General features: G+C 39.3%; 1 protein-coding gene across 1 annotated transcript; it reads left to right on the top strand.

Moving 5' to 3' along the window:
• Window positions 1-23,189: 23,189 nt before the first annotated feature.
• On the top strand, window positions 23,190-138,890 carry FREM2 (FRAS1 related extracellular matrix 2; the record flags this gene model as incomplete). The annotated part of the gene is made up of 24 exons (XM_084201299.1): window positions 23,190-28,335; window positions 31,871-31,960; window positions 84,520-84,666; window positions 86,854-87,084; window positions 89,180-89,305; window positions 90,174-90,425; window positions 103,300-103,449; window positions 105,791-106,000; window positions 106,183-106,380; window positions 108,349-108,513; window positions 108,596-108,778; window positions 112,192-112,322; window positions 113,240-113,398; window positions 114,297-114,600; window positions 116,490-116,621; window positions 117,222-117,553; window positions 126,856-127,048; window positions 129,277-129,381; window positions 130,509-130,636; window positions 130,722-130,856; window positions 135,161-135,287; window positions 135,486-135,673; window positions 136,557-136,703; window positions 138,378-138,890. 24 exons carry the CDS (start codon window positions 23,190-23,192, stop codon window positions 138,888-138,890), a joined length of 9,492 nt encoding a protein of 3,163 aa, XP_084057425.1.
• Window positions 138,891-144,179: the final 5,289 nt, after the last annotated feature.

Genomic DNA, 144,179 nt, shown 5'->3' with positions numbered 1-144,179 from the left:
GACAATGTTTCACGGTCTTTAAAAATGTTCCATTTTCTTTGTGTGATTCAGGTGTGAAATGTGGTAAGAGAGCTTATTTTCCAGTCTATTTATTGCTGATTTTTATTTACTTGTAGACAGCTGATCTGGAAGACATGCTGAAAGGAGCTACAGTCCCAGCCCCAAGGAACATGCCTATGTCAATTTGGCATTTATTTATCTACAGTACTTTTTAAACCATGATAGGAACTCCTTTCTCCTTTAGTAATCTATTTTTGTGCTTCTTCTCTATGCTAGCAATTAGATTTTTTCCCCCTTTATAGCTGTTTCTCCACAGCTGCAATATAGGTCCATTAGCTGTTCTATTCCCATTGGATAGGGAAAATTATTTACTCCTTTATATTTTTGTGATATCCTGTTATATATTTGAAAATGGTTCCTGTATTCTTCTCTCCCCAGAATAAAGAAACTTCTCTAAGTCATCTTTGTTTCTATTTATCCTGGCAGTGTTTAGGACAAATTTGTAGGATCTTAGTGTAGCAGAGCATGGGTTAGACCTTAATTTAATGTAAAGGGCCCATCATCTGTGGGAAAGCATGCCCCTCTTCCTAAGTGCTGACTGTCTTAACAGAATGGCTGGACAGATAATTAGTTCTTGGAGGAGCCATGTGTCTTTCTTATCCTCACTTTCATTAGGGCCCTGGGCATCCTGAGGGGTGTGGGAATGCAGAATCCCTTGTAGGAACTATGTAAGTTTGCACAATCTATGACAAGATGCATTAATGGGGAAAAACCATACAGAAAGTGGACATTTTAATACTAACCCATGCTGATGGGCCAGACAGAGATAGAATCAGGATCTTCCTTCCATGAGGGGTCAACCCACACAGCTGGGTTCAGGAATTGGAACAGGAATTGAACAGGAGTTGGATGGATTGTGTCATGTTTTGAGATAGACCATGAGAAATTCTTCTCAATTTACATTCTGGAAACAAAGATATGAGATAGAACTGGTTTGGCCAAATCTAAATTTTACAGGCAGAGAGAAGGGAAGCAGAAGAAAATGGAAAAGGAGGGTAGAAATACAAGAAGCCTTCTTAGAAAGTTTTATTTACTGTGTGGTTGCATGCTGGATATGTTTAAATAAGTTTGAAAATTTTCCTTTGAGAATGAGGCACAGATTACATATCATAGAACATGTGGTCTTCTTTTCACTAAAGAAGGGTGTTTTTTTTCATTATCAGGCTTTTGGTGCCTGCAAAATTAGGTGTGAACATTCAGTTCATCTATAGTTTTGTGTGTAAATTTATGCCTGAGAAAAGATTTTCTCAAAACTTAGCATATATCAAAGGCATTGCTTGAGATAGCCGCATTGATGAAGGTTAAAAATGAAGTGTTTTAATGGCTTCAAAGTACTCCACTGGTTAATTCTGCCTCAGCAATATCTCAAACAGGAAGAACAGAAAGTTAATAGTTGGTCTCAGTCAGGATTTGGGGTTTTTTCTTTGACTGCAGTGCACAAATTATTTCAAATGTGTTATTCAATTTGTTTCTATTTTAGGGAATCCACGTGGTTTCTCATATCATGTGTAGCTATTTCTTTAGAAAACTGCATCTCCTTTTGTAAGCTTTCCAAAATGTAAAGAATTCCTGGAAAACAAAAAGCATGTGTATGATTTCTTGGTGTGAAAATCAAATGCCCCAAAAGTCTTGCTAAGATGTGGAATTCAGAGGTTACACATTTCTAAAAGCAATTCCTAGATACACATCTCATTCCACCCCTAGATCCCAGTGCTTATAAATACAAGATATTTCTTATAGTTCTTCCTTTTAATGCTTTTCTTAATTCCCATTTCAGAAATGGGGTTGTGTCATCATCCATGTGTTACCAACAGAAAGCCAAATACTAGGAAAATTCCAAAGCCACACAGTGCAAGTGTAGGTATGATCTCTATGTTCTCCTGTCTGCAGAAATATTCTGGTTCTAGGGAATTTTGACTCTCAGACACTGACAAGCTTCAGAAGATTTCAGACAGTGTAGCTTATTCTTATCATCAATCTCCTAATTAATGTGTGCTATGGCTCATGGAACAGCTACAGACATCCTCACTGAGCCACAGGCACTCCATGAAAACACTGAGCCAGATAACATTTTCCTCTGCTTCTCATGAGTTGGTGAAAGCCTTTATTTACTTATTTTTATTTGGGGTTTTGTTTTGTGGTTGTTGCTGTTGTTGGGTTTTTTTATTTTGTTTTTCTTCCTAAAAAAAAAAAAAGCTATTTTGCACTTTCAAAGCACAGTTCAATTGAGTGTGTCATTAATGCTACTGCCAGCTTGGGGAAGTGTGGGGAGATGGAATGTAGGAAAATAGTGCAGCAGATAATCTCACAGCTGAGGAGTTGCTACAGAACCAACTAATTACTAAAGATTAGAAACAGACCCAGCTCTTAACAAGCCATACCTGTATCCAATAAGGGCAAGTGCTACAAAAGAGCAGGTTGGCTAGTTGTGGAGAGAGCTGCAGTTTGCTAGCTAGCTGTGAGGAGAGATGGTGTTTGTTGGCTGTGAGGAAGAGGAGTCAGATGACTGCTGCAAGGACCAGGGACAGGCAGTGCATAGAGGAGCTGTGTTGCAAAGAAACTTCAAGGAGGTATGAGGCCCTGGAGATATAAAATCCCTTGTGCTATAATGACCCTAGAAGTTGTGCTAAGACGACAGGGAAGAGTGAATTTCTTATATTTTCATGGTTAAGGAAACCCATATGGAGAATTGAAAGGGATGATAATTGGATTGTTACCTGTTATTGTGCACAATCTATATATAAGACTTTCTTCAATTAAATTCTGCTCCTGTAGGAGCATTATGAAGGTATTAAAGCACACCAAACTCTGAACTGTGCTTTGAAAGAGCAACAGTTTCCAGTGAAAGAGAGACATTTTTTGACTGTGAAATTTATTTTGCTGGTCTTCTCTCCAGCACACTTGTTTAAATGATGTCAAAATGTTTAAATATTTACCTGCTGAGCCTTTCTTTGGCAGAGCACTGGTACAGTTTGCACATTAAGTGTTCACACTCTCTACAACAGAATGGCAGGAGGAACATGCAGCATTCCCTTTTTTTCCCCCCTCCCCTTTTTTTCCCCCCTCCCCTTTTTTTCCCCCCTCCCCTTTTTTTTTCCCTCTTTGCAGATAGCCATACAGTTCCTAATGAGGGAAAATCAAAAAATTTCAACTAACCATTCTTGAAGAGTTCATCCTCACAGATTAAGCTTTTCATAAGTTTTGGCTGACGGATCTTAAAAGCTCTATCACTAAAATAAAAATAACATTAGCAACTGGGAAACATCTGAATGGGTTTTTCCCCAGTTGATAGAAATTTCTTTTGAAAGTGGTAAATTACAGTTTTACTGCTCCTGAGCTTCACGGAGATTGATAACAATACTGCCAGACCTTAGGGACACATCTCCTCAGGACTGGCATTCCTGGCAGCACTGTCACACCCCTTGTATTTATCTTTTCTTCTAAATTGTAATTCTCAAAATAGCATATGGCAAAAAACATTCATCAGCTTCTCTATTTAGCTGAGACCATTTGGGCAGCTGGCTCACTATTCCTTTCCCCAACAGCATCTTCACTCTTCTGCAGAGTTCAATGGGGGTGTAACATGAAAACATATCCATGGTAAGAGTTGGCATTCAGAGGGAGAATTTAAATTTAGGCCTAGCTATTCTTGCCTCAAGCAAGCAAATGCCTAGAAACTAGCTATATTCAGATGCTAAAATGTGCTGTACTTGCACAGAAAATCCCATTGGTTCCCTAAAGGTCTACAAGCAAAAAGGTGGTTAAGTGAGCTGACAGGTCTCCCTAGCGAAGGGATGACACAGGCAGATGTCACTGTGCTGTTGTGACAACAGAGACTACAGAACCATGCCAAGATTCAGAAGGCAACCTTTTTTTTTCCCTCAGAAGATATAATGATCGTTTCTACTACTGTAAGAATTATTAACATAAAACAAAACCAAATAAAAATAGTAATAATACTAAAAAACAAAAGGATTCCTTTTTCCTGCTTGCTGGGTAATATTGGCGATGAAAAAGAAGGGCTGAAGCAGCCAAGTTTTGAAAAAAATTAATCTTATGAGTAATACTAGAATATGTTGAGGATTTCTGCTTACTAGAAGCTTACATTCAGTGTCCAAATCTGTTTAGGAAAAGATCCAGTGAGTAAAATGTGGGAACAGAGGTAGCCCATTGTGAAAAAAGTAGAATCATCTTACCTGAGGCAAAGATAATGGGGAGCAAAGATAGACCACATCTTTACAGAGCACAGTTCTAACAAATGTGCAAGTGTCTGTAGTCCCCTCGTGTCCATGCAAGTCAGACAGAACAATCCAACCAAATTTTTTGTGGTTTTTTTCCTTGTGTTTTGGGTTTTTTGTTTGCTTATTTTGTTGGGAGTTTTTAGCATCTATTTATCATGGCGTTGTGAAGGACTTCAAACAGAAAGGAAATGTTTGAAGGTCCTTATGCTGCTAATACTAAATCAGCCTTGGAATTTCCTAACTGTAGAGACTACAGTCTCCTAATTCCCAAGTCCTATACCTGAGAAGGGCAGACACTGAATGAAAGCTCTTCACAAATGATAAGAGGGCACTGAGTGAACAGTCAGACAGTGAGAGTGAGCATTGCTGGGTTATTTTCAGCTCTGAAAATAAGTCACAATGATTAATATTACTCACAAAGCTAGGAATGACTGTGAAGTGAATGAATGAGGGGTGCAGGCATGGGGGAAAATACTACTTGGAAAAAAAAGCTTACTTTTTACTATTTATTTGATATTCTTAAAATAAGATCTGGTGAAATGAGAAGAAACAGAATCCTAGTCTTAAAAATGAAATTAAAAAGCCCTCACACAACAAAACTGCCATCCAAAGGGGGAAAATGGGAGACAGTTAAGAAAACAAACTGTAATTATAAAATGAGGCATGAACAGGCATGAACATAAATTAGAATCTAGTCATTGTGGGGCTGTACCAATAGAAGATAAACTGGTGAGTATAGAGAGTTAGTCAGTGTACTCATGAACAACAAGAAGGCTTTAAATAATTTCTAATTTTTTTCTCAAATAAAAGGAACCCCTGTAGTAGGGAGGGAGGTTTCTGCATTGAAAAGGGTGAATTTTTCAGTAAGAGTGAAACAGCAGTTGTTCTCAGAATGCACATGTTTATGTCATCTAAATAGATGCATTCCTGGACAGGATTTCATAAAGCTTTCCTTGGCCTTGAGAAGAAAGAGTATTAACACTGATAGACTGTAATTCACCTAGCTAGTATGAATTCCCTTACTCTATGAATTTTTTAATCTGAAAAGTGGTGTTTTGGACAGATAAACTATTCTACAAGATAAACCAGCTAATCTACATTTTCACTTCAAACTATTCAAGGATGTTAACATTATTCCCAAATAAACTGGAGGTCTACACTTAACACAAAAAATAATTTAAACAAAACAAAGATTCCAAATGAGCTAACGTTTCTTTTATTTCTTTACCAAAATTAAAATTTTCCATTTCATTCTAAGACTTGCATAAAGCAGTGTAATTTTTCTTGATTTGTGCAGTATATTGAAAAGATTTTTCTAGCTTCAAAGACGAATAACTGAGCATTTAAGAGGAAATGAAAGCAGTAATGTAATGCTACAAGTCCACATCACAAAAATAGAAGGGAAAATTTTTGTTCTCCACATTTTTTCTGCAGGACTACTTTTTTAATTCTATTATGCAAATAAGAAGAGAAAGCCCTGGGATTCCACTGCTTTTGCAGGGGAATTATTTAAAGGCAGCATGAATGGGACTCATTTAACTGATTATTAGTATCTGTATCTGATAAGTTCCTAACACAATCAGTGAAGGTCTAACCATTGAAATGAGGTTCTTTCACCAAATGAAGGCTTCTGCTTTAACATGAGATGAATCTCATGCTCAGCTTCACAAACTGGCTTAATGTCTGGCCATGGAGGGAATTTGCCTAACAGGCTTGGATGTGGCTCTTTGAGTTGCAGAAATTCACATTTGAACAGGACAAATCACACCCTTAATGTGTTAATATTAACACATTAATCTCTTTTGCTACTTATAAGAATGCCCACAACCAAGAGCAACAATTTGCTACGTCATAAAAACACTTCATTCTTAAGTATTGATTACCTTTTTTCAGATTTCCAGGTATTTTAATAGTTTGTTGATGAGAACAGGGAAAAAAATGAGTAGATGGTTTCATTTTGGGATTAAAGTAAGGAAATCCACAAAAGTAGTCAGTAAAAGTGATTTACAGCTTTATTGAGTAAAGCTGTATTCTCTTCCCACTCTTGTCAGTGAGGATTGCTTATGCTGAAACTTTCTCAGAAGACATTTAACTTAAATACTTGTAGTCTAGATTAAAAGCATCAAACTGCTCACAGAGCAGTTATACCAAACTGCTAAAACAAATTTGGTCCAATGATTTGGAAACTTTAGATAGGAGCAGTTCTTCTGCCCAGGAAATAGGGCCCCACAAATTATGTCTTTGTTAAATATTTAGTCATGAATTAACAACATGTAGTGCCACACTGAAACATTCCATTTGAGATCAGAGAGCAGAAAGTTTATTTGAGCCTGCAGTCCTGCTTGACAAGATTTGTAGCATGCACTTATCAAGCAGGTTGGTATATTCACAAAGGTACAAAAAGGTTCCCCCTCACACATAGCTATGGATGCCATCCATCTTATGATGCATTTTAACCCTGCTCTTTCCAGAAATACATAACCTGATGCCCAAACATGCTTAACATAATCAGGAATCAGACATGAAGAAATTAAAAGAGATGGGGTTTTGTTTGCCATCACTTTCAGAAAGGGACTTGGGAGAGTTTGACCAGTATATTTTAAATATTGAAACACACCTATCAAGGAGCATAGCAGTAGCCTTTGGAGTTACTGGATTCATTCCAGGATAATTCTGAGGTGAATGGAAGAAAAGAAGGAAAAGAACTGAATCCGAGAGATCACTTGAGCTGTAAATATTTTATTTATTTGCCCTTGTTTTCTTGAATGAATTCATGATTGACCTGTACACAAAGACGTCCTCTGGAGTCCGGGCATCTGTTCCATAAGGATCACACAGGGCTGGCCACAACTCTTCTGAAGTGATTAAGAGAAAATATAAACTAACTGCCTTTGAGTACATGGGCAGGTGGCAACACAGCAGAGGTTTCTTCTCCTGCTAAAGTAACATTAATCTTGGCATTTACATATTTGTGAATGTTTGACTTTGCAGATTTATTCATCTATTAATCTAGTGGGAGGAGTAAAGGGAGGAGAGAGGGAATGTTAATGGAAATTTTTTTTTTAAGTTTTTTAAAGAAGAAGAAACTGACCTCCTCAGAAAATCCATTATGCAGCATTACAGTGACCCACAAGGTTCATCATCAGAATTTTGCTCTTTGGATCCTTTTTAGTTAATAGGGGCACATTTGTCAACTTTGCATAAATCAAGGAGAAGAGACACATTTTGCCAGCAGGCTTTAAAGCTGACAGTAGAGGAGGCTCAGGAATCCTGAATCACTTCCAGGCTCCATTTGCTAGAGACCCTTCTGACCACATCCAAATTATGCTCCATTTCTTCCCTTGCTCAAACTGGAGGAAATCTCTGCTCTTTCCACATTGCTGTTTTATTTTATCACCTTCAGGCAATACTCGTTCATCACTCAGTCCCTGCTGCTTTCTGCTTTAATCACTTTAATGCCTCTTTCTCAGCTAAGAGCAAAACAGAAACAATCCCTTCATGTGCCTGGTGCCACAGGGGCCATTGGCAGCCAGAGGATGATTTTCAGAGCAAGCCTGGCTCAGCTGATGGCCTCCAGACAGATCCCTCCACCTCTTGCCATCATGACTCATACTCCCCCATGTGGGACCTGCATCCCTGAACCTCCTGCCCCACAGCAGCATTGTTCCATGCCTTCTCTCATGGCTGAACCTTGTGCCTGGCTGCTGAACGGGCCCATCATAAGTGTGTCTCATGTTAAATGAGAAATGCGTGTCAATCACATTGCTCCAGGGTCAATACTTCTGAGTCTATAATATAACTAAAATGCAAAGAAGTCACAAACAAGTTACCAACAAGTTACAAAAGATGAATATATTCATCTAAAACAAGCTTCTCAAGCACTGAGCTATATTTCCTGAGATTACTAACAGAAGTATTTTAGAGTTTATATTTTTATAAACTTGCAATGTCTATCAGGATCACAATTAGATGGCTTCCTGAAGGTCATCCCCTCTCCAAATGGAAAAACTCTGAAAGTCTATCTTGGTTCACTGCTGTTACTGTCACTGGATACTTATGTACATGCATGTGAAAACATCAATATATTTAGGGCTGGCTGCTGGGCGTGTGCATATGAGAAAGAGCAGAGCTCCACTCTACTGTAAAGGCACTGCTAAGGTTATCAGGCCTTCCACTTGTTCTTGTACCTATAAATAGACCATAAATTTTAGTTACTGTACATTCCTGACAATTTAAGAATTTCTGAGAAGAAAAGTCAGGAATAGCTGTGGGCAGGAACAGCCAAACCCTTTTGCTGAATTGGTATAAAGCACTAAAGCATGCTACTAATGCTCACTCTGCCAAATTACCTGTCAGAGTTAAGCTCTGTTATCTTTGCTTGGCCTGCACATAATAAAAGCAAGCACAAGCTTCCAGCTTAATGACAAACTATAATAGCTGCAGTCATCCTTGCATTTAAAAACACAAACAAAAAATCCCACATAAAACAGGCACAGTGTACTTTTTCATTGCAACTGCTACTTTTGAGAGCTCTGCTAGCAAAAATAGACATTTTTAACTTAGCACAAGAAAGCATGGCAGAAACTAGGAGAGTTTGCAAACAGTCACTAATGATTCAAATTGTTATCTCATACTGCCTAATCTTCCCTAAGTTTCCTTGTCCATTCTTAGCCACTTCTGGGGTTTTTGCCCCACCTCTCTCTTCTTTCCTGCCCAAATTAGAGAACTTTGAATATTTCACAAACAAGAATCAGAGTACTATGAGATGTTAACATCTGTGGTGCCCAACCCTGACTTTCCTTCATCCTGTCCTGTTAATTCCTCCCCCCTCCTTCCTCCCATCATTTCTGCTCATGCAGACCTGAGGCCCTTCTTCCTTGACAGCAGCAGCAAGAGGAAGGACATGCTCATCTCTACCGTGTGGCCTCTCCTCAATGTACACTTGCTGCAGCTCTGAAGGGATTACTTTGTTCAGGCAATGCTCAGATCTCTTTTGCAGTTCTTGTTTGGCAGCCTACATAAACCCCATACACCCCCACTGATCATGCAACTGTGTGATTTATCAAGAGATCACAATCCAGTCAAATCTGAATAATTTCAACACTCTCCAGCTGTTTCTTACAAAGTTTCAGACATATTTAGTCATTCCTGGTATTACCAAATTACCTACAGTAGTTCTCTACTGTTTCTCTGATTTTCATCGGGCCCAGCAGTCTTGCCCTGGAAATGCAGAAGGAGCTCCACGTGATATCATTAGGACTGCTTTCCATGTGAGAAGGTCTCCTTTGTGTCCTGCCATGAGCTCCTCTGCCCGATCTCAAGGAACATGCTTGAGCTGGACCAAGGATGGGAATGCCTGTGCTGCTCCCTCCTCTGCTTCTCTCAGCTGGGAAGGTCTGCAGCTCTTATTTCGCTGTGCTAGAGACACAGCAGAGGAGCTGCAGCCCTTCATGGTGCTAAGAGTGAAGGACAGACAGAAGGCCAAGACTGTGAGAGCAGAAAGTACTTCATGGGAGTCAGACACTGGGGAAAAGAGAAGGAGCTGCAGGGTGAGGTGGCAACTGAGCCGACTTTTGCTTTAACAGTGAAGAGGGGAGTCCCTAGAGTGTTTCTTGGGTGTTTTTTAACAAGTTGAGGCAGGAGGGATCAGGTCAGCAGGTGATGTCATTGCCTCCTGAATGGGAAAGTAGTGAAGAAGTGGAGTCGATTCCCTGGCCCCAGCTTTGCTAATGACTGTTCACCACCTGAGAATGAAGAATTATGGCCTGTGTGTCTTTAGGAGGAAGCTGCTAATAAGTAATTTATACTGGATACAGGAAATGAGGATCTGAGACATAAGAAGGATGTTGTTAAGCATGCCCAATAGTACTGTTTTAGATGCCTTTGTGGTCTTTTTCTTGCCTCTGTGCTTCACAAGACTGTAGATGCTATTCCATAGGTCCTGTAACATATTAACTGCCCAGTTTGATGAGTTTGTGTGGCACCTGAGAGCACTAGACATCTATGCTTAGGCATTTGAATACCTCTCAAGGTATCAAAAAATCTGGGAGAGAAAGGATATGGAGTGAAGACATGAACACCTAACTACCTGTTTCCCTGCATTATTACTTTATTATTACTTTATTTTTTTTAAAGCAAACTAGAATTTATATCAACATATACTGAGAGTTCATATACTACCAGCATGACATATTACATATGTGCTATAAATATCTAACAGATAGATCACTCCTTGAGAGATTTCTGAGGGTGATCTGATCAGCCCGGGGTGTCACCAATTCTCTCTGTCTGACTGCTTGTTAGGGCAGAATTAATTTCCTTAAATAAAAATAGGTCAAATTGGTGGAGTGTGTGCTTTTGGGTGGAACGGAGGGAATTTAATCAGTTCTCTCCTGAGCCCTTAGCCTACTGATCATGCTAGCTCTGGTTTGTGAGAATCTTCAAGGAATATCTATGGCCTTTTGGACATATATTGGGCACATTTCAAATGCTTTAAAGGAATTCAGGCAGTGCAGCCCTGGAAGCACTACAGGACAAGCCTATGACCCCTCGAGCCAGAAAACAGGATGTCACTGTTTAGGTGGCCTGTAATGCAAGAGTTTGGCAGGAGTGCTAAGATGTACATCTAGGATCCTTAGCACTTCTGGAATACAGCTTGAACCTCATACTTGCACTGAATCTTAGCAAGATTAGGAAACCTTTGTTTACTCTTCTGTCTCTAGGATTGTGTTTTCCGTGGGAGACACTAATGCCGATAAATGTATTTAGAATTTGAAGGAAAAAATAAGAAAATTCTGCTTGCCAATGATTATCCATGCGTGTAGTGGGTCCTGTATCTCTACTGCATATAAAAGTTGTTTCATATAAAACAGGCTTCATTTCTTGTGTGTTCTATTGCATTTTCGTTTTAGATCCTGTATATTAGCACTTTTTGGGTTTTTTTCCTGGGCAAAAGTCCTTTTTTAATACAGGAGACCTGTCTAGAACCACCCAAAGAGTACACTTCTGAACAGAAACACAGATCCCTGTTAGTCCTCTTTGGAAAGCAATGGAAGGAGGTATGAAAAGTAGGAACTGGAAAAATGTAACAATAACTAGAAACAGCAATTAAATAAAGACAGCCAAAGCTCAGCTACTGGTAACACAGAGGTATTCTCCTTATTCCATTCAGACCCTCTTGAGCCTCTGATGCCAAAACATTTAAAACTAAGACACCTTCTAGCAGAGCGCTGTCATTTCTGAAAAATACAACAATAAAATTGCATTCTCTATAAACAAATCATAACAGAGCTACTTACACCAAGGGTTAGAGGGCAACACTGATCCTTCATGGACACATACAAAGCCAGAACATTACAGAAGAAGCCACTCCCAAAGAAGCACATGTTCACTAACACCCTTATTTTCAGATGGATTGACTATTTTAAAAGGGAGTGATGGAAAAGAACATTATTTTTGTCTTGGTTTTGTTTCTTTTATGTCAATAAATGTTCTTTAAGACTGTATGGTAGAAATACATGTTTTGGCACAGGCAACCTTCTGCATTGCTGCAGTCTCTCCTGTGCTATGTCAGGTGGATCTGTTCCCATCCAAGAGTTTAACTGACATCTCAGCCTTTAGACTGTATCATTAAAGATCTCCTGGGATTTAGCTTGTCCTTCCTTGAGTGCACCATGTGTGCATGCTTGCTCCAAGGCAGAGTGAGAGGTTTTGATCTGCACTGTCTCTATTTATGATTGACTAGCAGAGATTGCATGGCCTCCCCAGGCAATCTGCTTTGTTGGATTAGACAAATAGGTATTTGGTCTAGGTTGAGTTAATCTCACCCTAAGGCAGGAAGGTGGACTACTTGACCACCTGACATCCTTTTTAGTCCTATTTTTTCCTACAGTTTTCTGATTCTTTCCTGATAAGTAGGCTGCTGGGCTCCTCACAAGGTTAGGCACTGGAAAAATATAAGGATGGAAGGCTGAATCCATAAATGTATACACAATCTTAAACTTCATTTATTTCTGTGGAAACTGAGATCCTAAAAACTGGTCTAGATCAGAGACTAAGCCTAAAATTATCACGGCATCCTGATTAAAAAAAATAATAATATAAATAAAAGAGATGTCCTAACTTGCAAATGGATGCAGAAAACTCAGTTATCTTAGATAAGGCTGGAGCACAACATTTCCTGAACAGCCCTTGCAGCCTTTGACCTCTGAATATTCCAGCTTCATTTTCAGGAGTACATGATAATCTACCCAGCTGAGTTATGTCTGGCAGTAAGCTACCCATATGATGATATTTCTACAGAATATATCAAAGGAATGACAACGGACTGACTTTCCTTAGCTGTTGTTTTAGAAATAGGGAAAATTTCCTGATGGATTGATGTCAGATTGAGCTCCATGTTGACAATGAATTTAACCATACTTTGGACTGCTGACGGACCTTGCAAGGTCAGCTCACACCCACAGTCACCTGGCATGGGAAGAGATCTACATCATGGGTTCTAAGCTTCAATGCTCTGTGAATAAGATCCTTACCAAAGAAGATATAACATCAAAAAAAAAAAAAAAAAAAGGGATTTTTTTTTTTACTACAAAGATCTAATCTTTTAGAGCAATTTATGTAAACATTCTATATAATATTTAAACTATTGAAGTTCTCTAAGTCAGAAATGGTATTTCAAGTGTTCAGAAAAGGTACAGTGCCATTTTACTGGATATTTACAAAAAAAAAAGAAAAACTTTAAGTGCCCATGGCTGTCTACCTTTGAGCATTTTATCTTGTGAACTATTCCTGCAAAATATAAGAATTTATAAAATATAACTTAATTCAAAGTATATATACTTATAATATTCATATGCATACATGTCTTGGAAAAGTATTTATTACGAGATCTGTGTTGGTACAGTAGACTATCCCATTCCATATCCAATACAGTTTATAGGAGATTGGGCTGTTGTGCTGAATAATGAGCAAAATTTCATATATGGTGCAGCACCTAATCATGAGTGCTGCAAAAAAAAAAAAAACCAAATTAGGAAAAAAACCATGAAATGCACTGTCTTTCAATGTGTTTCATCAGTTACTGTCAAAAAATTTTTGCTTCTCTTCAGAAATACAGTAGCACTTCGACTACTGTAGTTTCAGGGCATTTCAGAACTCCTAACATACTGTCTTCTTCAAAGATTAGAGCTATTATAGCTACTTTGTAGCATATAGGAGAAAATATTAATAACCACAGACATGTAAACATTAGGCCTCAGATATAAGCGATGATTTCAGGTTCCCTGTTGTAAATTGCTCAGCACTGATAAAGGGCAATTCAGTCTCATGTCTCCAGTGTTCCCATTTTCAGGATAGAAAGGATGCTCTTTTAGAAGCATCTGTCTATTTTCATCCCTGTACTGCACCTGACCTACTCACCCAGGCTTTTCTTGCAGTAAATGGAGACAGAGATGCTTTCAGAGCTTTATTCATCTTATTCTAAAGTAGATACCCAAGGTAGGTCAGATGAATTGCAAATTAAAGCAGCTTTTCTTTCCACTGATAACAAAAGGAGCCTGGAGTGATGAGCACAGAAGAACCTTCACTGTAGGCATCTGAAGTCAGGTATAATGAGACATTTCCCTTCAGCCAAATTCCCAGCTACCCTGGGGAGTGCCCTCACTTGAAAGGGATTGATGGTTTTTGTGAAGTATACCGCAAGAAAAGCTCCAAAGAATATTTCTTCTTTCTTTCCTGGGTCTTGGCTAATTTTCAGGGCTGAGGTAAAGGAGTGGAGTCATTAGATGGGAGTGTAAGCAGCCCTTCCTTTCTTTTCCCTGCTAGTCTATCTTCACTGGGAAGGACAGATCTCAAAACTGTTCCGTAGCTGGGAGTTCAGGTAATTGAGAGGAACATTTTAAGTCCTCTTTGATAGTCAAAAAGTCTAAGATCAATCTCCAGTATTTCTGGAGAAAGTGCTCTAATCACTAGTTTATTTGTACATACCAACTGATTTACCTCTTCCCTAAAACAAACAGACCATAAAGACTCAAAATCTTCACGGCAAGAAGATGTCACTGTCTTATTCAGACATTTTACATAAACCCAGTAATAACAATAAAACCACAGTGGATGGTCTATGATCACTGATACTTTATTTTGGAAAGAGATCTGCAGGGATTCAGTTGTTTGTGTATATATTTTGGGATTTTTTTCAGCAGATATCATACTCATCCTTTATTTTCTTTCAGACTGTTTGTTTTGGTTATTGCTTCTGCTGCTTTACAATATTCTGGACTGCCTGGTTTAAGATCTGAGAAAGAAACATTTGCTTCTCAGCTGAAAACTTCATCACTGAGAAGTCCTGGGTAGTTATGGAAAAACAGATCTATAAGAAAATCTCTGTTACAGACTTGAGAAGTTTAAGTGAAAGTGACAGAAGAAATTTAACTTCCACAAATCCAAAATATTTTATTAGACAAAACAGTGTAAACTTTCTGGGGCATTTAGATGGGTTCTGAACTAGGAATAACTGCTCAGGGCAACACTGTGTTGTATTCACTACTGACCTTTAACCAGTCTACAGTAAGAGGCAGAAAAGCAAATCTAACCTAGACATATTATGAAAGGTATAACATTACAGTGATTAAGTTTTTTACATAAATGAATGGCCTGGAATACTGCACAGAGAAATGGCAACTTGCTTTGTGAGAATTTCAGTTAATTCAAATGCTTTCATAGATGAGAAACCCTGGGAAGAGAGAATTCTCCTATGGATATATATTATGTATTTAATGCTGATTGGGACCTTTAGTGTGGTATTTAATCCATAATGGGCACAGAACAGATAGGGAAAAAAAAAAAAAGAAGTAGTTTCTTAAAGCCTAAGTGCACAATACTCAATACTAAAGACCAAGGGCTTAAAAAGTAATGGGGAAAACTGCCATGTCTGGCAATGATGCAAAGATACAAAGGTGCTTGTTTGGGTACAGGGCAATCACAAGGCTGTAGGTCAAGCACACATCTCCCATAAAGTCCCAACACCATTTATAGAGATTCAGTGAGCATATAAGGCCTGATGGTGATGCAGTTAAAAAATATTCTGTGAACGGTGGATCTAGCATGTGTACCAACCACATACATACACCTCACCTTCCGGCTGAGAGTTTTTCAAATAAAGCTCCCAATTTGACTTCCCTGAATATGGTTGGAAATAGCCTAAACACTGCAAATACTAAGGTTATCTGACTGCAAATACTTATTTAGCCATCGAGGGCAATTGGCAGTGCTGTTGCGTAGCTCCTGCTGGAGTCCTTGGTTTAGCTGTTTAGCTGCAGGTTTACATGTTGCAGCAAGGGTAAAGTTTATGGTGGGTCAGATACTGGTGGCCTCTGACCCTCATTATTTGGTGAGTGTATATTTGCAAATTGGCCTTTTCTTTTAAAGAAAATAACTTTTATAGCTAACTGCTTTTAAAACTGGCAAAGGGAGCTGTTGTGTGTTCAGCCATTAAGCATGTCCAGAAGCTCTTACTGCAAAATCCTACTTGCTCTCTCTATTTTGTGCCATTTGGCTAAATATGTTCCCATTGCACTTGTCAGAGATTAAACTTGGTAAGCTTGGTTTACCAAGTTGTGTTATACAAGTGCATCCAGAAAAAAAAAATTTAATAATTTAAAAATAGGAGTCCTGGAGGCAACAGGCTTAGAGCTTCTGAATCTCTCATAATGTGGAGTGGCCTTTTTCACATTTAATTTCCCAAATTTAGGATTTAAGCACCTAGTCTAAGCCAGGAACATAAACTTTCAATAGAAGGATGGAAAGAAATGAGCACTTTTTAAGCACCTTTCACAGGATGAGATACCTCTAACCCCCACCTCACTTCACTTATTATAGGAGCAGTGGTGTCTGACAGCTGTCAAAATTTCTTAATTTCTAATATAAAAGCAGCAGTAAGTGATTCAAATCGCTTCCTATCAGGAGGCTGATAGACCCTGGTTCAAAGTGATATCAATAGAGGAAGTGAGGAGCAAGGTCTAAGTCAGACATCCAAAATGGCCTGAATGCAGTCTTTCTATGTCCACAGGGGTGAGGAATGACACATCTCATATACGCTTATTCAAGGTACATTTGCAAGACTGTCTCTTCACTAAAATGCTATAAACTCACTTTACGACAAAATTCCAGTTTTAAAAGGGGCATGTACCAAAGGATCGTTCAGCTTAGGAAGCCACATTCTGCCTCTCACACTCAACACATACATAATTGAGATGGGAAATCTGAAACTGCTGTGCCCAAGTTTTTGGGTTGTTAGGGCTCTGGTTAAGGGCAGCCAGTTGCACGTTCCCATCTCTGTGGTGAGCACTTTCTCTGAGAGACCCATACCTCGGTGGTGCTGCAAATATCCTTCTCCAAACACAAATCCCAGCTGCTCTTTGGCTTCCAGTTAATGTCTATGTTGCTCGAAGTTAGGCGCTAAGTACTTATCCATGCCTTCAAAAATCTTCCCTCTAAAATGCAGTGTAACCTGCAATTGGGATTCTTAGTGGCTAGCCACTATTTTTTCTGTGATGAACACCTGCAATCATAGCAAGGCAAAATCCATTTAATCTACTGGTTCAATGGCTGTTGCTCCAAAATAGCTCCTATTTCATAGTAAATGTTAACACAAATAGATGGTACATTTGAAAGTCCTGGAGAACTGGTTTGAAACCCTTCTGCAGAAAAGCCTGAAATGAGCCTGCAACATCACAAAATGCCAATTTTTAATAGGTATCCAGGTGAACAGACACCTACATCTATATGACTTGTATATTAATAAAATCCTCATCTATCATATTTGAAACTGAGTGAGATTCTTAGCTAGGCAAAACTCACTGAAGACAACACGAGGCTTATTTGAATAGAAGCCACAGTATCAGACCCAAAAGTTTAAGATGTATTTATTCCAGTTGTGTGTAAAATGGGAGTAAAGTTAACATTGGCTAACTTAGGGAAATCTCTATGGAGAAAGGAAACACAGTAAGTGGTTGATATCACTACCTGGATATGAAGAGGGAGGGGGGATGCTGGTTCTTGTCCTCTTCAAAATCTTAAGGCTTAGTTCTCATTTACTTTCCAGCCTGTGGCTGTCTAGCATAAAGAGCGGTAGTTTATAGTCACAGGAAAATGTATATATGGCAGTGATACTGTTTGAATTATAATACAGTGAAACTGCCTGTGTGGGGTGGTTTTGTTATGACAACCAAAGCTACAAAGATTAGGTAAAATTTATTTTATAAAGCCGGACAGAAAAAATTACAGTGAAGGGAATCTTAAGTGATTAAACTGCAATTTCTTCAGCCTTTGATATGCAATTTTAATAGTTATCCAAGGTCAACTCAGAGATGGCAGGATCATTCTTCAAAAGAGTTTAGTTACATTTTATAACAAATAACACAGCATCCTGAATTATTAAAAGCACTGAATTTGGGGATACCTGACAGCTTGTTTGACTGAAGTTCGGGACCTAGTTTAACAGTCTTAGTCATGGAACATGACTGCATACTATATAAAATGTGCAGCATGTCATGTTTACAGTATAGGTGTGTATAAAAAATATTTAGTTGATAGAAAAGAGTTCTATTAATAGGCAAAAATCAACATCTTGGCTCAGATAAATTAAAATAATTCTAAATATTTTTACTAAATACAATCCTCTGTCAGCTGCAGAATCACTGCACTACTTTCATTAACTCACCCACAGACAAATACACCTCCTTCCATAAAAACAGCAGACATCCAAAATATATGTGAAAGATAGTAATATTCATCTAGGTACTGCTCCAATTGTTTTGATAGCATATCATGCTTATGTTCTAAAAGCCTCACAACCACTGAGACCACTACTCTAAAGAAAACCTTAACATGATGTGAGCACTCGGTACAATACAGTCTCCCCCACCACTGATCTTTCAGCTAAACGTGAAACATACAGAAAATTATTAACCATAGGAATCCGTGATGGAGGAAGATTCTTTTCTGAACTAACTTTCAGCATGTACAGCTTCATTGTACAGGAACTGCTGGATTTCTCTCTCAAACTACTGCACAAATTTACCATAAAAAATTAATTTGGGGCAAATATTCCTAATGCTCTGCTTCTAGGGCAGGCCAGGAGAAAAGACAGGCTAATGTGGTCAAAGGCTTTTCTATTTTTTGCATAGCAACCTCTGTTAAACATATTAAAGAGTATTACTTCAACGCACAAATCTTCCCTTGCTTATAGTAAGGGGGTAAACCTAAAATCATAAACTTAACACTGAACTGAATATTGCCATTAGCAAAGGTATTAAACTGCAGTCAGTTTGTGCTCTAAAAAGTTTCACCTCAACTTCATTTAACATCTGTGCTAGAATGAAATGTTTTGCCAATAACTCCTTGTTGATAACAATTATAACAATTTCAGTTATAATTATAATTTATAAAATATAACTAACACTATACATAACCATTAAAAAAGTGCCTATTCTGGATTGTACATTGAGATTAAATAGTAATTGTCATTGGTGACAGTACTTGGTCACTTCCTGTCAACATTTCCAACCCCTCACCAATTTTATCCAAAAGCAACCTGAGAGAGACTCTAGGTCTTAAGGTCTTTAAATATTTTTTGGAAACACTATGTTGCTTATAGTGTCTTTGTACCTGCCTTCATTACACATCAAAGAACATGCATGTGTGTGTCAGTGTACATTTAAGAATAAAGTTATACATTCCATAATCACAGTAAAAAAACTTCAGAGTCCAAACAGAAGACATAAACTATAGGTAATGGAACAACTTATTTAGTCTAGTAAACTACTGTCTTTCCCCTTTGTTCATAGATCAAGAAGTTGTATTTTGGCTTTGAAACAAAGAGTAATAGTGATCAACAGGCATAGGAAAAAAACATAAAGGAAAATACATTGTTTCTGATGAGATCTAAAGTGGGAAGGAGCTTGAAGAAGGCTGACTTGAAAAGTAGGTTTTCAAAGAGCCAAGGCTCAAGTAAAAAGAGAAACATGGAGGGTGCCCAGGACAGGTGGGCAGAGCACCAGCGCCAGACAGGTGAAAACAATTACTGGGACAGGAGCAGAAGAAATATCATGAGCTAATACGACAAAAATCTAAGAACTTTAGAAAGCTGGAGGGTGATTTTGGAAAAGCTGGATTGGGTTTTGGAGTCAGTGTTGGTTAGGCCATGTGGTCACATTTACTGTAAGTACATGAAATGTACAAACCAGCACAATACTCAACCCAGCATCAAACCAAAACAATTTTGAGAACAGCCTGTGTAAGTTTCACTAGTCAAGGAACACAACCTTATTCTGACAGGAGCCAGTTACATTTCTTCATAGCACAAGGCAATGGAAAATTAACAGTGGATGCCACATTAAGTGGTGCTGGACTTGGCACAAACATCTCTGCCTGCATGGCAACAGATATTTGGACTGAAACATAAGTCATGAAAGTAATGGAGAACAGGTTCAAGATGATGCCTCATTTATAGAATGTGAAGGTAAAGAAGACATTTTGGAGCTGTCTGCCTCTAAAGATACCTGGCAGGAGAAGGATGACTGAAAGTTACAGCTTAGCAACACTCTTCAATAAACCCAGGAAAAAACCCATGCATGAAAATTCATAAATAGCCCCTTGTGCAATAATTCATTAATGAAATAAGAGAACAAAAAGAGCATGGAAGCAACAGAGAGGCTGTTGGTTAAATACACCAACACACAGGAAACTGAAACACTCTCTCAACTGGCTGTTTCAAAATTTTCAAATTCTTACTATGTTTCAGCAGACTGTTTTGATCTTTGGTCTTTGAACACCAAATCACTTGACATACTGGAAATGATGGACATTTGCTCTAAGGCACAGTAGATACTGCACACCTTGCTTCTACAGGGCCTTCAGAGTTGAATTGCAAAGCAATTGAAAGCAAAATTACTTACACAACCAATTAAGTATCCAAATACTCCCATGAATCCCACTTGCTGTTTCCATTCTCTTCCCTATCTCTCCTAATTTCCTTAGCAAGACAGAAAATACACTTTGACAAGAGATGGCAAATCTTTTTGCACTTGAAAGTTACAAAATACTCACATTGCTGGAAAATATTAAAAAATGCTGACATTTGTATGTCATGTTTTGCCTCCTTTACCAGTATTTAAGAACCATAATTAATTCACTTTTACTAACTTATTTAAAGAGCTTGTCTGGAATTGTTTATATTGTTTAGTACAAAACAGCTACAAAAAGCAATATAGTAACAAAAAATAGGCATCGCTACTGTTTAGAAATTAAGATTATGCCTTATCAACAGAGGGCAGTCTTTGATAACTATACATTTGAATGAAGACTCGGAGAGCAGTAAACTTCTGTTTGTTTTACACAGGCTTGTGAGTTGTGTAGGTTTCAAGTAAGTAATATACATCCGTGATTCATCATCAAAAGCAGAAGCCAGATGCCCCCAGGAACGGTCACATTTAAAATAAGAATATATTAGCACTCTTTTTTAAATAAACAATTGTCTTAAAATAATGATTTATTAATACTGTGTTACATGAGGTCTTCTGTGCCCTAAATCTTTGTTTCTGTTTAGACTTGGAAATAAAGTTTAGTAATATAGCAAAACTGCAAGCTTTCATGCAAAGATATGTATATTTTTTTCCCCATGTCAAATATCACTTCCTTTATTCACTAAAAATTTATTTTAAAAGATCAATGGACTTGTTATTGAGCCCAATTCTGATTTGCCATGCTAACTTCAGGGACAATTGGTACGAAAACAGTTTGGATTTACATCTGTGTTATTAGATCAAAATTTAACCAACATTTTCTTCAGGTACAATCTGAACACAAGTTTTGGCACAATCCAAGGAAAATACTTTCAAAATTCTCATCAATTCTATAATTTGGAATTTTTGTTTATGTTGTCCTGTGAAAAGAAGAAAAAATAAAGCAAGTCTTGCACTTTGTACTTGGACTGTGGCACAAGAGCTCAGTGGCTTGTTTGACAAGACAGCAACTCTTAAAAATAAAGAGGACTTCTGCTGTTTGTACATGGAGATTTACTACTTGGTGATGGAGATAACAGAGGTCAAAGAACCAGAGCCTATATCTATGGAAAATAAGAGATTTCTGTGTAAGACATGGGGCAACTCCATCCCTTCACTATTTTTTAATTTCTTTTACTTTCAGAAACAGCAAAATACCTCAAAAAAAAAAAAACACCTTAATATTTAGAATGTCTTGGTCATTGATGCCTGGGACTCAATATCTTCCTTTGAATCTTACAAATAAGATATTTATTGCTGAAACCCAGGGTCAATGTGTCATAAGGATAAACAAACAGGGTTGCTTAACTTAGAGGATATCTAAAGACAAGAGCTACTACCCCCTGCAGCAGCATCCAAGTCCGTCCTATTGCATAGGTTTATTTAATAAAATAGCTTTCAGCAGTATTCCACAGGTATGTCAGTAATAGAATGTAAAAATATATCACAAATTCCAATAATCCAGTGCTGTAGAACTGAATGTGGATGTCTACTGATGTCCCCCCCACCCCAAACCAAGCAGAATTATTTATTAGAAAGAATACTTAAACGTGAATGTAACTGTGCCCACACTGCAAAATTCAAATTCCAAACTAGAGTTTTGCCATACAGAAAGCAAGATCACGTGCCATAATGTTGCTCCACCACTGTAGGAAATCATTTAAAAGAAGGAATAAAAAAATTACACAAATGTCGAAACAGCCTTGTGCTGTCTTTCAATCTGTCTCTTCAGTGGTGTCTTTCGCTTTGTTAGAAACCTTTCCTAAACCAGCGTGCGGATCACATTTCACAAACAATAAAGAATGTTAGCAACCGAGACACGCTGAATCGAAACTCAGAGCCTCGGGCATTTTAAAAGGCAAGGAACTCCAAGTTCGGGCTCTCATTAATGTGCTTTTAACTGCAGGCACAAGGTGGCAGAGGTGAGGCTCTCATTCCCGCGCTGCTGTGACCCGCCGCCCCCGAGGAGTGACACTGGGCACTAACTGGTGCCAGCTGATGCACTGGGCGCCCGAGACATTTATCCAGCATCCTTTGTGCCGCACAGAACCGCGGTGCCGGCAGGCAGCTCCGCCGCAGCCCTGGGCCGCTTGCCCTCGTGTGACCCGTCCCGTTCTCCTTCGGGCACTTTTGTCGCCCCCCCGTTCCCCGTCACCCGCACCCGGCTCTCGGGCAGCCCCGCTCCCGCCGCCGCTGCAAGCCGGGCGGCACCGCCGCCACCCCGCGCTCGCGCCGCACCTCCCGGGAAGGGAAACCCCGAGCACTGCCCGGCGGCGAGCCGGGAACAGCCCGGCTTTAGTTCTGCCCCCGGGGGCCAGGCGGGAGCGGGGAAGCTCAGCGCAGGAGGCGGCGGTGCGCTCCCGCCGCTCCCGGGGCTGGCAGAGGTGCACTCCCACCGCTCCGAGAAAGCCGCGCCGCCCTCCCCGCGACTGGAGGGCTCCCTTCCCGCGGCGGCTGACGCCAGCAAAGCAATCCAGGCCACCACCTCCCCGCTCCCGCCGCTCTCCCGACTCCTTCTCCTCCGCAACCTGCTGGGCGGCCGCGGGAAGTTGGGAGGGGGAGCCCCGACCCTCTCGTAACTTACATGATTGGCACGCAGCTCTGCCCAATCGCGCATAGCGGCTTCTCCCCCCGCGGGTGCCCATTGGCTGCTCAGAGGCGTGGGGCGGGGCTTGCCGGGCCGCGGGGCTCCCCTCCGGAGCGAAGCGCGGCGCGCTCAGAGCGCAGCGTGTGCGCGGAGTGAGCGGCGCCGCGCCGGCGGCAGAACCGGGGCCGTGATTTGGCCGCTGTCGCAGGTTCCCGACGCTTCTCTCCGCCGGCAAGGACGATGCAGCCTCTCCCCGCCGGGCCGCGGCGGCTGCTGGCCGGCTTGCTGCTGCTGGCCGGCTGCGCCTGGGCTGGGGCGGCGGAGCCGCCGCCAGGCAGCAGCGCCGCGGTCTCCTCGCCGTGGTCGCCGGAGGCGGACCCCGTGGTGGTGGCCAACCGCGGGCTGCGGGTGCCCCTGGGCCGCTCCGCCTGGCTGGACCCCACGCGGGACCTGGTGCTGCAGGTGCAGCCGGGGGACCGCTGCTACCTCACCGTGCTGGACGAGGACCCGCTGTGGCAGCGCCCGGGCCGCCTGAGCCCCCGGCGCTTCCCCTGCGACTTCGGAGCCCGCGAGGTGCAGTACTCGCACCTGGGCGGCCGCAGCCCCGCCCGGGACCGCGTCCGCCTGCAGCTGCGCTACGACTCGCCGAGCCGCGCCCTGGTGCTGCCCCTGGTGCTGGAGGTGGAGGTGCTCTTCACCCAGCTGGAGATCGTCACCCGCAACCTGCCCCTCACCGTGGAGCGCCTGCGGGGCACCAGCAACCCGCTGGACGGCCGCAGCCTGGAGTTCGCCTTCGAGCCGGGCCGGCAGCGCTGCCGGGTGGGGCTGCTGCCGCTGCTGGCCGGGCTGCCCCGCTACGGAGAGATCCTCAACTACCCGCCGGCGGCGGGGGGCGGGGGCGGGGAGGCGGCGGAGGGCGGCCCGGTGCCCTCCTTGATGTGGGACTGCGAGGAGTTCCTGCGCCTGGGGCTGCGCTACCGGCACACGGCCGCCGGCGGCTCCCCGAACCGCGACCTGGTGCCGCTGGTGGCCGAGCTGCGGGAGGCGGCGGGCGGCGGGGCGCTGCTGAAGCGGGAGTACTTCCAGGTGCTGGTGCGGATCCGCGCCGGGAGTGAGAACGTGGCCCCCAAACCCAGCTTCTTGGCCATGCTAATGATGGAGGTGGACCAGTTCGTGCTCACCGCCCTCACGCCTGACATGCTGTCAGCTGAGGATGCAGAGTCGCCGCCCGATCTACTGCTCTTCAACATCACCTCTCCCTTTGGTCCTGGCCAAGGCCACATGGTCAGCACGGACGACCGGAGCTTGCCTGTCACCTCTTTCAGCCAGCGGGATGTGCGGGAGCTGCGCATTGCCTATCAGCCACCCTTGGAGGACTCCGATCGGGAGAGGCTCTTTGAGCTTGAACTGGAAGTGTTGGACCCAGAGGGTGCTGCCTCAGAGCCCTTTGCCTTCGTGATTGTGGTGAAGCCCATGAACACCCTGGCACCTGTAGTGACCCGCAACACTGGTCTCGTGCTCTATGAGGGGCAGTCAAGGCCTCTCTCGGGCCCAGGTCCCAGCCCCAACCTGGTGGTCAGTGATGAGGATGACCTTGAGCAGGTGCGGGTGAGTGTGGTGGCAGGGCTGAGGCATGGCCACCTCACTCTGCTGGAGGACACCCCAGGACCTGCTACCCCTCGTAAACACTTTACTGTGGCTGAGCTGGCAGCAGGTCGAGTCATTTACCAGCACGACGGTAGCGAGTCCCCGCTCAGTGACAACCTTGTGCTGCGTCTGGAAGATGGTGGCTCTCGCCACCGCGTTGAGTTCCTTTTCCCCATTACCCTGGTGCCCACTGATGACCAGCCACCCCTGCTTAATGCTAACACAGGGCTTGCCATGGCTGAGGGTGAAACAGTGCCCATCACCACCCGTGCTCTTAGTGCCACTGACATTGACTCGCAGGATGCCATCCTGCTCTTCACAGTGGAGTCTGGCCCCACGGCTGGGCAGCTCCTGCTCCGTCAGGCGCAGCCACCTCCTGGCTGGGAAGAGGAGGAAGAAGAGGAGGGCTTTTCTTGGAGGAAGGTGCCAGGTGTAGCAGGGAGTTCCCTCATCTATGAAAAGCCAGTGAGAGAGTGGCTGCAACAGGACATTGTGGAAGGGCGTCTCTTTTACCACCACTTTGGGGCTCACAGCCCTGGCCCTGGGGTTGTATTGGACCAGTTCATCTTTAGAGTCCAGGATGACAATGACCCACCCAACCGCTCTGGACCACAGACTTTTGTGATCAGGGTACATCCTGTAGACCGATTAGCCCCAGAGCTCCATAGTAGCAGCAGCCTGCATTTAATCGTTGCAGAGCAGCAGGTGACCCCCCTGCGCAGGAAGCACTTGTGTTACACAGACCAGGACTCGGGGGACCGTGAGCTTCACTACACAGTAATCCAGCCCCCCACGGACACCGACTCCAACCACCCTCCTGAGGCTTATGGAGCACGCCTTGGATCCCTCGTGCTGACTGAGGATCACTCTGTGGAAGTTACGCATTTCACCCAAGCCCAGATCAACCATCACAAGATCTCCTACCGTCCCCCACAGGAGGAGCTGGGGGTGGCTCCTCATTTGATTCAGTTTCAGTATCAAGTGCAAGATGCGGCTGGGAATGCAGCCAAAGGGACTTTCACCATCTACCTGCAGCCTGTGGATAACCAACCTCCCGAAATCACTAATACTGGCTTCACTTTGCCTGAGGGAGGCAGCCATGTCCTTAGTCCAAGTGAGCTGGATGCCAGTGACACGGACACTGAACTTGCCCGTCTCAGATTTATCCTGACCCAGGCTCCTCGGTATGGCCAGTTGCAGCTCTCTGGGTACAGTCTGGTTCCAGGAGGCATCTTTGGCCTGGAGGATATCAGACAAGGGAGGGTGGTGTATGTGCACAGTGGAGCTGAGACCAACAGTGATACCTGCAGGCTTGATGTGAGTGATGGGGTTCATTTTGTGCCCATCACACTGAAAATGAGCGTGCACCCAGTTGACGATGAGGTTCCTACGCTACGATTTCCCCCAGGCACTCTTGGTTCCTACCTCGATGTGCTGGAGAATGGTGCTGCTGAAATCACTGCTAATGTCATCCAGGGCACAGATGAGGATACAGATGATTTTATGTTGACCTTCATTGTAGAGGATCCTCCTCAGCATGGGAGCATCCTGGTTCAAGGGGTGCCTGCAGAGAGATTTTCCCAGAGAGATCTGCTGGATGGTGCTGTGGTATATGCTCACACTGGTGGCGAAATAGGCCTTCTGCCCAAAGAGGATGCTTTCAATCTTACCTTGTCTGACCTCTCTGAGAAGTGGCGTGTCAGGGGCAGTGTTGTTCAAGGAGTTTCAGTCTTGGTGACCATTCTTCCTGTTGACAGTCAAGCTCCAGAAATTTTTGTGGGGGAGCAATTCATGGTGACGGAAGGTGACAAACGGGTCATTACTCTTGCTCACCTCAGGGCTGAAGATGTGGATACTCCTAGCGATGATATACTATGCACAATTGTTGCTCAGCCCTCATCTGGGTATGTAGAGAACATCTCTCCTGCCCCTGGATCTGAAAAATCCAGGGCAGGTGTAGCTATAAGTGCTTTTACCTTGAAGGACCTCCGTCAAGGGCACATTTTTTATGTCCAGAGTATACATAGGGGTGTAGAGCCTGTTGAAGACAGATTTGCTTTGCGCTGTTCTGATGGCATTAACTTTTCCCAGAGGCATTTCTTCCCCATTTTTGTTGCGCCGATCAATGACGAAGAGCCTGAAATCTTCCTGCGAGAGTTCGTTGTGATGGAAGGCATGAGCCTGGTGATCGATACCCCCATCCTCAATGCGGTTGATGCGGATGTCCCTGCTGATGAGTTAACGTTCACAATCACCCGGCTTCCCAGGCACGGCCACATCGTGAACCAGCTGGTCAATGGAACTGTCCTAGTGGAGAGCTTCACCTTGGATCAGATAACAGAGAGCTCCAGCATTCTCTATGAACATGATGACTCTGAGACCAGGGCGGACAGTTTTGAGGTGCAACTCTCAGATGGTAAACACGCCGTTAGGAAAATGGTACCCATCATGGTTATTCCTGTAGATGATGAGACGCCCAGAATGGCCATCAATGATGGTTTGGAGATTGAAATAGGGGAAACTAGAACTATTAATAACAGAATATTGAAGGCTACTGATCTTGATTCTGAAGACAAAACCTTGACATACGTTATAACTTACGGGCCAGGACAAGGCCTCTTACAGAGAACAAAGCCTTCAGGTGGAATTGAAAATATCACCCGGGGAATGAACTTCACCCAAGATGAAGTGGATCGAAATTTGATTCGATATGTGCATTTTGGCCAACAAGGAGTTCGTGATCTTATCAAGTTTGATGTGACAGATGGGATAAATCCTCTCATTGACCGCTACTTTTATGTGACAATAGGCAGCATTGATATTGTCTTCCCAGATGTCATCAGCAAAGGAGTTTCTCTGAAGGAAGGAGGGAAGGTGACTCTTACTACTGATTTGCTTAGTACCAGTGACCTGAATAGTCCAGATGAGAACTTAGTTTTCACCATTACTAGACCACCTGTTCGTGGTCATCTTGAATGCACAGATCAGCCCGGGGTACCCATCTCCACTTTCACTCAACTCCTGTTAGCAGGCAATAAAATCTATTACATTCATACTTCAGAAGATGAGGTGAAAATGGACAGCTTTGAGTTTGAGGTGACTGATGGCTATAACCCTGTGTTTCGTACTTTCAGAATTTCTATCAGTGATGTGGACAATAAGAAACCCGTTGTCACAATCCATAACCTGGTGGTGAGTGAAAATGAACACAAACTGATAACCCCATTTGAACTGACTGCAGAAGACAGAGATACACCTGATGCACTGCTAAAATTTATCATCACTCAAATACCAGTTCATGGCCAGATCATGTTCAATAACTCTAAACCAGTCAGCACCTTCACTAAACAAGATCTGAATGAAAATCTAATCAGCTACAAACATGACGGCTCGGAATCAGTTGAGGACAGTTTCTCTTTCACTGTTACAGATGGCACTCATAGTGATTTCTATGTTTTCCCCAACACTGTGTTTGAAACAAGGAAACCTCAGACAATGAAGATTCGAATACTGGCTGTGGACAACAGTGTACCTCAAGTTGTAATAAATAAGGGTGCTCAGACTCTCCGTGTTCTGGCCACAGGTCACATCGGGTTTCTGATCACCAACAAAGTGCTCAGAGTTGAAGACAGGGACAGTTCACATGTTACTCTTAAGATCAGAATCACGGAGGGTCCACGCCATGGCTTCCTGATTCACCTGGGGAAAGGCAACCATAGCATCAGCCAGTTCACCCAAGGTACTACAATACTTCATGTGCTTTCTTTTGATCACTGAAAACATTATTTTTCATGCTAAACTCTATAGTAATTGATGGAAGGAACATTCCAACAAACAGCTTATTTAAAATGGCTTCATAAGTTTTTACTGTTTATTTTTTATTACATCCGTGACAGCTTTAAACAGGAAATGTGGTCTGCTGGGTAAACACTGATTAAAGGAGCTTCATTTCTTTGGAGAGCTTAGTCCGAATAACTGGGATTTGCACTTTCTGTCAGTCAGTGATAAAAGTTTGGGTAACAGAATTGGGCTGTACATCTTGAGACAATACTTTTTTTAACCAGTTTTATTTAGAAAATGCTGTGGGAATGGCCAAGCTATTATTAACTAATGGCTAGGGTATTGGTTGCTGTACAGTCTGAGCACACCTAACTGTAAAAGCAAAATCCTTTCCCCACCAGTGGGAAATAATATATTATGAGTGCATTTGTTGCCTTAATTACACAAATCTTTACCACAAGGTGTTTGTGGTAAATTAAAAGGTAATGTAAACATTTAAAAATTATGTTAGTGGTACTTACTTTTTACATGGAACTAAAACATCCGGTGATATAAATAGGGCAAAAACCACATGTGTCATATATTCTGAAATAAAGCCTCAACCCAAGGCTGGGAAGTAACTTTAATTGAAGTGGGAACATTAGCTATTCTCTGGAGAATTTTCCATGTTACTTTACAATGACTTAATTGCTAGTTAACTAACAATGAAATTAGGGTTTTTTGCAGCTTTCTGCAGCTGTGGAATGAGCAAACAGCACCAACAGCATGGACACTCAGAGTTAAATGGGCCCAGCCAGGCTGGGCTGTGTAGGTGGAAAGGCTTGAGGTGAACACCTGCAGTTGGCTGAGTGTCATTTCACAGAACCCGTACTGGTACATATCCATGTTACAGTCTTGGCTGTAGCAATGTTCTTGTCAGATATACCAAATCTTTCAAATAGGCCTGATGAACTTTGCAATGGCTGAAGTATCTTAAGTTTTGCAGTGCTAGTGCAAAAAAGAGGATGAGAAGAGACCAAACTGTCCAGGCTTTGGGGACCACCACAGTTCCTTAAATATAAGGCTTCAGCAGTGAACTGTGAGTAATATTGAGAGTGTTGTCAGAATAAGTGAGAAACAAGAGAGAAAGGGACTGAGCAAATAAACAGATTATCACTTATTTGGTGGGTTTTATCTTGCATTGAAGAATGTGTAATTATTGGGAGAAGTACATATTCCATTTCCTCCTATGCCATGTGGCCAGGCATACATTTGTCTGATGACCAAAATGAATTTGCTACTTTGCTTTGAATTGGCTGTCCAACCATATGGCCTGAAGGCTGTCTTAATATCCTGGGGCTGCCCAAGCTGAGTAAGAAGCATGCAGCCTTTAGGAAAGGTTGGTTTAAAAGATAGTGAGGATCCCCAGAAAGTGGTGTAACTTCAGAGTTTCACACGCAGCACAAGCACTCTTATTTTGTGTTGGATTGAAGAGTATTTTTAAGAAATTCACATTTCTTCAATAATATTGGCCTTTGAGACGGTCATGCTTATGCTACACTGAGACAAATAATTGTCTAATGTTCAGGGCAGAAATAAACAAGACCCTCTTTTGTAATATTCATTATGATCCCAGTGTAAGCACAGATTTTGCAAAGGACTTTGGGAAACCTCTGCCTTGATTATTGGACCTGTTGTTATATGCTTTCTTTTTATGTTTTGATCTTCCCCTCTCTTTAGGCCTCTTATCCTGTCATGTGCCACCTCTTTCAAAATGCTGAGTAGTTCCAGTTTTATCAACACATGTGGGTTCTTATGGGGCTTGTAAAACCTTATTAGAGTCTTACAGTTTGTGTTGGAGGGGACTTCTCAAGGTCATTTGATTCTATCTCTGCTCAAAACTGGGACAACTTTGAAGTCAAATGAAGCTCTTGAGGACATCATGCAAAAAATTTTTGAAGGCTGCTTGCTAGTTTGTGAAGTCCATACTCAAACTCCCATTTCTTGGATTTATTCCTGTGGCTGTATGAACAGGCAGCCTGACCTCTTCAAGTAGTGTAACGAGATTCATTGTGTGCAAGCAGCGGGAGCAGTCTGGTTTTGCAGATTCCTGTAACTGAAAGAGAGGACAGAGCAATTGTTTAGAACACAGCTTTCTGATAGTGGGGATAATTATATTTTTTGAAATAAAAAATTATGCTTGATTCATTTCAAAATTATGTTGGAGAATTACAGAATAAAATTAGCTTTTCAGGCACTGTGGTTACACGATTATGAATAGTGCTTATAACTAGGCAAGTTTTGATATAGTTAGCATAACCTAATCAGCTGTGGAAGGAAAGCATAGACTTGCTCAAGTGACTCCAAACATGTGGAACAGAAAACAGGTCATTCTTTGCAATTATTTTGACAAAATTAAGATCTTTGGATGGCAGGTGGCCTTTTTTTCTTATGAGGTGGTCCTGGTCCTGCAAGCACCAGTTCAAATTCTTATCTTTATGTGTGCTGGAACCATGGATTTTGATAAGGCTACCCACATGAGCAGAGCTGAGTACTTGTGTGTTTGCCGGATGAAAGATTTATGTGCTCCACTGGCATGAAGAAGTATTTGTTTGCATCCTCTTTACAGCCCTATGAATTTTTGATCTTTAACTTTCAAACATTTATGGAAGAGATTCTTCAGTTATGTATATTTGCTGATAATGCTCTTAGCTTGTTTGCACTCACAGATGTCTGGTTACTTTTGGAACTGAAGATTTTGTGAAGCTCTAAAAAAAATACTTTTGTTTTTTTTTTTACTCATGCATCCACCCTAACATCAGAGGAGAACTTGGGTGGTACTTGAGCTCCACTTAAATGCGATGAATTTCTAACACTTTTTCTTGAAAAAAGTATCAGACTTGAGTTTTTATCGACAGCAGTCCTTCAAAGAAAGTGAAAAAAATTAGTTTTTATGTATATACATGTTTCTCATCACTGCTCAAGGAAACCAGAAAAAAACAATATTAACAAATATTTGTTTATCTTTCACATACTTTATGGTAACTGCTGGTTCAAAATTCTACAACAGGTTTTTTTTCTTACTGAAGGAATTTTGTTTACTTTAATTGCATCTATTTGGGTTCTTAAAACAGTCAATCACTGTAACTGTCCTCTACAGTTGAAGAATGACAGAATCAATATCCTTGTGGAGATACACCTCTGTTTAAGAAAGGAACCACTAAAAATATGAAGTAGTTCTGACTGTCAAGCCTATGTTTTTAAATTTCATTTCAGTTATTTTTGTAAATACAGCTTAAAAGAAAGAGAGCCCTGGGGAGGAGGAAGTAAAGGGAGAGAGAATGAATGATATCTGTAAAACTTCAACATGTTAATACTGAAATTCCTCAGTTCTGCTGTGGGACCTTGACTTCCCTCTTATTGAATTAAAACTATTTAATGCATGCCAAAATTTTTCTAAAAAAAATTTTCCTATCTTCATAATTTAAAATAAATTCTATTTTTCCTCTTTGCAGCTGATATTGATGATATGAAGATATGCTATGTTTTACGGGGGAGTGACAATGCCACCAATGACATTTTTCATTTTTTGGTTGAAGACAGTGGTGAGTACTCCTAAAATCTCAGTTTTTCTTGTTATTTAAAGACAAAGAATTCAAGTATGCTTTGGGAGTTAAAGAACATCAAATTTAATTGAGGGAAGTCTGTGTTATCTCCTGGAATGTGATTGATTTTATGGCTTTCCTATATTTTGAACTATTTTCTGATGATTACGAAGAGAGGTGTCGATAAAATGGTCATTGCACCTAATGAAAAAACCTCAAAACTACTCAAGCAAGAAAGTGAAATTCTGTAAGTCTACTCAGATACCTTCTATACTCAGACACTACTTTGTGTAGTTTTACCTTTGTATTCCCTCTCCAGGCTCTTCACACATAAATTCTCCGAAGTCTTTATCTTGAGAAAATTTTCATTTGCGGTTATTGTTGTCTATCTTTTTAAAGGTTCCAGTTCTAAGACTATTCATATCAAAACATGTACCTGTTGTGTAGAGTTCAAGTTTTTATTCTATTACTTAACAGAATCCTCAATGGCTTGTCAAAGGTCTTTGTCAGGCGACTGGTGTGAATTCTCCTGGCTAATACTATTTTTTGGGATTGTGGGGTATGCAAAAGGAAATTATTTGAAAAAAATTGAGAGTACTGGCATGTACTCATTTGAGGGAGAACTATGTTAGGGTTTTTTGTTTGTTTTAAAAGCACAAAGAAAGAACAGGTTAAAGGGTAAGCAAAATACATCAACAGGCTTTTTTTTTCCCCCTTCAAAGTCTGACTTATTTTGGGTATTCCTAAATGTACATATTCCTCTCTGTGGTAACAGGTGGCTAGATTATGTTACTTTAATGCCTTTTTAAATATGTGATACATAGCTCTATGAGTAATTGGCAATGAATTTTATTAGTTGATTTAATAATATACTTCTTAGAAAGAATGCTTCAAGTTGGCTGATTGTCAACTCATGTACACAGCTTGTGTTTCTGCTTCACAAGAAGCATAGCCAATTAAGGGTATTAAGATCAGTGAACAGGGATTTGTCCTGTCTGTCACAGACTGGACAGTTTTGTCACCATCTACCATTGCTGGAGTGGGATAGTAAAACATGTTTTACTGTTTATTGTGCTGGACAATGACAGCACAGAGGGAACACCACCTTTTGAGACTTTTGGAAATGTCTTTGCAAATCTTTGTGACATTAGAGACGAGGTAGTGACATAAGAGTTTGCAACACTCGACTTATTTTCCATAAATGTTTTTGTTTCACTGAGATATAGGTTAGAGAAGCTTAAAGGTATGTAAAATGGAATGTGACATGATGTCTTTTAATAGTAATACTTCTTTATAACAGGTGTCACCTGAAGGTGACATTGTTCATGATTTTTGAGTTATTCTTTTAGTAGGTGAACAAATATTCAGTCTTGAGCTTGTTTTAAGGTTTTGTGGGATGGGAGTAATTAAAGCTGATGAAAGTTGGCTCTCAGTGAGCTGTTTAATGTCAGTTCTTAAAACTGACTTGCCCCTCAAGAGACCAGCATTTGTGGGACTTGTCTCTGTGCTATTTAACGCTTCATAGTGGCAAATCCGTAGTCAAAGTAAATTGCACCTAATATGTGATTTTTTTTCCATTGGAAATCTTACCTGTCACATCTGCTTCTATTTGGCAGAGTTGTAACAGCATGCTATTTTTCAGAATACAAAGAACCATGATAAGATGGTACTTGCTGATTTTTTAGAGCCTTTGGAAGTTGTGGCATTACTGTCATAGACACTACTTAGCTAGATGGCAAAATGGTTTTTGCTATCCTGAGGCTATTTGTTGACAGAAAAATGAGCTGTGTTGCATTTCAGAATATTTCTGATTTTCAAGATGGTAAAGACACATTTAAAGTTGAGGAAGTTGTGATCAAAACATTAGTAGTTTTCTGTCTGAAATATCTGAAATGTATTAGCAATGTCTTTAGAATCTGTAACAGATGAAAAATCCAGCAATTTAATCTAGTTCTATTTCCACCCTCCTCAGAAAGACTTCAAAGCCAGTGTTTTTCAACTCAGATGTATTTTGGCAGACTTTCAGTTGTACCAAGGCTATTGTTTAGGATTTTTTTGGTTTTAAGCCAGATCATATTAAGAGACTCCACTCAAGAGCTGAGTGAAAGATGGAGCACAGGTGATCAACATCCATTGTAGAAAGCCACACTTCAGACTTCCATCTCCGGTATCAAGATTTTTGCAGTAGTTTGTGCTACCCTGCAGTGCCTGGTGCTATAAGTCAAATAAGTGGGACTTCACTTAAACTGAATTGTGTGATAGTACCTGAGTGATCTGGTTCAAATCAAGAAGCGTTTCAAAACGTGATTCAATGAATGAATATGCATTTGTATAATTCAGCTAATGTAATTTCAAATAATTTAAAAACCCTAAAATAAGTCACATATTGCAACCCAAGTAATTTGTATCTTGTAGGCTTTCATGCCTCAGCAAGGAGAACATACAATAGCACTTCCTGTTCTTTTCATGTGATTAGAAAGTTATTTTTGCCCCAGACCTGTTGTGTTGCCTGTAAAATACTTTTCTACATGTCCTGTGATATTTGTTCATAGTCTCAGAACTGCAAATAGGACAAGAGCATGACTTCCTCTAGGTCTGTCTTTTGGTGGCTGATCTGCCATGCTCTTTATACCATGACTTATGAAAACAAATGCAGAAGCTCTTTGTCAGCCTCTTAAATGATGAAATATCTGGAGCCTGAGGCTGTTTTTCATGCAATTGCCTGGAGACCAAGTACAAGGAGTCATCAAACTGCTCTGGTGCGAGCTTTGTTGTGGATTTGGAATTTTGTTTATCTTCTCACATGCAGCAGTATTTATGGTAAGCAAGTTAGGGCAACAGCAGACTGGGTGGGTAGGTGAGGGGGAAAGGGCCAAGTGAGCCCTCTGCCAGCTCTTGGCCCCTTGCCTGCTCCCCTTCTCACAGTGGAAGTGAGATGAGTGCCATGCTGCATACCAAAGCATGACCTGGGACCTGGAAGCGTGAAATATGGCACTGGAACAAGGTTGTTTGCTTAGTGGACAGCAGAGGAAACTGAAGTGCAGGCAAATGAAGAGTAGCTTGGGGATTATGGCTAGCTCATAATAAACTTTGGGATGCTAACTGAAGAGAACAGACATGGGCTCAATATGAAGAGAAAGGAAATCCATTTAAAAGGAAAGTAAGTCCTTAGGACTGTAATTAACAAGCAAGAGCATAGGCCTGCTGTATTCAAACCAAAATTAGAGGTTTCACCAGGAAGAACTGGTTCAGGTTTAAAGCTCTGAAGGAGTCTTATTGTCAGCATCAATTACCTACAAATGTATGGCTGTAGAGATTTTCTGGCTTTAAATGGAATTTTTAATAAGCGTAATTAAAAAGTAAAATAAACTGAACACAATTCCCCTATTTATCAACACTAATGTTTTTTAAAGGTAGAAAGCTTATGCTTCCCATGTAGGGATTTAGCCTCAAGATGATCTGCTATAAAGTGGGTGAGCCCATGCTGTTGTACTTAGAATAAGACTCTGTAGTGTATCAGATGCTGCTGAGTTAGCTGTGTGACATTTTGAAAGAAACTACTGTGGTTCGTATTAAGAATTTACTTTCCATTTCTTTTGAATTCTAATCTTAAAATAATCATGTGGAGATCTTTTGATGCTGAAAAAGCGTTATGAGTTCATTTCTGTGAAACTTTGAAAGAAGTGTGGAATTTTCTTTTTCACAAAGGTTGCAAAATAGTCTCAGTTGAATCACATTCCTCAAGAGTGGCCTCTACATTCCATTAAGAAGGTGGAGAAAAAACCCTTCTTAGCAAGTGCAAGCATGTGACAGTGGTGAATCCTGATGTTTACATTATAAAAATACTTAATTCAATGATTAATAAAGGAATGAATGCTATCGGAACGCAGGGAAAGCAGGATTTTTGTTTCTCGTGGGGAGGTAAAATGCAAATCTAGACTGATAGCTGAACTCCTGCATGTATTTCTGGTATGTGAGTTTCAACACTATTGAGAGACTCACTAGACTGAAAAAAAAAAATCTAGTTAAAAATGCTTCAGTATTTTAATAAATGAAAAACACACTCATAGACTAATTTATATCTGATAATTTTAAGGAGAAGCTGCAGTTTCTACAGCAAGTTCATATTACTGGAAGCTTGGGAAAATTATGTGTGTAGGGCACTGCATAAAGTTAGTGCTTCAGCTGTGCAAAATGGCATTAATCTGTATGGAATGAAAGTTGACACAGAAATTAGCTCCAGTTGAGCTAATGTTGAGCTCTGATGCCTGTTTCAGAAAACGGCACACTACAATTTTATGCTACATCCCTTATGAGTTGTCTGAGGCATTTTTACTCCTTATGTGAACTGGGCATGGAAAATGCAGTTAAAACTGAAGTCTGTTGTTTACCTTCTCTTTATTCTTGCTCATCTGAGATTCATTATTGTCACTGCAGTAAGTCGTAATAATTGACTAAGAATATGGGTTTAATACCCAGCTGTCCCTTCTGTAGAAGTTACTTTCTCATGAAAGGTGCTGTTTCAAATAATCTGAAACTGGTTGAACTGGTTTAAGGCAGTTTTTTTCACCAATTCTGCTGATTGTGTCATGTAAAACAAACATACCCCAAAGCTGGCTGTAAACTCAAACCCCAGCAGAACCTCCATGCCTCCAGAGGCAGTATCAAGATGAAGTACATTCCCCTGCCCAGCAGTGGGTGTCCAGGGTAGCAGCATGTGGACTCCCTGTTAGAGAGCAGCTATTGCATTCTTCTTTTGATTCCCATAAGAAAATTTCTGTATTCTATTCTACATGACCTGATCTTGAACATCTGAAATGTTCAAGATGAGGTCATGTAAAGTCAGTGAAGGAATGTTCATCTCTTTTAAATACTGGTCTGATCCCAGATATTTTTATAAGAAGACCTTGTTCTTGGCCTGCTTGTTGCTTGACTAGTGCTCTCATCACAGTAGCTTGTTGTGTTTGTTCTCCCTCCTCCCCGTCTGTCTTCTGAAGCTTGGGAAACTGTCAACCAGGATTGCATTAGCCATTAAAGAAATTTCTATGTTCAGCCTGAGTATTTTTTTGTTGCAAGAGGCCAGTGCCACACTAGTGATAATGCAAAATATTACTAGTGTGGCATTAGTCAGTTCCGTTACATTTTCCTGTTTTGAGTAAAAAAATGAGATAACCCTGATGTGGGCTTTTTGGTCTGGAGCATTCTAGAAAAACCCTCTGATTGTGTGAGGGGAAAACCCATTTCCTATTCAGCTTTAATTTGAACCATAATCTGCCTGTCCCTTACCTAACTTCATTCTCTGCTCAGTGCTTGAGTCCTCCAAACTGCTTCTTTAGGACTGCTATGATACCTTGCAACACCTTGCCTCAAGGGAAGAATGGTTTCAAAGGAGAAGTAATGACAGATTCTCATGGCTGGTTTAGGAATGTCAGGATCACTAGGGAAACAAGAATTGTTTCATTTCAGGCTCTTTGGGCAGCTTTTCTGATTTAAAGCCAAGGCATCGCAAAGCCGTGGTTCACTAAAACTGGTGATTTACATCATTAGCTAAATCTTACTTAAACTTTTTGTTACAGATCCCTAAATGCCTTAACACAGCACTGCATTTTGCTATACTAACATTTGGCTAAATCCCCACTGAAGCAAGAATCTTTCAAAAAGAATTCCCTGAAATTAGCCTTTAAGCCAAATTTATGGGAAAATTTAATAAACTTTTTCCAAATGTGTTTATGCAAGACTTAAAGAATCACATTCCACTGCCTAGAGAAAACTCTCCATTAAGTTAGTGAAATACAGTTATTGCATCTGTCAGTCTTTGTTTTGCTAAACAAATAATATTTTTTTTAGGAACTTCACCATTCAGGTATGCTTTATTATTTTATGAGGGAATAATATTTCACCCTTGACTTTAATTACTAAACTTTAGCAGTTGTCAGTGCTATTTTTCAAAGCCAAATGCCAATGTTTTTTCCTGGGTGAGCTATAATAATAATAATAGTGTCATATCAGACCTTTTGGACTGAATATCTGACAGTTCCCAAAGTAGCAAATTGGTAAAATACGATTGGGAATTATTTGCAGCATCCCTGCTTGACCTCACGTATGGCATTTGGGCATACCAGTTTTGGCAGGACACATCAACTACATTTATCTTTGGCTTAAAAATGAGGACATCACATGTTTGTGGTTTGCTTGCCATCATTTGCCAAGTACTGTATTGGATTCTGGTCCATTGCCAGGCTTGTTGCTGCTGTTTTAATATACTCTAGGATGGTGCCCAAGCAATTTTCCACATGTCACACTTGTTACTGTAAGTATTATCAGGGGATTTAAATAGTTAGTTTGACACTGCAGTTTATATATTTTAAAAAAATCAAAATAAACTTTACTGTAAATAAAAGATGAGTTCATGGGGACGTTATTGTGAATGTGGTTGCAAGGTGTCAGCAAAATTAGGTATCTGAAAATATACAGGATTAAGAGATGCTTATAGGGAGCATATAGAAAGTCTGGTACAAGCCTTACTAATCCCAGTGGAAAGATTTTCATTGTCTTCTCTACTACTTATTATATTGGTCTCCTTGTCCTGGCATTTTAGACTGAATCATGGGAATTACTGAATTTTCCATTTCTAACTTGAATATCACCTTATTCTCCAAATATGGACATAGAAAAGACCTGCTTTGTCTAGTTGAAACAAGATGTTTGTTTGAGACAAATTAAGGTAGATGTGTGATTTAGCAAGAGAAATTTTATTTGGTTTTGATTATTTGAGTTCAAATGGTGATTTTATCCAAAAACAAAGCTTTCCCTCTGCTCCCCATCCTGGATTTTAAATAATTTTCTTTAAAAAGCAAAGCAGTGTATTTGAAGGGGTGGGTTTAGATATTGCCTTGGATTAGTTAAGGAGAGTTAATTATGGTTTCAATTGTCTTTTATACAGAACTTAGGGCACTTTGTCCAAACATGGAAGTCTCGGATTAAATTCCTTCCTTCATTTGAGAGGCTTTTTAACCCATACTTCCACTAATGTGCCTTTGCTTACATTCTGGCCTGTTTTATATTGATTTTCTGTTTGCTGCCCAAGTATGTGAGTTCTTAATTACTCTTGAATATTGCCTGCCCTTGAATGTTCCCTTTCAACTAAGTATTGTTACCATAAGGCCATCAAAAATTCTGTCTCTTTTTTTTTTTTTTTTTTTTTTGGTGTTCTTTCCTCTTCTCCTTTTCCCCCTATATTTCTCCCATGTTCCACAGAATAAAGTGGCTTAAACAGTCCAGTTAGGATCAGATCCTTCCAGAGTAACCGTTAGGCTGGTGGTTTAGATCAGAGTTTAGAGCAGGCAGATTCTGATTCTGTTCCAGTTCTCCTTGAGTCAGGGCCAATGGTCTATTCTTCAATAAAGAATGAGTGCCTGGACTGTTGGGCTGGTTGAATAGAAAGGAAATGTCTCAAACACCAATACCTGTTGATAGTATTTTTCTAGTTTCCACCTGAGATCACTTGCTGAGTAATCACACTTTCAAAGAACAGATACAGTTGCAACAAAGTTTACCAGTTTAGCACTGGAAGCTCAATCCCGCTTGTTTTCCTGAGCTGAATAGTGCCATTGATTTCATTTGACCTGGTCAGATGAGAGACAAGGAAGGTATAAGGTAGCCCTATAAGTACGTAACAGGCTTCTTACTTAAAAATAATCCACAATTTAGCTTTTATATTCTTGTGATGAAGAGTAAGGCCCAGATAGCAGCAAAAGAAGCGTGACAATGAGCAGTAAAATTAGGTCAAAATGCAAGAATTAAAGGGATTAAGAAGACACACTAGGCTTAAGTAAAAGAATTGAGAACTCTCAGCAGTAACACTGATTGCCAGTGACATGAGAACCTGCAGAAAGACGCTAATTCCTAAAGTGAGCTATAATAAGCTTGTGAAATTATCTTGGTAGTCAGTTGGAAATATTTTTGATTTGGATATTCTGAAGAGCTCTAGAGAAGGGATTCCGGCTGTTGTCAAGAAATCCTGCTAACAGCTTGTTTAATTTCCCAATTCATCTTAATCAAGGGATTCTAAACAGCCCTCAAGAAAAGTTTAGCTCTTATCACTTCACTGGCCAGTTAACTGTGTAGAGTCCTCTGGAGTTCCCATAGAGGTCCATTTGATAGTAAAAAAATGTATGCAGGAAGTTTCTCGATTTCTTTAAAAATCAGGTTGATATTTATTCGAAGAGTGATAAGCATCTCTGAAACATGAAAAACAGTATTCCACCAAAAAAACATTAGTGAGTATTAATTAGTAAGTACTAATCTATGGAAAGATGCTAAGAATCAAATTAAAAATGGAGAGAATATAATGATGGCAGTTTTGTCATCAAAGTTTTGCAGTTTGTGCATCTTAATTCGCAATATTCTCACTGGTGCAAGGTTCTGTTTGCCTTGCTAGATATTATAAGGGCAATTCTCGCCTCGTCAACCGCTGCGTTTTTTCTGGAAAAATGAAAACAATTATTTTTTGTTTCATAAGCCCAAATTTTGCTTGGATACTGTTCAAATTTTCCCTGAAATGATATTACGTGTTCTTTTTAATTGGCATTGAAGTAAGTTAGGGAGTGTTTTGGTTGGCTAGATCTTAACGATGGAGGCAGTAGAGTCTTTAGGGGTAGGAATCAAGGAAAGACCAGCAATGTCAATCTCCTGGTGAGAGTTTCTTATAGAGCACCCAGCCAGGATGAAAAGGCAGATGAAATATTTTATAAGCAGCTTCACTAGCTCTTGCTCTCCTGAGGGACTTCAGCTTGTAGCATGTCTGCTGTAGGTCCAGGACAGCAAGGAGGAGGCAGTCTAAGGAGGTTCCTGGAATGTATGGGAGACAACTTCCTGACACAGCTGGTCATTGAGTCAACCAGGGGACCAGCTGGACCTGCTGCTTGTGAGCGGGGAAGGACTGGTTGGAGATGTAGTGGTTGGAGGCTGTTTTGGGCACAGCTATCACAAAATTAATGAGTTTAAAGGAAGAGGATCAGCAGAACTGCCACCTTGGACTTCTGAAGGGCAGACCTTGGCCTGTTTAGGAGCCTGGTTGAGAGAGTCACTTGGGAGACAGTCCAGAAAGGCAGAGGGGGCCAGGAAAGCCACACGTTCTTCTTAAAAGTGCTTAAAAAATCTTTAAAGTGCAGAATTAGGATAACCCCATGAACCAGAAGTAGGGAAGAAGACTAGCTTGCCTGAAGAGAGAGTTTTGGCTAGAACTTTGTGAACAAAAGAGCTTATCACCTTTGGAAGTAGGGCAGGCAACTCAGGAGGAGTACAAGGGTAATGTGAATTTATGCAGGGAGAAAATCAGAAGAGCCAAATCCTAAGTAGAGCTCAATCTAGCTACTACCACGAAAAACAATTTTAAAAATTTCTATTAATACATTAGTGAGAAAAAAAGGAGTAAGGAAAATCTCTGTCCTGAATTGGATGTGGGGAGAAAAATAATGACAAAGGATGAGGGACCAGGTTCACCCTCAGTAAGTTTGCTGATGGCACCAAGTCAGGTGGGAGTACTGATTTAAAAGACATGCAGATGTCATGATTTAGTGGTGAACTCGGCAGTGTTGGGATTGTGGTTGGACTCAATGATTTAAAAGGTCTTTTCCAACCTAGATGATTATCTGATTCTGTGAAATTAAAAGCCAGGAATGATACAAGCAGAGTGAAAATCCTATTAGAGCAAATTATTTCATTTGATTTGTGTTGATTATTGTTTGGGTTTGGTCTAGATCAGAATATCTTAGACTGGTATAGTGTGGCTTGTTTTCTCTAGGGTTTCCTTCAGTGATTTTTTTCTTTAACAGATTTAACTAATTAGTTTTTTGATTTTGTTACTAGAAAAGATTTCATTTAGCAGTAGGCCCTTAGGAAGCTCTTTGAGAAGACAAAAAAAAAAATTTCCCCTTCCTGAAGAAGGATTTTGACTTGTTTAAGTTCAAGTCATTAGTAAAACATTAATTCAGTCAGCTTGATACACCATTGCCCCGAATGTTTGCCAGGATTCCAATCTCAGTAACTCTCAAGTACCAGCGTTGCACTTCTGTCACTGCTGTATAATGCACATTTTCTTCAAGACTGTAGGAATGCTGTTACCACACTCTTTGCTGCCTCTCTAAAGCTTTGTAGTTAGGGAATAACATAATGATTAGAGAGGGAATTGTAAGGATACCTTTTAAGAAACATTTGAAGCCTAATTCAAAGCCCAGTGCCTCCAGTGAGGCTCTTTGTGCCTCAAGGTTTTTGGTTTGAGCTTCCATCACTGAAATTGGTGAGAAATTTTTTTTCACTCACTACTGTGGTGTTCAAGAGCACGTTGTGCAAGATAAGATTCTCATAGCTAAAAGGTTAATCAGCTGTCCCTAAAACTATTTTGCCCTAGAAGTTTTTATGACCTTCGAAGTATTTGATTTCTTATTCTGTGGGTCTTTAACTAATTCCCTTTTTCTGTCATTCAAGGGAGCTGTTTCTGAGAAAATGCATTTTGCTACTCTTAGCATGCTTGAAAATTAAGAGGAGTCTCAAAAGAATCTAGACCTGAGAAATGCAAACCCATTGAATGAAATGTTAATCTTAAAGCTGTAAAAATTTCAACATATTGAGTAATAAACAAATGTAGTTTTAGACTGTTAGTCTCTTTGTAGTTACTGCTATTATTTAAAGTAGTTTGATAATTATCAGTCATAGGAACTCAGCTTGAAATCATATGATAAAATCATGTCCTTCCCTCGATTAAAGCAAATAGCTTAAGTATGCAACTTGTGATTTTTCATGGTTCTTTTAACTTCCCTTAATTACACACATGAACCAGGCCTTCTTCATTGTTTTGAGGTCCCAAATTCATCTAAACCTCTGAGGAGGAGACATTCCTGGTTACTGAGTTACTGAGATCTCAAGTGACTGCTTTACTTGCTGATGCTGTCTGCTTCTAGGGAAACTTCATTTAACTGGGGCACCTCAGAGATTACTCTTGTGTGATGAACCTGTTTGTTGTTGAACAGACTTCCCCTGGCTTCCCCAGCTAAAAGAGAATAAATCTAAATCCTCTGTGGACTTGACTTCTATTTTTAGTAAGACTGTGTGCAAGGTCTTTGGGATGGAGCGACTTTTCCCAGCTGGGACATACTTCTGCAAATGCAGATGGAACCTGATTTGACAATGCATGGCTGTGCTTGATTAGTCCCTCATCAACAGGAAATGTGTTCTTTAGGTAAAAAAATAGCTTCTATACTGTTTTTTCCTGCACTTCATCAATTTTGTGCTTGGAATGGAATATATGGACATTGGAGCAAAAATATGTTGTAAAACATCTATATATTCTTTGTTTAAATCTTGTGGTTTTCATACCTTTTGAGTACTTTTGAAACATAATAGTTCTTGTGTAGGTTTTTTCTTCCAAGTATTAATTTTGACTTGTGAAGGGGTTTTTTGGGTTTTTTGTTTGTTTTTGGGTTGGGTTTTTGGTGGGATTTGTTTGTTTGGGGGCTTTTTTGAGGGTTTTTTGCCTTTTTTTTTTTTTTTGATTATGTTTGATGACTCCAAAAAGATTGAGTGATAAGATTGAGTATTAGGTATGCAGATAACTATTAAGAGTTAATATAGGCTTTTTTTCTACAGCATTTGACATAGCAATGAGTTACAAAATTATCTTAAACATTTAGGAAACGCTGAGCTTCATGAAGTTGACAGTTTGGGCAGTTTATAATGTTTTGTTTGAAGGATTGTGGAACTTGTCAAGTTTCACAAAAGCTGGGAAGTATAATTTCCTGAGAAACCTTGTTTCATGAAACATAACAGTAATGGTGATTTTGCTAAACAAAGAGGCTAAGCTGCTTCTCGTCTGCTGGCAATTTTGGGATGCTTGATTTCTATGCACCACCCATGTAAGGAAGTGGCATCACAAGGATCAGTGTTTGGAATTAGAATGCGGAACAATTGAGCTGAGAGATAGGAATGTCGTTTTTAAGAGCAGGTGATCTTAACTGGTAACAGATTTCCAAGGCAAGTGGTGAATTCTGGTGTCTTCAAGAACAGATATCTTACAGAAAAAAGCCCGCCTGTGAAACTGCATCCAACACAAAGGTACTGAGAGGACTGCTATGTTCTCTCAATACAGAAGATCAAGCTAAATCATTACAGATGCCTCTTTTGGCCTTGAAATTAATAGAGCAGGAATTTGTAGAAACTCTCAACTATTACTGATTTTGCCTGTATCTAGAGACTGCAGCAAATCTCTCCTGGAAACTTAGAAAAAACTGAAAAGAGAATATATCATTTGAGAAAATTCTTACTAGTTCTGTTCTTCCAAATTGTATATATAAGAAACAGTCCTTACTCCTCCTTGACCCTCCTCCAAGATCCTTAAGGAAATTAAGAAGTGCTATTCTGAAAGTCATAGAAGGACCTTTAAATCACATAGCTGAGAAGCCAAGAATTCAAAGAAGATAAAATAAAACCTGAATGGTACAGAACTCAAAACCTGTGGATTGTTATAGCTTTTCATATAGTCAGTAGTTATTATTTGTTTAGTATTTCAACATACAATCTTATCCCTCTCCCACCTACACACATTCTTGTAAAGTATATCTTTCTAATCTTAATGTTATCTTAACATTTTTCACCTCAGGGAAGTTTTCACAAAGAATTCTATAAGTAAGCAGCACTTGGAAAAAAACAACCAAAAAGAACACTGATTCCTGACAAATTTGACCAAATTGATTTTTAAAACTTTTTGTATTTAACAGTTAAAAAACCATTACATTTGCCTTTTTCTTTTTTCTTCAAAACCCCATAATGTGCCAGAAACTCTTAAAATAATACTTTATATAAATGTAGGGACAATATTTTTATAGAATTCCATTGTTTATCCTGTTGTTATTAGCTAGATCAGGGTTATTCTGACATAATCAAGTGAAATAACTCCATCCTCATGTAAATGAATGTGGAAACTGACTAGGCAGATTTCTAACCCCTTCTCAACAAAATTATTCCCACAGAGGTTATCCAACATGTGTCCTGGTTAGTGTCTTGCTTGGAGGAGTTCAGCAGATCAGAGGGAGGTGTCATGTTCATCCCACTGCTGGCTTCCCTGTGGATGTGCTGTCACACAATACCAAATAGGGGGATATGGGTGACTTTCTGCTCTGATTATGTGTGGGATGTCTGTCTTTCCTGCTTCACTCCTGTTTTTTCCCGTCGTATAACACTGAGCTTGCTTTGGTGGGTAGCATGGCTCACAGTTGAGTCTTAACCTTTAGATTCTTGACATGCCTCAACTGGCTTTCCACCTGAAGAAAAGCAGGTATTCCTCCTTCAGTGCTTAGCTTTGCATAAATAGTTCCTGACCCTGACCAGTGCTCATGGACACACGTTATCCAGTCAGCCACACTGAGGGGAGACTGAAAGCATACTGTTTCAATCAGCAGTCAGTTTTAAAAAATATTTTAAAAATTTAATTTTAAAAAAGATATGAAAATATATTTAAAATTAAATATATTATTTTTATTAATACAAAAATATATTTAATATATTAATGATATTTTAAATATATATATTTTTTATTTTAATATAAAAATATATTTTCTTCTGCATCAGAAAGACCCCAATTTTTGATGAAAAATAGTTATTTGGAGGGAAAAGATGGTCAAGAGACATTTTCACACTTCTACAGAATGCTTTGTAGGTCAACTTTTAGTTCTCACTGATCACAGTACCTGAAACTGCAACTTTCAGGCCCAACCCACCTTTCCAGTGTAGCACTGATAAGAGATTGTCAAGAAGCTGATAAACACAAGCTTAAGGATTAAGGGTAAAATAGAGTGTATGTGGTGGGCTTTCAGTGCAATGTGGTGTCCATGAGTAAATGCAGATTTTCTTCCTTTTTTTGTTTTAATATCTCTTTCTCTGGGCTTCTTTTAAAATCCTTCTCTTACTTACACAGTTTAGTAGCCCTTGCCTTACTTCTTGCTTAGATCAAAAAAAAAAAAACCAAAAAATTATTTTCCCCTCCACAAACGCATTACCTCCGAGAATTCCCCTTTGGGCACTGTTGTTCAGCTTCATTCCAAAATACAAGGTTGTGTGCTAAATGACATAGAATAGGATACACAGGAGGAACAAAGGCATGATTAATTGCCTGTGCTAGAATATTTGTTTTACTTCAAGCTAGCTGCATATCTTAGAGTAGCAGAAGCCACAGCATGAATTCTAACATATGTTTGTCCAGGCACAAACTTTCTGTGCATTGAGGTTATACATGCTAAATAAATAACAAGCATTGTTAAAACCCACACTTCAATCCCTTAATTGCTAATGTTTGGGTGCTAGTTAGATCAAGCCAGCGCAGGTACACTGTCCTGTACTCTTATTAGTTCCTTAATTTTTCTCAAGGTTTAACTAGCTTTGGAAGGAGCTTGTAGCATACTTCCCTGGCAACTTTTAGTTTTTGAGGTTTTAAATGCAAGATCTGAAGAGTCATATGTTTTTGTAGTCTGCTCATTTATTACATTATAACAAAAAATATTCTTAATCTACAGACAAATGTTGCTCTTTTAAATTCAGAAGGAAAATAAAAAGGATGGGAGTCATATGTTTTAACAAAAATGTCCAAATGTATGGTTGCAAATCTAATGGTAATTTTGGGATCCCTTTGTAGTTAATGGAGGTTAAATAAGGGTGATTCATTTCAGTCCAAGAAACAAGCTAATAGATGAGTTGAATTGCTCTCCTGAGGTGCTCATTTCTCCATTTATGTCATGGTACATCTTGGCTATTAGTAGAACTCAGAAAAAAAAGTGTTGCATCTACGTACATAGTTCTGTAACTCCCACATATGATCTTATTTGCTGAAATTATTGTGGTGGAAAAATGTAGTTATGAATCATATTAAAAACATTTATGCAGTAATTTCAGTGCTTTTGTTTAATGTTTAACTATGTATTGCATTGCTCAGAAAATGTAAATTCAAGTTCTGTATTTTGCCTTTCCTGGAGCTTGGAGACGGTTCATGGTTTTACTTTATTTCTTTATATGCTTAATTACTGCAAAATATGCAGTAGATACTGAGAACAGCTTTAATGAGTTAAGGAAATTAATAAAAGTAAGATTATGTTATCTTCTTCTTCAGTGTAAATTTGGCAAGCCCCATTTCATTTGCAGTGGCCATTCCTTTTATCTAAATAGTTGGGAAAGAATACAGAGATAATTTTTGATTAAATGAAATACCAAGAAGTTGTGATTCAGATAAAAAAATGCTTAGAAGTGCAAGGAAAAATTTTATCTTATATATATAATCCTTTAATACATTAAATGATTTAGAGCAAATAGGGAGTTGAGCACTGGACTACAAAATTGAAGGCAAAATACTGCAAACATTTCTTTATGAACCTTTATCTACATTTTTCTAAATACTTATGTGGGTATAGAGTGTCCTGATCATGTATATTGATATGCATGTCCATACACAAAATGCCATAGAAATATTAGCTGTGAAGTTAAAGGAAGACATATTGAATATTCTGAATATTCTCAGGTTTTAGGAGTACAATAAATAATATGAATAGAAAAGAATCTGTTACTTTCCAGTTCTATTTGTGTCTCTAAGTGGAGAAAGGATGGCTTTGAAATGAAGTTGCTAAAATAGATTTTATCGTAATTTTTCACACTTGGTATGTGACTTCATGCAAGCCATAGATTCATGGAATAGCAAAGTGCTGGGCCCATTTCTGGAGATCCTTTAGTCTGGTACCCCTGTGCAGAGCAGCATCACTTAGAGCAGATTGTCCAGGAATGAGTCCAGCCAGGTTGGAAGTATCTCCAGGGCTGGAGACTTCCACACCCTCTCTGAACAATCTGATGAAAAGCTTGGGCACTCTTACAATAAAGAAGTGTTGTTGTCATGTTTGAATGCATCTTGTAATTCAGTTTGTCCCGTGTTTCTTGTCCTGTCTCTGGGCACCTCCGAGAAGAGCCTGACTCCCTCTCATTACACATACCCATCAGGTACTTTTAAGTGCTGCTAAGTTTCCCACCTGAGCCTTCTCTTCCCCAGGCTGAACAATAACAACTCCCTCAATTTCTCCTTAAAAGTTAGGTGCTTCAGTTCCTTAATCACCTTTGTGGCTTTTCTTGCTCCAGTATGTCCTTGTCCCTTGTGTGTTGGGGCCAACACTGCATTGTGTGTCTCTTCATGAGTAGAAAGGAAGGATCACATACTTCAACCTGCTGGCAGGTGACCCTAGTGCAGCCCAGAATGCTGATTATGTTCATGCTATCATGGATCAAACTAAGTAAGTCCAGGGCTCATATTGTGCAGTAAGACAAATATCTATTCCCTGTTACTTCATTCATGTGGAGAAGCAAAACTCTAGTATTCAAGCATACAAACTACCACAAGTGTGAGTGGCTTACAAATTTTATATGTAAGGAGCATTTCCAAATTAGTGTGAATCACTGATAGCTGAGACAGGGCTAGAGACTGTTTTCCATGTTCCACATGGAAATGGAGCATGGTTAGGAACCACCAACTCTGAGCAGAACTGTCAGTCTGTCTCATAGTAAGATTCTGGGGAAATCTTATAAAAGGCTTTGTCAGCTGCTCACAAAATCTATTACCATTTATTACCTTGGCTCATGGCAAAACAGCTGCAAGCTGTTTCTTTCTCTCTTCCTGCTCTGTATAACTATTATAGGCTGGAACATAGAGATTCATATCCATAATGGCTAGTAAAATTAGAAGAATCAGAGTTGGAAGGCAAACTCAAAATTTTAAAATTCTTCTTTCAATTTCGCTATCTAAAATGAGGGGACTTTAAAAGAATTATGTAAGAAAGAGGTATGAAAGGATATTCTTAAAGTGCCTGAGCTATGATAAAAGTGTACCGCTTTATAGCTGGAACTAAATCCATCCCCAATTTTTAATTTAGATTAATGAATGAGATGCTGTTTGGGTGAGAGAAGTAGGAGGGGGAGAGGGAATCCAAAATCCTTGCCACCTGGTTCTTAAAACTAAATGTGATGCTTCCAGAGTTTTACTGAGGAAATGTAGGTACCTCTAGAGGACATTTTAGCTCTTATGCAGGCCAAATAGCCATCTGGAGTTTGTTAATTCTCTCCATCATCTGTTTACAGAGTTTACAGTGGTTGGGTTCCTCCCTTAAAATGTGGTTCAATGATACAGTCAAATTTGTCTTGATGACTTACTGCGGCCAAGCAAGCAAGATCCTCCTCTCCCTCCCTCATCCTTTCCTATCTCATCTTACACCAGAGTTTATAAAATGTTAGGTTGATTCAACTAACTGTTCTGGAAGAAAGCCATCAGGGTTTTAGGCTGAATGGTAGGGTGCTGAACTGGTTTACCAGGCAGGCAGGGATGAGCAGAAGGGAGACCAGGCATTTAGGAATGCAAGGACTGGAGGAGGTGGGAGAGAAATGGCATCTCCCCACTTGAGGGCTTGAGGTGCTGTATTGGTTCAGGTGAGTTGTCCAGCTGTGCTGCTTCCCACTCAGTTCAGATGGGCCTTCTCTGGCAGCTTGAACAGGCAACAGGAAGCTGTGCTGCCCACCACAGGAGAAGTCCCACCTCCTCATTTCATCTGGCTGTTACCTGTTCTCTGTGCGAGCACAAGTGATGGTGCAACCATGTGCAAAAGCAGGGATTCCCCCTGTATACAGCATCCCATAATTAATCATCCTGAAACCATCCTAGAACTGCATTCTTGGCTCCTCAGGCTAAGAAGATTTGATCGATGAATGAACAAACAGCTTTCTTGCTACTGTTTTAAAAATAATAATAACACAAATTTTGCTGACTGGTGGCTTAGCAACAGAGAAAAGGCAGTTTTTAAAACAAGTCAGTTTTATTTGTTCAATGACATTCCAGTGTGACATCTCCATTAGCACTTAGGCAAATTTTTATTGGAGGCGTGAATATGCTGAAAGAGACTGTACACTTTGTGATAATTATCTAAACATTAAAAAGAAGAAAATAATAAAAAAATAAGGTGAAAAGTTATATACACATCTGTGCTATTTAGGAGAAAAATATCTAAAGCTATACATGAGAAAAAAAACATACGTATAGCATTACACACATTAAAAAATAAAGTTTTATGTCTTCTAATTAACAAAATAATTTTTATTAAATGTTTAAATAATCTAAATTGTTTAGTAAGAGAAGTTCTCCCATTTAATTTAGAATGTTGCACTACTGTTAGTGATTGACTTAGCTTGGAATTGAGGTAACAAGTGATGAAAACATCATAATTGCTCTTGTGGAAGGAACATTGTGCTGCAAGTTATCACTATATCAAAAGTGGGTTAAACATTTTAAGTACTTTACACAAGATGGTGGTTTGCATGTGGTAGGAGATGTGCAGTTAGATCACTGAAATCATGGTTTGAGCTCCTATATTGGGATTACAATCCTATAAAACTTGTGCAGTGGAGAGATCCAGCTGGCTATAGTTCATGTTCTACCATAATAAATGGCATCCCTTACATCAAATATTTGATTAACAAGTTAAATGTGGCATTCATGCAATGATTACACCATCAGAACAATCTTCTTTTGAGATGGCAAAGCAAGGAGTGATGAACCAAGTCATTAGGCAAATGCTTTAGTGCTTCATCAATTCATAGAACCGTCAAGGTTGGAAAAGAATTTTAATATCATTAAGTCTGCCTGTCAACCCAGCAGTATCACTGAAACCTCTAAAACAAAAACCCTATCACCCAGAATTGAGTAAAGGCTAATAGAGAACCACAGAATCACAGGATTTTTCAGAAGTAGGCTGTTTTTCTTTCTTTTTAAAAACAAAATCAATCAAACAAACAAAACCCCCATAAAGGGCATCCTCTCAATTTTAAAGGAAAAGGCCATATGGTTTCTGGAATTCATACATGTTCTCTATTGCTTTGTGTGAGTAGTTGTTGGTGGTGTGCATGTCAAGGCAAGGTGATCTCCCACCTTGTACTGAGTCGGTGGCTTTGTGGTGCTGGGGATGAAGGCAGGATGCTCACAGACCTATACCCAGGAGAGAAAGGCTTCTTCAGACATCAGCTGAGAGTACTCAGCTTTTGCATTGAGTTTGCACTGTAGAGGCCTTTCTCTCTTTGCAGGGATTTCAGGGGGAGCTGGGGAGGCAGGTCCAGACAATGGCCAGAGATACTGCTCTAATAAAACAAGAAATTGCAGCATGTTTGTTCAGACATGCAGTGTCTGTAGAGATGCCAGCTATCCCCTTTACGTAACAAAGGCAGGGCTGCCTCCGGAGATTTCTTTCTGAAGGCATCTCTGTTTAGAGACAGTGCATGCACGTGCATGCCACATTTCCTTTTTTTGTGCCTGGTTGCATTTTTTAAAATCTAACATAATATTATACTGTACATCAAATCACTGTACTTTCTATTTTCATATGCAGCCATGATGAAGTGTTTCAAATTTTCCATACCGTGTAATAAGAAGCTATTTTACAGCTTAATAGATATGATTTGGTTGGAACAGAGTATCCAAAAATATTATATTAGTGTTGCCGGTAACCAGGTTGGTTTTGCATGAAAATAAAATGTAATCTTTTTGTACTTCTAGAGAAGGTGATCTGGTTACCTGACTTCTGAAACTATTTTGAATATTGATAATGATTCTGATTTGTCAAAGCACACTAAAATCCTCTATTCTTGGTGGATGCTGTGTGTCAATCACAGCAGATTAATTCTAAGACAGAATAATGACTGCAGAGAGGTACCTGAGCAGAATTTATCATCTCAACAAGGTACCAATAAGACCATAGCTGCAACAGTTTGGGATTCAGATGGATCTGCTGAAACACTCTGCAGGTGTTCATCCTGAGTTCTGCATTGCCACTGCCAGATAAGTTTTTAAACTAACCAGTTTAAAGCTAGGTGCCTTGAACCTGTATGTGCTGCAATTGATTATTTGGATGCTCAGAGGCAATGTGTGGTAACAAAACCTGGGAGCTGTTGATGGTTAGAGCTCCCTTTCCCTGTGCTGAAGGTAGGGTATGATATAGAAATTGCTGTTCCTCCACAGCATGGGAGCATTCTCCTCCAGTGTACTCACTGGGACATTGGCAAAGCAAAGCAGCCCACGTGAGGACAAGGGTCTGAACATACCTTCTTTTCCAGTGGAAAACCGTGACATTTTTTCCTTTAAATGAATTTATCTAAGCTTGTTGACTCTGCTTGTCATAAGTTTTGTCCCTAAGCTCTTCTTGAAGATAGTCATAGTAATGGCCACATTTGAAAAAACAAGTTCTGACGGTCATTTACTGAGGAAACAGGTGTGTTGGTTTAATATGTTACTAAATCCCCTTTTGCCAGAGGTAGCTGCCTCTTTACAGAGTCAGCAGAGTGGTATGCATATGTTACTAAGTCCAGAGTTAGTCCAGCTCTGTAGCAGTGCAAGATTAAGATCCTGAACTATGGGTGTTTTAGGGCAGGGATGCACGCTGTGCTTCACTAATGCTGCTAGAGGTCTGCCAGTAATACAGGAGGGGGTGAACAGCTGTGGGGGGTATGGTCTTAGAGATGCTTTAGTAAAATTTTCCAGGGCTTTCCTGTCTGATGTGGTCACGAGATCAAGATTTGCATCAGAAGGTACAGTATCATGCAACTCATTAAGAGCTTTTATTCACCATTCATTTGAAGTATATGTTGGTTTATCTGGCCTGTCCAAATTAGCATAACTTTCTAGGCATATATATATACCTAGAAACCTCTCCTGACTGCACACAGATTTAAAACACCACATTCTCACTATCATTGAATCCACTACCCTCTTAATTACACTGTTTCTGTATTTTTCATTGCAGTTATAGACATTTGCATGTTGGTAAGATACGGGACATAAAAACCATGTTATGAGGAGCAATCCTGTTTTTTAATGAGCATATACAGGCAAATTCAGTCTTAAAATTTGATTTAAAAAATATGTAGTTTTAGCAACGTAAAATAAGTTCAGGTTCGCATATGAAGGGGTTGTTTTCAAGCCAGCAATCTGTGGTCTTTGGGCAAGACATGGATGCAGACTTTCACAGTTGAAATAAATAGTTCTTATAAACAGTGCTTCATATTTAAAGAAATATCATGAGCATTATAGTGACAGCAATTCTTTTTACTACAGAAATATTTGTACTGCCTGTACCTGTCATATCAAATGAAGGATATATTGGGATGTATTTTTATCTCATATGCTAACATGTACATAATGGTGGAATGCTCTGTTGAGAAGGAATCGAAGTTTGGACATAGTGATTGCCAAGTAGAATTGTGTATATGAATATCAAGTACAATAGGGAGTAACATGCAGCATAAAATCAGAAAAATAAGAATAAAAGTTAGGAAATTATGGTTTGGAGGAAATGGGCAGATGTGTTGGTGTAGATGCAACTACATGAGAAAAAGATTGACTTTCAGATTTGAACAGTTATAGGGAAAGAACAAAGAGAAGGTTGTTAGCAGAGAAATAAAGAGAGACTGAGCACAAGTGCTATACATCCAGCAACAACTTCGGAAAAAAATGAGAGTTTAATTTGTTACAAAACTAATTTAAGTAATAAAAGGAATTTTCCCTTGAGTAATATGAAATTAAGGTGCTTTCTGTGGTACAGCATGAGAAAAAGTTAATGATTTATGGAGACTCCAGGATTATAGTAATCAAAATGTGATTTCTATATAATTTTTCTTTCTGTGCTGCCCTTTTTTTTCCAGCTGGAGCTTTAAGCTATATATACACATATCTCTTCCATAATTTACAATGTAAACTAAATTGGGAATTTTTTTTTTCTTAAATAGGCGCTTAGTTTGTAATATCAAGGTTAAATGTCACTCTTTACAATTGGGCTCCTTTTTATATGTTTTTTGTTTCTCTTTATGTTTTAATGAGAGACCCATCATCCTGGGCAGAAATGTGTTCTTGAGAGTTTTACTTTAAAAGGGAAAAGGTCTTTCTTTGGGGTCTTTGAAGCAGATTTTTTTTTATGTGTGACTGAGAATATTCTTTGCCTTCTACTTTCATCATCAGAAATATGTCACTCTTTGTAAGACATATTACAAGAATCTAGAATTATGCATGTGTTTAATCAAGTCCTTTATTAGATGAAATGGTGGGGTTTCCATGAAGTAGATTGGAAGATTTGCCAGAGTGCAGACTGGCCATTAAAACTCCCTGAAGGTATTTTCCTCTGCACTGTCACCTGGGTCCTAGAGGAGATTTTGGACTGTAAGTGATCCAGGTCTGCTTGTGAGTGTTCATGTTGCAGGGCTGGCATCAATTCATGGCATGTGGCTGTCTATCCCTGCTAAGACTTCCAGTGCTGAGCTTGTTGAAGAACAAGAATGGGTTCTTACGGCCTCACTGAGCTGAGCTGCTCTGGGATGTTTGTTTTCCTAAGTTGTGAGAGTCTCTGGACACTGATGTTGTACTGATGTTCTTGGCTTACATGGAAGGGTCCTGCTCTGTCTGTCCATTCCATCTGCTCCAGTATCCAGGGCAGTCCAGTGGCTGATTTAGCCAGGAAGATGTAGAAACTCAGTGGTACAGGAGCCTCAGAAGGTGGGATAAGTTTTAGCAAGATGATCGGATAGTTTGGGTGCAGATGTGGCAAGGTGGAGACAGACACTGGATGAAGCAGTGGCTGCAGGTTCTCCACATGAGGAGCTGAGCTTCCAGTGCAAATTGCAATATTAGTATTCTGACCAATCTCACACTGCATCTGTTCATGACTATTCTTGTTCAGTCACATGCCTCTTTTTGAAGAGATTTTAACTTTATAAGTAATCAGATGGATGACTGCTCAACCAGAGTAGTTCCCTCAGACTTTGTGCTCTACCAAGTGATTACAGTTTTAGGTATCCCTGAAACAAATGAAGCATGATAATTAGAAATTGTACATATGGATGTAGAGCTCACTGAAGCTTTTTGATAATCTGCCATGAATGCTGGTTTGCATTAGGCTGCCAAGAGCTGTGGTTGTGGCTGATCAGATTGTTATCATCAAGTAAAACAGAGATGTTCTCTGTGGAGTTGGAGGCTTAGAAGGCATTTTCTCTTTGGCTGCCATATTCTTTGACATATGCTGCAGGCACTGAGCATGAGGCCTAGAGCTTTTGTTAGGCAATGGCAAGGCAATTTCACACTGTTTTCTATGGCCATTACAGAGGATTAGGGAAGCGCTGTTGTCATCATGTAGGCTGCTTCCAAGGGAGCAACCAACATGAGGAATACTTTTTGTGCTTTCCCATCCCTGCATGGCAGGAGGAAGGGAAACCATTTCAATGGAAATTTGTGATGCTATTAAACCCTTGTCCACTTAGGTGCTTTTGGTTTTATGAGAAAAATAATGATAATTCATGAACATTTAGAAGGAAATCTTCTTGTTTTCTTTACCATGTTCTTATGGGGAGCAATTCAAGGGAAGAAATAACTCAGCAAGTTTTGTCAGCAAATAAAGTGTTAAAATTAGAAATTAGACCTAAAGTCTGAGAATAGTGCAACCCCTTGCAAGACAGATAGAGTTTTTCATTATCCTAGAAAGATAAATTATTTTATTGTCTTCATGATTAAATTCTGCCACTGAAGCAGTCAAATCTGCTGGGCTTGTCCCCTCTGAGCCTCAAGAACCAGAATTGATACCTTGCTGTGTAGCTGGTGATCTTGGTGCTGTTTTACTAGTCCCTTTGTACTGGAGATGAGTATGAAGTTTCACCAAAAGTTAGTGGCTTCTGAGTCACTTGGATGTTCTTGAAAATTTTATCTGGAAAAGAAGAACTTCAGAGAGGAATTCAGGATTAATTATATAAGCAAACTCACAGTTTTTTGTGAGCTCAGCTAATTGCTTCCACTCTGGGCTAAACTTGACCTGATGCCCTACAGAGTTGCTTGTCTGTATGCACATCATCCTCCCCAGCATGTCTCATAATTCCCTTGTTATTTTTTTTCCATTTTCTGAGTTTTCCCAGGCCCCTTAACCTGAACCTTGAATAATACAGATTTAAGTGTAATTCTGCATTACTGGAACAGCACTTCAAAATTTGCAAGAAAGAATAGAATGCTGGCTATACCCACTCCTAAGTCTTAAAATTTTATGCCATCTGATGTTTCTTGTGGTGATAGAAATGTCAGCAGACTGGTCTTTTGTCACAAGAGTGTATACAGTTACATGTGTCCTTTGTGTGATAGGATTTTTTCAGTGACCTGATTAAGGAGGCTTTTAAAAATGCATTTTTCATTTTAATAGAAAACTGATCCTACTCTAAATAATTGAAACAAAAATAACTCAAACTGAGTCCCTTCAGTGTGATCACAGAGACGCATTTAGAAATATTTTTTCCTAAACCTATCTTCCCATCTCACTCTGTCTGCACTTAGAAGATCTTTATCTATTGTGCTTGAGGAGAAAATAGGGGGTTGGAGAAAGGCACCAGACCCGGCTGAGATTGGAATCTCTGTTCAGCTTTTCAGTCATGTTTGACCTGGCTGGTAATCTTGGGTAGTACCCTTAGTTCCTCTGTTGCAGTCCCCATTGGAAGGAAATCTCCTTTTCATTGTCCTTGTTTAGCCTACAACATCTTTAAACTGTCTCTAAAGGAAAGGATTTATTTCATCTTAGACTTGGTTTAGATGCATGTTTTGGGATGAGATGAATCCTACCTTTTCCCTCTGTTGACAAAAGACACACCTTAAAGGAGCTGAAGGGTGATGTTTATACCAACTGGACTGCTGTGCTTCATTTTCAGCGTCATGGAATTTTATTAAACATTTGTATACATAACAAATATGGAGCTGCAAATTTGGATATGGGATGTAGAAATAAAAACAGAAGAGATGTGTTTTGATGGGCTGCAGACTGCAAAGCCTCAATTTGTTAGCCAGCAGGTGAAACAGCAGTGGCCACTACAAAGAGATGGGCTACACAGAGGGGTTTGGAGAGGATGGCCAAGATGGGGTGGGCAGTGTGCAGGGAATCTGCAGAACAGTGGTTTTACTGGAGCACAGGTGGTAGAGAGCCGGGGAAACCTCACCTTTGTACTCCTGCCCAGGACTGCCCCAAGGAAATGTGTCGGAAATACGCGTTTGATGTGTTCAGTGGAACTCTTAACTGCACTGCCATGAGCACGTTTGTGCTGTTTATTATTGGCAGGCCTTGCAAAGGAATTTTCATTTTATTTGGAATCCAGGAGTGGTTTGGGGAGCTGGCAGAGGGTTAATATCTGCAAAGCTCCAAGGTATGTGAAGTGCTCAAGGTGCCTGCTCACAGCCTAATACACTGTTTGCAAATGGCTGTGTCGTGTCACTTGGTGGGACATGCCGAGTCCTAGGATATAAGCTGGGCTGGCACAGTAAGCTGTTGATAGAGAAAATATATTTTAGCATGACTCTGTTGATCATGGATCACTTGTACATCATTGTTACATACATTATTGTATCCTTGTGGCTATGTAAGATAGCAAACTCTCTCTTTCTCTGACAAAATAAGCAAAATTCCGGGACATGAGTGTTGTGAAGCAGAAAAAGAGCTGGTGTAAGGTTCTGCAGGTGTTCAAGGTGCATGCTCAGCCATGGGCATCATGGAATGGGATGTATCTGTATTGTATTTCCTGCTCACTTGATGGGTTCTGTGCTCACAATTTACCAACCCCTCTGTAAATACTGAAGTAAGGCTACATCATGAGACATTGTGTTGTTTTTGCTGCAGATCTGGCACATTAACAATACACTTCTTTTATTGTCTCTCCTTCTCCCCATGTTTTATTTTGTTTGGTGTTTTTATCTGTGGCCACTGGCACAGCTTATGGCACTGTGCTTTCTTCGGGATCAAGTGTGGGATGTTGCTATATTTGAGGCAGATTTTTTAAAATCAGGTGATTATCTCTTCATTTTACTTTGTGAAATGAAGAGATAATCACCTGATTTAAAAAAAAAAACCTGACCATTGCCACCATTTTTATCTCTCAGAGTGGGAAATGTGGAATAAATCTTGTAAAGTCTTGAAACAGAAATTAGATTAAAGCTTTTGTCTTTTTAGAAAAAGTTATGCTTAAATCCTCTCAGGAGCTACATTAACACTAATACTCTTTTTTTCCTTGGTGGTGGCATTAGCATGCACGTAAAAAAATATATTTTTTAGCAAACTGACAGATATTTTGTGGTTACTGCCATTTCATTTCACACACATAGGTTAAACATACGACAGGCAAGGCGTTCAATTCACCTCTTCTTTTTTTTCCCCTGCCCTTTCTAGCATAAAGTACATAAACCTTGGAAGATAATTTTTAACCTAGGAGTTACCCATTCATTAGCAGAGTTGAAAGCAGGATACATTAAGTAGTTGTTTCCTGACCTCAAAGAGAGCTGCCTGTGTGCTCTCAGATCTGTGTCCAATAATTGGTCCTACCTAGGGGAAGAAAAGAAGAAAGAAACTACACAAACTGACTGAATGACCACTGAAGAGTGCTTCCAGAGTAATAGCTGGCTTCTGGCAATGCTCCTGTTCATGTGACATAGTTTGAAATACCTTGCTTGTTACCCAGGGGTATCTTCTACCTTAAGCTTTTAAAAGGTCATTGCTAAAAAGCAGGAATATTGATTAGTTAGTGGGCTGAATTTTTAATCTTAGTGTTTATGTTGTGATCAAAAAACGTTAAAAGTCCTTTCAATAAGCGAAAATCTGTGTCTGTGTGTGTGTGAGAAGTAATTTCGGAACTTTGTTATCTACCAGCTATACCAGACTGTTGATAGCAAACTTTGCTCTTTAGTTAAACTACTTAAATTTTTTTCGGCAAGTCAGGATTTTAGAGTTATCTTTAGATTGTGTCATGCCTATGTACAAAATCTGCTAAATCTGTCAGGTTAATGCTTTTGCCTTGAGCGGGCTGCCATGGCCAGGCAGCCCCTTCTAACTCTTTAGTGCAGCTCCTCAGCTACTTGCACAATTCCTTTGTCCTGGAGAATCATTCTGGAGTGATTCCAGTTTTGTCCATTTTCATTTGGCCTAAAGTGACTGGAATGGAGTGAATGTAATTATAATGTGAATGGTATGTCAAAGGAGAAAATAATCTTACAACTGTAAGGAATGATGCTTTTTGGAAGGTTTACTTGCAAAAGTATGTGTATGTCCAAAAGGAAGTTTGAATTCTTTGACATTTTTCTTCTTCTCTTCTGAAGTTAAAAAACTCCAGAATAAATAGAAATGAGAGCATTTGAAAGATTTGGCTTTTTTCTTTTATGTAATTTGTTTGCATTTTACTCTTCACACACCTTGGTTGGTGGGCTGGTTTTTGCTGGGGCAGAGTTGATTTTCTTCACAGTGGCTGGTATGGGACCTTGTTTTGTATTGGTGCTGAACAGGGGGTTGATAATATAGATTTGTTTTTATTTCTGCTGAGCAGGGCTTACACAGAGCCAAGGCCTTTTCTACCTTTGGGCTGCCACGCTGGCAGGGAAATTGAGGGTTGTGAGGAGACACAGCCAGGACAGGTGACCCAAACTCACCAAAGGAATATTCCAGACCATTTGACATCATACTCAGTATCTGAAGAGAGGGAAGGAGGGGGAGTGTGGGCGGAGGGGGCCACATTTGGAATTGTAGTGTTTGTCTTCCCAAGTCACTGTTACATGTGATGGGGCCCTGCTCTCCTGGCGGTGACTGAACACCTGCCTGCCCGTGGGAAGCAGTAAATTAATTCCTTGTTTTCCTTGTGTGCATGGCTTTTGCTTTCCCTAGCAAAGTGCCTTTATCTCAACCCATGAGTTCTCCAGATTTTACCTTTCTGATTTTCTCCCTGATCCCACTGGTGGGGGAGTGAGGGAGCAGCTGTGTGGGGCTTGGCTGCTGCCTGGGGTTAAACCACAGCAGTCCTTTTTGCACCTGAAAAAGGGGCTGACCACGCACACTACAGAAAGTTAATGTTTACAGAAGGGAAAAAGGTAGGACTGAAAAAAAGCAAAGGTGAAGAACTGCTATAGTGAGGGAAAATTTGTACCTACAAAGCATTCCAAATACATATCATCACATGTCCATTTTGCATTTCTCTTCTATGGGAGAAGGTAAGATACGTAGTCAGAATAAGCATCAACAGCAGAGACAGAGTTTTTCAATGGGTTCTTATTTTCCTTTCAGTTTTAACCCCTCCTTTCTGAGGCTAGATAATGTATCTAAAATGTTCAAGAACAGAAAATGTTGGAATGAGCTTCCCTACAGGTGGGTTGGTGCCTTTGAAGTTAGCCAGTAGATGTCATCACAAGACTGAGCGTCTTTGTCCAGGAGCTTGCAGCACCCTTCCCTAATCCTGCACACTCTTGCCAGCTCATGGCTGGCAGAAACCTCATTGCATCCCTTGAGTGTGTATTTTCTGTCCTGCAGCAGGTGTGGGCTAACAGAGTGGTTCAAAGTGTAAGTCATCTACAGTCATCTACTCCTTTCCAGCAAACGGGTTCTTCTTGAGCTCTGCTGGTAGCGTGTGAGATGTTTAAAAGACTTTTTTTCAACAGAGGAAGGTAACAGTGATGCCTGTGGGAATTAGGAAATAGCAATGACAGTAAACTCACTAACATAAGGGCTCACTAATGTCTTATAGATAAGATCATAGGGATATTTACACCAACTTAGCTGCATAATCTTGCCTTTCTATACTGTGTTCCAGAATGGAAGGGTATGAGCTGAAAAAGTGTCCAGTGTTAATCTTATTCTGTCCTTGCTGAGTAATAATAGGAAATTTACCATTGATTTTATGAGAGGAAAAAAGGCTTAAAAAAAACGTTTTCTCCTGAATTTTTATTTAAAAAATGCATTCCTAGTCCTCACGATCACACTATTGCTATAAGAATTAATTGCCTAAATATACATGTCTTGCAATAATCCAAGTAACAGTAGAACCAAGAGGTAGCTTTCTGGTCTCTAGCTGTCCCTTCACAACAATCCAGGTTTTCCATAGGCCCCAAAGCCAGCCTGCATTGATGTCTGGTTTCCATAACTTTAAATTGCACTGGTTGTCAGCCCTTTGGCATCTAAATCACACCAGTACAGTATTCTTTTTCTTCTGAAATCTGTAAGCATGCTGTTTTGTGGTAGCGCATGTATGACCTGCTCTGTGTATGAATCTCTGTAAGTTAACACTGAGGCCCTCTCAGACAATCATCACAGGGGCAGCTGGGTTGGTTTAAGATGTCCTTGTCCTTCAGCTGTTCAGTACCAAACTGCTGCTAGAGGCTGCATCCCAAACAGGATGAGGGGAGACAACAGAACTCCCTCTTTCTCTGGTTCAGCATAATGCTTCCCTCAGTTACCTTAACTTGTTGATGAAGAGGCTTTAAGTTAAGCTGGTTAATTTGTGCTGGAGTAGATGAGAGAGGCTCACAAGATCTGTTGATTTATATTGGTAGAGGAAGCCTTCAGCAAAGGAGCAGAAACAAGTAGCCAAGGTACATCAACTTCTAATACCATCTCATTCATTTCTTTAATGAATGTCTGGCTGCAGCCTAAAACTAAATATAACAATTCAAACAGCTGCAGTGGTATAGCTAATCTTCTTCATGTGCTCGCTCACTGCAGTGTTTTACAGTATTGCCCCTATCCAAGACTAACTGGACACCAAAATCTCTGGCTTGCCATTTGCTCATCTCTCAGGATTCCCAGCTGCCCCTGTCCAATAAACACATGTATGCTGGAGTGTGACTTCAGTGCCCTGAAACCAGTAATGAAGACACAACATTAAATGCTCTGCATTTTGCACCATAGCCTTATAAAACTGGAATTGTACTGATTCTCATGAGAGTTTACTTGGACTCAAGAATCCTTTTAGACATTGGACACATAGTTGCATCTGCTATGGAATTTCCACCTGTCTGTAGTAATTCATAATCTGTCTATAGCATCTAAGTTTTTCTTGGAGTGTGCAGCATTTTGTTTACTGCAATTTGTCCGTGACAAGTCCCATAGAAAGCAGCAGGGCCCATGGAGAGCTGCCAGGGAGATTCTGACTCAGAGAGAAGCCCCCTCTGAGAGTTTTCTGGTATGAATGCTTGTCTGCCAGCTTTGCCAGGACTGGGGAGGACAGGTGGGAAGCACCATCTCCCCATCTTCATTTTGTATTCCTCTATTCCATAGTGCCAGTCCTTACCATCATGAGAGGACAGGGTCTTTAAGGGTACCCAGTCCACAGCAGTGAGAGGACTGCTTGTGTGCTACTTTTGTTGTCTGAGGCAATCTGAGAACAGGCTCAAACTGGTGTTGCACTAAGGACAACTTAGCAAAAGGAAGCAGAGTGTGGTGGGAGCAAAGTATCAGCTCCAAAGGGGAACTCATTAGAGTAGTAGAGAGTATTGCTTGTGCAAATGCTGCAATAAAACACACTTACTGCCTACTTGCCATAAATTGCTTTCATGGTGCTCTTTCTTCCAAATATTTTAGGCTGCCTGATAACAACCTACTCATGAAAAGTCTTGTATAAAACGAAATGTCTTGTGTCGTAGTCTCTCCGTTATTTTTTGTAGGTACCTCATTTTTATTACTAGAGACCAATTTTGACATTCTGAAGTTTTGCAATTTCACATTTATTTCAGTGCCTGAATTGACTGTTTGGTAAAGACTTTAGTCATAAATGTACAAATAACACCAACAAATCTCTTTAAAATGCAGGTTATTGCTATTGAAACTGTCAGTTCGAGAAATATGATAAGATTACAAGGTCAGTCATGACAGAAGCTTTGTTAAATGAAAACATGTGACACAATAAAGCATCCAGCATAAGGTTTTATTGTCAGTTTGTTAAATTTGTAAAACTGTTTCATGACCATTTTGCAAGATACACAATATTTTCATGCTCTCTTTAGTTTCACATATTAATCAAGTAAAGTCAACTGGTCTCTTTCCTTCCCTCTGTTATGCCTGCAGTTGGATAAAGGGTACATAGAAGTTGCTTGTGGTAAAATGATGCAACTGTCAGCACACAGCAAGTTGGAGTGGAGAATGGAGACTGCATTTTAGCAGCAGTTTTCTGGCAGAGGATTAATAATCTACTATTAAATAGAAATGGATATCTGAAAGTTTTACAAATTACATGGTTTTGAAAACCCATCAAAAGGGCATTAAAAGGATTTACATCTGAACAGATGTCCAATATGGTATTCATCTGTCTTGAAATAAGAATAGATAAACTAAAAAACTTCAGAAATATTTTGGGAACTGGGAAATAGAGCTTGAAAACCATATTTGCTTAATAGCATATGCAGAAATTTGTGGACCTTCATATTACTGACTGAGTTTATTGATAGCTCCCTGTACTGTCAGTATTACTTTACATTCCAATTTTTTGTTTGTTGATAATCATAGTTAACATTTACAGGATTCAGTGTAATGTTTTGTAATGTTTTTCTTTTTAGGAATCTGGCTTGATGGATAAAGTGTCAGGTTCATTTAAGATGTGAACCTGTGGAGATGGCAAAGACAATGTGTTCCTGGTAAAGCTCAGAGCATTGCAGTGGGAGAGGGAAGCAGCCTTACAGAACATGTCGGGGCATGACTGATGGTGTGGCTGTTCTGTGTTAGTTCTTGCTGCACTCCCCACCCCTTCCTATAGTATCCAAACGCCTTTCAGTAGTACATGAGCAAACATGATTAGCATCTGTCACAAAATGTTCTTTCTTTCATTCTTTCCTTGGGGCAGAATTGTGTGTGCAGTGTAACCTAGCACTTTTTTTTTTTATGTATTTGTTACATTATCATTATTATGTTTGTTAAAAAGAAATCAAAGGCGTATACTCTGACTCAAATTAGAAGATTCATGCTTTATTCCTGGGGGAGTTCATTTCACAAACTCAGACCAGCCCCCAAGCAAGCTGTGTTTCCTGCACAGACAGGCTTTACCTTCAGGAGGAAAACAAAATCTATTATGCCTGAGGAATATTGACAAGCCATTTGAACTGGAACTTTAAACAGTGTTTTAAATATGCTCAGCCCAGAATAATGAGCCCCTTGAAAGAATGGGGTTTTTTTTGGTTTAAACATAAGTCAAAGTTCACTGTGAAGTCATCAAAATCTCTTTAACAAAAAGACTGGACACACCCTTCAAAGTCTCTGTTGGTCAGATGAATGGGAGTGTTTGGTTATCATTTAGCATTCTCTGTTGACTGAAGGACACATGTTAAAGATATATCACATCACTGTGACCATGAGAAGAGTGATAAAAATAAGTATAGCCTTTTTTTTCCCTGTAATTAATGATGAAAGCAAAGCCTTGCCCCGTGACACGATCTTTCTTTTTGCCATGAATCATAAAACAATCCGAGTTGTTTCTGAGGAAACTTATCCTTGATAAATTATTACAACCAGAATTAAGCTTAAGTTTCCATCATCAGAATCAGAAATAGGCCAAATACACATTAATTTTTCAAAGTTAGTATCTTGAACATGATGAAATTTAGTTTCACTCCTGGCCTACCACAAAACCTGATTTATATCTTACAGGCACAATACAGCTCCACGGTAAAAACACTTGCTGTCAAATGTTCAATTCAATATGTGCTTCCTTACACTGTCTTTAGGGATGCCACCTCTCATGCAGTGATATCTGCAAACAGTGCTTCCTGCCATCTGTTTGCTCAGAAGTTTGCTCCTCTTCCCTTTCTTCAGCGTGATAGAATATCACCCAATTAAGGCAAGGTTTAAGACTAATATGTTGTATCACATACTAGATATATCTGTCCCCAAAGGGAAGTTGGTTAGTGTAGAGGCCTTTTACCTCTGAATCAGGTGAGGAGATTCCTATTTATGGTTTCACAGTAATAAGATCAACTTTTATTTATTATTGCAAAGGGCCAAATTTTTGGGCTTGAGTGATGTTGAGAAAGAAGACATGAGATTTCCTTCTCTCCATTGATCATGACAGGATAGCTCTTTTGTGCTTGTAATCCGTTCTTAAAAAGCAGCTATGCAGGAACATAAACCAGATTTCACAGATTCAGAGAATATTCTGAGTTGGAAGGCACCATAAGGATCATCAAGTCCAGCTCTTAAGCAAATGGCCCATACAGGGATTGAACTGACAATTCTGCTGTTATTAGCACCATGCTCTAACCAACTGAGCTCATCTCAGTTTTATTTGAAAGTATACTCAAGGTCATTTCAGCTACTTCACTTCTAATAGCTGATTACAGTTTTTAGAGAAATCTATTGTATTGTGCAGAGACAGTGTCTGCTGGTTACAATCTCTGCAGAAAAAAAATGAAATTTTCTTTTGTTCTTTCTTGGTATCTGGTGGTTGTGGAGATGTTACTGGAGAGAAAACATTGCATCTCCAAAGTGTGAAAGCACAAAAGTGTGGGTTAGCTGCCCATTTATCCCAGAATTGACGTGTCACCTACAATGCTTTTACATCTTTAGTCAGTTAATGCCTAAAAAAAATAAATGTTAGAGCTTTTTGTCAAGCTTACTTGACCGAATGATTAGAGCCACAGTTAACCTTTCTCCCCTCATTTTTCGAAAGATCATGTGCTACCAATATTTGGGAGTATTAAATTGTTGTTAATTCTTTGCTCCCCATAGGTTCAGAAAATGTTTTCTGTCCTCTAAGTAATTAGAACAGTAGTTGGAAAGACTGAAATAAAGATCGGACATGCATTTCCCTAATGAAAACCAAAACTCTTTATATGTTATTTATATGTTAACTCTTTCTATGTTACTTATTCCTACTCTAGTTTCTAAACTCTACTGTAGGGATAATCTGCAATCCACTTCTTTCTGATGAATTTGTTTTTAGTACAAATATACAGATAAAAAAACATAGTAAATTATTTGCCTTATAGTTAAAATTCTACTTACAGAAAAAGGAAACTGTTTTGGTTTTTAATGGTATTTTGCTTCCATGGGAGTTAAAAAAAAAAAAGAAGTTGGTGAGAAATTGTGAAGTTTGCATGTCTGGATTTATGGGATTTATATTCTGGTGAGTGGCATCCCTGGCCATGGCAGCAGGGTTGAAACGAGATGATTTTTATGGTCTCTTCCAACCCAAACCATTCTGTGAAAAAGCTCTCAGAACATCTTTGTGCCTTTAACACTCATGTACTGATGTAATTTGAGGTACTGTAATGTATGTACTGTGATGTAATTTAATGTACTGATTACTGATGTAATTTGAAAGCTGTATTTTGTATGCAGTTTTACAATGAGATCCTACCCACTTGATAGATATGAGGTTAATTACATGGGACTACAGCACTTGAGCTTCTGGAAGTCACGTTTTTCCCATCTCTTCTCCATCTATGTTCAGGGGACATCTGAGATCCCTACAGTTGTACTCTCACCACAATGCTGTTGTATAAGACAAGGTCTTAGTGTTCCAATGTTTGCAAAGCAAAGCTAGAAAACTTCCCTTTTTAAGTAAAAAGGCAACAAGAAGAAGCCCTTTTTTTGTGTGTGTTTGGCCTTGTTAGCTAGTTGTATTTTGTATTTAGTATTTGGATTTTTCAGTATAAGCCAGAAAATACTTCACAGGGTTTCTTGTATATAAAAATACAAAGTAGCTGTGTATGAAAGAAAACAAAAGCAAAAAATGGTACTCTGCAGGTTTGTAGCATTTATCTATAATTAGCAATTAGAGAAACTGATAAATACCCAATGAAGTTTTTGCATCTGAACAGCCAGTAAGATAATAATATAATAGAGCCACTTGGTCTTGGTGTTTATCATTATGTTTCTTACAATGAGGTACAGAAAAGTCATGCTGGTGCCCCTTGTCCTTCAGATTGTATTGCTGTTCTTTTTCATTCATGGACCTATTTTCTATGTGTCTAGAATGATTGCCACCACCTTTTGTGTGTGGATTGTACATGTTTTAAAGATGGATTCTTATTCTCCTAATGTTACTAAACAGGAAACAAGCCTTGCTTTGTTGTAGGCTCAGAATAACCTAAAAACAGTGCCATTGAATCAGATATGAGATTGTTTCCATACTCTTCATGATTTTTGTGCTAGAGAATATGGTAATTCTGTAGCATGCACTGTCAGATACTGTTAAAGCATCTCTGCATTTAAAACTAATTAGAACAAACATGAAGTTATGAGAGAGTTTAATTGTTAAGGAGGTTAATGTGAAATTTATTTTGCATTACTGTTTTACATTTACTGTAACACAATCAAGAGGAACAAAGAAAACTAAAGAACACATTGTTCAAATTCAGCTTGCTCTCAGTGCATTTTCTTCCCTGTCTTTGGCCTGGTGTCTGTCACAGTCAGGCAGATCTGTTTATTCTCTAATATAAAAATAAATGGAAAAAAAAGTAATGGAAAAAAGGATTTTCCAGCAGATATCTGTTTCTGGATCCATCATTCACATAACTTATCTATATGAATACTTTGATAGGTGTAGGAGTACTATACTGGAAAGGGTCACTTGTGTTTCTGCAGGGCTAGTTTCATAGAATCACAGAATTGTAGAATTATTTGGGTAAGAAGGGACCCTAAAGGTCACCCAGTTCCAACCCCACCCTGCCATGGCTTTGACCACTTTCAGGGATGGGGCATCCACAGCTTCTCTGAGCAACCTGTGCCAGTTTCACCACCCTCATGGTAAAGGACTTCTTCCTGATGTCAAATCTAAGCCCACTGTTTTACAGTTTAAAGCCATTCCCCCTTGTCTATCACTACATGCCCTTGTAAAAACTCCCTCTCCAGTTTTCATGTACATATGGTATATAGGGAAGGGGCACTCAACTGAAGCATTGCTGAAAGGGGAAATAATATCTTGATTTTCAGATGAGATCTGTATTCTTGTCCTTTATTCGGTTGTGAGCTCAAGATGTTGAATGCTTTAGTGAACAGGATACAATTATGGATAGATTCAGAAGTTACTCCAGTACTATATTTCTCAAGATAATGAAGTCTGTGAAAACAAAGTATATTTTTAATTTTTCTTATACTTATCTAGATTTTCATATTTAACATGTGAGTACAAGTGAGTCAAGCAAACCAGGCTTCTGTCCTTTTAGTTTCTTTTTGAAATTATACATTCACTTAGAATTCATTCTGGTGGGTGCTTTATAAGCTGCATGTTTGTGTGTTTAGGTACATGTTTTAGGTAGGTATCTGTCAGTGTGTATGTAAAGCATGAGTTTAGGAGAATTAATTTTTATAGAGGGTTAGATTTTTTTATGTGTGTTATTTTCTGTTGGGACATCAAATCTTCATTTTGTGGAGTGACTTCTTACCTCTAAAAGGTGTGGCTGGTAGGCAGTTAGATGCAAGGTAGTGCCTCAAAAATGATCAAAGGGAACAAGTTGCAGTATTTCAGAAAACTCTGTTCTTCAGTCACATTTGTGTCCTGCCTGTGGGTCTGATGGAAATGGGCCATAACAGAAAGCCTGGCTATCTGTAGGAATAACCTTGGGAAGCATTGTAAGGCAGGAACTTTTTTGACCTCTTTAAATGGTGGCCACAACCATTTAAACCTTAAACATTTAAACATTAGAAGCTGCCTTCTATCAGGAATAATTTTCTTGTTAAAAGTGATGCGATTTGTGTCACCATCAAAGCCTGTGTTGCTTGGTTTCACTCTCTGTTAGGAATCATCATCATCGGGATGAAGTGATTTTATAGTGGAATTAACATGGAAAACTGGCTTTTCAGGTTAAGGGCCAGATTTACATTCTGACATACTGATTTATACCAGCAAGGAATGTCAGCATGAGGGCTTGCTTCCAGCATTGAGAGACAGCACTGCTGCCAAGCACAGCAGTCCTACTTTCTCTCCACCCCCGGTATTATCACTGTGCTGATGCCGCCCTTCCACTGGCACAAGCATTGTTACTCTTGTGCCATGAACTCTGGGGCAGGGGAAACACCCAGATTAAAATTAAACTGTTTCTTTCCGCATTTGGTTCTACTAGGGATCGTTTCCCTGGGGCGGTTCCTTAAATGGCCATGCAAATGCTTGTGCCAGCTCCAGGGGGGAAACAGAGCAGGAGCTGGGACTGAGCGCCTGTGTTGGAACAGGGAGTCCTGGATTTCTCAGGCAGTGCTTAGTCTGCATTTGCCAAGTGCATCCAGGAAACTTTGGCTCAGGGATGCATTTTCAGTCAGTTTAACCCAATGTGAGACCAGCACTTAAATGGATACTGCCTCCCTCAGAACTTGTCCTGAGATGTGTTCCTGACCCACCCTGTTTGCCTGTTGTTTCAGGCTGCCTGTTTAATGCAGGCAAACATCCACACACAAATCTGACAGATATGGTGCCCAGAGGTAGGGTGTTTCTTATTTATAACCGGATTAATGTTCAGTACAAATCAACTTGTACTGAAGTAGGGATTTACTCAGCAGGGCTTGCAAATTTCCCTTTTAGTAGTAGAGTCAGAGGCCGTGTAACATGTTTGTTTTTCAATCTGCACACTCCCCTCTCTGAGGAAAGTTTTTAAGTGTAATTTGTGCTAGATTGAAGACAGATGAAGTTAGATGACTAAATTCAGGTTTCTGAATGTGTCTGGTTGTCAAAGGTCCCACTGTGGTCCATGAATAACTAGATTGTACAGTTTGGAATTACAAAACTATTCAGCCAATGCAAGTGTCTTCTTTATGATGAGCTGAATATCTCTCCAGACACTGTTGGGCATGTTTCAGTTCCCTCAGCATAGCACCAAGCATACAGTGAGGGCTCCAGCCAACCTGCCTGACCTCTGTCCAACCCTGCTGAAGGGCATGGGTTTCCTGTTAGTCATGTGTTATGTTTGCCAGCTGTCTGCAGATGTCTCAGATACCTTAAAGGGTCTCAAATGACCTGAACACCTATCTTTAAACAGTAGGATACAAATCTGACTAGTCTTCCCTGGATTTAAAGGATGCTTAGGATAACTATCTTAGGATGCAGACATCTACCTCACCCAAAGCCTACAGCCTGGAGAACTCCTAAAAGGGCAAGGATTTGGGTTGTGATTATAACTATGAGCTACATACAGTTTTCTGCTCAGGATAGCCATACAGCCATCTTTTTTTTTTTTTTTTTTTTTTTTTTTTTTGCCAGATCATTGCTCTTTACAGTGTCTTTACTTACTGGGATATTTCTAGTGAGTCAGGCTCAGTGGAACCAGCAATGTCCCCAGCCAGGGTAGTGTTCAGGCCAAAGGCTCAATGGACTGCAGGTTAAAGTCTGACTAATGGGAGAAGAAAGGTCAGTGAGTTATACCACTTAAGCTGCAGTATTAAAGGTTGGAGAGAATGTCTGACATTACTGTGCTGTTTTCACAGAATGAATTTTTCCCTTCAGAACACACTGCTAAGTCTTGGTTTACTGACAGAATGTGAAATTTTAGTTATGTGTTCTGGGAAAATGTATGAACTGATTTCTCTTGTGTGTTCTATGGCAGCCTGCTGCAGTCATGGGCTGGGTTCATGAATAATTTTCTTGTAATTGTTTTTGACAGGGAATGGAGTGGGAGTCAGGTAGAATGCAACTATTAATATGTAAAAACTTACTGTGGAGATCTGCAGAATATTTTATTTCACTTCATCCAGCAAAATACTATTACTATTCATAACTGTAATATTATTATCCATGTTACTGATTTATTTTAAACAACCAAAAAAATTAATCCTCACCCGGTTACATAGGTTCTTCCAGTGGTTAATGAAGACTCAAATTCTCTGTAAGATGAAAAAGAAATCCCAATGCACAAATTCAGCTTTTAAAAATGCTAAATTTTTGTGGATAGGGTTCTGTGAGCACATTTATTCCCCTTTATGTTGGTGATATGAAGTGATTATCACTGGTAAGCAGCTACTACGGATTTTGGGATGGCAGAGAAGCACAAATACTGTGGACCAGGTCTTTATCTTAATGAGCAATTGTGGCTTCTTTTGCTTCAGCTGAGCTGCAGAATGAGACTGATTTTGAATACAGAGTAAAGGCACTGTATTCAATGAAGTTTAAAGAGTTCATTCTTACATAGGTCTGTGTGTATGTATCTATAGGAACTTATGTATACATATATAATTATATGGATTTATATATATACAGATAGAAAGACTTGCAGTGTAGGAACATATTAAAGAGTATTCCATGAAACTAGTGCATCTCAATTTTCTATATTAATCTAACTATGTACAAAGAAATCTGGCTTAAGTTCATCAGTTGAAATGCACATGGTCTCTTAAAATATGGTATACATAGCTGCTGGGAAGAAATTTAGATTCTTCCCAAAACTTATATGAAAAATGTAAATCTCCATGGTCAAAAAATGTGATGTCAATCATTTGAGCATATCAGGTGTAAAATTCTTTAGCATTAATTATATTCTCCATATTCCACACAAATTACCAATCAAATACGTTGGTGTTAATTCATGTTAACTTATAAATCAATATTCACACTGCATTGTTTGGTGATGATTGCACTTCACACTGGCTCTTGGGCAGATTCAAACCATAGAAATGAATGCTGGCCTGGAGTTCACTGCTGGCGTTTACAGTACAGTGCTGCAATGCTAGGAATGGAGGGAATTGTAGCAATAATATTCTCTAAAAGATGCAAGTTTATAATTTTTCTTTTACCATATTAATAATAATATTCTGGCATAGGTTAGAACATATAAATATTATACTTACTACAGTCAAGAGATTTATACCTTGTTGAAAGGTCTAAAGAACTCAAAGCATTCTAAGCTATTTGCTTGACACACTATTTAATTTTCATAGGAAAGTAATGAAAGTTTCCACTGTTCTGTTATTGACCCAAATAAGGCTGATTTCTTGACTACTAAGTGTCAGAATGTTTTATGTGTTGACTCAAATATAGAACTGTAAAATCCGAGAATCATTAAGGTTGGAAAGGACCTCCAAGATTATAGAATCCAAGTTTTGACTGAACATCACCGCGTCAACTAAGTTTCATGTCCAGTCATTTCTTGAACACTTCTAGGGATGGTGACTCCACCCGCACTTCAGGCAACCTGATCATTCTTTCATTGAAAAAAAAAATTCCTGTTGTCATACCTGAACTTTCCTTGGTACAGTTTGAGGCCATTTCCTCTTGTCCTGTCACTACTGCTTGGCAGAAGAGACTGCCCCCACCTTGCTATAACCTCCTTTCAAGCAGTTTTAGAGAGTGATAAGGTCACCCCTGAGCCTCCTCTTTTTCAGGCTAAACACCCCCAGCTCCCTCAACCACTCCTTATATGATTTATTCTCTAGACCCTTCCCCAGCCCCATTGCCCTTCTCTGGACACACTCCAGCACCTCAGTGTCCTTCTTGTAGTGATTGGCCCAGAACTGGATGTGGGATTTGAGGTGTGCCCTCACCAGTGCTGGGTACAGGAGCACAATCCCTGCCCTGCTCCTGCTGGACACACTGTGGCTGATGCAGGCCAGGATGCCATTGGTCTTTGTGGCCACCTGGGCACTCTGGCTCACGTTCAGCTGCCGTTGTCCAGCACCCCCAGGTCCTTTTCCTCTGGGTCACTTTCCAGCTACTCTGCCCCCAGCCTGTACTGCTACATGGGTCTGTTGTGGCCCAAGTTCAAGACATGGAATTTGACCTTGTTGAATCTCACACCGTTGGCCTCAGCACATTGATTGAGCCTGGCCAAGTCCCCCTGCAGAGCCTTTCTGTCTCAAGCCGATCTGCTGCATCATATCAGACTTAGTTGTCTTTCCATCATGCTACATTATGATTCTTTGGAACATTTTACAAAATGGTTACTGCTGACTTTATGTATATTTATAGGAGTTCACTTGTGTGTCAACCACAGACGAAAAAATTGTACAAAATATTTAGTAGATTGCAGAGAGCATTCAGGAATTCACAGGAATGATTTGCAGTAAGTTTTGCACTGTTTGTAATAATATGGATTTGTGGGGTTATTTGGGTTTTTTTTTGTTTTTTTTTTTTATTTTGCAACCAGTGGGTCTGCAGGAACACAAAGTGACAGGGCATATTTAATCATCAAATTTGATTTGGTTTGAGCATAAATTTAGATATTATAAAGCCAGCTTCACTCAGTACTGCATGATAGAAGAAGAGAACACATGTAGTTCTTTCAACTTTTTAAAGTTGAAATAGATGTATAGCCATACTGGGATATGGTCAAATTTCAACTGTTAATCTGGAGTATTTTCATCATTTTATATATATATATATGTGTGTGTGTATGTGTGTAAGTATACTTATGTATAGTAAAAACCATAAATATGCTTTTTATTTTGAACTTCCACGCATTTCTGCATAACATTTTTTTTATTCAAAAAATGCCTACTTGCCTAGGCCTAAATGCCTAGGCATTTATTGCCTACTTGCTAAGGGAGCAAAGAGTTAACCTAAAAGGTTGTAGCTTTCCCATAGATTGCTCTGTCCAAATCTCATTCTCAAGATCTCTTAGAAAGAAAATGTTTATCATAGTCTGAATGAAATTCCAGGCCCGCTTTCATGCCATGAGTTTTGCCAGCCTGTTCTCCAGTAGATTTAAGTAGTGTTCTGCTTATCAAAATGTAACTCAGAGAAAGCAGTGCCCTTTGAGGACACTGGTGTGAAAATGGCTGTGAAATTTGTCTGACACATATGGCAGGCACATCTGTAGCTGTTGAGTAATGTTAAAGGAAAGTGTAAGAAAAAAGGCTGGAAGATTTGGCCTGGGTTGTATGTCTATGTAAGCAGCTACTGTATTTACCCTGAGAAGGGCATGTGATGGCAGACTGGGGAGCAAATGGTTTCTGTGGCCACACTTGAGTAGGAAAGAGAGAGACAAGTGTGTCCAACAACCTGCAGAGTGAACTATCAAAAAGCACGGAGAGAACCCAAGATCAAATCTACCCTCATTTATTTCCTTCTAGCCAAAACTAAACCTTTTCTGTCTATGGAGACACAAAGTCCCTTAGTGACCTACTCAAGACAGAGCTTAATGAACTATCAGAGGAATCAGCAGGGTTGAGGAGGCTCAGCAGAGCATCCATCTGGTAAAGCTCTGCCTCTGGCAGGGCTGAGTCATGTGGCACTATCCTTTGTGCCATGAAGAGGTACCTACTCAACTAGAGCTTGTTTGTGTCGCTCTAACGGGATGCACATCCTGTGTCTTGCCCCCACGTTCATGTGCAAAAGCATGTTAAGGTATCTTGGTGACTGTAGATTGAAATACCTGTTCAATAAAAGAACTACAACCTAGGGCTCTTAATGTAAGCACATACTAGAGCAAATGTGTCTGCATTGAACAAGTAGTTTTGAGACAGTACACATTTCTTTTCACTTTTCCCTCCAATGTTCTTTAACATAAGGACTTTTATCCAACTTATCCTGAAAGTTGCTCATTAACCAGAAAGTGAAAAGAAAGTGCTTTCCCATAGTTATGTTGGACGGTATTACCCTCATTGTCCTCTCAAGAACTTACTCAGGGAGTATGTAAAGAGGTGAAGAACAGAGGTATATTGCTTGTGTCTCAGCAGCTAAGAAATCTAAAAGATATATTGATTTATTAACATGAGGTAAGAATCATGTCCAAAGGATTAGAAATATGTTTGGACAAAAATGTTTCAAGATCTCAATATGTTCTCTTGAGATATTTGAGTCAAAGTGTGGAAAAACAACTTATTGTGAGACCTCCTTTGGACTGCAGCACCCAATTATAGAATCATAGAATGATTTTGGGTTTGAAAGGACCTGAAAGTTCATCTGATTTCAAATATTTTATTCCATTTAGTCAAAAAGCATCCAGTTTCATCTGTTCAACAATTTTGGAGTGTTCCACTGTAGAAGTGGAGACAAAGGGAAGAAGCCCCTGCTTTTGTAGGTGGAGATTAGTGAGAATATCCTTTTGGTCAGTTTGGATTAGCTGTCCTGTTTGTGTCCCCTGCCAAAATTTTGCCATCCCCAGCCAACTGAAGGATGGTGGAAAGTTGGAGAGACAGTTCTGATGCTGTGCCAGCCCTGCTCAGCAGGAGCCAAACCCACTGGTTATCAACACCAGTGCAAAACACACCACTGTGAAGGCTGCTGTGGGGAAAATGAACTCCATCTCAGCCACACCCGATGCAACCTTATAAATAAAAAATATTAGTAATGTTTTCCCTCTGAAAAGGAATGAGAAAGTGACCTGGGCAAGTGATTTTTTTAAATAGGCAGAAAAATAGCAGGTACTTCTTTGGAAAGCTTAAGTCTAAAGGTCACCCTTCCAAGTGACAAGATAGGACTGACCAGTAGAGTTAAAGCAGAAAAATTTCTCTGACACAGAGAAACCAGTCAAGGATCTGATTTAGCAAGGGTGTGGGCATGAGTAAAGTTACATGTGCATATGTTAGAATGATCGAAACTATTATGGATCACATTACTTTTCAGATCTATCTCTAACTAAGGACTCACTGCCATATTTTTCTTTAGAATGTGTGGCATAGATAGTTTTGCACAGGAGGATCAGCAGTGTATTGCTTTCAAACTGACCAGCTGGTCACTCAGCTTTTGTGGATGGGCTGAAATGTGCATCTTTCTGGAGGCATCAAACAGAGAACCAGCAAGCAGTGACGTTTCATATATTGCACAGTTTTCAGAAGATTAATACCTTTGACATCTCATTTTCTGCTGTTAATTCATATCCACACCTATTTGATCCTATAGAACGGAGAAAAAAAATCCCGTGAGTGTAAGTTATGCACCTCTGATATACCTCTCATGTACCTCTCATTAATCAATTAAGACATCCATTTTCTTCTAGAATTAGGGTAAGAAGAGGAGGAAGGGGAGAGGCTTTCCCAGGTGGCTCTGTGGCAATCAGTGACTAGAAGGGTTTCTGTAACCATCTATACTTATGCAGCCGGAGGGCTGCCCAGGCTGATTCCATCTGAGATGTCCTGTTAATCTCACTGAGCAACCAGTGAGCTTTGTCATTTTCTCACCTCTGCTCTGTTTTCCAACCTCTGCTGTATCCTCTATTCTTCATGGCCCTATGGTCCATGGGGCTTCTGTGGCATTCCTGGAATGGGCTTCCATGGGCCTCAGTCACTAGTATGTTATTGCATTCCACAAGAATCAGGAATCCTAACAGGTAGCAAGGGCACTGTCACATTTAGTGGGGGAAAGAAAATGAGTACTTTGAGCAGCCATGAAGTCAGTTTAAAATAACAATTTTAACACCCCCAGCCAAAAGGAGGAGGTAGGTGATGACAACTTAGCACTGTGTCATCAGCTTTGTTCAGATTGCTGCAGGCAAGTTTTCCCAGCAACTTCCCAAGTGCCCCCCATGGCTCTGCAGCCCAGGGAACTGTCCTGGTTTGTGTCTCAGCAACCTCAGCAGCTACAGCAGGTGACATGTGGGAGGCTGAGGTCATGTCCCAACAGGTGAGTGCTGTGCAGCTCCCTTCAAGAAAGGGTGGGAGATAGCTTTCTTTAAAAGCAATAAACATTTGTGCTGGCTGGCAAGTTCAAACTGCTGCGATTCCACCTTTGCATGTTTCTGTACAAACTCTAAGGCAAAAAATGTAAACTTGAGATAGCCAGGCCTTCACCTGCCTGTATGCAACAGCCAGCAGATTTGGTGGGAGCCAGACTTGATTGAGAAAAAACATTGCCTCCCTGACCCTTGGGAAAAAGCTGAAAGATTTTGATTTCTCAATACATGAGGGGAACAGTGGTGGAAATCTTCATAAAGGATTTTTCAGAAGCTTGAGGAATGCCAAATCAAGTTAAATAGCTTAAACAGTAATCTCTTTTCAAGCCAAATAAAATGTGAACCGTACATAAGTTGTCAAAGTCTTGTATAATAAGACCAAATTTGATTGTCAAAATGCAATTTTTCTACTGCTGATTTTAATTTAGTTGCTACTTATCTCAAAGTGCAAGTGAAGATGTCATGCAGAGAAGAGGGAGAAAGAAATGATGTGTTGGAAGCAGCATACTATCAAGATAGAGTTTTCATAATTTCACAGTCACTTCTGTTCCCTGTCCTTCTGCTTTGTGTCTGTTAAGCTCCTCTCTTGGAAAACTCACAGTGCTCATATTATTCTGGGCTATCAACTATACTCTTCATTTCTGAAGTACTTTTGTGCACTTATTTTTAAAGTTCAAACAGATTTTTGACATCTTGGCTTGACTCTTAAGGAATCTTCGGCTTCTTCCAGGTTTGTTTTTTTTCCTTCTTGTAATATATGCTATGAATACAACATAGGATTTCCAGATGAAATAATACAGGAATATATTATAATTACTGCCATAGGAATACACAATTTTGCCCCTTAGGATAGACTTCAAGTAACACTAAAAATTTCGTCATCATATAAAAAATAACACATTATTGCAAAAATATTTGTTTCCTCAGCAGAACTAATATCATTGACTTCTCTGCAAGGCTTGTCTCTAGTCGAAGTTGGTGACTTCAAAGGGAATCCTTTTCTGCTCTTGTTTATATCAACAATTTTATATTTTCTGTTTTTTAATCTGCCCTTGCTGAGCAGGACTAACTCACCTGCAAAAGGTTATAGGTTTGACATAGCTTAAAAAGGATGAAAGGCACCACAAAGGAGTTTCTCTGGTCAAATAATATTAAAAGTCAAATATTTGAGATTACCTGGTACAATTACTCTGAAATTAATTAAAAAATATTGAACCTGCCTGACATTTGTTCTCCTCCATTCAGTCAAGCATTTTATTTATTGTATTGTCAGAACAGAAAAGGAATCAAAATTCAAGTCTCTGGAAGTAAATTCTTAATAACAAAAAGCAGTTCAATCACTTTGATGCAGAGTTAAAAGAATGCTTTTTCTGTCAATGCTCAGTGGGTATAGGAAGTCCAGTTGATAAAATGGAAACACTATTCCAACTTGTTTAGAGTAGGTTTTGCAAATAATAATAACCTCTTTAATTCCTCTTGAATATATTTTCCTCTTACGTCTGTAAAATCTGAGATTTATGAGTTTGGATTGTAATCTGAAATGGAGGGGAATTTTCTTCCAAGACAGTGTTCAACAGCTAGGGGAAAAAAAAAAAAAGTTGAAAAGTTCAATTACTTCTTCAAGGGAAATTTGCCAGTTTCACACACAAAAGCAATTTAAAATTCATTGTGAAAAATTAGGGGTCTCAGTTTCAGATGATACCCCTTCATGCACCCTGGTTTTAAGCATGAGAATGATTTTGCAGACATTGAAATATTAGGCACGTATGTAGGAATTTGCAGTAGTGTGTTCTAAAAGAAAATGTAATCTAATGAAGGGGAAATTGGTCTATTCTTTTCCCAGAATAGAGAAATTTCTTAAAATAGTACAATATGAAGTGAGATAATATTTTGATTTCAATCATATTTTTCCTGACTCCTGTTCTATTGTAGTGTCTTGCATTTGTGAGATTGCAGTACACTTTTCTGTTATTACTCATAAATTGGCTGGGGCTTAGGATGTGCCATGACCCTCAAATTTAACACTCTATCTGAGCAGGCTTTAAATGAGGGTAGTTTTCCTGTGGGCTAATACATGTGTACTTTAAAGGTATAAACCACAAGAGAAGTGCCCTGTGTGACAGTAGCTAAGATGGTTGAGCTAAACCCGTTATTCTGTGAGCCGAGGAAATGAGCCTTGCTTCAGTTCAGCCAGAGCCTCTTGGGAGAAGTTGTCTGGCGCCACAAAACAAATTAGTGAGCAGAGACTGAAAACTATTAAGTTTATTTTAAGAATGTGTTGTCAGAGATCTAATAAATTTACTTGTTGCTGCAGGCCATGCATGTATGAAGCCTTAACTAATCCAGGTGGTGGTTTTTTTTGGTTTTTTTTTCCCTCAGAGGGAGGTGCAGGGTGTGGATCTTTAGGGAAAAGGTATTGTGCTTTAGGTAATGTGGGCATTGTTTAATGATAGTCATGACAGCTTGAGTGGTATGTTTGGGTTTTCTCTGTTAATACTCACAAGGCAATTTAAATTCATTTTCTCATGCAAAGTTAGTTAGTGACTACACAAAATACTAATTAGTTTAATGACAACATGGAAATAACTTTAGAGTAGCAGAACAGTTTTTCTAAACCAAATCAATTTTTTTTGCTGCCATGTTTAAATATTCCCAAGATTACTTTTAAAATGTTTACATTTACAAGTTTACCATATTACAGTTAGGACCAGTTGTGTCTTTGAGGTTTCTCAGGACCTCCTTTGTCAAGAAGATGCCTGGACTGGGTTTTAGTTAGCCATAGAGACTGGTGGGTTGAACACACTCCCGTTACATTCGATGGAGTGGGTCAATCTTGCCAGAAGGTGAACCAGCTGTTTATATAAGATGTGCCTGCAGTTCCTGAAGATGTATTTCTTTCCATTCCTTGTGCCTAGACAGCTAGGTTTAATTAAGCATACATCTTTTATAGGGTAGCATTAGATGATATGAATCCTGTGTCTAGGAAAGATCCCTTGTAAGGATCTCTGAGGCAGAACTCTTGTCTGCACCTTTTGTGGAACAGGAGCCAGTTGATAATGTCCCTGTGCTCTGGAACCTGAGCGAAAACATACTGTGTTTTGCCAGGAGTGGTTATTCACTGGAGATACTGAATTTTTTTGCTCTGAGCTCTTTTCTGCTCAGAAGCAGTGGTCATCCTGGAGACCTAGTCCCTTGCTTGCAGCACAGAATCCAAAACCAGCAAGTGCATCTTTTGGATTTTCCAGAAATCAGTTACAAACTAAGTACTTAATGAATAAAGGCTACCAAACACACACAGTGCTCCAGCCTCTTTTTTGGTGATTCAGATTGGGTTGCTCTTTATCCACTTGTTTTTTCCTTTGAAAACTCATAGTTTCTTCGTGCAGCCAGTAGAGTGACAGTATCCTGGCTCTCGGTGAATTTCTACAGAGCTGATTTATAATGAAATTAATTTAAAGCTATGAGACTAATTGGCTGATGAGCCAGTGCATATTTGCTTGCACAGTTTTTTGCCAATGAAAATCAAGTTAACCTCTTAATCAGAACCCAGTTAATCTCCTACAGAAGAATGGGACATAGGCTTGAATTGGGAATTCCTTGGATTAACCCAGTGTGAATCTCCAGACTGTACTTGGAGACATCCTTAGTGACACTTAGTTGAATTTTACGAGGATCCAAATTTAATATGCACTAGGAAACCTTGACATTCATGTCTTGTCTCTCACTTCCCTATCCCCTTTTTAACAAAGCAGCTACATGGTATTTTTCAGGTATTTCTTCTGCTATGTGGCTTCAGGCATTTGCTTATTCTGATCCCTGGCAAATGTGGCCCTTCCAACTTGTTTCTTGGGGTAGACATAAAACAGAAAAAAGAGTTACAGAAAGTACTGAAAGATGGAAACTGTCTGCAGTTCATTGGATACCAGCAATTATACTCCAGGCAAGCTAAGTCCATAATGCTGGGAAGTGTGTGTTTTCTCATGAGGAGTTCAGAGAAAGCATTGTTTTAGTCCCTAATCACTCGGGACTGGTTTAGGGGGTGCATTTTGAAATGTTCTGCAAATATATTGAGTTACAGTGGCAGGTAGAGTGCAGGAGAGTGCAGAGTTCAGCAAGTAGTTTTAGAGATTGGGCTCTATTTCAGTATACTTGAAAGACTCTTATAAAGGTGAAGCATTTTAAAGCTCTTCTAATCAGGTAATATCATTAGGTTATCTTATGCATTGTTAAAGTCGATTCACAACTTTCTAGTGGCATGTGTTGTGTGCTGGGTTAACTTATGCATTTCATTTCTGCAATTTCCATATGAAATTAAGGCAGTTGTACAGGATATACCCTTTCTGATGGTCATAGCAGAGGGAATAGCCTTTGATCATAGAATCAGATTTGTTAAAACTCTTTTTCCACTCTTTCTTGGTTTTGATATATGTTCTTTGTCCGGGAGGAATTTATAGATTAGGTTTTTTCTCCATTAAGCAACTTTAGCTAATGACTAAAGAGAGCAGATACATTGTACCTTGAAGCTCTGCAGGTCCCAAATAGCTGTGTTTGCACAGACATATCTTGTGCCCACAATGAGTGTGTGTGGTTGTGGGTAGGCAGGGTAGGCACACTTTTGCTGATCCATCTCTGATTTATGCCATGGATACTCAGCAGGGAGGGCAATATCTGCATTAAGATGCATCAGTTTCTGTTGTGTCAATAAGTGAATACTGAGGTGCAGTTATTTGCTTTTATTTATGAATTAGGGTCTGCAGTAGCTCCTAGGGACAGCAAAACTGCAATCAGACTTTCGTTACAGAATGGCCATTTTTTTTGGCCCCTCAGGTCAACACTGCTCAAGGCACACAATTTAATGTTAGAATTATTTTTATACTGTCTTTACATAGCTCTATGATCTAAGGAGAAAACTGGAACTGATTCTTTCCTTCTCTAAGCTCTTGAACCATGATAGAAAATTCTGACAATCTGTATTTTTTCATTAAGGATTTATAACTTTAAGATATCTGAGCAGCATGGCTGGTAAGATGAATGCTTGAATGGGAATATTAATTTGAATATTTTTCCCTTCAAGCGTCTGACTGACCAAGTCCTCCTCCCTCTCCTCTTGTATTCACGTTGTGTAACTGAATCTGTTTTTTCCAAATGACTTAATCTTTTTAGGAACTTCTTGTTTGATGACCTTTGCAAAAATAATACATCGCTGTTTTCTGACAGGCAAACAATTTGCTGACAGGATTTCTATGAAGACCAGTTCCACATTATATCTATCTTTGACTTGTCATATACAGGCAAACCTTTTCAGATGGTCCTTAAAGTCTCAGTCATGAAGTCACTTTGTGACTCAAATTATTCTAGATCCTTACCTTCAGTGCCTTACAAAGTTTCTAAATGCATCTTACAACTCTTGCCATCTCATTTCTCACTAATATCTCACTGCACCACCTCCCATCTAGCATCTTCTGATTTAGCACTGCTGCACTCTGATCTCTGGCAAAATTCAGGAAACGTGAATTTTCATGCCTCGCTTTAGCAGCCTCTTGCCAACCACGTCTCATTGATGCAAAGTTCCTTTGGATTTACCATGTTCAAACACTGCCCTCCTTCCTTTTGTGTAGTTTTAAAAGTAATGGCTTCCTTCTCTGGACTTCTGATGTACTTATACTGCCAGTACTTGTGTGGAAGAGAAATAAAAGCAAAACTGGTTTTGCCCAGCAGCTAAATGTCTGACTGTGCCCAAGGACAGTGCTTCCGAGCAGTGCACAATCCATCTGCTGATAGAAATATTATTATAGGGCTGGCACTTATTTAAATAGTGAACCAAATTAAAGTGGCATGTGCTGTTGTATTTCTGACCTTTTAAAATCTGACTTCTAAAATCTGTTCTCTTGATATTCTTCACAGGGTTGTGTTTGTGTGGTGCTTGGCTCTACTCTGTTGTAGCAGTTTCATCCAGATTAGGCAGGGGGGAATTCATTTTACACAGCATTAGATAGCTGTAATAAAAGTGTCTACAATCTACAGGAGGAGTACAACCTACAACAGGAGTTTTTAAGCACTGCTGAGGAAAAATGCATGTATTTTTGAATATTTTAAGGCAAAGCTAATCTTATTCAAAAATAAATGTCTAAATTAAGTCATAGCTTTACAAAATGCCTCTTTCCTGGGTTTGACTATAAAAACAGTTTAGGATTTCTAGCCCCAAAATAAAAACCTGAAATTAGGTAAGGTGTATCATATGCTTCCTGCTCTGTTTTATTAGAGGTCTGTAGTAATAATAATAATAGTAGTAGTAGTAGTAGTAGCAGCTAGGAATAAGAAGAACAGCGGTCTTACTCTCTGGGACAGTGGACTGTCAAATGGCTTGTATAAATCAGAAAATATATCTTTTGAACAAAAAGCAAAAAAAATTTAAAAAAGCAAAAAAGTGAAGACACAAAGGTTTAAAATACCTAGATTCTTTTCTTAAAATTTTAAAGCTGATGTGTTTGGTATTGCACATTCTAAGAGGTGAACATTATATATTTCAGGGACAGAAGTAGATCTGTAAAAATGGAGGCTTGCTGTAACCCCCATAAGAAATACACTTTTTTGTGTGTTTGTTTGGGTTTTTTTCCCTCTCGAAAAAAAAAATGTGAGAGAAACAGCTGTAAGCAAGAAATAGGTGGAATGAAGACAATACTAAATCTTTTTTATTGCCTGTCTTGTGCTTTTTCTCTTCCTAAATTTCACTCATAAGAGGCCCGTATGTAAAATGTAGATTGTGTGCCTTTGTCCACAGCACATTTAACCTTGAGTTCTTTGGATAAGAGAAAAATTTATGCCAGATTTTCTTTTCTTCTATCCTCTGGTTAGAATATTTGTTGTTTAAAAGGATGCAAACTCAGCTAGAAAATTTTCCTTTACCTTGGCAATTTCAAAAATCTGGCATTCTCATTTTTAGTAGGTTCGTGCAGCAGTATTTATTCTCACTCGTGGTACAAATAGGTTCTCTCTCCTCTAAAAGACAATAAATTTCCATCCTTTATATATGTCAGAAGCTTTTATCCTTCTGTTAAATTATGGTCAAATTGGGCAAAGTGTTCAAGGGGGGCACACAAATGGTTTTTCTCACTGGATTAGAGAACAAGAAGTATTCTGTTACATTTGTCCCCATAAACCAATGGGAAGATATAACATACAGCTAACCTAATGTAAGTGCTGTTGTAGTTACTGCTGCAGCACTAGAGCTGCTGGGTCTTTCTGCTGCTCATTAGTTCCTGATATGTATGTTTGTAGCCTTCCCCTTTGTCAGAAACAATAGAGATCAAAAGAGCAGAAAGGAGCCGGGTGAGGAGGGCAGGGAGATACTCCAGTAACCATTTCCCTCCTTACATTTACACAGTACCTTTGCCTTCATGTGATATTGCACAACTTTAGTTCCTGGCTTTTCGAGTAGGCAGGTCAATAAAGAAACATAGGGGCTTATCTTTGAAGCAGAGTGAAAGCATGTGGAGTGGCTGCCTTGTTTTTCAAGAATGGAAGAAACTGGAAGGGGTAAACCAACCTTCATTTGTCCCTTCCTCAAGTAATTAAGCCATTAATTAATTTAAATGCTTATATACATCTCTCTGCTGTTCACCTTTTTCACTGGCTTGGGTATAGAAGTGTTAATTTCTAAAGGAAATTTCTTGCACATGAAAGACAGTTGTTACCTGAGCAAACCTTGTTCTGTAGCAGCACCTTGTGGGAAGGAAATCAGACTACAGTCTACAGACACACAGGCCTGAAGACCGTTGCCGAGTGAGCGTCTGCCATCAGTGAGCTGAGCAGCTCATTTTATTACTGCTTGCAAGATTCTAGAGCAATAAAAAGCACTTCCATTAGGATGATATACAGAAGGCACGCCAAATACATTTTAATTAATACTTGATGCTTTTTTCTTGAGAAATAAGAGGATTAGTGTACTATGTTTGTATGCATCTAAGAAAAGATTTACTCCGATGTGTAGCAAATGTGTTCTGGTTGAGTTCCTTACTTGTAATTTCTTAGTTTTAAATCTTTAAAACCTTTGGATTGGGATGTCCAGGTAGATACATATCTTACCCAGGATACGAGGTTGCATTGACCTCTAATCTTTACCAAAAATGAAATGTTTTAATTATGTCTTTTTAATTTTGATTTGCAGGAGGCAATAAGCTGAAGAATCAACATTTTCGCCTGAACTGGGCGTGGATCTCCTTAGAAAAAGAGCATTACTTAGTAAATGAAGAGACCAAGTATCTTGATGTTGTTCTCAAACGGAGAGGTTACCTGGGAGAAACCTCTTTCATAAGTAAGTTCAATTCTAACCTTATCAGTTGCTTCTATAAATCACTGCCCAGCTAATATAATGCCCAGTTGATATAATGTATCAATGCAGCTCTATCCTATTGCTGCTGTTGCAGGATAAGCAAACTAAATTCAAAGGAATATGTTTATTTATTAAAGAGTGTATCTTTTATATGCTGTGCATATGATTTCTACAGTTTAATAATGAATTTTTTTCCTTTCATGTTTTTTTTTGTCTTCTGCAATAAATTTCTGAATGAACAACCCAAGACATGGTCCTCCTTTCTTTGATTCGATTGTTTGTTTGTTTCACAGAATACAGTTCCTGTCCAGATCTTCTTTTTCCTATAATCAAAAAATGCACTTGTAGCAATTGAAAAGACAATAATAAACATGTATCATTTTCCAGGAAGGCTCTGGTGAGTTGGTCTGACCAGCAGCCAGGAGCATTAGGCTCATTTTCTTCACTCAATGTTGGCAGCCAACTGAGGCTGATACAGGAGGTGTTGAAAACTGTTTACAGTGTCTGGGGAGTGGAAAGGTGAAAAAAGGGTTGTGTTATCACATTCTGCAACCTCACACCTGTTTCTAGCTTCTGGATCTGTTTCCTCCTCTGATGCATTTGCACCAGGGAACAATATCCTTGTACAATTTCACACTGAAGCCTATGGTGAGCTTACACTGCTTAGAGAAAACACTCGGTTTAAAGCTGTTTTTGCAGAGATATATAAGCATTTACCTGGCAAGTTTCTGCCTAGGGCTTTTTCTGATTAAAAATCTGAGTTTCAGGGAGAAAGATGCAGTAGGGACACGTATTTTGGCATGAGATTTAGGGGGTATAGACCTTAACCAACAGGATCTTACTTAAAAGACTGTTTTTAACAGTGAACCAACTGTGATAATATATTTCTTTTAAAGAAAGAAAAAGAATGGATGAGATAAATACATAGTTAAGGATGTGTGGTTTAAATTAATTACTGGTACTGAATAACAGATACTGATGTGACTTCTGACCCTTCAGATAGAGTGTTTACAAAATTTTCTGCCAATGGATTCAAGGTTAGTTTCAGTATTGAGCTGACTAAAAAATCAGCAAAACCAGTTTGAGTAACTTGCCTCCAACTACCTTAATCCAGCAAATGGAATTACAGAATTGGAAAGAGCATAAAACATTCTGGTCAAGATGCTCACTGGCCCTTCTGGTCCATATGCAGTGCCAAAGTTGCTGAAGGTTTATAGGTTATATACAGTTGGCTATGACTTAGGATGAGGCACAGTCCTGGAGAAAGAAAGGCAAGGTTTGTAGGGAAAGGTCATGTGTTTCAATGCATTAAATAATGCAGCTGTAAGAAACAATCAGAGAAGGGAGAAGTTTTAAGGGTTTTTTTTCTGAAAACCTAGAAAAGCCTTTAAGATTTCAGTTGTACTGTGGGATTTAAACAAGGCCAAACACATGAGCTGGAGACAGTTCTGAAATACTGTCTAATTTCCATGAGGGTCTTTCAGACAGCCTTAAAGTGGGAGTGAGATGCCTGTGAAAACCTGTTTCAGAGCAGTCTGAATCTGAGGCTGGAAGGCCTGTGCCATCTCTCTGGATTGAGTTGTTTGAATTTTTTCCCATGGACTTACACTTCAACTTCACTTTAACCTAATGATTGACACTATACAAACATGGAAATAAGAGGACCATAATTTTTAAAAATTCTTATTGCAATGGCAGTGAGGGCAATGGTTCAGGTTTTGCATCATCTTTCATTTTTATTCAGTATATTTTCCTTTGTGTCTTTGTGTTTTCCTTAGCTTTCCCTTTAAAGTCTGAACTTTCTAGGGGTGTTTTTATTTTTTCTAAGAAAAAAAATATTTTCTAGGGTTTCAGGGAGGATGCTGTTTAGATGTTCTGGAAAAGAAGAGAACCCAGAGGGCTAAAAGGAGAGAGAAAAGTCTGTTGTCCTTTTTGGACATCCATAATTGAATTATAGGGAAATGGAAACTTGATGTAACTTCAGAGAATGTAGAGTTTTTCCACCTCTATGTGTGACACACAATATGAAATTGATCAAGAGAAATTGATTTAGTTTGAATGTGCTCAGGTTGTGGAAACTATATTTTTCTACATGTCTTTTAAATGTGACACAATAGGAGAAAAATTAGAAGTGATGTGTATAATGACCTGAATTTCTGGTTTTAACAGGTATTAGCACTAAAGATGGTACTGCCAAGAAAGATAAAGACTTCAGAGGAAAAGCCCAGAAGCAAGTGCAGTTTAATCCTGGTCAAACCTTAGCTACATGGCGAGTGAGGATTTTGAGCGATGGTGAACATGAGCATTCTGAGTCCTTTCAAATTGTTCTTTCTGAGCCCGTCATGGCAATTCTGGAATTTCCTGCTGCATCCACAGTGGAAATTATTGACCCGGGGGATGGTGAGAACCTTTCCAGAGCTGTACTGCTAATATGTGCATATACCAAAAGATAAACTGGAGGGCAAATGCTGTAATAGTGGATACTAAAGGTTGGCTGTCCTCAGAATATTTCTGAAGACAGATTTGGGCATCAGGTAGCCATTTGTCCTCTATCACTTTAAGTGCTTGATGAAGGTACTCAGGCAGCATGTTTTTATGAAATACCTGCAATTTTTTATGATATGTTATTTCTAGGGGCTTTGTTCATTTGTTTTCATTTTAGGTGTAGCAGGTTTTCCATTAAATCTGTTTGCTGAATGTGTCTGAAGAGTGGGTTGGAGGCTGACTTGATTTACTCTGCCATGGTAATTCATGTTGGAGAGGATGGTACAAGAAAGTCTAGGCTGGTTGATCACAAGTTTGGTCTTGGAGCAAACTATTTGTATCAGTTAGGCCTTTGTATGAACCTGAGAAGCTCAGTAATTGTAGGGTTCATTAGACCAAGTGTAGCACACGCTGTGTCAAGAACAAATAAAATTATGGTTAAATATAAATCAAGAAATAAGCTGATTCTTAAAAATTCTAAAATAGAAGTAGAGCATGCTCTGGTTGCTTTGTATCTTTTCAGCTGCATGCAGGCACTTGAACCCATGGGCTGTACTCATTCAGAACTGTCCTTAGGGAATCTTTCAAGTACTGGATGACCATAACAACTTGAATTATATGGTCTTCCCTAATTAGCATTTAAAGAGTTTTGGGCATGGAGATTACCAGAAATGTCTTAGTTCCTAGATACAAATGCAAGTTAAACCAGAGCTTATCTCACATCCATTTTTAATCACTGAGAAAAATAGTGATTGACTCGGAAAGCAGCATGTATGAGACACAGAAATAACTTGAAAATGTGTTAAATCTCTTTATCTTTTCTCTTATCAGTAAGGTAGCACCGTTAAAGGTAATTGACTGAGTCTTCTTTATGCCACCAACAGTATTTTATATTTCTTACATTAAGATAAAATTTTTACAGTCCCTGAAAATTTGTATTAATTATATGTAAAGAGAAGTTGCAGAGGGCAAAATCAAATGCACAGCTGCAAATCAAGGAATATCTAGAAAAAAACTAGAGAGAGAACTTTGAGGGAAGGACTGTGTTTCCTAACAGCATTTTGAAGCTCAGGGTTTACCAAGCTCACTGAATAAGAACCATCAAAAGTTTTGTTCTGCTTCCAGTGAAAAAATCATTGCTTTGAATTGTGTAGCTTTAGGATCACAACTGTGAGTTTGTTGGGAAAGCTGTACCAGCCTCTTTGGGTATGGGACATTAGTTAATGTTTTATTGGAAATATAGATTGCATCGGGATATGGTATTTTATACTAGCTGTGATGGTATAGCTCATTCTCCTCCAAGCTTTTACATAGTTCATAAGGTCTGTTAAACTTTTATTTTTGTGCCATCTTACTCCTAGTTGAATAATTATGAGACAGAGAGAGAGAGAGAGGAAACCAAATAAATCAGATTCCTGCATGTTTTGGAAGATCAGAGTTTTTTATTTTGTCAACTAAATTGTAAAGGGAGAAATAGAAGGAATTAAATGGGTTGGGTTTTTTGGTGCTGCCTTTTGCTTTACTTTAAAACAAAAAAAGTCAGGATTTTATATTTTTCATGTTGAATTTTTGTCTTGCCCGAATAGTGAGTAGTCTCAGTCTTATCAAACCTGAATTACAGCATTTTTAAGGCAGGCTTTTGACCTCAAGTTATGCTAGTAGTAGTTGGAGAAATAAAAACCTGGAACATGTTTTCAAAGAAGTCACCTGACAGTTTTCAGAACACTGTTTGCCAAAGTACTCTGAAATGATGAAAATTTGCTTTGTGCGGTCAGCTGATATCACTTAATTTGATATTAGGCAGACTTATATTCAATTTGGGTTGTAGTCACACTAATGAAACTGTAAAGATGCTTTCCCATTTCTGAAACACTAAGGAACTCTACTTCTCTCACCCTCCAAGTTTTACTGACAATTTAGTGGCATTGCAAGTTATTTGTTGCATTTTGGAATATTCAGAAATGCTCTTAGCTAATGTACAGGTGACTTTATGAGGTTCTTTTCTTTGCAGAATCAACAGTCTTTATTCCTCAATCCACCTATACTATTGAAGAAGATGTTGGTGAGTTATTTATTCCAGTCAGAAGAAGTGGAGATGTGAGTCAGGAACTGATGGTCATCTGCTACACACAACAAGGTAGAAGAATCTACTATAGTATAAAAAAAAAATTACAAGAGTGGAAAAGAGACAGAAATTTAAAAATCTATTTTATAATGAAATTGTTTCTAATTCTGTTAATTACTTTTTCATCTAAATATCCCCAGTCTCAACTGGAAATGCATTCTCCTCTGCAATCTGTCTAAGAGTATTACTGAATGCAGTTTCAAAAGCATCATGGAGAGGTGAAGATGTGTGTTCTTTATATTTCTGCAAGATTTTTATATGCAACCCCTTATATCTGAAAGTGATGAGAACTGAAAGCACTGCAGTGATTGCCCTGGCTATCCTTCACTTGTTTGTATCTTGAATAAAAAGGATACAAAATAATATTGCTTAATTGTCATACTTGTCGTTCCTCTGACTTTCAGTCTCTTACTAATAATACATTTGCAGGGCATGAGGTTTCTACACCTGTGGCTTTATTATTTTTTTTTATCTGCAGCAATATTTTCTCTAAAGTGATCTGGAATCCAGATAAATTGTTTTTGTGACATTCTGTCTGTTCAAGTCCACTAGAATCTTCAATATGGGTAAAATATAGTAAGGTAGTTAATTGGTAATCCTCACAGGGGCTATTTTGTCAGTCTGTCTCTTGTGACAGGCAATATTCCTTCTGACTGGAAAGGTGTAAATGATTTGAAGAGCCACACTCTTCCATTGTATTGTATACAGAAGTAGTAGAGACCTCAGAAGTGGGTCCATGGACCTCTCACCTTCTCCACAGCCCATCTTACCACCAAAAAGTAAACAGAAATTCAAAGATAATGAAAATAAAATTTCACCTCTGTGAGGAGATCCTTGTAACCATGGTATGCCTAGTGACTGTTTTCCTTTTATGCCACAGGAACAGCATCTGGCACTGCCCCAAGCTCTGTACTTTCCTACTCTGACTACATATCCAGGCCGGAGGATCACAACAGCGTTCTGCGCTTTGACAAAGACGAACGAGAGAAAACGTGTCGGATTGTCATCATAGATGATTCCTTGTATGAAGAGGCTGAGACCTTTGATGTTTTGCTGAGCATGCCCATGGGGGGAAGAATTGGTGCAGAATTCCCAAGCACTCGCATTACCATTGTACCTGACAAGGATGATGGTAAGATAACCATATAATTGAAGTGATACCCCCAATGCAGGGACAGAAATTACAAAGAACATCACATTCAAATCAGCACATGGGTTTTGTTTTTATTCCTGCTGGTTAAAACACATTCTGCTTCCATCTTGAGATTAGAAAATATTATTGGAAAGCTATGCGGGTTTTGAAAGTATTTAGTATTGCTATTTTACTGTGTGACAAAATCACGTGAGCAGCGACTCAGAGGAAGGATCTGCACCTTTCTATTCTGTCACATTAACAGACATAATCCAAGATGTTACCTTGCATGGGCAGCCTTGTTGGGGCAGAAGCCATCTAGCAGCTCCCAAGAGAAAAGCTCTATTTCTTCTGAATTGAGGCTGCATTTGAATTTTACTGCGTAAAAGTATCCATTTGTGTTCCCTTTGTCTTTTTAATAAAGCAAACAGTCAGATAAGAGTAATGTTGCTTTAGAAATTGCCTCATAAGGAAATGCTGGCAGAATTATGCCATTTATTCAACTGGTTGATAGTTTTAAGATATTGCTTTGAAAGGGACACTTCTGGGGCTGGTTAGAAAAATGGGTGTTACTAAGAGTAGAATCAGCACACTGTATCACCAACTGCTTTCAAAAATACATGTATTATTGCTGCCTCAAGCCTCTCCTTGAATGCTTCAGCATTGGTGTGGCAGTTCTTTTTCTAGGAGAAATAGCATGAAAGCTTCCTGGTACAATTGGCCCATTTATGTGTGAAGTTTGGAGACTGACATCTCAACTGTAAATTCTGAGATAAGACTACTTGATAAGCTGTTTGAGTCCTCTCTCTGAGGCCATAAACCATCTATTGTGACACCATCATATTTCCTAAAGACTAAAGGGAGCAATTACATAGTGCAGTACCCTTTGAAAGTCTGATGCCAAAGCAGACCATTGTTATCAGCACAGTGATTTCTCTCTAGGTAAGGATACAAAAGGCAGCTCTTCAAGGCAGGAAGTCTGCACCCATCTAATTGCCTCATAAATACTCAGCCTGCCTGAAATTTCTCACCTGTAATCCTGTGACAGAGGTGACTTTGTTTTCTCTGTGGAGCATTTGGGGAATCATATAGCATTAATGACTACAACAGGTTGAAAAAACAGGTCTTGTGAAGTAGGAGATCATATAGCAACTGCAAGTCAAAATAGAAATCTTTATCTGCCTCTGCTATTATAGCAAACAAAAATTTATTCATTTAGGAGCTTCTACAACAGATTGATTTGTATGAATAATTTTGATGAATTCATGAACTTTAAAATTTGTACATAGTAAAGTATAGACTATTTAGAGAATAGCTATTAAAAACATGTATTCATGGAGAAGCTGATTACCCAAAAACTGAAGGTATTCTGACTGCTCAAGTATATATATGGAGAGTTTGGGATGGAGAGACTAATTCTCCAAGACATTAGTTAATATCAGGGATGAGCTGAAATTAGACTGTCTAACTTCAGTGGGAATCTCAGTGACTCCATGTAACAACAGAGTATAAAACAATTTATGAAACTCACACAAAATATTAGGGAAGTTAATGAGAAACCTCTTTTAACAATGCCATTAGAAAGCAAGAGAGGTAATTTAGTTTGTGTACCACTGTTCAGTTTTAAGTTTCTGCATTTATGAGCACAGGCTGCCTCAGATCTGCAAACTTTTCTGCACAAATTAATTTAGCAAAGAATAACCTCGTGGGATTTATTTAAAAAGTGGGGAAAGTGTTTGGGAAATTAGAATAGAGTATTTTCATTATGTAGCAACTATCTATGTTTGTTGGTAGGAATAAAGAATATTTGGCATATTGAAAGATAAGGGGGTTTTGAATGGTAGGTTTGGAACACTTTTTTCAAACATTCATTTTTCTTTATACACCCAAAATGTTGCAATGTGGTATTTAAAATTGTGTGGCAGAACTCCTTTTTTACAGTGAAAGAACTCCCACAAAGAATTCCAGCACATGCAAAAACAGTTCACTTACCAGTAAAATTTCCTACCACATGCTTTTTAGTGTGCATAAAAATATAAAGCATGAAAAGTCTGTATTTGTTTCATCTGACATCCGTTGCACCGCCTTATCTATAAAAAGCAGAGAGCAGACTACAGGGTAGATAAATTATAGATTTATCTACAGGGTAGATAAATTATAGATTACACCTTGAATGTTTTTTTATGTATTCACACACACATAGAGATATATGTTTACAAGCACATATTTTTGTAAGGCTTTAGTACCCTGGAAGTCATGATTGAAATTCTGCATAAATAAGCAGAGGATTTTAAGCAGCACTGGTTATTATTGTTTGCAGTGCACAAAATTAATTTTACTAAGTTAAACCAGCATGGAATGTGAAAAAAAAATCTTTAGCTTTTAACAGAAAGGTTTAATTCATAAGATGTTTAAGGTAGAGGTTGGTAGAAGCTTTAGCACATTTGTAGTAGCCTATCAGCTGTAGTAATGCTGCAACACTAAATTCTGTGGTCCACTTTAGTCTCAACTTCACATCTATTGATAGATATTTCTCATTGTTTAAATTCATCTTCTGCTTAACAGAGTTTCTTTGGACAAATGTCACAGTGTGTCATTAAGTGATGTCTCCAATAACTGTGACTGGATTAACATTATGCTTTGACTTCAGGCCAAACAACAGAAATAGCGAAGGTCAAAGTTTAATTATACTGCAGGAGATCTTTCCTATGGAACTCAAGTCAGCACTAGAAACATTGTCTTGTGTCCTCTGGCATTCCATGTGAGTTAATTAGGAAACACTCACCTTCAACACCTACCATCAAAGTATTTTATTTTTAGAAAATGCCCTTAGGGTCTAACTAAAACGCCATAGTTGCTATATTATCCTGACAATAGTAAAAGTAAGAGGCATGCTCTAGTGAACTACAGTGTCTTCACTAAATTCTGGGCAACTGAAAAATTTAATTGGGGATTATACAGTTGTGCTGCCAAAGCAAAATCTGGGGAAAAATAATTGTAGTATGTAGAATATGCACTGGTATATTTATATGTTGTGAATGGTGATTTTCAGATTGGTTCTGCTATTGGGACATCTAATTTGGAAGGGACTTTTCCTGATAGGTACTAAAGTTAGGTAGAAAAAAAGAAAAGGATTAAGTTAATGAAGTAAGTAGCAGAAAAAACTTCATCTGGAAACCTTGGATTCGAAGTTACACATGCCACTACACTTGAAGCATTAAAAAGCAAAACCAGTTTGTTGGAGTCAGATGTGATAGCTATTAACTGTGAACCATGGAAGAAAAGCATGCATAGGGAAAAGACCTATGTAAATCATCCACTTCTGGGGTGGCACTATGGCACTACTCTCACTTGGTATTAGCCTCTATAACTTTAGACATCTGATTCAAATAGGCTGTTACAGGCTTCTTCTACAGTTATTGAATAGAGAGATGTACTCCCAGGAAACATCCCATCCTAGAACAATTATCTAAATTGTCAAGCCCAGTCACCAGGGATACCTGGTGCATCTGAATACATTGATTTATGACGTGGATATAAACCCTACCTTAGAAATTTAATTTGCAAACACAAAGTTGTAAGCACTACTGGGCATGAGGGACATACCTATACTGCCTGGAGAGCACTGAGCTCAGCAAAGCTCATTTGAAGGAAGCACTTTACATAATAGATAAATATTATGCATCTAGGAAAAGGAAGATGAGGTTAATGTGCCCTTTTCATTCTCCTTGGACAGAGGAATCCTGGAATTCAGTCTAAGACTCATGAAAACACTCAGACCCTACTCTTCCATGGAAATGCCTTAATCCTCAGGCACTTAGCAACTAAGCTAGATCAGCCTGGAAGTGCTCTCTGTTTTTCCAGCTGAAGCGGTGACTCTGAAATCATTTCATAGAGAGAGAGAGAAAAAATGAGATCTAAGTCTTTTGTTAGTATTCATATGGGAATGAAGAGTCTGTAATTTGGTTCCAGCACTAACAATGTTACTGTGTTGTATGCCTCAAGTCTGATACAAAATGCTTTAACAAGGTTTGAGTCAAAGCTCTGCTTTTTCATTGTCCCAATATTTTGACTGCTGTGCTAATTTAGACTATCTATCTTTTAGTTACTTGATTTTTTTATTGTGGGAAAATTTAAAACTTGAGTTTGTAATCACATTTGGAAACCTGAAGAGAAGAGGTGTGGTGAATGCAGAGCTGGAAGTTTGCACCTGAGGGGAAAATACTTACAGTTTTGTGTGCTGCACGTTTTTTGTAAGTGGCTGTCTCCCCATGTGATTTTAATTCCATGCCACTGTATTTAGTGTTGCCGTGAGAGCATGCAGCCTTACAGCCAGGCTGACAAACAGTTCTTCTGCCTTAGTGGAATTGTTGAAGACTCATGCTGTTCACAGCAGGAAGTACATTAAATACATTTCTTCCACTTCATTCACATTAGATGGGCAACAAGTTCCTCAAACTTCTTTTTGACATTTCTACACCAAGGCTGGGAAAGCAAAGGACTCAGGTTTATGTCAGAGATTTGCTGACCATTATCTTTGCACCTGATCAACAGAATCAATCACTCATACCGTCCACAGGATAGAGGATAGCACTGTCAGGGAATATTTTGTAGATGAATAAACTGGATGATGGTATCCTAATGTAGAAAGGGAATGTTAGAGGTTAAACAGAACAGATTAATTATTTAGTCTTCTGGAGATTTCATTAAAACACTTGCTGTCACTTTCCTTACACTTAATTAAATTTTGAAAATCCTTAGATAACGTTCTGGAAATTGGTACCCACTAACACTTTTCCAGCTTCCTTGGAGTAGTAAAGTATTATTAATATTTACTATCAATGACCTGATAAGTCAGCACTGCAATGTTACACTATAAATATATGCTTTGCATTGGCTTCTAGCAAGCAGCCACTATGAACTAATTCTCAGGGTGTGTACTGAGCCATATTTAAAGCTTATGATAAATAAGTCTTTATTAGTAACATTGTTTATCAGAGGAACATCCTTATCTCACAAGGCAAGTTGGAATCTCCTTATTTCCTTTGGTCTCCAAGACGGACAAGTCAAATGTGCCTTTTTCTCTATGCCAGCAGGTATGGCAGATCTTAAACTGAGCAGGTGGTTGATTAATCTTGGTAGTTAACATCTGCTAGTGCATTTGTCCAATTTTAATTACAATCTGAGCACTACAGGCAGAGCATGCCCGCTATTATGTTACTGACTAGAGTCATGGTTTGGCCAACTATCCGTGACTGCTCTCTGGAGATGCCTAAAATAGTGAACTAGTTCTTTTCTCTTGTGCACATCCATCTTTGATTACTTTCTCCCTTTTATGTTTTTACAGTGCTTGTGAGTCTGATGCCTCTGGCTCTTCTGTGCACCTTTAATTTCTTTTGTCCTCCCATTAAGTAAAATCTCTATATGACCCCCTCTCCTTTCCCCAGCCTGTGGCAGGTGGCCAGGTTGGCAGCTAATCAAGGGAAAAAGTGGATGACAGCCAGCTTATGACAGGTTATACTCCCAGTTTTCTTTACTAATAGCTTCTTATTATCACCAGTTCAACAGAGTGAAAAATGTCGAATCCATGATGATAGCCTTAAAGATTTCGAAAACTGCCTGTTTGCTGCCTATCACAGAAATAAATTAATGTCATACCTTGCAGTAGAACATTCTATAGAGTAACCAGACACATTTATGATTTGCTTGCTTAGCATTATTTGTTGCTTACAGCTTGTTACGTATGTGTGTCCCATTTTATAAGTGCGTGTGTGTGTGTATATATATGTGTGTGTGAACTACAGATGTTGGATCGATCTCATTTTTATTCATCTGCTTAATAACTAGAAATATAGTCCAACCTTGTGATCTGGGCTCCTTTGATAGGTGAGGAGGACAGAACATGATCTCCAGGCAGTACTTTGTCACATCTATTTCAGATGGCCCTTTTACAGTAGGGGATGCAGCTGGTGGAGCACAAAGCTCTTCAGCCTTTGCCGATGTATGCTTTTAAATGGGTTGCTTACACATCCAGTATTGCACTTCTATTTTTGCAGTAATTGCAGTAGTATTTTGAGGAGAGTGTTGAAATGCAGAAAACTTTTAGTTTTGTACTCAAAGCCCACAAAATAGCCAATAAGCAGAAGGCATAAGATTACATGAACCGTAGAAAAACTTATGCCTTCTTTTAAATTTAGAACGAGTTTAATGAAGTGGTGTTTTGTGTGAACTGGTATTGCATCCCAGAGCCTAATGCATTATTGGTTTATGACAGTTCACTTAAGAGTACATTGAACTGCTTTCTCTCTTGTGTCTTGCTGTAGCATGTGTGTTTTTGATGGCATTGGTCTTTGTACTGTAGATCTTGCATTTACTATACACTGTTTAGAAATGAATGAATGCCTAGCAAAACATTCTAAACTAATCATCTGTTCATTGTTGGATATGGCTGTAGAGAGTGAATTTAGTGACTGAAGTGCTTTGCATGTGTAAGATTTGGATAATCAAGTTGAGTAGAATGTCTTGTTGCATTCAGTTTCCTAAGGCTTCTTCAGTCATCTTCCTTACTTTGAATCTCCTCATACTGAGACTTTGCTCATAGTCTTTAAAGACCCAAAAGATACTGAACACTGTAACCATGGTAGCCCATTGGGCTTTAATGCCATCACTTCTCCTTTTGAACATGTAAATTTTAAAAAGATTTGTTCAGTTACTATTTCTCTTCACTGTCAAGACACTTCTGTCTCTCACACAAATGGGATCAAAAGTCCAAGAGACAGTATACAAGAAGTTTTAACATCCAGCAAAGCGTATTTTCTTGTGTGAGAGCTCTGCTTTTGTGGTCTGGTAAGTCTGGCTGTAGCTCTGGTTAAGGGATATCTTGCATACTTTTCTTCTACAGCCTCGGTGAGCTAAATATGTTCTGACTGTATGTGGGCAGAAAAGCCTATAAGAAATTGTTTCCACTGGTTAAGCAAACTCAACCTAACTAGCATTGTGACTGAATAGTAAGAGTGCAAAAATCTAAAGTTGACTCAGCCAGAAATGGCTGCATACTATATCTTTACCTGATTTCTGAAATGCTGCTGAACTTCTCATACCATTTCTGTTTGTAGCCCTCATTTTTTCACCTGATGTTTGAGTCACTGACTGTAAGCACCTTCAAACCTGGCCTCTTTGTGAAAAACCTTGTGTGTGGTATATTTAAGTGCTACTGCCAAGACTTTTCATTTATCTGCCTGCCTCTGTTTCATCGATTTGTTGAGAATTTGTTACCAATCCCATTTCCCAGGCTTGTTATATAAATGTAATCTAATTAATTTTAGAAATAGAGCATGTAGAAGATTCTGAGTTGGTTTCATGCTCTGTGGGAGGTATAGCCAGTAGAAAAAAGGTATGTGAAATTCAGATGGTTGCTGCAGGCAATATAATCATGGTTGGGTGTGTCCCCAGATTCCAGTGTCTGTTTCTTCATCTGTTAGTCTTTATATTTTTATTTCCATTGGTAAATGAGGCAATTATCTGCATTGTGGAATGGTTTAGGCAAGTGATTGGAGCTTGATGTACTTACAGCAGGAAAAATCTTCTGCCCTGTCCTCAGACTGAACATAGGAAAAACTCCTCCAACACGTGTAGTAGTTCTAGTGTTATCAAGGTCTGTAGGTTATACCCTGAGGGGCATGGAAGAATCATAACAATACTACTCTACTAATAAATATTTTCAGGTATATGTTAGTTCACTGATATATGAATTTGGTGTTTCAGAAAGGTAGCAATATTTCTTAGGAAACCAACAGAGGTCAATTAATTGCTTCAAGGGAAGGTCACTTATTAAAGTGAACCGCACACATTAGCCTTTCTACTCACATGCCATTTGCAGCTGGGAAACAATTTCAGAGTGCTCACTACTATCTTGTACGTAATAATTAGCTAATTGATGAAAATTTCATTTTTACTTTAAAGGCGCACCTCTTCAAGGAGTTGAGCCACAGCTTGTCCTCAAACACTCAAATGTCTTTATTCTCTGTTGCTCAGGAATGCTCTGTAGCTCATGGAGCTGTTACTGCACCATTTATGATCGGCAGCCTGACATTAAGCAAAATCAGAAGTAGCTCTGTTCTCCAGGCTACAAACTGAAGGCTGTCAAGAAGGAAGGTACAGGTGACCAAAGATGGGGTATCACTGTAGCCATCTCACTGCCATCCTCACTCACATCCTCACATCTACATCTAGAGCTGTAGTCTTCTTCCTTTAGCATGCTTCTTTGCTCACATTTGAGTTTTGCTCATTGATGTAGCGGAGAATTTAGATATGGACTCCAACCCTGCCAGGCAGGTGCTGCTTGTGATGGTAATGTGTCTAGAGGAGCTGAAGCATGGATGCACTTTAACATAAAGGATGAGTTAAAATGTTAAGTGTTATGTTAAATTAGTGTGTATCATAAATTAATTAACTGTGAATCATATATGTTGTTCATAGCAGCTGCTGCTTCACACCATGTTACTCTACTGAAATTACTAGGTTAAGTTGCATAAAATGAGAGTAATTAAGTGATGAGCCAGTGCAATCAATGTAGGGCACTGCCATTGTGGATTAAAAAAGAAATGGCAATTTCCTTACAAAATCAAAGTGTGTTTGGTAAAGATGGTATTAATTTGAACCCGTTCTATTACCTGTTACAGGGTTTGTTGAATTGTTTTAAAAAACATCTTTAAATCAATAGACAGAAATGGTCTGTTAAGACAAATAGAAAAAAAAAGACATTATTTGCTAAAGATAATGTCTGTGGCAATTTGGCTGAAACTAGCAATTTTGATTCTGAGGGTAATTTATTTTTTGATTGCAAAAGTTTTGACAACACTACTAAGATGAAAGCTGTTAAGATTGCAACATAGGAGTTTGAAAATAATCTGTTTTGACCACATCAAATAAAAAGCTATTGGCATTTGCACAATAGGTACCTGCTACAGAATTTAGCTTTGACTGTAATCTTGACCTCTGCTTCTACAGCATTCAGTGAAAATAAATGACTTGGCAAATTAAATTCATTGTGCTAAATGCAAGCTCAGTTTCTTGCACAGTTTCAAGTGTGTGTAAATAGCTGCAGAATGGTGCTACCTAGTTTCAGATTTTAAATTCCTCTTTGATATTGTCTTGATATAAAGTTCTTGTAATGGATGGTTTCTCTGGGCTTTTCTTTTGCTGCTATTAACACGCATATATGAGAGAGATTTCAGAAGGTGCCCCTTACTGCTATGAAACAGTAAATGCTCCTGCCTTCTTACTTTTCATGAACTCTCATTCTTAACTGGTCTATCTACAACTCACATACATCATGTTTGTAACACTGGAATCTGTTATGTTTGGACTCATCCCATCAGTCCTTTAACGCCAGCTTTGATCCCGAAATGCAAGCAGTGATTGTGCAGGAATGGAAGTGTTGCCTGAGTATGAGCCAGATCAGGTCCAGCCAAACCTGGCCCTGTTTATCTGGTTTTGTGTCCAAGTTAATTAGCTGTGCCAGCCATCAGGGCTCCTTACTTTGGATTCAGCATGGCCCTAGCATGTCCAGGCTGTACCAGAACAGGCTTTGTAGGCTTGCAAAGCCTGGTTTGCACCTTCCACATTACCACAGACTACTGCTAGCTCTGGCAACTCATAATGTTCACATCATAGCCTTGTTTGTACTGTTCATGGAAAGAAGGAAGGCCAAAGCTTTTAGGAATAAATTGTCTTAACCCTAGAAAAGATGAGCCATAAGTTCATTTGTAAATACTGCTTCTACTGATTGCAGTATCTGAATATGTTGGAGTGCCATGTCTGTTTTATTCTGTTATTTCTTTCCTCCTGAGAGTACATATATGTATATGTGTGTGTGTGTGTGTGTGTGCACATCACTGGCAGTATGTATCACTGAAGTTCCCTTTAGCTTTAAGCCTTATCAAGGTGTCAGCATGAAAGAGTCTGTTCTTTTGTGTTTGTCCTAAATGTCCTGCCAAAAGGATTTTTTTATAAACAATCTACTCTTTTGCAATGTCTCCCTAAAGCAGTCTATAAGGATATAATTTTAAAAGGTAAAGCCTCTTCGGAAATAAACATTTTTGTGCTATCACACTGATTTGACGATGTACCTTCAAAGTTAGATGTGCTCCTAACAACATGAGAAGTATGTTTGTTTTCCTTCTTGATGACTGACAAGTGCTGTAGTTGAGATACGCCTCTGACTCTCTAAGTACAAGGACAAGGCAAAGTTTTCGTTTCTGTGCCAAGAAACCTGGGACTAAAGCTCCTAACCTTTCTCCTCTGATTATTGTAACTTCATGCCAGTGAAGTCTGTGGGTCTGAACAAAAAAATCCTTAGAAAACTTCCTCTTATTCCTCTAAGAGGAACCATTAAATTTGCAGTAGTCTCTCTTCAGAGTGATTACTAGATTAAAGGTCTGCTGTAAGTGAGCCTGCAGTTATTGAGCAGAGTGTTTTCCAGACATGACCTGAGACAGACAATGCTTTCCCTGTTAGGAGCTTGGCTTTGCTCCTTCCCCTGGGGAGCTACTAACACAGCTTACAGGAAATGAATTTAGAAAACATTTGTAAGGATTTGTTTCCTAGGATGGGTAACCATGCAGAATGTGTCTTTCATTGAACATACATACCTCAGAAAGTGTGAAAAACTCACTCTGAAATACGAGGCAAGCTAGCTGAGGGTTTATATATTTTTTTTGTTTGCCTGTGACTACAGGAATTAATAGTATATGAGGATTCTTCTTCGGCAGCAGTAAAACAAGTGTTAGGATTGTGCTGTAAGAAAAAAACAATATTTTATTTTATGCCTTCTGTCTAGTTTAAGGCATATCATGTAAGTTCCCTATGTAGCCAGTAAGTAAAAGGGAATGCTTCCACACCTCCTCAGATTTTTCATGTTGCAGTGAGTGAGCCATTCCACCTGTCCTCTTGTATGCTCATTGTGCTGGGAAACCTGCAGTGGCCTATCCTTGTCCTTGCAAACTGAGAGCAAGCAGGCTCCATGTGAGTACCTCTCACTAAAGTGCTTAAAATGAGGTGCAGCCAAGTCCAGATCAAGTTCCGGAACCATTGGGATATAAGATCAAGATTAGGCTTGGGAAAGTGTGCTGAACCCTAAGCATACCTGTTTAAGAAATGACGTGTATAAGAATTGATAATTTTTTTAACTGCCTTTATCTAACTATTGGCATGTTAATAACCATTTGGTCTTACTAGGTATTCTGTATTTTTATTGTCTAGAGGCTGAGGAAGTCTTTGTCCGTCTTAAGAATTTAGAAGAACATTTTATGTCTGAAATGACACATTGCTTTGCAGATCTAATGTCCAGTGCTTCAGTATCCCTGTAAGGAGAACTCTCATCAAAGTTAATAGTAGTTACACAAAAGGTACAGAGGGTGTATCCTGTTCACCCATAAAAAGTGTTTCAGATAAGAGCTTCGCAGTTCCAAGTATAAAAACAGCTACTGACAGGCCAGCCTCTATGGGCAAAATCAATGTGTGTCTGCCTGTGCACACAAATACACACATCTTTAAATACACATACTCTTGAATTAAAGAAAAAAAAATTGGAACCAACAACGTTTTTATTTTCTAAAGTTAGACTTCTTCCAAGTTTGTCTTTCATCCTGCAAAGGTTGATGACTTAGATAATGCTCAAACGAGAATGAATCTACACTATTTTTCAGTAAATACATTCAGTTCCATTAATTTGTTGCATGATTTCAGTTTTAGCAGCTAAGTAGGGAGGCAGCTGCAATTTTTCATTGACAAGGAATATTCAAGGATTTCTTTTTTTGCTGCTCATAGAGCACTGAGCAATTGCTGTGATCTTTGCTGACTGAATTCTAGTTGGCTGTATGCTGCATGGTATTTCAAACACGTTTGTGATACTGTAGCCTCATGATGCTGATAAATTCTTACAAGATAGAATAAGAAACTTGTGATGAAGTGCAAGGAGAACTTGTGTAGGTCTTTCTGTGCTTGGGGAGGTTGCTGTGATTTCTGCTGTGCAGTGGGAAAGCTGAGGCACTGGCTGTGCATGATTAATCTTGCATGTTTGAAACAGGAATGGAAAGGATAGAAAAGAGGAGATGATATACATCCAGGATGAAGCTGGGATATGTTTTTAAGGCTCTTTACTTTGTGAAATTACTGTGGGTAGGAAAACTGGAAAAGGGAGGAAAAAATGAAGCTAAATAATGTGTCTGTTAAGTGGAATAGCTCTTAATCTCCTTTGCTCTTTGGTCTTCTTTCTTAGCAACTGTGGAGCTTTAGTACTAAGATAAAGACTGTTCACATTTCAGTTTACATGAAATAAGATTGATTTGGTTTTAAATGCTAGATGTGGGAGAACTAAAATTAAGTATTTGAGCCTTTAGTTAGCTGGAAAACAGTACCAAGAGTAGTTCCAGTTGCATGTCATGTTCCAGTCTAGTTTTAACAACAGGAATCTGTGAGAACATTCAAGTTAAAGTTTTGTTATCTGTACTCACCTTCATATGTTTGCATCAAAGTGGAAAATGCAAGGAATTTTCTGGCTTTTGCACAGGACTCAACTAAAACAAGCTTAATGAGATACCACATTTGATTTTGTACACAGATTCATATAAGCTGACACAAAAAGTTGAAAATTTAGGAGGCAAGAAAAAGAGCACAGTGCTGATATAACAATTGCTATCTAAAACTATACAAACCAATACTTGAAGAGAAGCCAAAATAGCTAGAAGGATTCTAAACCTTGAAAAAAGAAGCTTTATTTCACTTACTGAGATGAGCAAAGTGCTCTCCACTGTTTAATGTGGAGTTTATGGTCTCTTGTTAACTTCAATGGACATTATTCCTCTTTCACCAGAACCAGCATTCTACTTTGGAAATGATGAATACTATGTTGATGAGAGTGCTGGCTACATTGAGGTCCGTGTCTGGAGGACTGGAACCGATCTGTCCAAAGCCGCCTCTGTCACGGTGAGGTCGCGCAAGTCTGAGCCCATGACTGCAGAGGGTGAGTGATTGCTTCGCTGCCATTTCACACTGCTACTGCCATTTCAAGTGCTACTCTGCACTTGCTGCTACACACTGCTGGCACGTGCTGCTGCATCTCACAAGGGCTGGTTCAGTGGGTCTTGGTACAGCTTTATTGTAAATCAAAGGCGACTCCCATGAAGGGGAGAGAAAATGATGAGTAGGACTCCATGGATATCAGAAGGCTAATTAATTACTTTATTATACTATACTGTATACATTTCATCTAAACTGAATCTGCCAAGCACTCACTCTGCACACACCTGCTCACTGCCCTCAGTCTCGTGACTGTCACCTGACAGTCCCAACACACACACACACACACACACTTCGCCCTGACAGGCCAAGGAAACAAAACATCCTCACTTTGGGAAACAATCTCCATATTGCATTCTACTTTGGTGCAACACAGGCACAGCAAGTGATAAGAATTGTGTTTTCCCTTTCTCTGAGGTTCAGAGAATGTGAATCTCAGAAATCCTTGGGAAGAATTGTGCCTTGCTTTTCTCTGTGAAGAGAAATGTGGCAACACAGTTTCAACCACATAAAAAGAAAATTGTACGTCTTGCTCTAAGCAGATCTCTTCTTCTTAGACCAAATTAAGTGGTTACAGAATTTCAGAGAAACAGGAGTAAGAGCTTCTATGAAGTATAGTACAAAGAGCAATGCCTTTAAATCCTCATATAAAGACTGCTACAAAGGCAGTTGGTTGCTGCTTCAGGAGCATACTCTGGGCACGGTTATGATCGCTGGCAGCATGCTGAGTTTGCTTCTCTCATTTTTACTGTAGGCAACGAGAAATTATTACCTAGTATCCTATTCAGGAACAGGATTGCTTCAGCTGTGTGGTTCTTGGATGCTTTGACAGAACCTTTGTCAGCAGAATCAATTGTTAGCACACTCTATTTTTTTTCACAAAACATACCATGATGTTTAAACTAGGATATTAATACAGAGGCAGCATAAAAATTATCTTCCTTAGATGCTTATCCTGAGTCTAACTTCACTGTTATTTCAGGAATATCTAAACATAATATATACGTATGGTGTATGCATAACACAATATACATAACACAGATGTATTTTTCTTATGAAAAAGAAAATTATAAAGTCTGAAAAAATACATGATTGCTTCAGTTCTGAACTTGCTTTTATGATCTGATGTCTTTATCAAATCTTGAAAATTTAATTTCTTTTTTTTCTGGTAAAAAAAAAAATCTTTCTTTACAGTAAGGATCTTCATTCATTGTGCCAGGACCTCTAGGATTAAAAGCTGGGAATGTCTCAGCTGTTGAGCTCTCCAGTCTGTTGGACACAGCATGAAAGCTCTGACATGGCTGGCTGCCTGTAAAACCATGAACCTGGATCATTCCCTCACACGGTGCAGCAGTGGATCTGCTGCTCTGAGTTATCAGTCTTGGAGTCCTGCCTTAGAGGCTTAGCTCTAGGGGAGTACAGCAGTAGAGCTTCTAGGCAAGTGCCCATCTGATGATGGTCTTTAATCTGGCCAAATTTTGTCAAATTCACAGAATTCCAAACCTGATTTCCATTTCAAGTGTTTCCCCCAAAAGCTTTGTTTCAAGACCTCTGCTGTTTATTCTCCCCAAAAACTACTGTTAAAACTGAGTCCTTCCCTAAAGCCCTGGATGACTTTAATGCCTTGGTTCCAAGACGGGGTCATGTTTTAGTCAGTATCTTGTTTTGTTTGCCTTCTTCTTATTGACATGTTATGGATTGGTTTGATTTGCTTAAAAGAAAACAAACCCAGATCAATCTTCCTTTAAGAGTAAAGTGGCAAGACCTCACCTGATATGTTCTGATAAGAATTTGGTTTGTTTTCCATTCATTCTGTTTTACACAACTCCTCTGAACAACAGTTCTTCCCCCAGTCAGCTCACTGGCCTTGTCTCCTTTCCTTTTTACATTAATCTTAAAACTTCCATGTTTGTAACAAACTAATATGAAATGTCTTTCCAAAAGACTTTGCTTCATCTCCAGAGTCTCTCTCAAAGCTTTTTGCTTATTTTCATTTCTCACTTCAAGCAAATTTCATTAGTTTTTCTGGAAGAACTGTTGGCTTACAAAAGAACAGAATCATTTTGTGACTCAAATCATCATTAAACAAAAAATTAATTAAGATTGACTTATTGTGTTGTCCAACTTAAATGACCAAAAGATAGTTTTGCTTTACATGAATGCCAGAATTTGGCAAATACTGAAATTATAAAGGAAAAATATTTACCTACAATTAACTGCCTAATGATAGATATTTTTATTTTTAATTATATGTAATGCTAATTTTATCTCTTTTCCTTTGGTAGCTGGAGTAGATTATGTAGGCATCAGTCGTAATTTGGATTTTTCCCCTGGAGTAAATATGCAGACATTTCGTGTGATAATTCTGGATGATCTTGGACAGCCAGTGTTAGAAGGAACAGAGAAGTTTGAGCTTGTGCTAAGGATGCCCATGAATGCTGCCCTTGGAGAACCCAGCAAGACCACCATCTTCATTAATGACTCAGTGTCTGATTGTGAGTAATTTTATTTTTTTTTTACTTTTTCATATTTTGGAGATGATGTGTTATTTGCTGACTGCCCTCTTGTGTTCTATATCAGGTGCAGTGTGGCATAAGTAAACATGAAATGGTGGTGGGAAGATATGATAACTTCTGCAGTTATACTTTACATGTGCTTTCTATGTTTTTCTGCCCAGTGCCAAAGATGCAGTTTAAAGAATCTGTGTATGTAGCCAATGAAAATGATGGGCAGGTTTCTGCCATGATATATAGGAGTGGGGATATCCGATACACATCCACTGTCAGATGCTATACAAGGCAAGGTTCAGCTCAGGTTATGATGGACTTCGAAGAACGACCTAATACTGACAGTTCCATCATCACATTCCTTCCTGGTAAGTTCTTGATCGTATTTTAGAAGCCTTTAGTCTGCTTTTTTTTGTTTAGTTTTGTTGTGCTATAATTGTATCTTCTCATAAAGTAGTGCCAAAAAGATCACTCTGGAAAACAGAGGTTTGGGTTTATTTCATGCACAATGGGATGATGTTGCCTTTATGTTCTTCACTTCTGACTTAGAGCAATAATCACTAAAAACCAAAACAGTATCTCTTCATTTAGGTTCAGCCTGAGTGCCAAGATCTTTTTGCTAGCAAAAGCAGGTTTGGCATAGCACAGTAGAAGCACAGATCTGCTGTCAGAAAGGAAACTTCAGAAGTTCTGCTCTTTGTTAAGCGGATTTCTGGCAAATACATTTGACGTGCACTGAAATGAGTAATAGATCTTTCAGCAGGTATATAGCTTCCTAATTCCTGCTTGAATTTTTTTCTCCCACCAAGGCTTTCCTAAGACCGCCCACGAATATCAGGTACTTAATATCCCACATTTCATCAGAGATGAAATGCAAATAAATCAAATGTTGCTATGTTGAAAGAATATTGCCTAATTCTTTCTTCATGTGCAGAAGGCAGTTTGGTCTTCTAGCCTTTGAAGCTTACATGCATGTGATATTTTTTACAAGTCTTAAACAAGTTCTGTCCTCAGCATTAAATCCTTGGTGTATCCTTATCACAGAAATTGCAACCTTTGTATTTTTGTAGACATGTATCACTTGAAAACATGAGTTGTTCACTCTTGTCTTTATTTAGGGCTGGCCTCAACTTTTAGTGCTGTCCTGTACTCTAGACCTTTGCTATTGCTTCTGTACAACCAGGAGAAAGTTCAGCTAGTAAGAATTAATTAATCTGGGCCACTTAGAAGTGACTTTTCTCTATTCTTGAGTGTTGCCCTACCACTTCTCTGCAAAGATGTAACAAAGAGGTCTACTGGAATTATATTTTGACTCCATAAGCTTCTTAGGCATGTTTAATATGCAGCAGTTTCATTCCAGTTTTCACGTTTTCCATGTAACAATAAGCAGCATGAGTATTTTGTATTTTTTCCCCTCCTAAGGCATAATTTATAATTTTCCTATAGTGGGGAGAAAAGGCAGCCTCAGCAAAAGAACACAGTCAGCATCCTGGTCTGGTTCTTCATCTTGAAGAGCCTTGATCTAATTTGCATGTGTAATGATGAAAAAATACAGTAAATTGACCTCATCACTATCCTGCTGTGCTGTTCCTTTTGTCTGTGGTGTAGGAGTCAGTCCCATGAGGAAGAGCCCACCTAGTCATGCTGGGTGCCAGACACTGAACAGCATTCAGAGGTCTTGCTGCTTGTGTAAAAGACATAAGAAAGATGCTCAAGTTTCTGAACATCTAGTAAGTCAGGGCACATTAATTTGTGAGTGCAAAATTGAGAGGTTTGATACTCCAAAGCATTTCTTAGGCAATATTCACTGTCACTTGGAATTAGTAGGAGTTCAAAAGACTTTAAAGTCAAATGGAATAATATAAGTGAAGATCCACGCAGTTGGAGGGTGTCCAATCAAAAGAGACCTGAAATATAAAACTTCAGGGCAAAATTGCCATTATTATTAGTTACAGTATTTAGTATTACCTATAGAAAGGTTTTCTGTTTCCTTGTGCTAGTATTTACTTTTTTAAGTGGACTCTGTAGAAGTCACTGAGGAGGAGCATTTTCTTCTCAGGTAAAACTAAAGGACTAATACATGTAAAGTGGACATACCAAATAGAAACTTGTCTTACAGAAGTCCCAAAATGGGGGATTCCACTTTAATGAGTTTCCATAGAAAGGTAATGATTGCTAATTCTGCTTTCACTGCTGTCATTGCTCGTTAACTTGTATGGTATCAAGGTGGATGCCTTGGCCAGCAGGATTCAGGTGCCTTGGGTTTGGAGAGGAGTGCTGTATTGGAGCAAAGAACACCTAAGTTCTGCCTGATACTAGCTTCAGAATGATTGCAGGTGACACTGAGAAGCCTTGCACGCTGGTGCTTACGGATGATACTTTCCATGAGGAGGAGGAGGAACTACGCCTGGTTCTTGGCACACCAAGAAGTGATTCTTCCTTTGGGGCCTCTATTGGCGAGCAAAACGAGACGCTGATAAAGATTCGGGATGACGCAGACAGTAAGAGAATAGCTGATTGTTACTGGCTTTTGGAAGCCCATTTGCATGCTCTAAAATAATTGGTTTTTTCTTCTAATGGCAGAGGCTATCATTAAGTTTGGTGAGACCAAATTTAGTGTGAGCGAACCGAAGGACGCAAGGCAAGTAGCAATTGTGAAAATCCCAGTGCTTCGTCTGGGAGACACTTCCAAAGTTTCTGTTGTGAGGGTTCATACAAAGGATGGATCTGCTACTTCTGGAGAAGACTATCACCCTATATCAGAAGGTAGGATCATACTTATCACATCCGACTATTTGTTTTCATTCATGAGTCTAACATAATTTTTGAAAAATGAAATAACTTTGTGATTAGAATACTTTGCAACCACATCCCAAAATGCATTTTCCTATTCAGTATGGACAAACTAAATTTGAATAGGAATATCACATTCTCTGTGGTAAACAATGGCCAATTGCTGTTGTGTACTAATTATTAGTGAAGATATTTACAAATATCATCTTTGAAAACATCTGTACTCCTTTGAAAATATCTGTAGCTCAAGAAATTGTGGAAGATGTGTGACTTAAAACTTAGTTATATTTGCAGAGTGTAATAATATTAGTCTGAAGAAACATCTACTTATAGGATATGATTGTGTGGTTGTTTCTTGAGCAATTCATTAAGATAATGGGATTTGCTGTATGTAAGAATTAATGTATATTTCTTTTTTTTTTTATGTTCATAATATTAAACCTTTCCTTCTGTATTTCTGAATTCACTGCCTTCTGCTCCACACTACTAATGAATGAGGTGAGAAGTTGTACAGCAGAATGAGAATTTTCTTAGCTGATAAACTTCTTTCCAATAATAGCCCACCTACCTGCCTTAGGCAATGACTAATGCAGTTTATAGCATTATGATTTTTTTTCTTTTAAAGTTTATGATAATACATGATAGCACTCTGTGTTTTAAGGTTAATCATTCATTGCTGGAGGGTTTTCATAGTTTTGGATAAACTATTTTGGCATCCAGTCCAGCTGGAATATATGGCTTTCCTTTGAACCTCCAGCAACAACATTGTGCTATATCTTCAAATTCCATAGCAGTGGCATTTCCCACAAGTGATATCTGAAGAGGCAATTTGTTAGCCACAAGAAAATCATCAACCCAGAGCTTGCTAATTCCAGTCACTCTGCTCCTGCATTTTAGAGTTTTGCTCTTTCCCCCTGAAAACTACAGGAACTTTTAGTGTCAGCTGAAACTTATCCTCTATGCACATTACCTGTAGGCACCGTCATGCTTACATTCTCCCTGCTGTGCACCAACAGCACATGGGAGCAAGGTTTTCAGGGGAAACCTACTACTGCAGAACAAGAGGCTCTCAGCCTCTGCCCCCAGGCCTTTGAGAAAGGTCTGTGATGTGCAGAATTTCCCCACAGGTTTCAGAATACCTGGGGTTTAGGGAAACCTGCATATTCAGCCATAGGTACAAAACCCACATCAGTGATTGGGGTTTTGGCAAACTGAAAATCAGTAAAATTCTTAGCTGTCACACAGCTGAGAGTTCATGGGCTTATTACCACGAAAAGTATTTCCCTGGCCTAATAACACTTGGGATTGGAAGGATCATTAGATCACTTAATTAGACTCACTGTGGATTGCAAAGTTCTCCCAGTTTTCCCAAATTATTTCTGTATCAATCCACATAACTTTGGTTGGAGAAAATATATCCTTTAGAAAGGGCATCTGGTCCTGGTTTGAAGGCTTTGGAGGGAAGAGTGTTTCTTAGCATTTTGTTTCACTGATCAGTCTCTTATCACCTAACTGTGCCTTATTTCCCATATAGATTTCAGTTTTAATGCACTACTGCTTTTTGTGCCTGTCCCTTTAGAGTACAGAGGTCTTTATCACCTGGTGTATTTCGATTATGATGATGTTTCTATATACCAGTAAGAACATCACTGTCTGCAAGTTCTTCTGGTCTTAAGTTTCTCTTGGTTATTTCTGTACGTCTTCAAAGTGAATTTGACATCCTTTAAAAATCAAAATATTAGAAATGCACATATTATTTTGGTTATTATCACTCTCACCCTTTCCAGGCACAAATGTTAAGTAGTTTCTGTACTTTTTATTTCTTTAGTAGTTAATACAGTCAAGGATCATATTACTCCCTAATTCAGTCAGTGTGGTGGGCTGATCTTGGCTGGACAGTAAGTGCCCACCAAAGCTGTTCTATGACTCCCCCTCCTCAGCTACAGAGGAGAAAATATGACAGAAGACTCATGGGTTGAGATAATAAGAGGGAGACATCACTCACCAATTATCAGCATGGGGAAAAAGACTCAACTTGGGAAAATTAGTTTCATTTTTTTTTACTAATCAAACCAGAGCACAGTGATGAGAAATAAGGCATTCCTCCCACCCCTCCCTTCATCTTGGGGTAGCTTCACTCCCACATTCCTTAGCTCTGACTGGCTTGAGGGAATGGGGGTTGCAATCTGGCTATCACACGTTATTTCTGATGCTTCTTCCTCGTCACACTATTCCCTATTCCAGCATGAGGTCACACCCACTGGAAACAGTTCTTCAAAAACTACACTATGGGTCCTTCCTGTGTCTGCAGTTCTTCATGAACTGCTCCAGTGTGGGTCCCCACAGGGTCACAGGGGCTCCCAGCAGACCTGCTCCACTGTGGGCTCCTCTTTGCTGGGGCCACAGGTCCCACCAGGAGCCTGCTCCACTGCAGGCTCCCCCCAGGGTCCCAGCCTCCTTTGGGCATCCACCTGCTTGATCATGGGTCCTCCACGGGCTGTAGGTGGGTCTCTGCTCCACCATGGACCTCCCTGGGCCACATCCTGCATCACCAGGCTCTGCACCAGGGGCTGCAGGGGAATCTCTGCTCTGGCTTCTGGAGCATCTCCTGCCCCTCCTTCTCCTCTGCGCTTGGTGCCTGCAGAGTGATTTCTCACATATTCTCACTCCTCTTTCCCAGCTGCTGTGGTTCAGCAGATTTTTCCCTTCTTTAATCTGTTATCCCAGAGGCACTACCACTGTCACTGCTGGGCTTGGCCTTGACCAGCAGTGGGTCCATCCTGGAGCCAGCTGGCATTGTCAGATATGGAGGATGCTTCTGCCAGCTGCTTGCAGGATCCCCTATAGCTCCCCCCTACCCAAGCCTTGGCACACAAACCAAATGCAATCAGCTAAAGTTGAGCTTTTTATCACCATGACTCACAAAGTTTTTTCAGAGACAGTGATTTTCAGAATACGATATTCTTGTGGAGCTGCAGCTTTGTCCTTATTTTTGGTATATACCATTGTATTTATTACATTTTGTTGGATACCATTTTTTAGACTTCTTTGTTGGATACCGTTATTTCAACTTCTTCAGTCTTTTCATCATTCACATAGATTACCAGAATTTATGTAATTAGTGACAGATAATTTTCAAAACATTAAGATCCATTAGACTGAATCTTAAACTTTGTAAATCTCTTGATTTATGCTTATATTCAGTGATTTCTACATGTGTCCACTGCTGTTCTTTGCCATTATTTGTAGCATCAAATAGGTTAAACTAAATTTGCAAACATCTGTAATTTGAAAAGTGAGTATTAACTGCCATCTCTCATGGTTGGGCCTAGAATCACAGGTTGTTATGATCAAGAGATTTATTTTTAAGTGTCTCATGTTTTCAGAAATTGAGTTCAAGGAGGGTGAAACACAACACTTTGTGGAGATTGAAGTTCTCTTTGATGGAGTAAGGGAGATGAGAGAAGCCTTCACTGTCCACCTGAAGCCTGATGAGAATATGGTTGCAGAAATACAGGTAACAAGCTCATGCAAAGTCCTGAACAACAAAATCTGGCAAACAGACCTCTTACTTGCTTTCTAGCTCGTCGTTTTACTCTTCTTTTAAGACTTATTCCCACCATCTTGGCTTGTATATTAAAAGACAAAAAGGCCATCCCAGCTGTCACAGCAACACCTAAACAAAACTGTTTGTTGTCAAGGTGTGATGTGGATGGGGCCACAGAGTCAATGAAAGACTGAAGTCTTCAGGGTATCATACCAGACACTGCTCATATAATCAGTCTTAGAAACTGAGTCCTCTCAGAAACACTCTCTGGGAATACAACCTCTATGTTGTGAAAAGAGTAATTTCAGGTGAAATATGACTTCTGTCAAAATCATATTAATATTATTCCTATTGTGTAAGATGAAATAGCCACACGTTCTTTTTATTTAGTCTTGTATCTTGCATTTTTTAATGCAAACTTTTAATTCAAACAGTATACTCCTCTGATCTGGCATAAAATGTGCTTGAAACTCCCTGTGTGTTTCAGCAGGGTCACACCATATATAGTCTGACTCCAGACAGCCAGACAGAAGAGACATAGCCTTTGCTGATGACAAACACCCCATTTCCACCAGGCATTAAAGCATGCGCTGCACATAGGGGCTTCTACCAGAATACTGAAGTGATAACAAAAAAGCAGGGAGACAAGGTTAAAGGCCTGGGATCTTCAATGCTCTGAAAAGAAAAATTTAATTTTAGCTCTTATTTTTGCAGTCGGCAGTGTACTCTTGGTGCCTTGACCCTTTCTCAATAGCTCTACTCTCAAGTTGGGGTTTTAGAACTTCTTTTGGAAAAATGTTTCGAAGGCTAGACATATTCTGACAGGGCTAGACAGCTTCTTTATTTAAGTTTTCACAGACAGCTGTTTCTGTATTTTTCATTGTCAGACAGCCAAGGCCATTGTTTACATTGAAGAAATGAACAGCATGGCAGATGTCACCTTTCCCTCTGTCCCTCAAGTTGCATCTCTGTTGATATACGATGATACTTCTAAAGCCAAAGACAGAACCAGTCCCATTGCTGGCTATCCGGTCATCTGTATCACAGTGAGTATCTCTGTGGAAAAACAGAACAAAATCAGTATATGGCTTTTGTTCAGTGGATTTTATATACCCAGTATCAATCCATATGGTGATGAGTCACACATATTAGTCACACATATTAGTTCGAGCTAGAATTATCCTTAGAGCTAATCTAATTTGTCTGGATAATGAATCCATTTTCAGGAGGAGAACAAGCGTAGAAAGATGTTTCACTTGTTCCTCACTAAGAATAGTGCAATATTGATACCCACACTGTGTCTGTGATTGCATGACCTTAGTATTTCCTGCATTATCCTGCCTTAATTTGTAGAGTTAATATCACTGGAGATAACAGATGAGCCATTGTTTTCAATGAGTGCCACAGACTGTAAAATGGTGCTGAAGGGAATACAGGCTTCCTTCATTTTTTTCACTAGTAGTTTGCAACTGAAAAGTTTACATAAATATTCATATACCTTGAAGAATGTTTTGCCCATCTTCAATTTGTTTTTCACGCATTCCTTTTGCACAGGAATGTCACAAGTTGAATGGTTCTTCTAAATAAAAAAAGAATCAAAGAAAATAAGTCTTTAAATGCAAAGTGTATTTGCAGAATTAGATCAAAGGGACAAATTAAAATTAAAGTAGTACATGGGAGTGTAGTTTGTGCCTTCATAACTATGCCACGTTTTCACCTATAAATCAATTAAAAATAATATTTTTTATTTCAGTAAGCATAATTAGATACCCCTTTTAATCTACCATAACAGTGCTAAACACATCCCTATAAAAATAAGGTGATTTCTTATGAGATTTAGTGGGATTGTCAGTTCCATGTTGTCGAGTTTTGTGACTCTTGATGACTTGAAATTCCTTTGCTGTGAAGCGAATAAATTCTTAACACATGTGCCTTGATCTGCAGGCCTGTAATCCTAAGTACGAAGACTTTGACAAGACTGGTTCTATATGTGCCAGCGAGAGCATCAACAATACCCTGACCCAGTACCGGTGGCTTGTGAGTGCCCCCACGGGCCCCGACGGTGTGACCAGCCCCATGAAGGAGGTGGACTTTGACACCTTCTTCACCTCCTCCAAGATGATCACACTCGACTCCATTTACTTTCAAGCCGGTTCTCGTGTCCAGTGTGCAGCTCGGGCTGTGAATTCAGATGGCAATGAGGGTCTTGAGCTTATGAGCCCTATTGTCACTATCAGCACATCAGAAGGTAAGACATCATCACCCACTGCAGGATTCACAGGTCTCTTTTGGATCCCAAACTCAGTCCTAGCAAAAGCTGGTTGCATGATCAGGTGTTTCAACATTATCACGTCAGCTTTTCTTCTGCCGTTCATTGAGGTGGTGCAAAAACTGTCTTACACAGCAAAGCATTGAATGAAGAAAAATTTTTTCCTCTCTCCTAATTCTCCATGTCTTTGAATAATAATTCACATAGCAAACTTGTATGTTCATGAGAACAGTGTAGAACAGGCAATGGTTTCTGTTGACTTTTGAATTCAACTGCAGTAATGATGCAATACAGTCTCAGCTCCTATTAAGCATTGAAGAATCCACATGGGAGTGGCATATGAAAGCTTAGCCAGAAGAAAAACCTCATTTGGCATTCAGGCCTCACAGGACACCTGAGAATTGATTTCTTCCTTGACTAAAGACAAAACAACTTTTGTCCATGCCCAATAACAGGGCATGGACAAAATTTTTCCCTGGTCAAAACATTCATAACTATTCACCCATCTTGTTATATGAAACAGACTGGCTTTGTTATTGCAATAATGCATTATTTGGATTACACTTGATGAATTAGCAGAGCTAATTAGCTCCATCTCAGGACTGAGTTGTCATGCATAAATTATTTCCAGTACCTGAGCTAACTTGTTATGTGGAAGGAAAGAAGTGCAATGATCAAAGCAACCTGCAAAAATCCTGAATATTTTTCATTTTGAAGGTGCCTGACCTCCAGTGCATAGACCAAACTCTCAAAAGGAATTCAGGTTGTGCAAAAAAAAAAAAAGAAAGTATTTATTCTCTTTAGCAGTAGTATTTATATTTACAGAAAAAAACCACCAAAACTAAAACCACCAACCAAACCAACCAAAAAGCTGTCATGTGCAGAAAAGAAATTTGTTTCATCCTGACAGAAATTTCCTACTTGGAATGCTGAGCAACACTGGGTCCTCCAGAGCCAATAAGCTCTCCAAGAGGAGGGCCCTGCCTCCTCTCTTCTTGAAATCCCTCAGAAATGGGCGAAGAGGACTGTTTCAATTTTCCACATCTGCTTGTTTCTTACTTAGAGTACCTTGTAATCTCTTGGCCATCACATGGCAAAGTGACCAGAATGCAGACACTACTGTATTGAACTATGCAAGTAGAAGTTGCATACATCACAGATCACATGATTACAAACCTAATTTTCTGGTCCTACAGACTTGGACTAATACTGGAACACATGGAACTAACACTGGAAAAGATTTCCAAAATAAGTTACATGTGCCCCTTTCTTGAAGAAATTCAAAATTCAAATTAACAAGACCTTAAGCAACTTGATCCAGCTTTGGAGCTGTCTCTATTCTAAGCAGAATATTTCTACATATCCTGTGACATATTTCTAACTACACTTTTGTTACTGGTGGATCAGGAGACTCATGAATTTCTGTGAGGACATATCGCTGCATACTCCAATCCGGTGCCAAAACCAGCTGAACAGCGGTCAGGTATCTTCCATAAAACTTAAGATGGTGGGAGGAATTAAAGCAATGCCTTTGAAGACCTCTGTAAGAAAATATGGCACTTGGCACTGGCTTTGCAAGTGAGGTTGACACATGCAGCTGAAAAGACACTAATGCAATATCATCACCTTGTTCTGAAAATGTGATCCTGTTATCAAGTAATCATTTCTGTTTGAATCCTCTTTTGAGTAAATTCCTGTTGAAACCTCTGGAAAATACTTCTCACAGTATTTATCTGTCATTGAAGAAAATTCTTGTTGTTTTGGATACCTGTACTGTGGAAAAAAAGTACATCTTAAATAGTGGAAAGAAAAGTATAGATTGTTTCCTATGGACACAAAGTAAGGCTGCTTTCTCTTTTTCCCACTAGGTCTTTGTCAGCCTCGTATATCAGGAATAGTTGGAGCAGAGCCGTTCTCTGCCAAACTACGCTACACTGGCCCAGAAGATCCTGACTATGCCAACCTCATCAAACTGACTGTCACAATGCCACATATTGATGGTATGAGAAAATCAGCTGTGGAGTTAGGAGAATTTATACAATATGCTGATATTTTAGCTATTTTACTGGTCAGGTTATTTTAAACAGACAAGTTAATAATGTAATCTTTTAACAGCAGGACCAAAGAAAAATGTTATGAATGAATAAGTGCAGTTTGCAACAAGATGCATAAAATACTGTATTGGTACATAGTCTCTGATGTGAAGAGCAGCATTTTCAGATTAACTGCATAATTTACATAAATTGGGCTAGACCTAAGCTTTGTAAAGCTCCTTTGAAGTGCATAGAAATACGCACTAGTTTAATTACTATTCACACTATTTTTAACTTAATAATATGTTGTATATTAATATATCTGAAGATTAATATCTTTAGAAATATTTTATTTTTCTTTTCATAGTATACAAACAGTTATTGTGGGTAAAATTCTCATTCATACTTAGCATATCAACTTTCTTTGAATTCTGAAGTACAGTAATTGGTGTAAGTACAAAATACAAGCACACTGCATAACCTGCTTAGTGTTTGACAAAGTCTGGCTAAATTAAGGAGGTCTGACAACTGACATGTAGTGATAGTGCTATAAATTAATGTTTTTAGGCATGCTGCCTGTTATTTCTACAAGAGAGCTCTCCAACTTTGAGCTGACACTTAGCCCTGATGGAACTAGAGTTGGAAACCATAAGTGCTCCAACCTGTTGGATTACACAGAAGTAAAGACCCACCATGGTTTTTTAACTGATGCTACCAAGAACTCAGATGTGATTGGAGAGACCATTCCCTATCAGTACAGCCCAACAATTAGAGGCTTCAATACCTTGCGCTTCTACCGCAACCTGAACCTGGAAGCCTGCTTGTGGGAGTTCAGTAGCTACTATGACATGTCCGAGCTCCTCACAGACTGTGGAGGCACCATTGGCACTGATGGGCAGGTATGGAACTTGATTTTGTACTCTATTCTTGTAATAAAATATTTCCCTCATAATACATCTGTGCTAGTAGAAATAAGAGAATCGTTTGTTCTGAATGAAATTTGTTATGATTTTCTCCCAATACAGTTCTGGGATGTTGTGGGGCAAACCAATCCCTCTTTTACTGTATACTGAGCCAATTTAGTCTTTTCTTAAAATGAAAGCCTTTTGAAGAATTGCTTTAAGCACATAGGTAGCACTGAGCTATTTAATATTTATTGTGGTATATCTTAAAAAGCAGTTTTAAAACAGTGGAGAGAGTTCTTGCTAATAACAATGGACTGCAGTGTCCTACCAGCACTTGGCTTTGCTGCTCTCTTGTTCACTGGGTAAGACAACCTGTCAGTGCAGACAGCACTGTGCTCTCACCTTACCCAGCAGAAAATTACTTGTTCAGGAAGAAAAAAAAGCTGCCAATATGGAATGGTTGAAGAACAGAGCTGTGAAACTGGTTGGGGAGTTAAAGGCAAGAGATTGGAGAGACCTTGAGGTGTACTTTGGAAAATTATTTATAGAAGTCCATAGTAATGTGGAAAGAAGAGGGTGCAGGATTTCTTCTGGGGCAGTGACAGTGAGATGAATCCTTGGGTCTTCCCTGTATAATTACTGTATAAGCCTGTCTGATCCCACTCAGGCTCTGGAGTACAGTGGCTGTAAATATGAAGTTTATGTACAGAAAAATATATTCAGGGAATAATCTCACATGCTGGAAGGAGGACTCATATCAGTCTATCCACAGCTAACTCACTGTTCTGGTACCCTAGAATTCCTTGTTGAACAACTAGGAAAAGAATGAGCCTGCTTTGTGAAATAGCCATAATTTCTCTGCTCTTTTGACATTTTGCCAGGGATCCATCTGCTATGAGACCTCAGTAGAATTATTTGCACAAATTCTTTTTTTTTAATGCCATTTTCCCAAATGGCATAAAGCAGATGTGGAAAACGTGTCATTGCCCACAGAAATATATAAGCATGTGCAACAACTAATTTACTACTAAAAGCATAGTCATCGATGGGCATACAGATATCTAATTAGATAAACTGATTTTTTTCGTTGTTTTGATTTTGTTTTAATTGCATGCCTAAAGTCCACCTTACTCCAAGGGTGTTCACAGTAATCATAGTCAGTTTGCTGGACAGGAAAGTGCGCCAGGATCTCTTTAGCACTTGGTTAACTTCCTAACATTCTGTCCCTCTTAACTAGAGATGATATACTCTAAATCAGAAAACAAGAATAAAATGGAGCTTCTGCCTGTCTCAGATACAAAGGCCTTGATGGATATATCATCTCACTGCTTTTTCATCAATTCTGGTCCCTTGTCTGTTACAGAGACCATTTCAAGGTCTCTGCCTTCATGTTGGAAGCTCACTGTCCGTGCTCTGCTTGGGCTTGGCCTCTGCTGAAAGCAGATCCTCCTACAGGTGCATTCCATGAGATCTGTGAAGCTGACAGAGGGAAAGGGAAGGCATCCAAGTGTGGGATGTAAACCTTACACATTCCCACAAGATAAAAATTACACTAGTCTACACTGTTCTTAGAATGATTTCATTTCTTCGTTTCTTTGACTCTTCATTCCTTTGACTATCTCCTTATGCTCGGGCAATATGCAACCGCAAATTCTTATTTGAAGCTATGCAAGCCACTTCTCCCTCAGTGAAAAGGAAGGAAGACCTGGTATAAATCCTTTTTAAATACTTCTGTGTCCTTTAGACAAAAGGCTGAATAGCTGCTTTAGACAAATATATATCTAAATAAAACCTATTTATCTCTATGTTCATATAAACAGAGGAGGAACTAAGTACCATTCCAATATTTTAGTAAATTGGAAGAACCTGTGTATTCAGTTTTGGAGGACATGCATAAGTGGCCATGTGGCCAGAGAAGTGAGCTGTACTTTCCTGAGGCTTCAGAAGTATTATGTAAGATCTCTCAATTACCAGCAGAGAGGGATCAACATGAGCTGTGAGAGCCATGAAACTGCAGCTGAAGCTATCCTTTAGTGCCTTCTAGGTTATGGAAAAAAGGTTTACAGTATGTTAAGTAAAATATCAAGCTGAATTACTTCTAGCAGTGAAGCATTTCCCTGCAACCAGTACGCGCTTCACTGCCCTCCCTGTTTTCCCCACCTCCATTTAATTCTTCTCCAGGTTTGGTCTTTATCTTCACATGACCCCTCCAGCTGAGAGGGGAGGCAGTCAGTGCCCTATCTCTGTGGTTGTCACCATTGTTGTTTTTTTCTCCTTCAGTGAACAATTAATAATCCTCTTCTGTGAGGGGAAAGCTGGCAGCTATGGTTTTCACCATTTTTTTTAGCAGACAAAGGAAGCCTAAATTCTATTATACAGACAGAACAGATAAATAACAAAAACACTCTTAGCATATCCTGTACCACTGCAAATTTAGTATCTTGAATTTACCAGATACTTTGGCTAGAACTGTATGCTCAAAATTTTGTTTCTTGATTCTAGTTTTCCAGTACCTGTATGGTCAAACAAAGACAGCCATGTTGATTCAGACAGAGAGATTTCACACTAAGAACTGGCGAGATCTTAAATGGTGTGGACCTTCACTTCATGGGAGCTCCTGGTATGGTAGGGGAAAAAGATGAACTTTAGTGAGTAAGAAGTGAGGTAGGAGACCTGCAGCTGGTGCAGTTCTTCTGGCACAGCTCCTAGTGTTTGCTGAAGGCTGCAGCTGTCTTGGCCAGTTCCCATGAACTCATGAACTGTCATAATACATACAGAGAAGGTCTCAGTTTTCTCTTTTTTTTTTTTCTTTGAGGCCTTTTGATTGTGACCCCCTCTCTTTCTCAATTATTCTGTGCATGAGCAAACCCTGTGTGAGCTAGATGCAGCGCTCCTTTCAGTGTGCAGCGTGACGGTTTGTTCCTGGGGTCTGCCCAAAACTGAAAAACCAGGCACTTATGTATCGAAACATGGACTTAGATGTGTAGTTTAAAGAACTTCTACCTAAAATTAAAGACCTGCTCCTCTTTAAATTGAGCTAATTAATTTAGATTAGAGTTCTGTACTTGTTCAGGTCAGCTTTGATGATAAACAGTTTTCCTCAGGACAACCTGCAGTCACAGTCTAAAATACAGTGTCTGCATTTGGATATGTATAGGCCTTAAAAGAGGGGAGCTCACCTTTTTGAGGGCAGTGTTCCAGTATTTTCAAGTAGCTAACAAAGGTTGGGTTTTACTTCACGGGGACATTGTGAGAGTCGAGTGCTACAGTCATCTCACATTCTCCCAACAGAGGTTCTAAAACAATGACAGATATTCATGAAAGGAAGTGAAAAAAAATGAGACAGTGAAAACCAAGGAAGTGACCGTACTTTAATGAAGTGTACACTGAAGTACTGGCCTACACCTATTTCATGGAGTGTGAAGTATCGTTTGATCCCATTTCCTGCTGTTATACCTGTTTGCTATAGCCAGGCAGTTTGGCATCTGAAGGCTTCTGTGTGGTTCTGGCCAAGTTTTTATATATGGATGTTGCTTTCCATAGTTTCAGTCCATTGCCAGGCTTGGAATAGGGAAGCAAGGAAATTACCATTCAAACTAATTTTATTAACAACAGCTCGTTAACCAGGTCTTTTATAGGAGCAAGAAGGTGAAGAACATGTAGTAAAATACTTGAATGTATAGCTTTATACCTTGAAACTATGGTAATTGAGTATGGCTGAACAGTTCACTTTTTTCTCTTCAAAAACCAGTTATTTTTTGCCCAAACTGAAAATGTCTTTCTTACGATATGTTCAGGTCACACTTATGCTACACGTGTTATGGCACTGAGCGTTTCAAAATCCCATTCTGCAAACAGGTTTTAAAATCACTAATGTACTGCTGCACCTTATACAAGGCAGCCTGCAGAGGGTTTTTATTACACAGAAACAGTATATTTCCAGCTTTATTGGAACTAGTTTTACCAAAATCGCACTTTAAGGCAAAAACTCACCTATTCTGAAAATCTCACTAGATGTTGTAAAATTCAGACAGACAGAAATGTCTGTTTTCAGATTTTTATATTCACTTCAGCGACCCCAGTCAAGTTTAAGAAAATTCTGTAACTCATGTTTCCTTGACATGGAACCTCTCTAAAAGACAAACATTTTTTTCTCTAGCTGCAAACGTGCATTTAGTTAACTATAAAGGAAAAAAAACTATAAAGTGAATGCACCAGCTGTGGAACAAAGTCAGAGGTTACATTTTTTCAAGGTTCTGGCATTTCAAGGCTGTATTGCATTCTCTTCTCCATTCAGACTTGTTTAAACAAACCTGCTTTGCATTTCACCTGTGACCTACCTGTCTGAGTGTCTTCTTAGGGCCAAATCTTAGTTTTGCCATACTGACATTGTGTAAACAGTTAATTGATAACATTGTTAAACTTGCGTGACTCAAATTCACAGGCATCACAAGTAAATGCAATAGAAAATGAGACCTAGAGTAATTTGCAGAATAAAAATACAATTTTCATGTGAAGCCTGTTTCATTGAGATACACAAAATAAAATACAAACTTGTGTTGTTTCTAATGTCTAATTTAATCAGTACTATCAGTGTACACACACAGATACACTGACAAGCTCTGCACTCTGGAGATGCAAGCCAGCTAAATAAAGCATGCTATAAATGTACAACAGAGTCCATACCACAAACTCTTTATTGAAAATATTTTTTTATTGTAAATATTCTAAATTTTTATGTGACAGATTCTCAAAATAATTGTGTATTTTACTTAATGAAGTTTGACAGATTGCATCTGAAAGGGGAAGAGAAGAAAAACACACATAGAAACTCCCATTAATACTTTCTAAGTCTTAAATGGGAATTGTCAGTATTCTAAACCAGACCTTATGATCTGTGATAATTTATCTCACAAAAAAAAAAAATGAAGCTCTACTTCTTAGATCAATGTATAAATCATGTTCTTTCACCCACGTGAATTTTGAGGTTTGATGATTTTTAATCTAAATTTTTCCAGATATTGTCTGTAAGAATCTCTTCCCTCTTTGGAACAAATTTTGTCTTCTGTCTTCTCAGGCTCTCCAGACCTGGCATTGTCATGGAGTATGAGACACAATTTCCCCAGTTCATCTGTTCTGTAGGTGTAGTCTCTCTTCTGGTATCAGAAGACTAAAATTCACACCCACTTATTGCTGTTCAGAATCAATGTTACTGAATGTAATTTTTTCAGTGTAACTGGTAAAATCTCCTGTGCTTAGGATGCATGGATACACAATGCACCTGTCCTGTCTCTCCACAGCAGTTAAGCTGATCCTACACTTACACAGATCTAAGTCGCCCTTTTGGTTTCATCAGTGTCACACTGAGATATAAAATGAACAGCTGGCTACTCCCAATAGGCTTTGCATGAAGGGCTGGAAAAGAAAGATAACTCAATGGAAAGAATGTTTTCTCATGTTGGTCTAAGCAGCATTATTAGGAGGGCTGGAGAAGTCAAAGTCCTCCATCTGCGTAACACATTCCATCGATTCATTTGGGCCATGGGGCAGAGTCTGCTCACTTTGACACAGCTTTCCTCTGCAGTTGACTTCCTCTTAACTTTATTTTCACTATATCAGAAAGATCCTTTCATATACTGTGTCTTGAGTTTTTTTTGTTCTGCCTACATGACGGTAGATTCCCCCTTGTAGGAATCTAGGGGGATTCAGTAATTCTCTGACTTATCAGTGTTGTAGGTTTACCTGCAGACCTGCAAATCCATGGGTGCCTGTAGAAGGGTTTGTGTGCATAAAAACTCAAGGAGCTTTTAGCAACAAATTCTTCCTCCCCCATCCATGCCATGAATCACACCTAAGGGCAGCAGTACTGATGAAAGAACATGAGTACACATATAAATTCCTAGGCTGAGCCAAGCAGCTCTGCTACCCCGACGCCTCTTGCAGGTTTTGCTAAAAGGGAAGAACCTTTTAAATTCTACAGCCCTAGAAATGGAGAGATTTCAGATTTCTCCCCAGAGCAGGGGTAATATGTCAAAGGAGCAGTGTTCCTGGCAGACTTGCCCCAGAAATGATCCTGCTACTAGATTTTGACCAGTGCAAATAAGCTGAGGTGTCTAACACTGTGGTCACATTAAATGGAGGCAAGAAAACCCCAAAATGTGGCTTACAAACCTCATTAGTGGATTGCTTTATGTAAAGTACACATGAAGAGCCAATGATACATTGAAAGCCAAGAAAAGCTTTGTAATGAGGGGTGTTTTCTTTAGTTTGGTGTGTCATAAGGTACTGAGCTAGAAGGAGTTTTGTGGATCACCCTATCCAGGCCTCTGCCTTAAGTCTATATAATGTCATTCCAACACTGGTAAAACCTAAATCTACCTAAAACCTTAATCTAAAACCTAACAGGATTTCATGGGCTCACTATTCTTGCAGAGTGCCGCCACACTGAGGGCTGGAAACTCTTCTGGCTTCTAGGCTGTGTTTGTCATGGCCATCTTACAGCCATTTGCTCGCGTGTCAGCACTATCTTTCATCATCAGTGGCCCTTCTCTGCACTCAGTGTCCTGATGTATAGAGACTGCATTCTTACTCCCTCTCAGCCTTTGTTGTACTGGGCTCAACAGCACTGCTATTTTAGACTCTTCTCATCAGATAGTTTTGCCATTCCTCTGGTTATGTTGATTTCTTTTTCTGCAGTCTACAATGCAAATTAGACTTTTTCAAGCATGGATGATCAAAGCTGTTCCAGATAAGCTCTCAGTAGTGCTCTGTATAATGGCATGAATGCTTCTAATTTCCACCCCATTCCTCAGTTTATCTTAGGATCATAGCACATGGAGAGGGTAGGAAGGTCATAGTTATGATGTGATCAACTCGCATAACAAAATTTCTTTCCCCTCTATTGTGTCTCATGAATGTCTTTCATTTCTACAGAAATCCCTGTGACTGGTTTCTATTACCTTATACTTTAAGCTATAAGATTTCATCTCACTGCTATTACTCTAATCCTCAAGGTCATTAAATTCTCACTTTGATATTCCAGTCCTCTACTTTATCATTAAGCATTATGTATGCTTCTATTTAAGAAAATAATGGGCATATATTAAATCCTGTTCCACATACTTTTGTCTCTTCCTTATAAGCAAACTAAATTTCAGATGTCTGACTTCAGTGTCTAATTCTTACTGTGCAGCACTTAGATATAGAACAAAAAGGCAGAGCAAAAAGCCAACACAGTTTGTCTGGGATGACCTTACAATAGTAATTTTACATTTTTTATACAATCAAATCTATTAATTCGGTTCTTGATACTGGTCCAGGAAATTACAAATTTTTGAGGTTACCCCTGAATCAAAAGCAAACCATAAGACACCCGAGAGCTGCATCATTGCTATATTTTTTTAATGGAAGTGAGAATAACATGCTGTTATTTGGAACAATTTAGTGAATCTGTGTCCAAAATAATTGCTCAGATACTCATGTAGGTACTCATACTCCCACAGATAAATTGGCAGCTTAAATGGTACTAAATGATAACATTTTTGTCTAACTTTATTGGTCATCTAATATATAGAGAAAACTTTTTTTTTCTGTTCCAAGTAGAAGTTCTTGATTTTGTTTATGTGAAACCAACAAAGCATTGATGTAATCTACAACTGTAGCATCTCATTTACCAGCCTGTGTTAGTGTTTTATTTTTCAGTGGCGCCAGACTCTTTTCAGTGGTGCCCAGTGACAGGACAAGGAGCAATGGCCATAAAATAAAACAAAAAAAGTGCCACCACAACATGGGAAAGAAGATAAGAGGGTGGCAGAGCCCTGGAACAGGCTGCCCAGTGAGGTCATGGAGTCTCCCTTTCTGGAGACATTCAAAATCCAGCAGGACATGTTCCTGTGTTAACCTGCTCTAGGTGACCCTGAGTGGCGTGTGGGCTCGACGGGGTGATCTCCTGAGATTCTTTCCACCCCTAAAACTCTTTGATTCTGTGACACTGTGTGTTTCCAGATGCTAGCATGTATTATGGAATGAGTCAAACAATATAAGTCAAAAGCATTTTGTTAGCACAGAGCGCAGATCAAGGAGATTCGCACGTGAAAGTGAGTTATGGCAACTATGAACATTTGCCTTAATGAAGTCCTGAATTAGGTCAAAGTGTTTAGTGAGTGCAAGCAGTAAATTTGTGGTCACATTATATTAGTAAAGGTTCTGTCAGGCATTTCAAAGTGTAAAGCAGCTGTAAGGTGATGGTCATTCAGCCCCTTGACTTGCTGCTGGTTGAACCCAGCTTCCTTGTAAACTTCCTTGAATGCTGGGGAATTTTGATTGTGCAAAACACTCTTAGAACGATGTAAGGTAATCAGGGAAATGTTCAGATGTGCAAATTTATATACGGAATTTCTGTTGGAACAAAATCAGAATTCAACAGCTTTTATGACTTTGAAAAGTTTCCCACTGGGAGATGATCTCAGTGTTTTTCCTCCTTTCTAAGAAATCCAGAATGGCCTAAAAGGATCTGGATTGCACATTTCATTCAGATATATGTGAGTGACAAGGTATTTGTAACCAAACATAAACACAAAGTCTCTTCAGACAGACTCAGATCTGTGTATCATGTAAGAGCTATCTTAAGAGGAGACAGTTTAGTGACACTATTCTTCTTGTCTTTTTTCATTTTATATATACATATATATAAAAAAAAAAATATATATATATATAAAATATGTAATTCTTCCATAATTACAGCACAATTGTTTGGTCCAATGTATAAAGAAAGGCTCTATTTTTAAATCCATAGCAGCTTGCTTGTTATTTTTAGCTCTTCCAGACAGTAAAGTAAGTAGAGTCCAAGGACTCAGTCTTGCAATGATACTTGAGCAATTTCAGCATCTTCCAGAAGAGTTTCTTAGTTGATAGTAACAAGAATGTAAGCAAAAGAGTTGGTTAAGGCATAACCGTAGAGCAAATGCAAAAGCATATTTGAAAAACTCCTACAGCCTTCATTTGTAGTTGTGTTGTTTATGTACTAAAAAAACTGAACAAAAATGATGAGTCAAAATTGAGTGGGTTATGTTTTATCAGTTTGAAGTAAAAAGATAAAACTTGAAGGGACGTAAGCTCAGCTGAAAACCACTGAAACATGGTTTTGCACTTCATCTGTAATTTACAAAAAGAGAGAATTTGATTGAGTCACAGTATTTATTTCAAGTTCTGTCTTCCCTTTCTCCAGCATTTAGCTTGCCTGTGCAATGCTGCCGTTCATGATCGCTAACCCTAATATACAATTCTGGTGTTCTTAGGTTCTCAACCTAGTGCAGTCCTACGTCACGCTGAGAGTCCCTTTGTACGTCTCTTATGTTTTCCACTCTCCGGTGGGCGTCGGGGGCTGGCAGCACTTCGACCTGCAGTCCGAGCTCCGGCTGACTTTTGTGTATGACACTGCCATCCTGTGGAAGGATGGCATCGGTAGCCCGCCTGAAGCAGAGCTCCAAGGTGGGTGCTGCATTTCTCGGCATAGAACTCATGCTCTGTTACTGGGAGTGTAGCTTGCACACAGTGGGATGGTTTTTCAATCATTCCAATACTAAAAACAAATATAAAATTTTTGTTATCGATTGCAGTCTGTCCTTTCCTAGCACTCACAGGTATCTGCTGGAGTTTTTGTGAAAATTGTGTGAAGTTAACATCAGCTCTTTTACTGCAAAGAAAGACAATTGTAGTGTATATATATATTTGAAGTACACATGCAAAATTTAAAACATTTATATCTACTCAGATCTTCAGGGTACATTATGTAACCAAATTCTGTTAGCACACAAGATGTTTGTGCTTTAATGAAAATAACTGAGGCTTTTCTGTGATACCGTTTTTTTTCTCAATATGAATGGCCAGTTTCAGAAACTTACAATATTTTGAAAATGTTATGAAGCATTCAAAAGAAACAGAACTGCATAATGGAGGCCTTTCCTCTGTGTGAGAGTAGTAAATTCTAAGACATTCTACAATATGTTAAATACTGTCATTAAATGTTTGTGAGTATAATAGTCAACAAGTAAAAAATCTATCATTGCAGAATTTACCTTTTAAAAAGTTAAAGTACTCTTTTACAAATAGTGGCATACAGATGTACGTGCAAGAATAAAATATATAGTTACACCTGTGTGCTGCATTATTCTTTTTATGCAAATTTGCTTAAAATTTCCCAGCATTATTCTTCAAGTGTTTCCCATCTTTCTCAACCCAAGGTAGAATACAGGTACCAGCTGTAATTATGTACTTACACAATTTCAGGACTCCTGGGAACCTAAAGTCACTTTTTTGCTTCTGCTCACTCTGTATATGAACTACAGAAATTATTGCTCTGCCATTTCTGTCCTTATGTTAAGAGCAGGAAATGAGGAGCAGCAAGGGGAATCTGCAGTGCATGAAGAATGAAGCACATGTCATGCCATGCCTAAAGAATGAGCCACATGCCACAGATCATGTGATGTGCTAGTCACCAAATATCAACCAGATCTAATCCTCTGTCTCGGCAGTTACCATTTCCCATCTTTAATTTTTGTATTTCTCTGTTTGAGAAGCTGATGGCCACATCTTTGGAGATGCCGAACATTTTCAGTTCCCTTTAAAAACAACCAGTACAAAACAATCCTCAACATATCCCAGGGTTACTTGGGTAGTATTTTTTCAGCAGTTGTTTTTCTGGGCAAGGAGAGGTTAACTAGCTTCCAGTTTCTTTCCATACCTCTCAATTCATATAATTGTGCTACATAAACTGTAAAGCAGTCAAGGTCTTCTAAAGCCCAAATTAATACATGAATATGTAGTTCTTTCTATTGTACCAAGAAATGTGGTTGGTACAGATGATTTTGTACAGGTGGTATACATTCACACTGATGTGTTCAATTTCCAGCACATTCATGGGGGAACATTCCTGTTTCCTTCTTTTTCCTGGCAAGCAGAACGGTGATACATCACTGGCTATTTGTAAGGTAGCATTAGAGGAAATGCCTAAACTCTAAAGCTTTGCAGAACTCCAGAAGAAAAGGGTCTTGGCTGCAAGCTACAGAAGTAAACCACTTCTGTGTACAACATCTTGTAATCTGAAATTAGAATACATAAGGCCTGTATTGTGCTAAATTCATGCCAAAAATTGCCAGCAATGCAAAGCCTGTCAGAAGGAGTTTCACAGATTGCAGCACCCTAGAGCAGATTGCTGGGGAAGTCACAACCAGCTGCTCCAGCTGATGCCAATGGTTTCTGCCTTGGCACAGCAGGCTCGGAGGCACTAATACAGGGCATCTCTGGAGCAGCTTTCATTGGTAGGAGTCAGCTTGAATACTTGGTGAAAATAAGTCTTCATTCTGCAGATCCCCCTGGCAGCTGACCATGCTGCCTGAACCCAAGCACAAACTGCTGTGTGGATTTTCCTGAGCATACTAGACAGCTGTTTGGGCCCATGGTAACATGTAAAAGCATGGCTTTGCAGGAAAGTTCCCTATAAGCTTTGGAAGCTGCATTACATCCCAAAATCTCAAAGCCTCGCTCTCTAAGTTCTTGTTTGGGAAGAATCTGGAGTCAACCCAAAAAGTACCAGCAGGCCCCCCCAAACACGTGACATGGCAAGGGTAGATGAAAGAGTGGGTCTGGTGTTTCACAGGAGTGTGATTTCTTTGTCCCCTGCAAGTGGGGCACACTTGTTAATTGTTTTCTGCTGGCAGGTTCCCTGTTCCCGACCAGCATGCGCATCAGTGAAGAGGGACGCTTGGTTGTCAACTTCAAGACTGAAGCCCGGTTTCATGGTCTGTTTGTTATGTCCCATCCTGGTGAGTGTAACCTTCCCTTTAGCAGCACTACAGAAATAAAGACATCCTCCCCAAATTTGATACTATTCCTTTTTGGTTTTTTCTATTTCTGCTTCTGATAGCTGATTGTTTTTGGGTTTTGTTTTTTTTTTTGGAAACTACACTCTTCAGATACAGATTTTTCCTCTGGTTGAGATTTCTTACTTTTCATTGATGACTGTATTCAGGTTGTCAAACTTGTTGAAATATACATTAATCTGATGGAAGGCAAATAGTTCTACTTGATCAAGAGCCTGATTTATGAAGGATGAAGATCTGGGCCATTGTGTCCGTTGGCAATCTGTAGATATATGTTTTTAACCCCATAGTTATAATTACTATTTACTTACATTGCCCTAGGAACTCGGCATTAAAGTTTCTTTTCTAACTTGAAGCTTTTCTAGGATATTTAGACCTTTCTCAGAGAGCAAGAAAAAGTCTTGTGTGGGCATTGTATAGTTCTGTTAATATCACATTCTCACTGACATCCAATTAGTCATTGCTGAGGACCTGTTCCTGCAATTTAATCTGTTTAAACCCCACTGCCTTTATTCAGAATAATTACAGGTGTAAGACTCGGTCTACAGACATAAATCTGAGCATGAATGCCAGCCATGGAAAAGAATATCTAACTAAATTAAATCTGCTGAAAACAGTGAGAAGAGAAAAAAAACAGGAAATCTCTTCTAGTTTAACTCAGGTGTTTTTAACCCATATAACTCCTTCATGGTGCTTCTACTTTTTCTCAGCTGTCCTCTAGTATGTTTGATTTTGCCTATAGGCAGAGACAAGTTTAAAATAGAAGGGGTTATAGATCACTGCCATTCCACTCTCACAGTTTTGACTGTCACTTAAATTTATTCTTCATACAGTTCTCTCATTGTGTACAAAAGCAATGGCTGAATAGACACTTGAACAGGAATAAGGAGGCCCAGCTGAGCTGACTGTAATTTATTTTAGTTTCAGTTAATAAAACCCAGTGCTCTGTGAAGGTATTAACATCAGCTACGGCATTGTGGTTTATGAATCATTGAGAATGCTTTTCAGGCTCTGAGAGTTTGCAATGAAGCACTGAAGGTGACAAATCTGTCTCTTTGGCATGTCTCTAGCTTCGTCTCTCACTTCCATGGTTATGTCAGCTGACCACCCGGGCCTCACTTTCAGCCTCAGCCTCGTCCGGAGCGAGCCGACCTACAGCCTGCCGGTGCAGCAGTGGAGCTTCCTCTCCGACTTCGCGGTAAAACCTCGCCCTCACTGCTCCTCTACTGCCCCAGCCTGCTCCTTGGGGCGCTGGTGGCACAGCTCCCTCTCTCTGTGTCCAGGTTCGAGACTATTCTGGGACGTACACAGTGAAGCTGCTAGCCTGCACCACTGCCCCGCATCAGGAGTACAGCCTGCCCGTGATCTGCAATCCTCGAGAGCCCATCACTTTTGATCTGGACATCCGATTCCAGCAGGTACTGTTCCAGTGACACCTTTGTCATGTTTCCTTTCTTATTTGACTCCCCTTTGTTGGTCTTGTAGTAATAGTGCTGGAAACTGGATTTCTTGCTGATAAAGAAAGCATTCCTAAATTGGTGGGAGAGCACATACTCCTCTCCTGCTAAATAACCACTGGTTTAGGGGAAAGTTACTGTGATGCAATAGTAACATTTAGGAATTCTTTTTTTTGTCTGTTAACTTTGGGAGTAAATAGTTTTAACAGGTAATTAGGAAAATATAGAACTATTATCAGGTTTTCATCTGACACAAAATCAGAGTTAGGTCTCAAGTATTAAAAGTGGAACCACCAGAGGAAGATTCATTCAGTCCTAAGGTAGAACTTCTCTCACTGACTGTAGAGGGAAGTGTAGATAGGCAACACTGCTTAGCTTTAAAACTCACAAAAGTGACCAAAACAAATCTGAGCCATAGCAATATGGATCATATGGAAACATATGGTAACAGGCAAACAGCATACCTTTCACAAAGTCCAGCTGTGAAGCTCTGTAGCTGGGAAAAAATTATGGAGAAGTGGATTCTTCTGTAGAAAAAGTTGGTTTAAAAAAAAGAACAACAGGGGGTCATGTTAGATAGTTAAGAGAACATAAACTGCCAGCTTTCCAGGCTATCAAAAGGGCTAGTGTGACCTTGGGATGTGTAAGGAGGAAGTTATATAATTTCTGTTATTTGGAGCCAGTACAGCCAATACTGGAACAGTGTGTCTGTGGTTTCATGCTCATTAATGGTATAGATTATGCTATTAAATCATCTTGCAGAATAAATCCATATCAGTCAGGGGTACACAATCACTTTTCTGTAGACTTAGCCAGAGTACACAAGGAAATGTATGCAGTCTTTATGCTTTCATTTGGCATTATGCCACCTGTGGGAGAACAGATGATTCCTGAGAGGGCATTAAGTCCTGGCAAGGAAGAGAGATGATACATGATCTGATGTGAAACCTGCCTTCTCAGAGCTAACCACATTTCAACATCTTGGAGAAGTCTGAATGGAATGGGTGAGGGGAATTTATACTAGTTCAGCACTTCAGCCTTTGTCTGGCACTTCTAATCTACTTCTAGGGACTCTAAAGCAATTCATAGCAGTGCTAAAACATGGCATGTTCCTGATCCTAGTATAAACAATAGGATGTTGATATTTCAAAGAAAGGTCAAAAAATGTGCAAAAATCATGGCAAAATGGGCAAAGTAACCTAGGAAGAGACCTAACTTACCTGGAAGTGGCCTACAATTCTTAGCTATGGCTGAGAATTAGAACTGCCTTGGAAAAATAAATGGACACTGTAGGGGTTATTATATCACATAAGGCCCTAATAATACAGTATATGGAAGTTTCAAGTGCATAAATTCAAAATAGGCATAAGGTGCAAAGTTGCAACAATGTCACAGACTGTGGCCAGCTAAACCTTCGTCATCAACAATTTTCAAACCAAGACCCGTTCTCTTTCCTGAGATACTCATAGTAAAACAGGCTTGGGCTTTCTGTGGCCCATGATAGTTTTTCCATCTGATCACAGTTTGAAACACTGTGTCCCAAAGCAGGTCCCAAAAAAGCAGCAGTACAAAAGCACAAATTCAGTAGGCAGTATCGAGCACTTTACCTCTAAGACTTTTTAGTCATTCTGCAAAACCAGCTAAGCATTGGTATCCACTCTTTTACAAATAAGAAAATAAATACTGAAGATCAGATTGAAGGATGCTAGTCCTTTTGCTAGGGAACATCTGATACCTTGCACAGGCCCACTGCATCCAGTCCTCTCGTGCCCAGTGCTAGAAAGGCATGGACCTGTTAGAGGGGGTCAGAGGAGGACCAGAAAAATCACAAAGGGCTTCAACACCTTCCCTATGAAGAAAGGCTGATTCGGGGTTGTTCAGCCTGAAGAAGAGAAAGAGCTAAGGAGACATTTTTGTGGCCTTCCAACATATAAACAGGGCTTATGAGAAAGACAGACTTTTTGCCAAGGGCTGCAGTGACAGGGTAAGGGGCAACTGAAAGAGTGTATCCTTAGATTGGATGAAAAGAAGACACTATTTACAGTGAGGGCAGTGAGGCACTGTCACAGGTTACCCAGAGAAGCTGTGAATGCCCCATCCCTGACAGTGTTCAAGGCCAGGTGGGATGGGGCTCTGAGAAACCTGGTCTAGTGGAAGGTGTCCATGCCCATGGCAGAGAGGTTGGGTGACATGATCTTTAAATGTGCCCTTCAACCCAAACCACTCTGTGACTCCCTGAAATCAGCAAGTGTATGTGTCACAAATGGACCAAAATTGGTTTTGGCTGCAAAGTCTAATGATAAAATGATGAGGCAGGACAAGAGTTGTGTTGCCCAAGTCTTAGTCTAATGCTCCATCTCCCATACTGAATTACCTTCTTGGGCTTTTAAATGTGAAACTATTCATTTCCTTGGAAACTTTTTCTTCTAATTTCCTTCATAATTGTTTTCGCTGCTCACAAGTGAGGAACCATTTTAAGACTCAAGCAGAAAATTTATTTGGTGTTTCCCCCCTGGTTCAACATTTCCTTTTTGGACGTGTATCACCTGCATATCTCCTTTTTCCTCTCTCCATGGCCCCTGAGGAGTCAAGCAGGTAGTCTGGAACTCTAGTGAGGATTGTATTAACACCGTCTCACTCTGAAATTCCCTGAAAAAGAACAATATTCAACCTCCAAGCTTTGCTTTATCTCGAGTCTTTCTGCATCTCCTTTCTTTCAATGTTTGTCACTGTTTCCTGACAGAAGCCCTTCCATACTCAGGATACTTGTTGCCCTGGGATGGAGCAATCTCAAGAGTGCTCTGTTCCTTGAGGTACTGAGTGTTACATGGGCTTTGATCTCATGGGTGATCTGCAGTGTCCCCACATCATCCATATGCAGAGCTGATGGACCTGGCAAATAGGCAGAATAAATTGACAGTTACTCTTCTCACCCAGGAGATCCTCACAAATTGTTTTCTAAGAACTCTCGTATAAGATGTCTCAAATGCCCATAAAAGTAATTACATTTAAACTACTGTCCTAAATAACACAGCTGGAAAACAGTTGTACTAAACAAGTGTTTGTGGAGCTGCAACCCAATGGCCTGTTTTTCAGGCATTTGGAAAGAAGCATTCCAAGGGAATGGAATTGTTTATCTTTTTTTTTCTTCTTTGCAAAGGCTGGGATGCTAGGGCTCCTTTTTCTAAAGAGTAGCACTCCATTTATAAAAAGGTTTGAGCTGTACATTCTTCCTGCCAGATCCTGTTGGTTTGATAGTTTTGGGACTCTGTTGTGAAATGGACCCTTGTCCATGAGCCAGAAAGAATGTTTTCTTCATTTTCTTTCCTTCCTGTCCATACACTTATACATATATATACATAAATATACATATATATGTTAGCTTTTTTTATTTGTTTGGCATCCTCTTGTTATTTTTTCTTTTTTCTTTTTTTCTTTTTTCTTTTTTTTTTTTTTTGGATGTATGTGTCTTCCACATTATTTCCTCAGGTACTTGCATCCTTTTATCCTTTTGAACTTTAGGCTCCCCCAGGTCTTCTATTCACAGTATAATTTCCATTTTATTATGCCATGTCACTTTATAGTTTGCCTTTGTCATGCCTCAAAACCAATACAGCCTTCTTTGTTGTTTTATGGTCCCATGAAAAACAGCTGCTGATAGTATTGATTAATTTTATCCTTTTCATGTAATCAAGGAAGAACCATAGATATGTGTGGCAAATATACAAAGATAAATACTAGCATAAAAAGATGTCCATATGGTTTGGTGCATTTTCACATGCATGATCTGATATATCCTGCAGCACATTAGAAGAACTGATACTTGCAAATAAATCTTCAGCAATGTGTGCTTTCAAATATTGATAGAGGATCAGAAGCAGAGGCAAGACTTGTGTGTAAGAATGAAAATGGGATAAACAGGCTGTGATGAGTCAGAGACAAGTTTTTTAGGGAAAAGTTTTCCTCATGTTACCCCCACACATAAGTTGCCCTAGACACCTCCTTAGCTGGGATTTGGAAAAATGTGGTGGGAAGAGACTAACCTAGAATATTATCAAATATCACAGAGGCAGATAATCCAGAGGTTGTTGGTCTAGTACCAGGAGATCTTTTTATTAAACTGTATTTTTGCATGTAGATGTGCAGAACTGGTATGTAATGCACATTGGGAGAAGATCATGCTTTGTTTTAAGAGTTTAAGATCATGCTATGTTTTTTTTCATTAAAAAGTCTTGTTGAAGAGCATTATGCTTTTGTGGTTTTAGGTCAGTGACCCAGTGGCTGCTGAGTTCAGCTTGAACACCCAGATGTTCCTCCTCTCCAAAAAGACGCTGTGGCTGTCGGATGGCTCGATGGGCTTTGGGCAAGAAAGTGATGTTGCTTTCTCAGAAGGTATAATTGTGCGTAGGTCATGCACATTTAATTTGTGTTCCACACTATCAGGATCCTGTTGCTGTCTAGGAGTTAGGGTGTGTGCTTCTTGACAAGGCTTTATTAGCTCAGCTTCATGACAAAGCTTTATTAGCTCAGCCTCAGAGGTGAGCTAAATGCTCAGTCTAAGCAGATGTGAACTGTGTGCACTGTTTACAGGTGATATCATATATGGTCGGGTGATGGTGGATCCAGTGCAGAATTTGGGTGACTCCTTCTACTGTAGCATCGAGAAGGTTTTCCTGTGCACAGGAGCTGATGGATATGTACCCAAATACAACCCATCCAACACTGAATACGGGTGCCTTGCTGATTCTCCATCCCTTCTGTACAGGTTTAAGATTGTGGTAAGTGCTCTAATTCTGTAAGGATGCAGAGATATGTATTTTAATTTTCTTTCTAACTTGTCTTTTATCCAAAACCCAACTGTTCTTTAAAATGTTCTCAACAGCACCAGATTGTGACTTGAGCTCCAGGCTAACGTGAACTGATGGAGGCAGTATCTTGCCTTTTCCTTCCTGGTTCTATTCTTTATCCTTCTGGGAACTACCTTCAGTAAGAGTTTGACCTAAGTTAGAATCCCAAAATAGGCATTGTCTGTATCCATGTACCATAGAGGGAATTTCAGAAGACGTGAAAGTGAGGGATTGTAATTTGTTTCATGTTTAGCCACCAAAAATCTAGCGCATACTGCAAAGTTAGTCATCCAGGTTGCCTCTGTAGTCCATAGGGAAAGAGAAATACCTCTAAAGTTGGCGTGGATGATCTAATTTCCTTCCTGAAAATAACTATAGAGTAACCCCAGGTAACTACAGACCTGATGCCTAACTTTTAGAGTTAACTTTAAGATGATTATATAATAAGCTAAACAAATTTATGTAACTGTCTGTTAATGAAATTAAATGTAGCTTCTTTAGTCTGGGAAATAGACTTCTTACTTTCATTTCAGACCACGTTTATGTATCTTTTTTATTTAAGAAGTGTGTCCATGGTTGTTCTCTAGTGTTTTCCTCTTTTATTCCAGAAAGGCAAGAGATTAAATAGAAGTTAGTACAAGTCAGATGGGACCACAACTGCTTCTAATATCTTTTCTCTTGTAGTAGTATTTCCCTAGACTGCATAAAATAGCATGTTTGAATGACACAATTTGTATTGCAAGTAAATGCTAAAACTGTTTTTCCTCAAAGAAATGAACCTGTGCTTTACAAACTTTTTTCCTCCTCCATGCAGGATAAAGCTCAGCCAGAGACACAGGCCACAAGCTTTGGAAATGTACTTTTTAATGCAAAACTTGCAATAGATGATCCTGAAGCAATTCCATTAGTTAAACAGCCAGGCTCTGATGGATTTAAAGTAGATTCAACTCCTCTGTTTCAGGTATGATTTCTTTAACTTAGTAGCAAGAGTACTGAACCAAGGAAGAAATACTTGCACAAGTATTGTTGTTAACTGTAAGTCAAATTGAAGCCAACAGAAAGATTTATTCTGATTCCAGTGACAATCAAACACAATTATAGATGCTTAGAAACTTATAGATATAAAATCTGGAACACTTATTAAAGTGTTTCTGTTGGGATACCCTTGGTTTTCTCTTGTATAATTCCACAGGCTGACCAGAAGTTATGCAAATTGTTCTTGTGCATTTCTTTTAAGAAGTTAGTAAGATTCTTGTCGCACAACATTGTTTTATTGCTTCCCATCTCACTTCTCAAAGACAAAAAATTAAAAATTATAAACTTTTATAGTAAGCTTCATCAAAATCAAGTTGATACTTGGCATTTTCTGTACAATTCTTTCCTTGCAAACTTGCACAGTGGGAAGCACTGGAAAGCTTAAAAAATTGACAACTTAAGGATGCAACTACTTCTTAATTATATATAATCCTTCAGCTGTGTGCATTCAGCTCTTTCATCTATATACCCCAGTCAAAAAGTTCTCTCTTCACTATTTGTCTCTAGTATTTGCAAAACTGCATGCACAACTCAAGTGTATAAATTAGTAGGAAAAATATGAAGGAGAATTTGATTCTACTTCTGGCTACTTCAGTATTAAAGGTCCCTTTGTAAGCAGTAGAGTGTTTAACAAAGGTCTACTTAAAAGTATAAAAAGAGTTTTCAAATCTGCCCCCAGGAAAATGGAATCTCATTTTTTATGTGAAGAATCCATTTCCATGTAGTCTCATGCCATGATTTTTGGTCCTCTTCGTGAGGACCAAAAGTGAGAATATGAACAAAAGTATATCCTGAAAAATACTTGGAAAAACAGGAGTGAAATAGAACATGTGTTATTTTTCAAAATAACAAAACTGGGCTACAACCATTCAAATTAACAGGCAGTAGCTTTAAGACAATATTCAGACAAGCCTACTGGACCTTGTGGAAGCCACATCTGGTACATATCCAGGAAAGATGAGAGAAATTGAAGGACAGTAGTAGCATCTCACAGTAGATTGCAGGGACCCACGCCACCCAGTGTGGGTTAAGTTTTCAGGGACCCGTGGAAATTGACTGTTCTAACACCCTGCTCAAAGCAGGGTCACCTAAAGCAGGTTGCCCCAGACCATGGCCAGTTTTCTTCTGAACATCTCTGTGGAAGGACACTCCACAGGCTCCCTGTTCCAATGTTCAACCATCCTTGCAGTAAAGAATTGCTTTCTTATGTTTAGATGGAATTACAGCCAGGGCCCAATCACTTGGTAAGCTGGGCTTGGAAGGTCCCTTTCTGTGGCACATCCACAGCTAAAGATACTTTGTACGGCTTTTAGTACTATAAGCACCAAAACCATGCCAAGGCCATAGCCTTTGTCATCTGCACTTGGTAGCCATAGAGTCTGACTGTGGAGAGGAATGGAGACTAAACCTTCTGAAAATTGTGGCAGAAAATGCAACTCTTCTGGTGCACATTGGCACATAGTCAGGAGTTATCTGTGCATGATTTTGAAAGTGCTTGTCCAGGCATTCAATCAGAACAGAGACTGATTTCCTCTGCATTTAGTGCTGTCCAGATTTAGTGTGTGTGTGTGTTTAAATACAAAAGAGTGTTTCTTTCCAGGTGTCTTTGGGTAGGGAGTGGTATGTCCATACAATCTACACCGTGCGTTCCAAGGAGAACGCTAACCGCGGAATCGGCAAAAGAAGCGTGGAGCACCAGTACCACTCGCTGCTCAGTGCTGGGAGCCCAGGAGCATCCACACAGAGAAGGCAGAAGAGGGGAGTTGAGCAGGCCCCAGAACTTGCAAGAGACATTGGAGTGGAGAACAACCGAGGAACGAACATACAGCACATAGCCCTGGATCGCACCGGCAAGAAACAGGTGCCTCAGAGGGAGGTTGCACTCAATGGCGTTCTCCCCAGGGAACTGAATAACCAAAGTGCAGGAATCAGCTTAGTCACAATCCTTGGTGGAGCTGCTGCCATCTTCCTTGCCATCTGCTTAATTGCAATTATCATTTTGCTGCTAAAATGGAGACGAAATTCTGACAAGAAGGAAAGCACAAACGAGTCAGGCAGCAACGAACCAATGATGCTACCACATAATTACAGCAATGACAGCTCAGAGGTTTGATTCCAAGACCGCAGTGTTCAAGCCAGAGTGTCCAGAGTGCCTCATAAAAACTCTTGAACTGCACATTTTTAGCAGCAGATAATGGTGACTCAGGAGAAGTGTGTTTCTAAGTGTACTTGAAATTTGTTATCCTGAGCTCTTACTGCCATTGTCAACAACAGACGAAGCTGAATGAACCTCCCACTTTGCATGAAAGGAAATGTCCCTGATGTCCCTATACCATGCACTAATTTTAAGCAGCAATTCGAGGGACTCCATTGTAAGGGAGAGAATATTGTTGTGGTTTTGTATTTTCTGACATTTCAAAAGAATAAAAGAAGCTGAACAAAGGTGCTATATATCCTGTCTGCAATAAGAGAGGAGATCTCTTTCTTCAGAAACACATAATACTTGAGAGGAGGGATCCTCACACTCTACTGTAGAATTTTGTACTGTTTCTCACTTTGTAGACTCAATGTCTACAAATAGTTTGAAAGGTGATGGAATGCCTTAGGCATGGATCCTCCGTCCTGTAAGTTTTGGACTTCACTTAATCTGTACCAGTATTTTTTATTTTTTTTACTTATATGTAACTGAACTTTTTCAAAAGACAGCTAGATTATACAGCATAGCATTATAAACAGTTGCATGTCACAGGATCCAATACATATTTTTCCTGCAAATTCCTATTCATCTATTTAATCTGAATATTTTTTTATTTATGTTTATATAAAGCTGAAGAATGCAACAAATCCAGAAAAAAATTTTGCTTTTCACTAAAACTGGACGCTTATGTCTCTTAAGCTTATAATGGATCATGGAAGTGTTTTAAGGTAAATTTTATTTCTTAGTGCATGTCCACTGCTGAGAAATGCAAGCATTAGTGTTTCAGTACCTAGAGAAAATGATAGATTCAAAATGCAGAGGACAAGGTTCTGCTGAACTGAGCCTAGGAATCATGATATTGAATTCAGCACAGTTAGTTGTCATACTAAATAATAAAAAGAGAAGAAAAAATTAACCTTTGATTGAATCAAGTAGTATTTATTGTTGTATAATCGTATCACATTTTGACAAACATGCTGGGTCATTGTTGGGCATTTTTTAACAAGTGGCTACCTCTGCAGGAGTAATTCTAATTTTCTCTCAGCATTCTTGATTTAGGTAACATGACAAGTTTGGATCAGCAGTGTCCTGTGTCAGTTTTTATCCAGACACAACCTGTTCTTCCCTGTCAAATCCTTGGCTGTGAAAGCTATGAACCTTCAGGAAACTGTCCCTTTTGTCACACTAGCATTTCGTGCAAGTCCTCTAAGTCATACAGTTGTAGAATGGCCTGGGTCAGAAGGGACCTTCAGGATATCTAGGTGCAGCCCCGTAGCCATGGGCAGGGAGACCTTCCTGTTACTCAAAGCCCCATCCAACCTGACCTTGAACACTTCCAGGAATGAGGCATCCAGAACTTCCCTGTGCAACCTGTGCCAGTGTCTCACCCCCCTCATAGTAAATTTCCTCCTAATAAGTAAATCCACTGTCTTTCAGAGGGAAGTCATTGCTCCTTGTCCTATTGCTACATCTCCTTGGGAAAAGTCCCTCCAGGGGACTGGAAGGAGCTCTAAAATCTCCCCAGAGCCTTCTCTTGGCCAGACTAAACAACCCCAACTCTCTCAGCCTGTCTTCATAGCGGGGGTGCCACAAACCTCTGATCATCTTTGTGGCACTCCTCTGGACTCGCTCCATCATATCCATGTCTTTCCTGTGTTGGAGGCCCCAGAGCTGATGCAGCACTCCAGGTGGGCTCTCACAAGAGCAGAGTAGAGGGGCAGAACCATCTCCCTCACCCTGCTGGCCCCGCTGCTTTGGCTGCAGCCCAGGATATGTTTGGCTTTTGGGCCTGGCAGTGCACATTGCCTGTCATGTCCAGCCTCTCATCCGCCAGCACTCCCGAGTCTTTCTCAGCAGGGCTGCTTCTAATCCATTCTCTGCCCTGCCTGTGGTTGTGCTTAGGACTACCCTGACCCAGGTGCAGGACCTTGCTCTTGGCCTTGTTGAACTTCATGAGGTTTGCTCACCCCTCAAGCCTGCCCAGGCTCCTCTGGATGTGATCCCTTCCCTCCAGCTGTGGATCCATCCACACCACAGCTGGATGTCATCTTGCTGAAGGTGCCCTCGATCCCACTGTCCATGAGATTGTCACACAGCACTGGAGCCAATGGAGTTCTCAACAGAGTTGAGCTACATAAAATCTGAATTGGGATGTTGAGACCTTGCTGAAATATCTCTTCCCTTCCACCACCACCCTCTTGTAGTGGTGGGTGGAGGCAGCCCCCAGTACACTTGGCATTTGGTGTTCAGAGATCAGTTAGCAGAGCAGCATGCAGTTTGAAAGCAGCCTGTAAGCACATAATGCTGCTTCTGAACTTAAAAAAAAATAAAAATAATTTAAAAAATCCATCCAGAAGGCCAGAAGGCTTCCTGGCCTGGTTGTGGGGGTCAGTCAACACAGATAGACCCGACCTAGTAATTCTGCATGGTTGTCCTGTAAGCCATAAAGACTCAGGTACATGAAGCTCTACTAGCTGAGGGATATCTGTGCTGTGATTCATGGTACAGTGTGAATGTGCCCACAGACAGACTCGTGCTGGTATCTCTTGCATTGGATTTGATTTGTTATGACTTCACAAATTTACTAGGGTTTCATCAGCTTTTCACAAAATGAGTCAGGTCAGGATCTGTCCTACCTTTTCTAGGTTTTCTGAAGATGGTGATTAGACAGCTTAATTGAAGGATGCTTGCAGCATCCGAAGGTCAAACTCCATTACTAAACTCCTGCAGTCATCTTTTAATCAATCCAAGTTCTAGCCTGAAACAATTATCTGTAAGCCATGCCCAATGCTTTAGACCTTCCCCCAGTCACCTGACATCAACTTGCTCTTGTAATGAAGTTTCTGGTTTTGTGGTCCATGTATTATGTGTGCAAGATTGATCAAAGGCTTAACTCACAGATTTCTTTTATATTTAGTAAGTTCACCACTAAGTTGCAAATGTACACTAAGATCGAATTTGCCTTTGTGCCTATGTGTGACATCACTATGAGAAAAATAGAATTTCTCTCCTAGAACCTGTATGTTTGGATAATAGCAGCCAATGATTCGACAGTAGAATGGGACACATGTAAATAATAGAGCATTCTAATATTTATGAAACGCCTGTTTTGTATAAGCAGAGATGATCTTTTTAAAAAATATATATATAAAATACAGAAATTAGGTGTTTATCAGTAGAGCTATTTTTCTGCTTTTGAATGTTAGCAGACCAAAATATCATTAAAGGTGCTTGCAGGCAAAATATTTTTTTAATTCTTCCTTGTTTTTATAAAATCATATCAAAACCCATATGTTCTACAAGCCAAATATTTAGCCCCATAAGCCACTTGATCACTGCTTTGAACAGTGTCTGATTAAAACTTTGTGAAATATTTAGGTTGATGGGGATAATCAGACTAATGTTTTTGTAACAAGTTATAAAATTATAGTGCACAATGATGATAACAAAGAAAAGGACAAAGCAAACACTGAAAAGTTGGACAAGCATGAGTAAGATTTGTGAGTCAGATACCAAAGTCCTCTTCCTGGGAAAAAAATTGCCATGTTTTCAATAAGGCATGCTGGATTTGTCCCATTCTTAAGAAATTGGATTTTTTACAATTCAGTGAACTATAAATACATCTGTAACAGCATGGTTTTCTTTTTATTATTATGGCTTCAAGGTTTCAGATTTCAGTAAGATGTTTTGGAAGCTTATTAGCATTTTTCCTTTTACTTAACAAGTGGCCTTGTTTATACTAACCTGAGTAAGTGCCTCGTTCCCAGTGATGTGCACAAATATTTTAATATTTATCTATCCAAGCAATAAACTGAGTATATTTTATATATATATATTTAATCTATGTCCAGATTATGTATTCAATCCTCTTTTCCCTGGCAATGCTTATTCTCCTAGCAATCATACCATTTGTTTAATCATTTATACAATAATTACTCTGTTTAAATTTGTTATCAAGATGTCATATTTATTTGCAACAACTTTTTGCTGATGTCTATGGCTGTGATATTTGGCATTTGTATCAGGAAAAAATAAAACTACTTCTGTTTGGTTACTGATCTAAAGTTTGTGTATGATTATCATGCTCTGGAGAGAGGTCAGTAATGAAGTGTTATGAAAAACTTAATTTGTCACATCAGTGGAACACAAAGTTCCTGTGTTTGCAGTAAATCTCGCTGCTTTGTTCCTGAATTGATTGTTTTCTGGTCATAAAGAGTTCAGCACAGGGGTTGTTCTTTAATCTTTGTGGTTGCACTCATGGCTCAGAGAGGGATTTCTCTTTCAATTCCAGAACATCAGAAATCTCTAGATCCCTGCAGGTGCTTGATAGGCGGGATTGCTGTGTTCCTGTGTGCTGCTTGCAGGCTTTATTTTACTGACCAGAGAAAGTGACTCTGCAGGGAGCAGTTTCCTTGTTCCTGTAGGGCCTGTGTTGCTTCTTGTGCCAGGCTGTCAGATTTTTTTTCCTATTGGCAAATGTATCAGTGATAGATGTAGACACACGTGAAGGACTATGATGCAGAAAGAAAAAGCCACTCTGAACTTTTCCCGGGTCACCCACCCTTTGTAAGCGCTGACCTCTGACCTCTGTGTGGATTTAAGCAATCACTTACCTCCTTCTCTGTCAGAAAGGCCATATTTCATGGCTACTTACACCAGTGACAAAATATACTTATCAATTTACCTTGCAATAAGGAAGGACAAGCCTGCAGGCAGTGATTCCTGGTTTGCTACATGTATTCCCTTCTGCTGGCTGAAGTTGCTTTTGTGGATCCTGCTCAGCAGTTACTTAGTCAGTGCTGAGAAACCTTGTGTCGAACCTGTGAGCTCTGGGTTGTGATTTCTGCCAGGGCTCGGATAATCGAACTGAAAGAGTTTCTGTCCTGCTCCCAATATAAATAGCTATGTATATGATGTAAATGAGTAGAGAGTCTGGTCCCAGAAGTATGGCATTATCAATAAATCAAAGGGCATTAGTTTCCCACTCCAAGATCATCCACAGCAATCAAGTCATGTCCACACACATCCCTGATCACACTCATTTTGGCACTTAGTGGAAGAATTTTGGTACTCCTGAGGTGTTCAAGCATGTCTCAGCAAGTCCTGGATGACTTTAATTTCAAAGCCCAAGCATAGTCCCATTTCAGCATCTCTGAGTTGGGGTTTTTTAGTGTATCCTCACTGACTTTTGAAAGAATGACTCAG

Source organism: Fringilla coelebs, assembly GCF_963513975.1.
Source record: "Fringilla coelebs genome assembly, chromosome: 2".
Lineage (NCBI taxonomy): Eukaryota > Metazoa > Chordata > Aves > Passeriformes > Fringillidae > Fringilla > Fringilla coelebs.
This window is presented reverse-complemented; position numbering and strand designations above follow the sequence as displayed.